This window comes from Haliotis cracherodii, unplaced genomic scaffold, assembly GCF_022045235.1.
Source record: "Haliotis cracherodii isolate W230 unplaced genomic scaffold, xgHalCrac1.p SCAF_37, whole genome shotgun sequence".
In the NCBI taxonomy this organism is placed as follows: domain Eukaryota; kingdom Metazoa; phylum Mollusca; class Gastropoda; order Lepetellida; family Haliotidae; genus Haliotis; species Haliotis cracherodii.
Window position 1 is genome coordinate 46149 of NW_027266294.1, and position 144179 is coordinate 190327.

General features: G+C 42.8%; 3 protein-coding genes across 3 annotated transcripts in view; 2 read left to right on the forward strand and 1 right to left on the reverse strand.

Annotated features, from left to right (window-relative positions):
* LOC139477929 (protein FAM43A-like) overlaps nt 1–747 on the reverse strand; it is a 1205-nt gene extending 458 nt beyond the window's left edge. The window contains exon 1 of the mRNA XM_071260380.1: nt 1–747. This exon is cut by the window's left edge and continues 458 nt beyond it. Within this exon, the coding sequence (XP_071116481.1) occupies nt 1–552 (552 nt within the window). The 5' untranslated portion in view covers nt 553–747.
* Nucleotides 748–54771: 54024 nt separating this feature from the next.
* Nucleotides 54772–118682, forward strand: LOC139477868 (F-box-like/WD repeat-containing protein TBL1XR1). Its single transcript, XM_071260303.1, has 15 exons — nt 54772–55244; nt 70703–70839; nt 76891–77036; nt 82388–82538; nt 89654–89786; nt 90099–90237; nt 90759–90822; nt 92056–92153; nt 95428–95488; nt 97399–97520; nt 108439–108513; nt 109894–110021; nt 110736–110901; nt 111755–111856; nt 113952–118682. Exons 2-15 carry the CDS (start codon nt 70782–70784, stop codon nt 113976–113978), a joined length of 1470 nt encoding a protein of 489 aa, XP_071116404.1. The 5' UTR covers nt 54772–55244; nt 70703–70781; the 3' UTR covers nt 113979–118682.
* A 19055-nt stretch (nt 118683–137737) lies between these two features.
* On the forward strand, nt 137738–142595 carry LOC139477917 (uncharacterized). Its single transcript, XM_071260362.1, has 4 exons — nt 137738–138923; nt 139465–139501; nt 140541–140624; nt 141531–142595. The coding sequence occupies exons 1-4, from the start codon at nt 138099–138101 to the stop codon at nt 141923–141925; spliced, it is 1341 nt and encodes a 446-aa protein (XP_071116463.1). The 5' UTR covers nt 137738–138098; the 3' UTR covers nt 141926–142595.
* The last annotated feature ends 1584 nt before the right edge of the window (nt 142596–144179 follow it).

The following is a 144179-nucleotide window of genomic DNA, read 5'->3' on the forward strand; positions in this document are numbered from 1 at the left end:
ACTCTCCCCTTCGACACCCCCTGGGAGCAGACCGTTCATCCCCCCGGGGGCCTCCTCTGACCCCTTCTCGCCACGTTTCTCTTGAAGTTGGGTGTGCTGCTGGCGCATTTGCCTGCCCCTGTTTGCTCTCCAGTCTCTATAAGCGACATGGAAGGCACGGGACAACACGAGAGCCATGGCCCGGGCTGTCTCGCGGCTGCCACACAGCACTGCATGACACTCCAGGCGGCGCACCCCCGGCACCTTCCAGATCCAGCAGAACACCCGCTCCTCCGCTATCTTGTCGGCGTTGCAGAATGTGATGTTCTCAATACCAAACTTCTTACCTTCCTCCTTCTTGTGGTCCTTCAGTACAATCCCAGAGGCACTGATCACCATTAACACTTTCTTCAGATGGCGCTCCGACGGTGAGTTATCCCAGAGTTTCTGAACCGGTATTATGGCACATCCTTTCCCGTTTGCTGTGAACGTTTCCACATTTCCCAGATACCTCGCCTCGAACATAGGGTCCTTCTCTGTGATCGTAGCACTGTGTTTTTTCCTCCCGAACATTCTTCACTAAACTCAATTACTCCCGTGAAACAAACAAATGAGACTCTAAGCTCGACTCCTTGTCTACATGCCTGGCTGGCGGACGACACACGATAGCCGATATATCCCGACTTGTCAATAAACATCCAGTGAAACACCAGCAGTAATTCTGACTTGAACCAGGTAAGACAGGTATTCCAGAAATGAGATTGCATGTGTCAGTCACAGTCCGGGATGAGCCGACGGATCGATCCTCGCGGTCCACACACGTCATGTGACAGACGAGCTTACATACACAGGGGAGACAACTCCGTCAGCTCAACAGGTGTCGTCTGCTTGTCAACAGTCGTGCCACTTGATGTCCTGCTGTGGATTTGAGGCGTGTCTCTGTCAACATGGTCTTCCCCGGGACTTACAGTAGAATGTGCGATGTCCCATAATACTGCGTGAAACTAGAAACGAGCAGGTGAAACATAATTGTATTTCATTAATGAAATCACGAAGAAACCGTTTGTAACTATTTTACTAGGGTATGCTGGAATGTCGTGACGATCAGCGGGCATTGATGAATAAGCACAATTCCTATAAGTCATTGTATAGTGCTGTGTGGACTGACACTGTGGTGTTGCAGGGGAGTCACCTTGAGTTCCTCTGTAACCATGGTAACAAGGTTCTGTGTCCAGCGGCTATAGGGTGTGTAGCATTTCCAAATGTTGAACCTATTTTAATCATAATTTGCTCTCATCAAAATATCATTGTTGGTTGTCATTTCTCAGGAATCCTTATTTACAAATATTATGATCACTAAACAAACAAGAAATAAACTAAAAATAGCATCAAACATATGAAAAGGGGAATCACTTAGTATTTCCATAATGCACACTGCACACCTTGATTAAAACAATTATTTATCATAATAGTCAGTGCACACCTTGATTAAAACAATTATTGATCCTAATAGTCAGTGCACACCTTGATTAAAACAATTATTTATCCTAATAGTCAGTGCACACCTTGATGTATGTTTATAGTGATACATATCTTAATAAACTGCCACTGTGGTTGATATATAGTGAGGTATGTTTATAGTGATACATATCTTAATACACTGCCACTGTGGTTGATATATAGTGAGGTATGTTTATAGTGATACATATCTTAATACACTGCCACTGTGGTTGATATATAGTGAGGTATGTTTAAAGTGATATATATCTTAATACACTGCCACTGTGGTTGATATATAGTGAGGTATGTTTATAGTGATACATATCTTAATACACTGCCACTGTGGTTGATATATAGTGAGGTATGTTTATAGTGATACATATCTTAATACACTGCCACTGTGGTTGATATATAGTGAGGTATGTTTATAGTGATACATATCTTAATACACTGCCACTGTGGTTGATATATAGTGAGGTATGTTTATAGTGATACATATCTTAATACACTGCCACTGTGGTTGATATATAGTGAGGTATGTTTATAGTGATACATATCTTAATACACTGCCACTGTGGTTGATATATAGTGAGGTATGTTTATAGTGATACATATCTTAATAAACTGCCACTGTGGTTGATATAGAGTGAGGTATGTTTATAGTGATACATATCTTAATACACTGCTACTCATCTGTGGTTGATATATAGTGAGGTATGTTTATAGTGATACATATCTTAATACACTGCTACTCATTTGTGGCTGATATATAGTGAGGTATGTTTATAGCGATACATATCTTAATACACTGTTACTCATCTGTGGCTGATAGATAGTTCGGTGTATGTATTGGGATACTGTTACATGACAGCGTGACTTATTGTTGATGAGTGTCGTAACTGTGTCACCTGGTGCTTGTTAAGGTTCTATAGAAGCTTATAGCTTTGTTTGTGAGGACGTTACTATATTTAGATGCTTGTGTGATATGTAAAATTCCGGTGCAGCGTGGACTGGCTTGGAGCGTTAGAGAATATTCGTGAAGGTGTTTGGGCTATATAAGAAGGCGAAGGCGTGACAACTCATCTGACATTACATCTCACATTCATCTGACATCACATCAAGACCAGCGGTTGCACGATGATCACTTATCACAGTGGCATGGATATTCAGCCAAGGCCTATCTCGGAAGCTTGAACACTACCGCTGATGTGTGAATATACTAATATTACTTGTTTTTGCCGCCAGCATAGTTTGTGTATTTGATACTGATACTGATACTGATATTGTTACTGATACTGGCTCTGATACTGATACTGTTACTCATACTGTTACTGATACTGAAACTGACACTGATACTGATACTGATACTGACACTGACACTGACAATGATACTAATACTGACACGGATACTGACACTGACACTGATACTGATACAGACACTGACACTGATACTGACACTGACACTGACACTGATACTGATACTGACACTGACACTGATACTGATACAGACACTGATACTGATACTGACACTGACACTGATACTGATACAGACACTGATACTGACACTGATACTGATACTGACACTGACACGGATACTGACACTGACACTGACACTGATACTGATACTGACACTGATACTGTCTGAAACTGACACTGACACTGACACTGACACTGATACTGATACTGACACTGACACTGACACTGACAATGATACTGATACTGACACTGATACTGAAACTGAAACTGAAACTGACACTGAAACTGAAACTGATACTGATACTGAAACTGACACTGACACTGACACTGATACTGATACTGACACTGACACTGACACTGACACTAATACTGATACTGACACTGACACTGATACTGACACTGACACTGACACTGACACTGACACTGATACTAATTTATAATACTGACACTGACACTGATATTGATACTGACACTGACACTGATACTGACACTGACACTGACACTGATACTGATACTGATACTGACACTGACACTGATACTGATACTGTTACTGACACTGACACTGACACTGACACTGACACTGATACTGACACTGATACTGACACTGAAACTGAAACTGACACTGACACTGACACTGATATTGATACTGACACTGAAACTGAAACTGACACTGACACTGACACTGACACTGACACTGACACTGATATTGACACTGACACTGACACTAACACTGATATTGATACTGACACTGACACTGACACTGACACTGATACTGACACTGATACTGAAACTGAAACTGAAACTGAAACTGACACTGAAACTGAAACTGATACTGATACTGAAACTGACACTGACACTGACACTGACACTGACACTGACACTGACACTGACACTGACTCTGAAACTGACACTGACACTGATACTGACACTGACACTGACACTGATACTGACACTGACACTGATACTGATACTGACACTGACACTGATACTGACACTGACACTGACACTGACACTGACACTGACACTGATACTGACACTGACACTGATACTGATACTGACACTGATACTGATACTGATACTGATACTGACACTGACACTGATACTGACACTGACACTGATACTGATACTGACATTTATACTGATACTGATACTGACACTTATACTGATACTGTTACTGATATTGTTAACTAATTTAATGAGACTGTCCAACAGACTGTCAGGGGATGTCCAGCTTTGGCACAAATGTAGCATCTTAAGCGACATGATGGAGTGGCTCGATCCTTTTATTACCGTCTTCGCTATGCTATGCAAATTGGGGTAGCCTATGACTCCCATATGAATGTTGGGGTAGCCTATGACTCCCATATGAATGTTGGTGTAGCCTATGACTCCCATATAAATGTTGTGGTAGCCTCTGACTCACATATAAATGTTGTAGTAGTCTCTGACTCCCATATGAATGTTGTGGTAGTCTCTGACTCCCTATATAAATGTTGTGGTAGCCTCTGACTCCCATATTAATGTTGTAGTAGTCTCTGACTCACTATATAAATGTTTTGGTTGCTTCTGACTCCCATATGAATGTTCTGGTAGCCTCTGGCTCCCTATATAAATGTTGTTGTAGTCTCTGACTCCCATATGAATGTTGTGGTAGCCTCTGGCTCCCTATATAAATGTTGTGGCAGTCTCTCACTCCCTATATAAATGTTGTGGTAGCCTCTGGCTCCCTATATAAATGTTGTGGCAGTCTCTCACTCCCTATACAAATGTTGTGGTAGTCTCTGACTCCCTATATAAATGTTGTGGTAGTCTCTGACTCCCTATACAAATGTTGTGGTAGTCTCTGACTCCCTATATAAATGTTGTGGCAGTCTCTCACTCCCTATACAAATGTTGTGGTAGTCTCTGACTCCCTATATAAATGTTGTGGTAGTCTCTCACTCCCTATATAAATGTTGTGGTAGTATCTGACTCCCTATACAAATGTTGTGGTAGTCTCTGACTCCCTATATAAATGTTGTGGTAGTCTCTGACTCCCTATATAAATGTTGTGGTAGTCTCTGGCTCCCTATATAAATGTTGTGGTAGTCTCTGACTCCCAATATAAATGTTGTGGTAGTCTCTGACTCCCTATACAAATGTTGTGGTAGTCTCTGACTCCCTATATAAATGTTGTGGTAGTCTCTGACTCCCTATATAAATGTTGTGGTAGCCACTGGCTCCCTATATAAATGTTGTGGTAGTCTCTCACTCCCTATACAAATATTGTGGTAGTCTCTGACTCCCTATATAAATGTGGTGGTAGTCTCTGACTCCCTTTACAAATGTTGTGGTAGTCTCTGACTCCCTATATAAATGTTGTGGTAGTCTCTGACTCCCTATACAAATGTTGTGGTAGCCTCTGGCTCCCTATACAAATGTTGTGGTAGTCTCTCACTCCCTATATAAATGTTGTGGTAGTCTCTGACTCCCTATACAAATGTTGTGGTAGTCTCTGACTCCCTATATAAATGTTGTGGTAGTCTCTCACTCCCTATACAAATGTTGTGGTAGTCTCTGACTCCCTATACAAATGTTGTGGTAGTCTCTGGCTCCCTATACAAATGTTGTGGTAGTCTCTGACTCCCTATATAAATGTTGTGGTAGTCTCTGACTCCCTATACAAATGTTGTGGTAGTCTCTCACTCCCTATACAAATGTTGTGGTAGTCTCTGGCTCCCTATACAAATGTTGTGGTAGTCTCTGACTCCCTATATAAATGTTGTGGTAGTCTCTGACTCCCTATACAAATGTTGTGGTAGTCTCTCACTCCCTATATAAATGTTGTGGTAGTCTCTGACTCCCTATATAAATGTTGTGGTAGTTTCTGACTCCCTTTACAAACGTTGTGGTAATCTCTGACTCCCTATATAAATGTTGTGGTAGTCTCTGACTCCCTATACAAATGTTGTGGCAGTCTCTGACTCCCTTTACAAATGTTGTGGTAGTCTCTCACTCCCTATATAAATGTTGTGGTAGTCTCTGACTCCCTATATAAATGTTGTGGTAGTCTCTGACTCCCTATATAAATGTTGTGGTAGTCTCTGACTCCCTATATAAATGTTGTGGTAGTCTCTGACTCCCTATACAAATGTTGTGGTAGTCTCTGACTCCCTATATAAATGTTGTGGTAGTCTCTGACTCCCTATATAAATGTTGTGGTAGTCTCTGACTCTGAGCCTGAAGCAGATGCTGACTGATCTGGACGCATCATATTTCACAGGTTTTGTGATACTCACCAAGGGCAATGTTGTTCTTTGCTGGGACTGTAATCTTTCTTACAAAAAGGTATCAAACTCTGCAGTGTGTGGTTCCCCATTGTTCAGATCCTGAAAACAGAACAGGTCACATCATGAAGTCCACAATGTGCATCATGTCATTTTGTGTCCAAAGTTTTGCTGAAATTGGTTGATTGATTGCTTTAATCGAATGTGATGCAAAACGTATTTTTTATTGCACCATAATAGTTTAGGAGTGAAAGAAGTACCTAGATGTGTGTAATTATTCACAATGTCTTTCTATTTCCCTTTAAAATACCATTTCTGGTATACAGAATAAAATGAGCTTTGTCGTGCTGATACATTCATGCAGGGAGCAGTACAGAACTCTTCACCAGAGCCTGTGTCCTTCTGGAGTTGGTGTGTGGAGTCTCATACTGCTGACAGTTCATCAACATACATTTGAGCAAAAACAGAAGGAATATATGTGGACATAAATAAAGTCCTACGACCATTTTCTTCCATTCAAGTTACAAACTGATGAATAAAGCTGATGAAGAATTCAGGACGTAATATATAGCCTTTACGGGTTCCAGCATTGCACTTAACGTACAGCCTTGGCGGGTTCCCGCATTGCACTTAATATACAGCCTCGGTGGGTTTCGGCATTGCACTTAACATACAGCCTTGGCAGAATCCCACATTGCACCTAACATACAGCCTTGGTGGGTTCCCGCATTGCACTTAACATACAGTCTTGGCGTGTTCCAGCATTGCACTTAACATACAGCCTTGACAGGTTGCAGCATTGCACTTAATATACAGCCTTTGTGGGTTTCTGCATTGCACTTAACATACAGCCTTGGTGGGTTTCTGCATTGCACGTAACATACAGCCTTTGTGGGTTTCAGCATTCCGCTTAACATACAGCCTTGCCGGGTTTCTGCATTGCACTTAACATACAGCCTTGGTGGGTTTCTGCATTGCACTTAATATACAGCCTTGGTGGGTTTCTGCATTTCGCTTAACATACAGCCTTGATGGGTTTCAGCATTGCACTTAACATACAGCCTTGGCAGGTTCCAGCATTGCACTTAACATACAGCCTTGGCAGGATCCCACATTGCACTTAACATACAGCATTGTCGGGTTCCAGCATTGCACTTAACATACAGCCTTGGTGGTTTCTGCATTCCACTTAACATACAGCCTTGGCGGGTTCCCGAATTGCACTTAACATACAGCCTTGTTGGGTTCCAGCATTGCACTTAACATACAGCCTTGGTTGGTTCCCGAATTGCACTTAACATACAGCCTTGGCGGATTCCAGCATTGCACCTTGACATACAGCCTTGACGGGTTTCAGCACTGCACTTAATATACAGCCTTTGTGGGTTTCTGCATTGCACTTTACATACAGCCTTGGAGGGTTTCTGCATTCCGCTTAACATATAGCCTTGGTCGGTTTCAGCATTCCACTTAACATACAGTCTTGGTGGGTTTCTGCATTGCACTTAATATACAGCCTTGGTGGCTTCCAGCATTGCACTTAACATACAGCCTTTGTGGGTTCCAGCATTCCACTTAACATACAGCCTTGGTGGGTTTGTGCAGTGCACTTCACATACAGCCTTGGCGGGTTCCCGCGTTGCACTTAATATACAGCCTTGGTGGGTTTTGGCATTGCACCTTAACATACATCGTTGATGGGTTTCAGCACTGCACTTAACATACAGCCTTAACGGGTTTCAGCATTGCACTTAACATAGAGCCTTGGTGGGTTCCAGCATTGCACTTAACATACAGCCTTGGTGGGTTTTAGCATTGCACATAACATACAGCCTTGACGGAATCCCGCATTGCACTTAACATACAGCCTTGGTGGGTTCCTGAATTGCACTTAACATACAGCCTTGGTGGTTTTCTGCATTGCACTTAACATACAGCCTTGGTGGGTTTCTGCATTCCGCTTAACATACAGCCTTGGTGGGTTTCAGCATTCCACTTAACATACAGCCTTGGTAGGTTCCAGAATTACACTTAACATACAGCCTTGGTGGATTCCAGCATTGCACTAAATATACAGCCTTAGTAAATTCCAGCATTGCACTTAACATACAGCATTGTTGGGTTCAAGCATTGCACTTAACATACAGCCTTGGTGGGTTCCAGCATTGCACTAAGATACAGCATTGTCGGTTTCCCGCATTGCACTTAACATACAGCCATGGTGGGTTCAGGCATTGCACTTAACATACAGCCTTGGTGGGTTCCGGCATTGCACTTAACATACAGCCTTGGCGGGGTTCAGCATTGCACTTAACATACAGCCTTGGCGGGTTCCCGAATTGCACTTAACATACAGCCTTGACGGATTTCAGCATTGCACTTAATATACAGCCTTTGTTGGTTATCTGCATTGCACTTAACATACAGCCCTGGAGGGTTTCTGTATTGCACTTAACATAGAGCCTTGGTGGGTTTCAGCATTCCACTTAACATACAGCCTTGGTGGGTTTCTCTATTGCACTTAACATACAGCCTTGGTGGGTTTCTGCATTCCGCTTAACATACAGCCTTTGTGGGTTTCAGCATTCAACTTAACATACAGCCTTGGTAGCTTTCAGCATTACAGTTAACATACACTCTTGGTGGGTTCCAGCATTGCACTAAACATACAACCTTGGCGTGTTCCAGCATTGCACTTAACATACAGCCTTGGTGGGTTTCAGCATTGCAATTAATACACAACTTTTGTGGGTTTTTGCATTGCACTTAATATACAGCCTTGGTGGGTTTCTGCATTGCACTTAACATACAGCCTTGGTGTGTTTCAGCATTCCACTTAACATACAGCCTTGGTGGGTTTCAGCATTCCACTTAACATACAGCCTTGGTGGGTTTCTGCATTGCACTTAACATACAGTCTTGGTGGGTTTCTGCATTGCACTTAACATACAGCCTTGGTGGGTTTCTGCATTGCACTTAACATACAGCCTTGGTGATTTCCAGCATTGCACTTAACATACAGCCTTGACGACTTTCAGCATTGCACTTAATATACACCCTTGGCTGTTTCCAGCATTGCATTAACATACAGACCTGTCGTGTTCCCGCATTTCACTTAACATACAGCCTTCGTGGGTTTCTACTTTGCACTTAACATACAGCCTTGGTGTGTTTCTGCATTGCACTTAACATGCAGCCTTGATGGGTTTCTGCATTGCACTTAACATACAGCCTTGGTGGGTTCCAACATTGCAATTAACATACAGCCTTGGTGGGTTCCAGCATTGCACTTAACATACAGCATTGTCGGGTTCCAGCATTGCACTTAATATACAGCCTTGGTTGGTTTTGAGCATTGTACTTAAGATACAGCATTTTAGGGTTCCCGCATTGCACTTAACATACAGCCTTGGCGTGTTCCAGCATTGCACTTAACATACAGACTTGACGGGTTTCAGCATTGCACTTAATATACAGTCTTACTGGGTTTTTGCATTCCACTTAACATACAGCCTTGGTGGGTTTCAGCATTCTACTTAACATACAGCCTTGACGGGTTTTAGCATTGCACTAAATATACAGTCTTATTGGGTTTTTGCATTCCACTTAACATACAGCCTTGGCGTGTTCCAGCATTGCACTTAACATACAGCCTTACTGGGTTTCTGCATTGCACTTAACATACAGCCTTGGTGGGTTCCAGCATTGCACTTAACATACAGCATTGTCGGGTTCCAGCATTGCACTTAACATACAGCCTTGGTGGTTTCTGCATTCCACTTAACATACAGCCTTGGCGGGTTCCCGAATTGCACTTAACATACAGCCTTGGCGGATTTCAGCATTGCACTTAATATACAGTCTTACTGGGTTTTTGCATTCCACTTAACATACAGACTTGGTGGGTTCCAGCATTGCACTTAACATACAGCCTTACTGGCTTTCTGCATTGCTCTTAACATACAGCCTTATCGGGTTCCAGCATTGCACTTAACATACAGCCTTGGTGGGTTCCAGCATTGCACTTAACATACAGCATTGTCGGGTTCCAGCATTCCACTTAACATACATCCTTGGCGGGTTCCAGCATTGCACTTAACATACAGCTTAGGCGGGTTCCAGCATTGCACCTTGACATACAGCCTTGACAGGTTTCAGCATTGCACTTAACATACAGCCTTGACGGCTTTCAGCATTGCACTTAACATACAGCCTTGGCAGTTTCCAGCATTGCATTAACATACAGACATGTCGGGTTCCCGCATTTCACTTTACATACAGCCTTCGTGGGTTTCTACTTTGCACTTAACATACAGCCTTGGTGTGTTTCTGCATTGCACTTAAGATACAGCCTTGGTGGGTTCCAGCATTGCAGTTAACATACAGCCTTGAGCGGGTTCCAGCATTGCACTTAACATACAGCATTGTCGGGTTCCAGCATTGCACTTAACATACAGCCTTGGTGGGTTCCAGCATTGCACTTAACATACAGCTTTGGCGGGTTCCAGCATTCCACTTAACATACAGCCTTGGCGGGTTCCAGCATTGCACTTAACATACAGCCTTGGCGGGTTCCAGCATTGCACTTAACATACAGCATTGTCGGGTTTTAGCATTACACTTAACATACAGCCTTGATGGGTTTCCAGCATTGCACTTAACATACAGCATTGGCGATTTCCAGCATTGCACTTAACATACAGCCTTGGTGAGTTTCAGCATTGCACTTAACATACACCATTGTCGGGTTCCAGCATTGCACTTAACATACAGCCTTCACTGGTTCCACCATTGCTCTTAACATACAGCCTTGAGGGGTTCCAGCCTTACACCTTGACATACAGCCCTGGCGGTTTTCAGCATTGCACTTAACATACAGGTTTGAAGGGTTCCCGCATTGCACTTAACATACAGCCTTTACGGTTTCCCACATATCACTTAATTTACAGCCTTGGTGGGTTCCAGCATTTCATTAACATACAGCCCTGGCGGGTTCCAGCATTGCATTTACATACAGCCCTGGCGGGTTCCAGCATTGCACTTAACATACAGCCTTGGCGGTTTCCAGCATTGCACGTAACATACAGCCCTGGCGGGTTCCAGCATTGCACTTAACATACAGCCTTGACTGGTTCCAGCGTTGCACTTAATATACAGCCCTTGGCGGGTTCCAGCATTGCACTAACATACAGCCTTGGCGGTTTCAAGCATTGCACTTAATATACAGCCTTGGCGGGTTCCAGCATTCACTTATCATACAGCCTTGGTGGGTTTCAGCATTGCACTCAACATACAGCCTTGGTGGGTTCCAGCATTGCACTTAACGTACAGCCTTGACGGCGTCCAGCATTGCACTTAATATACAGCCTTGGTGGGTTCCAGCATTGCATTAACATACAGCCTTGGCGGTTTCAAGCATTGCACTTAATATACAGCCCTTGGCGGGTTCCAGCATTGCACTAACATACAGCCTTGGCGGTTTCAAGCATTGCACTTAATATACAGCCTTGGCGGGTTCCAGCATTCACTTATCATACAGCCTTGGTGGGTTTCAGCATTGCACTCAACATACAGCCTTGGTGGGTTCCAGCATTGCACTTAACGTACAGCCTTGACGGCGTCCAGCATTGCACTTAATATACAGCCTTGGTGGGTTCCAGCATTGCATTAACATACAGCCTTGGCGGTTTCAAGCATTGCACTTAATATACAGCCCTTGGCGGGTTCCAGCATTGCACTAACATACAGCCTTGGCGGTTTCAAGCATTGCACTTAATATACAGCCTTGACGGGTTCCAGCATTCACTTATCATACAGCCTTTACGGGTTTCAGCATTCCACTTAACATACAGCCTTGGTGGGTTTCTGCATTTCACTTAATATACAGCCTTGGTGGGTTCCAGCATTGCACTTAACATACAGCCTTCACTGGTTCCAGCATTGCTCTTAACATACAGCCTTGACTAGTTCCAGCATTGCACTTAACATACAGCCTTGGCAGGTTCCCGTATTGCACTTAACATACAACCTTCGTGGGTTCAAGCAGTGCACTTAACATACAGCCTTGGTGGGTTCAAGCTTTCCACTTAATAAACAGCCTTGATGGGTTCCAGCATTGCAATTAAGATACTGCATTGTCGGGTTCCAGCATTGCACTTAACAGACAGCTTTGTCGGGTTCTAGCATTGCACTTAACATACAGCCTTGACTGGTTCAAGCATTGCACTTAATATACAGCTTTGACAGGTTTCAGCATTGCACTTAACATACAGCCTTGACGGTTTCCCGCATTTGCACTTAACATACAGCCTTTACGGGTTCCAACATACCTCTTAATTTACAGCCTTGGTGGGTTCCAGCATTGCATTAACATACAGCCCTGGCGGGTTTCAGCATTGCATTTACATACAGCCTTGACGGATTCCAGCATTGCACGTAGCATACAGCCTTGGTGGGTTTAAGCATTGCACTTAACATACAGCCTTGGCGGGTTCCAGCATTGCACGTAGCATACAGCCTTGGCGGGTTCCAGCATTGCACTTAATACACAGCCTTGGTGGGTTCCAGCATTGCACTAACATACAGCCTTGGCGGTTTCAAGCATTGCACTTAATATACAGCCTTGGCGGGTTCCAGCATTCACTTATCATACAGCCTTGTTGGGTTTCAGCATTGCACTCAACATACAGCCTTGGTGGGTTCCAGCATTGCATTTAACGTACAGCCTTGACGGCGTCCAGCATTGCACTTAATATACAGCCTTGGTGGGTTCCAGCATTGCATTAACATACAGCCTTGGCGGTTTCAAGCATTGCACTTAATATACAGCCCTTGGCGGGTTCCAGCATTGCACTAACATACAGCCTTGGCGGTTTCAAACATTGCACTTAATATACAGCCTTGGCGGGTTCCAGCATTCACTTATCATACAGCCTTTACGGGTTTCAGCATTCCACTTAACATACAGCCTTGGTGGGTTTCTGCATTTCACTTAATATACAGCCTTGGTGGGTTCCAGCATTGCACTTAACATACACCATTGTCGGGTTCCAGTATTGCACTTAACATACAGCCTTCACTGGTTCCAGCATTGCTCTTAACATACAGCCTTGACTAGTTCCAGCATTGCACTTAACATACAGCCTTGGCAGGTTCCCGTATTGCACTTAACATACAACCTTCGTGGGTTCAAGCAGTGCACTTAACATACAGCCTTAGTGGGTTCAAGCTTTCCACTTAATAAACAGCCTTGATGGGTTCCAGCATTGCAATTAAGATACTGCATTGTCGGGTTTAAGCATTGCACTTAACAGACAGCTTTGTCGGGTTCCAGCATTGCAATTAACATACAGCCTTGACTGGTTCAAGCATTGCACTTAATATACAGCTTTGACAGGTTTCAGCATTGCACTTAACATACAGCCTTGACGGTTTCCCGCATTTGCACTTAACATACAGCCTTTACGGGTTCCAACATACCTCTTAATTTACAGCCTTGGTGGGTTCCAGCATTGCATTAACATACAGCCCTGGCGGGTTTCAGCATTGCATTTACGTACAGCCTTGACGGATTCCAGCATTGCACGTAGCATACAGCCTTGGTGGGTTTAAGCATTGCACTTAACATACAGCCTTGGCGGGTTCCAGCATTGCACGTAGCATACAGCCTTGGCGGGTTCCAGCATTGCACTTAATACACAGCCTTGGTGGGTTTCAGTATTGCACTTAACATACAGCCTTGTTGGGTTTATGCAGTGCACTTAACATACAGTCTTGGTGGGTTCCAGCATTGCACTTTACATACAACCTAAGTGGGTTCAAGCATTGCACTTAACATACAACCTTGGTGGGTTCAAGCATTGCACTTAATAAACAGCCTTGATGGGTTCCAGCATTGCAATTAACATACAGCCTTGACTGGTTCAAGCATTGCACTTAATATACAGCTTTGACAGGTTTCAGCATTGCACTTAACATACAGCCTTGACGGTTTCCCGCATTTGCACTTAACATACAGCCTTTACGGGTTCCCACATACCACTTAATATACAGCCTTGGCGGGTTTCAGCATTGCACTTTACATACAGCCTTGGTGGGTTCGAGCATTGCACTTAACATACAGCATTGGCGGGTTCCCGCAGTGCACTTAATATACAGCCTTGGCGGATTCGAGCATTGCACTTAACATACAGCATTGGTGGGTTCCAGCATTTCATTAACATACAGCCCTGGCGGGTTCCAGCATTGCATTTACATACAGCCCTGGTGGGTTCTTGCATTGCCCTTAACATACAGCCTTGACGGAGTCCAGCATTGCACCTTGACATACAGCCTTGATGGGTTTCAGCATTGCACTTAACATACAGCCTTGACGGGTTTCAGCATTGCATTAACATACAGCCCTGGCGGGTTCCAGCATTGCATTAACATACAGCATTGACGGGTTCCAGCATTGCACCTTGACATACAACGTTGACGGGTTTCTACATTGCACATAACATACAGCCTTGGTGGGTTTCAGAATTGCACTTAACAAACAGCCTTTGAGGGTTTCAGCATTGCACTTAACATACAGCCTTGGTGGGTTCCAGCATTGCACTTAACATACAGCCTTGACTGCTTCCAGCATTGCACTTAATATACAGCCTTGGTGGGTTCCAGCATTGCATTAACATACAGCCTTGGCAGGTTCCAGCATTGCACTTAACATACAGCCTTGGCGGGTTCCAGCATTCCACTTAACGTACAGCCTTTACAGGTTTCAGCATTCCACTTAACATACAGCCTTGGTGGGTTTCTGCATTTCACTTAATATACAGCCTTGGTGGCTTTCAGCATTCCACTTAACATACAGCCTTTACAGGTTTCAGCATTCCACTTAACGTGCAGCCTTGGTGGGTTTCTGCATTTCACTTAATATACAGCCTTGGTGGGTTCCAGCATTTCACTTAATATACAGCCTTGGCGCGTTCCAGCATTGCACTTAACATACAGCATTGTTGCGTTCAAACCTTCCACTTACCATACAGCCTTGACGGGTTCCAGCATGGAACGTAACATAACCTTGGTGGGTTCCCGCATTGCACTTAACATACGGCCTTGGTGGGTTACAGCATTGCACTTAACATACAGCATTGTCGGGTTCCAGCATTGCACTTAAAATACAGCCTTGGCGGTTTCCAGCATTGCACTTAACATACAGCCTTCACTGGTTCCCACATTGCACTTAATATACAGCCTTGAGGGGTTCCAGCCTTACACCTTGACATACAGCCCTGGCGGTTTTCAGCATTGTACTTAACATACAGCCTTGGTGGGTTCCCGCATTGCACTTAACATACAGCCTTTACGGGTTCCCACATACCACTTAATTTACATTCTTGGTGGGTTCCAGCATTGCATTCATATACAGCCCTGTCGGGTTCCAGCATTCCATTTACATACAGCCCTGGCTGGTTCCCGCATTGCACTTAACATACAGCCTTGGCGGATTCCAGCATTGCACCTTGACATACAGCCTTGATGGGTTTCAGCATTCCACTTAACATACAGCCTCTGTGGGTTTGTGCATTGCACTTAACATACAGCCTTGGTGGGTTCCAGCATTGCACTTAACATACAGCATTGTCGGGTTCCAGCATTGCACTTAACACACAGCATTGGCACGTTCCAGCATTGCACTTAACATACAGCCTTGACAGGTTCCAGCATTGCACTTAACATACAGCCTTGGTGGGTTTCAGCATTGCACTTAACATAGAGCCTTGACGGGTTTCAGCATTGCACTTAACATACAGCCCTGGCGGGTTTCAGCATTGCACTTAACATAGAGCATTGGTGGGTTCCCGCATAGCACTTAATATATAGCCTTGGCGGGTTCCAGCATTGGACTTAACAAACAGCCATGGCGGGTTCCAGCATTACACTTAACATACGGCATTGGCGGGTTCCCGCATTGCACTTAATATACAGCCCTGGCGGGTTCCAGCATTGCACTTAATATACAGCCCAAAATTGGAAGAATGTGAGATTGCGAGAATATCCCTTACAGTATTCCATACTTGACGGTGTCAGGAGGTCTCACTGTTTGATAGAGTGGAACGCCGTAATAAAACTGGAATACTGTTAAAAGCAGCGTTAAACCCAAATGACTCACTCACTTGACTGATTTGAACGAGACAAGTTCACCGTCGTCAGTGTATTTTATGTGCGCTTCTCTTCACTTGCTATCCATTTAGGGGATTAGATGTTTTGCCACCTGAATTTTAACATATATAAACCATAGAAATACGAGGGGCACATTTTTCATAAATACATCTATTGCTAATTACTGCGTTGGAAGTTTAATTTTTCCCAATTCATGGAATGTATGAATTATACTGCCGCCTTTAAGAAAGGAGAAAAGTCTTATCACATCTACAGTGAAATCTCACAGCTCGATTTAGACACGATCATTCGATTAGCGTTAACATTTTTGTATTACAGTCTTTAGCGCCAAAATATCTTCGAAAATCAAAGCATATCGTCTCTATGCTGCAATTCCTTGGCTACCGGAAAGCTTAAAATTCATTCTCTTAATAGGACTATATTGGATTTCGAAACTGAGTTCGTCCGTCCGTCATTCCGTCCGTCGTTGTAGACAAATTTTCTCTAAAACTATTCAAGATGGGGAAATAAAATTTTACACACAAATGTTACTGGTCCCGAATACACAATGCCATTTAGAAAGTGGTCTAGTAAAGTACATATTCTCGTACCTCGAACCCACAATTGCAAGTATTGACTATGGCAAGTGTGGGTTCCAATCCCGGTCGGGAGTCAACACAAAAAAGTACGAGAATCTGTAATTTACTAAGAAAGTGTGATGCCAAATACAACACGTGGCACTGGTCACGATCTCAACTGAGTTCCAAACTATGATGTCGTGCAGTGACTGGATTGTATCACAATGACTGGATTGTATCACAATGACTGGATTGTATCACAATGACTAGATTGTATCACAATGACTGGATTGTATCACAATGACTGGATTGTATCACAATGACTGCATTGTATCACAATGACTTGATTGTTTCACAATGACTGGATTGTATCACAATGACTGGATTGTATCACAATGACTGGATTGTATCACAATGACTAGATTGTATCACAATGACTGGATTGTATCACAGTGACTGGATTGTATCACAATGACTGGATTGTATCACAATGACTGGATTGTATCACAGTGACTAGATTGTATCACAATGACTGGATTGTATCACAATGACTGGATTGTATCACAATGACTGGATTGTATCACAATGACTAGATTGTATCACAATGACTGGATTGTATCACAGTGACTGGATTGTATCACAATGACTGGATTGTAGCACAATGACTGGATTGTATCACAATGACTTGATTGTATCACAATGACTGGATTGTATCACAATGACTGGATTGTATCACAATGACTTGATTGTATCACAATGACTGGATTGTATCACAATGACTGGATTGTATCACAATGATTTGATTGTTTCACAATGACTGGATTGTATCACAATGACTGGATTGTATCACAATGACTTGATTGTTTCACAATGACTTGATTGTATCACAATGACTGGATTGTTTCACAATGACTGGATTGTATAACAATGACTGGACTGTATCACAGTTACTGCATTGTATCCCAATGACTGGAATGTTTCAAAATGACTGGATTGTATCACAATGAATGGAATGTTTCACATTGACTGAATTGTTTCACAATGACTGGAATGTATCACAATGACTGGAATGTTTCAAAATGACTGGATTGTATCACAATGACTGGAATGTTTCACAATGACTGAATTGTTTCACAATGACTGGAATGTATCACAATGACTAGAATGTTTCAAAATAACTGGAATGTTTCACAATGACTGGAATGTATCACAATGACTGGATTGTATCACAATGACTGGAATGTTTCACAGTGACTTGATTGTTTCACAATGACTGGAATGTTTCACAGTGACTGGATTGTATCAAAATGACTGAAATGTTTCCCAATGACTGGATTGTATCACAATGACTGGATTGTTTCACAATGACTGGAATGTTTCACAATGACTGGATTGTATCACAATGACTGGAATGTTTCACAGTTAATGGATTGTATCACAATGACTGGAATGTTTCACAGTTACTGGATTGTATCACAGTTACTGCATTGTTTCACAATGACTGCAATGTTTCACAGTGACTGGATTGTATCACATTGACTGGATTGTAACACAATGACTGGAATGTTTCACAGTTACAGGATTTTTTCACAGTGACTAGGTTGTTTCACAATGAGTGGAATGTTTCACAGTTACTGGATTGTTTCACAATGACTGGAATGTTTCACAATTACTGGAATATTTCACAGTTGCTGGATTGTATCACAATGACTGGATTGTATCACAATGATTGCAATGTTTCACAATGACTGGAATGTTTCACAGTGACTGGATTGTATCACAATGACTGTGTTGTTTCACAGTTACTGGATTGTATCACAGTGAATAGAAGGTTTCACAATGACTGGAATGTTTCACAGTTACTGGATTGCATCGCAATGACTGGAATGTTTCACAATGACTGGAATGTTTCACAGTTGCTCGATTATATAACAATTACTGGATTGTATCACAATATCTGCAATGTTTCACAATGACTGGAATGTTTCAGTTACTGGATTGTATCACAACGACTGGATTGTTTCACAATGACTGGAATATTTCACAATGACTGGATTGTTTCAAAATGACTGGATTGTATCACAATGACTGGAATGTTTCACAGTTGCTGGATTGTATCACAATGACTGGATTGCATCACAGTGACTGGATTGTTTCACAATGACTGGAATGTTTCACAGTTGCTGGATTGTATCACAATGACTGGATTGCATCACAGTGACTGGATTGTTTTACAATGACTGGAATGTTTCACAGTTGCTGGATTGTATCACAATGACTGGATTGCATCACAGTGACTGGATTGTTTCACAATGACTGGAATGTTTCACAGTGGCTGGATTGTATCACAATGACTGGATTGCATCACAGTGACTGGATTGTTTCACAATGACTGGAATGTTTCACAATGACTGGATTGTTTCAAAATTACTGGATTGTATCACAATGACTGTAATGTTTCACAGTTGCTGGATTGTATCACAATGACTGGATTGCATCACAGTGACTGGATTGTATCACAATGACTGGAATGTTTCACAGTTGCTGGATTGTATCAAAATGACTGGATTGCATCACAGTGACTGGATTGTTTCACAATGACTGGAATGTTTCACAGTTGCTGGATTGTATCACAATGACTGGATTGTTTCACAACGATTGCAATGTTTCACAATGACTGGATTGCATCTCCACGTGTTTAATGACGACTGGATTGTTTTATAACGACTGGATTAATTCACAGTGACCAAATTGTTTCACAATGACTGTATTGTTTCACAGTGACTAGATTGTTTCACAATGACTGGATTGTTTCACAATGACTGGAATGTTTCACAATGACTGGATTGTTTCATACCGACTGGATTGTCCCACAATGACTGGATTGTATCACAATGACTGGATTGTATCACAATGACGTGATTGTTTCACAATGACTGGAATGTTTCACAATGACTGGATTCTTTCATAACGACTGGATTGTTTCACAATGACTGGATTGTTTCACAATGACTGGAATGATTCACAATGACTGGATTAGTTCACTATGACTGGAATGTTTCATAACGACTGGAATGTTTCACAGTGACTGGATTGTTTCATAACGACTGGAATGTTTCACAATGACTGGAATGTTTTACAATGACAGGAATGTTTCCCAATGACTGGATTGTTTCACAATGACTGGATTGTTTCATAACGACTGGATTGTTTCACAATGACTGGAATGTTTCACCGTTACTGGATTGTATCACAATGACTGGATTGTTTCACCGTTACTGGATTGTTTCACAATGACTTGATTGTTTCACAATGACTTGATTGTTTCACAGTGATTGCAATGTTGCACAATTATTGGAATGTTTCACAATGACTGGATTGTTTCACAGTTAATGGATTGTTTCACAATGACTGGAATGTTTCACAATGATTGGAATGTTTCACCGTTACTGGATTGTATCACAATGACTGGATTGTATCAAAATGACTTGATTGTTTCACCGTTACTGGATTTTATAACGATGACTTGATTGTTTCACAATGACCAAATTGTTTCACAATGACTGTATTGTTTCACAGTGACTAGATTGTTTCACAATGACTGGATTGTTTCACAATGACTGGAATGTTTCACAATGACTGGATTGTTTCATACCGACTGGATTGTCCCACAATGACTGGATTGTATCACAATGACTGGATTGTATCACAATGACGTGATTGTTTCACAATGACTGGAATGTTTCACAATGACTGGATTCTTTCATAACGACTGGATTGTTTCACAATGACTGGATTGTTTCACAATGACTGGAATGATTCACAATGACTGGATTAGTTCACTATGACTGGAATGTTTCATAACGACTGGAATGTTTCACAGTGACTGGATTGTTTCATAACGACTGGAATGTTTCACAATGACTGGAATGTTTTACAATGACAGGAATGTTTCCCAATGACTGGATTGTTTCACAATGACTGGATTGTTTCATAACGACTGGATTGTTTCACAATGACTGGAATGTTTCACCGTTACTGGATTGTATCACAATGACTGGATTGTTTCACCGTTACTGGATTGTTTCACAATGACTTGATTGTTTCACAATGACTTGATTGTTTCACAGTGATTGCAATGTTGCACAATTATTGGAATGTTTCACAATGACTGGATTGTTTCACAGTTAATGGATTGTTTCACAATGACTGGAATGTTTCACAATGATTGGAATGTTTCACCGTTACTGGATTGTATCACAATGACTGGATTGTATCAAAATGACTTGATTGTTTCACCGTTACTGGATTTTATAACGATGACTTGATTGTTTCACAATGACTTGATTGTTTCACAGTGATTGCAATGTTGCACAATTATTGGAATGTTTCACAATGACTGGATTGTTTCACAATTAATGGAATGTTTCACAATGAGTGGACTGTTTCAGAATGACTGGACTGTTTCACAATGACTGGATTGTTTCATAACGACTGGATTGTTTCACAATGACTGGATTGTATCACAATGACTGGAATGTTTCACAATGATTGTGACTAGATTGTTTCACAATGACTGGACTGTTTGATATCGACTTGATTGTTTCGCAATGACTGGACTGTTTCATAAAGGCTGGATTGTTTCACAGTGACTGAATGTATCACAATGAATGGATTGTTTCACATTGACTGGATTGTTTCGCATTGACTGGATTGTTTCACAATGACTGGAATGTTTCACAATCACTGGATTCTTTCATAACGACTGGATTGTATCACAATGACTGGATTGTATCACAATGACTGGAATGTTTCACAATGATTGTGACTAGATTGTTTCACAATGATTGTGACTAGATTGTTTCACAATGACTGGACTGTTTGATATCGACTTGATTGTTTCGCAATGACTGGACTGTTTCATAAAGGCTGGATTGTTTCACAGTGACTGAATGTATCACAATGACTGGATTGTTTCACAACGATTGCAATGTTTCACAATGACTGGATTGCATCTCCACGTGTTTAATGACGACTGGATTGTTTTATAACGACTGGATTAATTCACAGTGACCAAATTGTTTCACAATGACTGTATTGTTTCACAGTGACTAGATTGTTTCACAATGACTGGATTGTTTCACAATGACTGGAATGTTTCACAATGACTGGATTGTTTCATACCGACTGGATTGTCCCACAATGACTGGATTGTATCACAATGACTGGATTGTATCACAATGACGTGATTGTTTCACAATGACTGGAATGTTTCACAATGACTGGATTCTTTCATAACGACTGGATTGTTTCACAATGACTGGATTGTTTCACAATGACTGGAATGATTCACAATGACTGGATTAGTTCACTATGACTGGAATGTTTCATAACGACTGGAATGTTTCACAGTGACTGGATTGTTTCATAACGACTGGAATGTTTCACAATGACTGGAATGTTTTACAATGACAGGAATGTTTCCCAATGACTGGATTGTTTCACAATGACTGGATTGTTTCATAACGACTGGATTGTTTCACAATGACTGGAATGTTTCACCGTTACTGGATTGTATCACAATGACTGGATTGTTTCACCGTTACTGGATTGTTTCACAATGACTTGATTGTTTCACAATGACTTGATTGTTTCACAGTGATTGCAATGTTGCACAATTATTGGAATGTTTCACAATGACTGGATTGTTTCACAGTTAATGGATTGTTTCACAATGACTGGAATGTTTCACAATGATTGGAATGTTTCACCGTTACTGGATTGTATCACAATGACTGGATTGTATCAAAATGACTTGATTGTTTCACCGTTACTGGATTTTATAACGATGACTTGATTGTTTCACAATGACTTGATTGTTTCACAGTGATTGCAATGTTGCACAATTATTGGAATGTTTCACAATGACTGGATTGTTTCACAATTAATGGAATGTTTCACAATGAGTGGAATGTTTCAGAATGACTGGACTGTTTCACAATGACTGGATTGTTTCATAACGACTGGATTGTTTCACAATGACTGGATTGTATCACAATGACTGGAATGTTTCACAATGATTGTGACTAGATTGTTTCACAATGACTGGACTGTTTGATATCGACTTGATTGTTTCGCAATGACTGGACTGTTTCATAAAGGCTGGATTGTTTCACAGTGACTGAATGTATCACAATGAATGGATTGTTTCACATTGACTGGATTGTTTCGCATTGACTGGATTGTTTCACAATGACTGGAATGTTTCACAATCACTGGATTCTTTCATAACGACTGGATTGTATCACAATGACTGGATTGTATCACAATGACTGGAATGTTTCACAATGATTGTGACTAGATTGTTTCACAATGATTGTGACTAGATTGTTTCACAATGACTGGACTGTTTGATATCGACTTGATTGTTTCGCAATGACTGGACTGTTTCATAAAGGCTGGATTGTTTCACAGTGACTGAATGTATCACAATGAATGGATTGTTTCACATTGACTGGATTGTTTCGCATTGACTGGATTGTTTCACAATGACTGGAATGTTTCACAATCACTGGATTCTTTCATAACGACTGGATTGTATCACAATGACTGGATTGTTTCACAATGATTGGAATGTTTCCTAATGACTGGATTGTTTCCTAATGACTGGATTGTTTTATAATGACTGGATTGTTTCACAATGACTGAAATGTTTCACAGTTACTGGATTGTATCACAATGACTGGAATGTTTCACAATGATTGTGACTAGATTGTTTCACAATGACTGGATTGTTTCATAACGACTTGATTGTTTCACAATGACTGGACTGTTTCATAACGGCTGGATTGTTTCACAATGACTGGAATGTTTCACAATGACTGAATGTATCACAATGAATGGATTGTTTCACATTGACTGGATTGTTTCGCATTGACTGGATTGTTTCACAATGACTGGAATGTTTCACAATCACTGGATTCTTTCATAACGACTGGATTGTATCACAATGACTGGATTGTTTCATAACGACTGGAATGTTTCACAATGACTGGAATGTTTTACAATGACTGGATTTTTTCATAATGACTGGATTGTTTCACAATGACTGGATTGTTTCATAACGATTGGATTGTTTCACATTGACTGGATTGTTTCACAGTTACTGGATTGTATCACAATGACTGGAATGTTTCACCGTTACTGGATTTTTTCACAGTGACTGGATTGTTTCACAATGACTGGAATGTTTTACAATTACTGGACTGTTTCACAATGATTGTAATGTTTCACAATGACTGGATTTTTTCACAAAGACTGGAATGTTTCATAACGACTGGATTGTTTCATAACGACTGGATTGTTTCATAACGACTGGAATGTTTCACAGTGACCGGATTGTTTCACAATGGCTGGAATGTTTCACAATCACTGGAATGTTCCACAATCACTGGATTGTTTTATAACGACTTGAATGTTTCACAATGGCTGGAATGTTTCACAATCACTGGAATGTTTCACAATCACTGGATTGTTTTATAACGACTTGAATGTTTCACAATGGCTGGAATGTTTCACAATGAAAGCCGGTGAATATCTGCAGACAGTTGGCCGTGCTCTTTCTGTCAGCATCACAGGTCATAAAAGCGGCTCTAAAATATCTAACAACTTGTGCAAGGGACGTAACTCTGAGGACCTTACGCGGTGGGACCGCGTCCTGGTGCAACGCACTGCAATGTTTGTTTGTTGTTTAACGCTGCATTCAGCAATACAATGTTTGTTGTTTAACGCTGCACTCAGCAATACAATGTTTGTTGCAATACAATGTTTGTAGTTTAACGCTGCACTCAGCAATACAATGTTTGTTGTTTAACGCTGCACTCAGCAATACAATATTTGTTGTTTAACGCTGCACTCATCAATACAATGTTTGTTGTTTAACGCTGCACTCAACAATACAATGTTTGTTGTTTAACGCTGTACTCGGCAATACAATGTTTGTTTTTTCACGCTGAACTCAACAATACAATGTTCGTTGTTTAACGCTGCACTCAGAAATACAATGTTTGTTGTTTAACGCTGCACTCAACAATACAATGTTTGTTTGTTGTTTAACGCGGTCGGTAAATAATCGAGTCTGGACCCGACAATTCAGTGATTGGCATCATGAGCATTAATCCACGTAATTGAGACACGATGACATGCATCAACCAAGTCAGCGAACCTTACCACCCGATTCCCATATTACCCCCAGTCAGTTGGTGTTTGATGTCTTTCATGTAGTGATGTGAAATGCCAGCCAACTGAGATACCAGGCCGCAGTTTAACAAGAATATTCCTCCTCAGTTTTCTGACCGTGCCGTCCGGTTCTTTTTTATCCCCTAAATGCCGCGCACCAGGCAGGGTAATAACCATCTTTCAACGTAATTTGAATTTTGTCCGGACTAGAGGTGTCCGGTTTGACGGGTTTTAACTGTGTACACGTTTTAGCGCACTAGAATAATTATTTTGTGTGTGTTTTCTTAATTTTGTTATTTTAAACCCAAGGAAATATTTCTTTTTCCTTTACCACCATTTTTCTATTTTTAGATAAACAAAGGAAATATGTCACACTGACCTATATCAGCGCCCAGGGCAGCACGAGGTCACGCACGGAATACGTCAAGGTGGCACACTGGAACTGCCATGTTGTGTCACAGTGACGTCACAATGGGAGCCGACCATCATGGGTCATGACGCAGACCAGGAATCACGTGACTGTACTACCACATTGCGGTCGCGGTTCTCCCATATCCCGGACACTACTGATCTGACAATTAACAATTTCAGCACAAGAAATATCAAGCCACATAATCCAGATTAGGAATAATACATCCCCTTGACCTGACGGTATTTTATGTATTTCGAAAAACAAATTAGACCAACTTTATTATCAAATTTAACATTTTTCTAAGAGTGGTAAGTTTCCAGATATATTTGGGATAATAGAGGTATATGACCCATTGAGGCCATATGCAGCGTTTGCATCTATTTTGTATATTTCGGTTATTAATTTATTATTTATTTTTTTATTTATGTTTTTATTATTAAATATTTTACAGTGAATACACATGTATTTTAATTTAATCAAATGTCTGTACCATGACCGCTTGTGCATATTTTGGACACAAATACAAACTCTGGGTCTGTAAATACTTTAAGTGTAATATAGGTAACCGTCCTTAGTCCACATATATTTTTAATACTCACAAATAAACTTGTAAATTTTAAAGAACATTATGGAGGACACACGGTCTTCATAAGTAAACACTGCCATGCACTCACTCACTCACTCACTCACTCACTCACCCACCCACCCACCCACTCACTCACTCACTCACTCACTCACTCACTCACTCTATAAACGGGGGCGGTCGGGTATCCTAGTGGTTGAAGAATTTGCTCGTCACGCCGAAGACCCGGGTTCGATTCCCAACATGGTAAAGTTTGGTTTTCAATATTGTAGTACATGTATGGAATCAAATCACAAAAACGCAACTGCTACAGAAAAGCATGCATTCCATGCAAAAGTTGAGTTTTATGCAAGCTCCGTGCATTTCATTACCCAATAATGGGTATAAAAACATGGGCGTTAACGGGATTCCATATGCATTGTTCAGCATCGTGCTGACAACGACCACTCCAAAAAAAAAATAAATTACGAAATGCCACGTCTGTCCGAAAAAGAGCGTCAGCGAGCCATTGGTATGCTTGAAGCAGGATCGAGTCAACGTGATGTTGCAAGACAATTTAACGTCCACAGAAACACCATTTGGTGTTTATGGCAACGTTGGCAACAGGCGAATGCAGTCAGAGAACATCCTCGGAGTGGTAGGCCACGCGTAACCCAATAATTGACAAGACAAATGGATTCGAACAACACACCTACGAAATCGTTTCAAGCCAGCAACAGTGACTACAAGAAGCATCCCTGGCCTTCGACGAATATCTTCACAAACCGTACGTCGTCGCCTCAGATGTGCAGGGATTGTCGCCAGAAGACCCGTCAGACGTCCCATTTTGACAGGAAACCACCGTGAAGCACGTCTACAGCGTCAGACAGCGTCTACGCTGGACGGCCATTCAGTGGGGACAAGTTCTATTCACTGACGAGTCTCGTTTTCACCTCAGCCACAGTGATGGACGGATTCGAGTGTACCGACGTCGAGGTGAACGTTACATCAATCATTGTGTCATGAAAGAAGATCGGTTCGGGGGCGGCAGCGTTATGGTATGGGGTGGGATTAGACAGAGGACCCGTTTCATTGTGGTAGAGGGAAATCGCAATGGACAGCGCTACCGCGACGAGATCATCGGCCCTGTTGTTCTACCGTTTTTGCGTCATGGGCCAGGCATTACCTTTCATCATGACAACGCCCGGCCTCATATTGCTCGACTTGTTCCCGATTCTCTTCAGCAAAACAACTTGAATGTCATCCCCGGCCGGCTCGCTCCCCTGATCTCTCACCAATGGGATAAGATGGATCGTCAACCATGTGTTCCACGGACACTCCAGGAACTTCGAAACATGCTCCAGCAGATATGGACAGATATCCCATAGGACTTTGTGCAACGCCTGGTCCATTCCATGAGACGAAGATGTGTTGCTTGCATCGCAACCAGAGGTTGACACACACGCTATTTATTTGTAAATTGGTTTAGTTTGGTTTGTTGTTGTTTAACGCCGCCCTCAGCAATATTCCAGCTATATAACGGCGGTCTGTAAATAATCGAGTCTGGACCAGACAATCATGAGCATCGATCCACGCAATTGGGATCGATGACATGCATCAACCAAGTCAGCGAGCCTGACCACTCGATCCCGTTAGTCGCCTTTTACGACAAGCATAGTCACCTTTTACGGCAAGCATGGGTTGCTGAAGAATCTTCACAGGTCATTGTAAATTGACATTTTGGCATGTTCATGTTTTTTTTATGAAATCACGCATTTCCGGAAGTCAGTATGGCAAATTAAACCATTTGAACACTTACAGGATTCTTTTATCTTTTGCAAACCGAAATTGTTTCAGATTTGGTAAAAAACATAACTTTGCATTAAATCTTATTCAATGTCACAGGAACTTTTGTTGTTCAGTATATATTTTCTGAGGAGGCAGTGTGAATGTTCCTCGCCAGGTGTTCAGTATTTTGAAGTTGAAGCAGTAAGTGACACGCATACAGTTTGGCGGGAAAACATATTCCGTTGTCTCCACAACGCATCAGAGCTAGCACTCTGAGAACCCGGATGTAATCGGATCAGATGTTTGCCATCTACACTTACATCCTCCAGTGAGAAACTCGCGCTCCTGTCCTCGTGCCGGCGGACAATCACAACTCCAGCTCACAGCTCACAGCTCCTCGGGAATGTAGACTTCCTCTCCTGGGGAATACAGGACTTACACATCGAGAGGGACTACAAGTTTCTCTTGTCTGTGGTCTGCAAATCAATAAACCTGAAAGGAAGACACCATTCATTACCCTGCCTCTATGTGCACCCTTGTCCCGTGTGTATCTGAACTATGTTAAATCTCGTGCAGACTAACATTCATCCGGAAATAAAAAAACCGTACCAAAAAAGGGGGGAAACTACCGGGCCATACACCGATGTCTTGCAATGGAAGTAGCGAGTTAGTGAGTGAGTATGGTTTTACGCCGCTTTTATTAATATTCCCGCAATATCACGGCGGGGAACACCAGAAATGGGCTTCACACATTGCACCCATGTCGGGAATCGAACCCGGGTCTTCGGCGTTACGAGCGAAAGCTTTAACCACTAGGCTACCCGACCGCCCCTGCAATGAAAGTGATTTATGAGGCAAGAACATTTCTGAAGAAATCATCCACCCTACCACAACCCTGTGATAGTCATGAAGCACGTGACCTCGGACAGCACCTGCAAATTAGGTCATCGGTTGCCAGCTGCCACTCAGATAAGGGACAAATTGCAACAGGCAGCTGGTGTAAGAGTACCTGCCCAGACGGAGCATCATCCTCTGCAGATGACATTTGCGTGCACGACGTCCACGTGTCATCCAAGTTACTGCACGTCATTTGAATCCGAGGCATCGGCTCTTGATAATCGTCGCTGCGCTAATGTCAGGTTTTCACACGAAACAGCCATAGCCGAATCGAGTTTGATGTCCTAATGAATTGGTCTATCTACACCTACAATCTGGGTCTGTATGTCCCTCTCATGTACACTCTTCAAAAAAAGAAACGCACAGGTGGTATGTAGTACATTGACTCTGACTACATAAAAAATCCGGTATATAAATTTGATACATGGTATTGGAAAATGTTGGTGGCCTGATATACGACAAACGGTGCGTCAAAATGTAGCTATTGTCGACTTGCAATGTTATTTTGTCACACTTTTTAAAATGTCAGTTAAGCAAATTCACGTGCAAGTTATAGCATTCGTAACTCGTGGTAGTGGTTATAAAAAGGCAAGCTAAAGCCAATAATTTGTCATTCAACTGTCAACATCTTTCAAGTTCGAAAATGCCGAGACTCAGCGATGCCTATAGGAACATCATCATACGACGTTACCAAAGAGGGGAATCGCAGTCTTCTTTTGCACGCCACTTCAGCTTCCACTTCAGCCTTTGTGACCGATACACACAGTTCAGTTCCACTGCAGACCGTCCGAGAACCGGCCGTCCGAGAGTTACCACCCCTGCACAGGATCGCTACACTCGACTGTTCCACTTACGTCATCGCAATGCCATAGCTACGGAGACTGCAGGACGCATCCCTGGTTTGAGGATATCGGACCAGACTGTCAGGAACCATCTTTGCGAGGCTGGAATCTGAGCCAGAAGACCAGTTATCGTCCCTGTTTTGCAACAGATCCATCAACAGTGACGCTTGCGTTGGTGCCATACCTTACAGCCTGAGAAACTGGAGTGTGTTTTAGCGATGAATCACGATGTCTTCTTCACCGGCGAGATGGAAGACAACGTGTTTATCGCCGTCGAAATGAGCGTTTTGCCCCACATTTTGAACGTGCATTCGACAGTTTCGGTGGCGGTAGTGTCATGGTGTGGGGGCCATATCATAAACCACGAGATCTGACTTGGTTGTGGTTCAGGGAACTTTGAGGGCAAATCGCTACATGAATCAAATTCTTCAACCTCACCTTTTTTCAAATCATTGACCGCCAGAGGGAGCTGTTTCACCAGGACACGGTAGACTACCGCATAATGCCAACTTCAACGCTCTGCCCTGCCCTGAATTCGATCGACGTGTACGTCAACGTCAGAACACGCCGTAGACACCCCCACAACGCGTTACAAGCAAAATGGCGCACAATTCTCAGGACAGAATTTGTACACTTATCCAGTCAGTGCCGAGGAGATGTAGAGCCGTGATTGCTGCCCGGGGCGGTCACACGGGATACTGAGTTCAGCGCAACCTTGTGGCCTTATGTCACATGACAATGAACAGTTTTCAATGCCTTTGTACAACAACATGTGACTATCGAGCTCCAAAAATTCATATTTGTATTTATGATATTAAATTAAATGTATCGACTTTATAAGGTACTATAAATTTACTACAAAGCTACCTGTGCGTTTCTTTTTGTGAAGAGTGTATTCATTACCATTAACTGGCGTACGGGACCGCATTCGGGATCATCACTTGAGGACGTTGAAGGGTTTGCCCCTCCACCCACAGTATCATTTGGACGACCTTTACCACTCAAATGATTCAGGCCACTGACATGCGTTAACTTGGCTCCTCCTACACGCCAAGACGTGTGTGATAGTAGCATGCATGTTCATGAACCTGACAATGAAGGACTCGAAATACATTGATTACTGTCAAGACACTGCAGTTGTTGACAGACGCCTCAGCCTCCACCGTGTGACCCGGATGTTGCAGTCCGCGTGTGATTGCCGCGGGTCATCATGCGCTCACGTGCTATCAACACTGCCTGGTTGCCACGGTGATTACGTCAAAGCCCAAGGGATATGCATTATATATCCTCTCTACGTCAGACGACGGGCACGTGACCCGCGTGGTAATCAGTGCGCCGGGCGATCAATACCGACCTACTTTCAGTTGCTAATTCAGTCCCGGCGCGAACCGGCACGAGGAAATGGGAGCTCACATCACGTGACATGGTGATCTATTGGTGGCAGTGTTATGAATCTTTGGATCGATACCGATTATTTCTCGTTATCTTCTCGTCTCGCGTTGATGACGAAGAGCTGGAAGGCTCGTGACTTGGAAAGCGCTGCAGACATGTAATCGCTTCTCCTTGTCCAGACGAGGTAATGATATCAGGAATTATTTACTCGTCATTTGGAGCCTTGCGGCAAGTCTAGTCCGACGAATCATCCCGGCTTGCCCTTTGTCCGAGTCTCCCAAAGAACACCACGTGCCACCGCCATCACACACCCCATAATCACCACACCAACATCATCACAACCCCAACATCATCACAGCCCCACCACCATCACAACACCACCATCATCACAACACCACCACCATCACAACACCACCATCATCACAACACCATCATCACAACCCCAACACCATCACAAAACCATCATCACAGCCCCACCACCATCACAACCCCACCACCATCACAACCCTAACATCGTCAAAACACCACCATCACAACCCCACCACCATCACAACACCACCACCATCAGAACACCACCATCACAACCCCACCATCATCACAACCCCACCACCATCACAACCCCAACATCATCACAACACCAACACCATCCCAACACCACCATCACAACACCACCATCATCACAACACCACCACCATCACAACACCACCATCATCACAACACCACCAACATCACAACACCATCATCATCACAACACCATCATCACAGCACCACCACCATCATAACACCACCACCATCACAACCCCAACATCATCACAACACCACCATCACAACACAACCACCATCACAACACCATCATCATCATAACACACTCATCAGAACACCATCATCACAACACCACCATCATCATAACACCACCACCATCACAACACCACCACCATCATAACACCATCATCACAACCCCAACACCATCACAACACCACCATCACAACAACACCATCATCACAACACCACCATCATCACAACACCACCACCATCACAACACCACCTACATCAGAACACCACCATCATCACAACACCTCCACCATCACAACACCACCACCATCACAACACCACCATCACAACACCTCCACCATCACAACGCCCCCATCATCACAACACCACCAACATCACAACACCACCATGATAACACCACCATCACAACACCACCACCATCACAACACCATCATCACAACACCACCACCATCACAACGCCCCCATCATCACAACACCACCACCATCACAACCCCATCATCACACCACCACAATCACAACGCCACCATCATGACAACCCCACCATCATAACAACACCATTATCACAACAGAACCATCACAACCATATACTCCAGTATCTCAACCCCACCATCACACCACCACCATCACAACACCACCATTACACCACAACCATCACAACACCACCACAACCATCTTATCTAGCATCCCAACCCCAACAACACAACACAACCATCACAACAACACCACCACCACACCATCACTATCACCACACCACCATCACACAACCATCATCAACACCCCATCATCACAACAACCCCACCATCACACCACCACCATCACAACACCATCATCAGAACACCACCTCCACAACACCACCATCACAACAACACCACCAACACAACACAACAATCACAACAACACCACCACCACACCACCACCATCACACAACCACCATCAACACCCCATCATCACAACAACCCCACCATCACACCATCACCATCACAACACCATCATCACAACAACACCACCATCACAACACCAACATCACACCAACAACACCATCACAACACCACCATCACAACACAACCATCACAACACCACCACCATCATCACAACACCACCACAACAACACCACCATCACAACAACACAACCATCACAACACCAACATCACACCAACAACACCATCACAACACCACCATCACAACACCACCACCATCACAACACCACCACCATCATCACAACAACACAACCATCACAACACCAACATCACACCAACACCACCATCACAACACCACCATCACACCACAACACCATCACGACACCACCACCATCACAACACCACCACCACCACAACACCACCACCACCATCACAACAGCACCATCATCACAACACCACCTTCACACCACCACCATCACAACAACACCACCATCACAACACCACCATCACAACACAACCATCACAACACCACCATCACAACACCACCACCATCACAACACCACCATCACAACACAACCATCACAACACCACCATCACAACAACACAACCATCACAACACAACCACCATCAAAACACCACCACCATCACAACACCACCATCACAACACCACCACCATCACAACACCACCAAGATAACACCACCATCACAACACCACCATCAAAACACCAACCCCCTGCCCAACAATGACCCTACCCAACCACCACACCACCTTAAACCCCTGCCACACAATGACACTACCCAACCACCACACCACTCTAACCCCCTGCCACACAATGACCCTACCCAACCACCACACCACCCTAACCCCCTGCCCAACAATGACCCTACCCAACCACCACACCACCTTAACCCCCTGCTCCACAATGAACCTACCCACACACCACACCTTCCCTACCCCCTGCCCCACAATGACCCTACCCACCCACCACACCTTCCCTACCCCCTGCCACACAATGACCCTACCCAACCACCACACCACCTTAAACCCCTGCCACACAATGACCCTACCCAACCACCACACCACTCTAACCCCCTGCCACACAATGACCCTACCCAACCACCACACCACCTTAAACCCCTGCCACACAATGACCCTACCCACCCACCACTACTCCTTAAACCCCTTCCCAACAATGATCCTACCCAACCACCACACCACTCTAACCCCCTGCCACACAATGACACTACCCAACCACCACACCACCTTAACCCCCTGCCACACAATGACCCTACCCACCCACCACACCACCTTAACCCCCTGCCCCTCAATGAACCTACCCACCCACCACACCACCTTAACCCCCTGCCCCACAATGACCCTACCCACCCACCACACCTTCCCTACCCCCTGCCCCACAATGACCCTACCCACCCACCACACCTTCCCTACCCCCTGCCACACAATGACCCTACCCAACCACCACACCACCTTAAACCCCTGCCACACAATGACCCTACCCAACCACCACACCACTCTAACCCCCTGCCACACAATGACCCTACCCAACCACCACACCACCTTAAACCCCTGCCACACAATGACCCTACCCACCCACCACTACTCCTTAAACCCCTTCCCAACAATGATCCTACCCAACCACCACACCACTCTAACCCCCTGCCACACAATGACACTACCCAACCACCACACCACCTTAACCCCCTGCCACACAATGACCCTACCCACCCACCACACCACCTTAACCCCCTGCCCCTCAATGAACCTACCCACCCACCACACCACCTTAACCCCCTGCCCCACAATGACCCTACCCACCCACCACACCTTCCCTACCCCCTGCCACACAATGACCCTACCCAACCACCACACCACCTTAAACCCCTGCCACACAATGACCCTACCCACCCACCACACCACCTTAAACCCCTTCCCAACAATGATCCTACCCAACCACCACACCACTCTAACCCCCTGCCACACAATGACACTACCCAACCACCACACCACCTTAACCCCCTGCCACACAATGACCCTACCCACCCACCACTCCACCTTAAACCCCTTCCCAACAATGATCCTACCCAACCACCACACCACTCTAACCCCCTGCCACACAATGACACTACCCAACCACCACACCACCTTAACCCCCTGCCACACAATGACCCTACCCACCCACCACACCACCTTAACCCCCTGCCCCTCAATGAACCTACCCAACCACCACACCAGCTTAACCCCCTGCCACACAATGACCCTACCCACCCACCACACCACCCTTACCCCCTGCCCCACAATGACCCTACCCAACCACCACACCAATCTAACCCCCTGCCCAACAATGACCCTACCCACCCACCACACCACCCCTACCCACCCACCACACCTTCCCTACCCACACTGCCTTCATAACATCACCACCATTCATAACATATCACCCCTCCCCCCTCCCCCACATCCTGACGTCTCCTCTCCACCTGTAACAAGGATGTACACGCTGGCGTTACACATTCATCTGCTCGTGTGCAACCATGGGGTGTTAGATTTCTGCCTCCAGTTATGTATATCATTCTGTAAAAAAAACAAAAAACGAACGGCCTTCACCTTCCCAGATCAATATCTATTTTCTGCGCGCGATATCGAACGCGATTGCGTCATGTGTCCACACAGACTGACACTGGTGGAGACAAGCCCGCACGGGGCGCAGTAGCCTTGCTCCAAGGCTGTACTGAAAGTAAAGTTCATGGATGTGGAGTAATTCTATCCTCCGAATGGGCAAGTCTAGATATGTGAACAGTAAGGACTCAGGACTCCAGTCTCGTATAGGCTCGTAACTTGTTCTTATTATTTACATAGTCTACAAATTATCATTTACACTAATAATTATTGCCTTTGAGACTTGTGCAAGTCTAGGGTCATTTGCTTGATTGAAGCGACTAAGCTAACAGAACGTTTCTGCGCATGCAGGGCGCTTGTTTCAGCAGTGGTGGCTGACCCGGATGGAATATCCGCTAATGATGTCGGGGTGTTGGTAAATGTGCCTTTGGGAAGATAATCAAACCATCTAACGCTACATCGTTCATACCATCTGATCCTTCATTAATACCATCTAACGCTACATCGCTAATACCATCTGATCCTTCATTAATACCATCTAACGCCACATCGTTAATACCATCTGATCCTTCATTAATACCATCTAACGCTACATCGTTAATACCATCTGATCCTTCATTGATACCATCTAACGCTACATCGTTAATACCATCTGATCCTTCATTAATACCATCTAACGCTACATCGTTAATACCATCTGATCCTTCATTGATACCATCTAACGCTACATCGTTAATACCATCTGATCCTTCATTAATATCATCTAACGCTACATCGTTAATACCATCTGATCCTTCATTAATATCATCTAACGCTACATCGTTAATAACATCTGATCCTTCATTAATACCATCTAACGCTACATCGTTAATACCACCTGATCCTTCATCTAACCCTACACCAATTAACGACACACTGTTTAACATCTTATAAAACAACAATGTTTAACACAATCTAACATCACATTGTTTTAAACCATCTTTCGCCACATTGTTAATACCATCTGAAGCTACAGTGTTTTATACCATCTGAAGCTACAGTGTTTTATACCATCTGAAGCTACAGTGTTTTATACCATCTAACGCTACATTGTTTAACATCATATTGAACTACAATGTTTAATACTATCTGACGCTATACTGTTTTATACTATCTAACGTTACATTGTTTCATACCATCTAACACTACATTGTTTCATACCATCTAACACTACATTGTTTTATACCATCTAACACTACATTGTTTTATACCATCTAACACTACATTGTTTTATACCATCTAACACTACAGTGTTTAATACCATCTCACGCTACTGTGTTTTATTCTATCTATCGCTACAGTGTTTTATACCATCTAACACAACATTGTTTTATACGATATAACGCTGCAGTGTTTAATACCATCTAAAGCTACAGTGTTTCATACCATCTAAAGCTACAGTGTTTCATACCATCTAACGCTAAAGTGTTTTATACTTTCTAACGCTACATTGTTTTATACCATACAACGCTACAGTGTTTTATACCATCTAACGCTACAGTGTTTAGTAACATCTAACGCTACAGTGTTAAAAACCATCTAAAGCTACATTGTTTAATACCATCTAAAGCTACATTGTTTAATACCATCTAAATCTACAGTGTTTAATACCATCTAACACTACAGTGTTTTATACCATATAACACTACATAGTTTAATATCATCTAAGGCTACAGTGTTTAATACCATCTAACACTACAGTGTTTCATACAATCTAACGCTACAGTGTTTAATACCATCTAACGCTACAGTGTTTAATACCATCTAACGCCACATTGTTTAATACCATCTAACGCCACATTGTTTAGTAACATCTAACGCTACAGTGTTAAAAACCATCTAAAGCTACATTGTTTAATACCATCTAAAGCTACATTGTTTAACACCATCTAACGCTACAGTGTTTGATACCATCTAACGCTACAGTGCTTTATACCATCTAACGCTACATTGTTTAATAACATCTAACGCTACGCTACACCAATTAACGACACACTGTTTAACATCTTATAAAACAACAATTTTTAACACAATCTAACATCACATTGTTTTAAACCATCTAACGCCACATTGTTTAATACCATCTAACGCTACAATGTTTAACACCATCTAACGCTACCGTGTTTAATACCATCTAACGCCACATTCTAGAACACCATCTAACGCCACTTTGTTAATACCATCTAACGCTACGTTGTTTAACACCATCTAACGCTACATTGTTTAATACCATCTAACGCTACATTGTAGAACACCATCTAACGCTACATTGTAGAGCACAATCTAACGCTACATTGTAGAGCACAATCTAACGCTACATTGTAGAACACCATCTAACGCTACATTGTAGAGCACCATCTAACGCTACATTGTAGAACACCATCTAACGCTACATTGTAGAACACCATCTAACGCTACATTGTTTAAGTCCATCGAACACCACTTTGACCAGAAGTTTTAATTTTCGTGGGTCGCTGCTCGTGGTATCAACCACTAGTTGGGCGAGCCAAAGCAGCCTTGATACAGCTGGACCTCACTCGTCCCAGCATCCCTGTGTCACCGGAGGTTGCCACTTACTGCAGCTACTGCACCAGATGGCGCTGTCTATGGTTCGACAGGAAGTGCATTCTGATGGGAGCCTGTCACGACGCCCGAGGGCCGTATTTGTAACGATCGGAGTTAACCTACATTAATGCGGGGGACACGTCGCGGTATAAATGTCAAATCACTGCAACTGAGTTATGTCCCCTTGGTATCACAGATTAGAATGCTCTGGTTGATGTTAATAATTCGCAGCCTCCGTGCTCCAGTGGATACGGCGTCTGCACGAAGAGCAGAAGTCCGGGGTTCGATCCCTTGTCACACCATACCATAAGACTGTAAAAGATGGTACTTGTTGTTACCCTGCCCGGGGCTCGGCATTGAGGGGATAAAACAAGCACCTGTAGGCTCGTAGTCAGTATACTGTTTGTTTGTTGTTTAATGCTTCCCTCCAATATTCCAGCTATATGACGGCGTGTAAGTAATCGAGTCTGGACCAGACAACCCACTGATTGATATCATGAGCATCGATATGATGACATGCATCAACTAAGTCAGTGAGCCTGACCACCCATCCCCTTAGTCGCCTCTTACGGCAGTATACTGTCTGGGTGGGTAGGGTATCTCAATAAGATAGCACTATAAAACCGGCTGTAATCCACACACAATAATCCTAAACCCGACGTCAGATACGATGACATGCAACAACTAAGTCAGCGAGCCTGGCCACCCGATCCCGTGAGTGGATGTGTGAGTGACAGTGTCATGGTGAATGGGTGAATGAAGCAGCTTGTGCCAGTATCATTAGACATGCTTTAGTTTCACACTGACTTAGTATGTGTAGCCTATAACAGTCGGTTAACTCTTAGCATTCTTGAAATGTAATTTACAATTCTGACAGCGGTCATGTTTCGTCCCAATTCTGAGGCAATATGGTGTATTTTTTTAATATGCATATCAGCACATATGGTTGTATTTACGGGCACAGCATCGCCTGACAACTTGTGTTGTGTATATAGAATAATTAGCCGCCATTGCAACCTTGCCACAGACAGCCATAACGCCGTCGCAGACATTCCGGAAATCAAGGTGAGAGCCTCGCACTGGCGTCACCTCGTTCATGTAAACAGTCCCCGGATGAGCGCTCGATGATTGGCTGGATGCGTCACGTGAGGGGTATGAAGACATTTACCCTGCAATGGACCGGCTCTCACCCCATCCTCGTAAACAAACAAACGGTGCAACAACCCACGTGCTGCACTGAGTGCACGTGAATATGAATGGATATTAGCGTGGCGTGTAACTGTAGATCAGTGCACAGTTAGAGGAGGAGGAGGCGGGTTTGTTCGGATGGCGCAGGCTACAGAAGTTGTTTGAACATGCTGATTTTGATCTATCGGATCGAAATACGTATTGTCATCGCATTCACACAAACAGCACGTATACAACTGTAACGTGACGGGAAGCTGGTTTGGTTTAACTCCACTTTGAACAATATCTCAGTCACATCACGGCGTCAATTATCTATCCCAATTTCTGACGTGAAATATCTACGCCATTTTCTGACGTGCACTATCTATAATGATTGCCTAATGATCTCAGCCTATAAATCCAATCCAGGGGTGTAAGTAACATCAGGTGTTAGTAACATCAGGTGTTAGTAACATCAGGGTGTAAGTAACATCAGGTGTTAGTAACATCAGGTGTTAGTAACATCAGGGTATAAGTAACATCAGGTGTTAGTAACAGCAGGGTGTAAGTAACATCAGGTTTTAGTAACATCAGGTGTTAGTAACATCAGGTGTTAGTAACAACAGGGTGTAAGTAACATCAGGTGTTAGTAACATCAGGGTATGAGTAACATCAGGTGTTAGTAACAGCAGGGTGTAAATAACATCAGGGTATAAGTAACATCAGGTGTTAGTAACATCAGGGTGTAAGTAACATCAGGTGTTAGTAACAGCATGGTATAAATAACATCAGGTGTTAGTAACAGCAGGGTATGAGTAACATCAGGTGTTAGTAACATCAGGGTATAAATAACATCAGGTGTTAGTAACATCAGGGTGTAAGTAACATCAGGGTATAAGTAACATCAGGTGTTAGTAACAGCAGGGTGTATTATTGTATAAATAACTGTATTCTATTAGGCAGCCCAGCGCAAGTGGTTAAGTTTGTGCCACCGTGTTAACCCCCAACCTGATCAAACCTGAACTGAGTTTCTGTGAATCAATGTTGAAAGTTTCTGTACTTCATTGTTTATGGACACGCAGAAAACCAAATTTAGTTCTTAAAATTGTACATACGGAAGTCCAGATTTGCATTTATAACACACTGAATACTGTGGAGTATTCCGAGTCTTGCCATCAGGAATGTAGTGCATCTGTCCTGCCAGGGTTTCCAGAACGCCGGGGGCATGCTGGAAGTGCGGGCAACTGCAGTCCACCTAGGTCAGGTCGTGCACGTTCATATAGCCTTAATATCAACTCCAATATTGGCCGGTGTCCAGAAAACGGTTATGAGCGGAATGGGAAGATAATTAGTGCATATTCCCCGTGAGGACGTCACACCTGTGCTAGGGTTGGGATTGCGGTTGGGTGCAAGGGATTGGGGTGTAGATCTCCGATATTGTTCTCATTGATCTCCGGTATTGTTCTCATTGATCTCCGGTATTGTTCTCATTGGTGCCCGGAATTGTTCTCATTGATCTCCGGTATTGTTCTCATTGGTGCCCGGAATTGTTCTCATTGATCTCCGGTATTGTTCTCATTTACCTCCGGTATTGTTCTCAATGATCGCCGGTATTGTTCTCATTGATCGCCGGTATTGTTCTCATTGATCTCCGGTATTGTTCTCATTGATCTCCGGTATTGTTCTCATTGATCTCCGGTATTGTTCTCATTGATCTCCGGAATTGTTCTCATTGATCTCCAGTAATGATCTCCGGTATTGTTCTCATTGATCTCCGGTATTGTTCTCATTGATCTCCGGTATTGTTCTCATTGATCTCCGGTATTGTTCTCATTGATCGCCGGTATTGTTCCCATTGATCTCCGGTATTGTTCTCATTGATCTCCGGTATTGTTCTCATTGATCTCCGGTATTGTTCTCATTGATCTCCGGTATTGATCTCCGGTATTGTTCTCATTGATCTCCGGTATTGTTCTCATTGATCGCCGGAATAGTTCTCATTGATCTCCGGTATTGTTCTCATTCATCGCCGGTATTGTTCTCATTGATCTCCGGTATTGTTCTCATTGAGCGCCGGTATTGTTCTCATTGATCTCCGGTATTGTTCTCATTGATCTAAGGTATTGTTCTCATTGATCTCCGGTATTGTTCTCATTGATCGCCGGTATTGTTCCCATTGATCTCCGGTATTGTTCTCATTGATCGCCGGTATTGTTCCCATTGATCTCCGGTATTGTTCCCATTGATCGCCGGTATTGTTCCCATTGATCGCCGGTATTGTTCTCATTGATCGCCGGTATTGTTCTCATTGATTGCCGGTATTGTTCCCATTGATCTCCGGTATTGTTCTCATTGATCTCCGGTATTGTTCTCATTGATCGCCGGTATTGTTCTCATTGATTGCCGGTATTGTTCTCATTGATCTCCGGTATTGTTCCCATTGATCTCCGGTATTGTTCCCATTGATCTCCGGTATTGTTCCCATTGATCGCCGGTATTGTTCTCATTGATCGCCGGTATTGTTCCCATTGATCGCCGGTATTGTTCTCATTGATCTCCGGTATTGTTCACATTGATCTCCGGTATTGTTCTCATTGATCGCCGGTATTGTTCTCATTGATCGCCGGTATTGTTCACATTGATCTCCGGTATTGTTCTCATTCATCTCCGGTATTGTTCTCATTGATCGCCGGTATTGTTCCAATTGATCTCCGGTATTGTTCCCATTGATCGCCGGTATTGTTCTCATTGATCTCCGGTATTGTTCCCATTGATCTCCGGTATTGTTCCCATTGATCTCCGGTATTGTTCTCATTGATCGCCGGTATTGTTCCCATTGATCGCCGGTATTGTTCTCATTGATCGCCGGTATTGTTCCCATTGATCTCCGGTATTGTTCTCATTGATCGCCGGTATTGTTCCCATTGATCTCCGGTATTGTTCTCATTGATCGCCGGTATTGTTCCCATTGATCTCCGGTATTGTTCTCATTGATCTCCGGTATTGTTCTCATTGATCGCCGGTATTGTTCTCATTGATCTCCGGTATTGTTCCCATTGATCTCCGGTATTGTTCCCATTGATCTCCGGTATTGTTCTCATTGATCGCCGGTATTGTTCCCATTGATCTCCGGTATTGTTCCCATTGATCTCCGGTATTGTTCCCATTGATCTCCGGTATTGTACCCTGAACCGTATGATTTCCCTTCCGCCCAGCCCTTTGTTTGATGCACTGTCCCTGAACGAAGCAAGTCTATATTTTGTACAAGTTCAGGGCATCTCACTGGCTCCTTCTCAATTTAAATGCAGTGCCTTGTTTCTATCAAAACGATATATTTTCAGAGCCTACGCGTCAGTCTAAGTCACTGCCATACAGAGAAACATGATCTTCCCCGAAGTGACCGCAAGACTGTCCCGCAGGGTACCTACATGCATCAATTGTTCCCGTGCACTGTGCTGAACTAAGTGACATTCTCCGCTCAAGCGGTACAGCGATCACGTGGCCGCCCTCAAGCACGTCTCCTTCCTCTCGTGGTGCACGAGGACATCCCGACCGCGACGGCAGCCTGCATTGATGACGTCATGCGCGGGAAGAACTGGTGTGGAAAACAACAAAGGTAGATGATCACGTGACAGCAGTTTATCCACAGACGGAATCTGCAGCTTGTCACTGTGACACATCCACACCTGGCAAGCCACGTGACCCGGCCACTGTATCCTTCTTGAATAAGGAGGGGAAAGTCCCTCGTCCCACATGACCAGACCGCCTCCGTGTAGTGGGTTTCTACTGCTCTTAAGTGGGTTTCCACTGCCCTGTAGTGGGTTTCCACTGCATTGTAGTGTGTTTACATTGCCCTGTGGTGTGTCCACTACCCTGTGGTGGGTTTCCCTGCCTTCTTTTGTATTTCCAGTGCCCTGTGGTGTGTTTCCCTGCCTTGTAGTGTGTTTACACTTCCCTGTGGTGGGTTTCCTTTCCCCTTTGGTGGGTTTCCACTACCTTGTAGTATATTTCCACTGCCCTGTGGTGGGTTTCCCTGCCTTGTAGTGTGTTTACACTGCCCAGTGGTGGGTTTCCCTACCTTGTAGTGTGTTTCCACTGCCCTGTGGTGGGTTTCCCTGCCTTGCCGTGTGTTTCCACTGCACTGTGGTGGGTTTCCCTGCCTTGTAGTGTGTTTACACTGCCCTGTGATGGGTTTCCCTACCTTGTAGTGTGTTTCCACTGCCCTGTGGTGGGTTTCCCTGCCTTGTAGTGTGTTTACACTGCCCAGTGGTAGGTTTCCCTACCTTGTAGTGTGTTTCCACTGCCCTGTGGTGGGTTTCCCTGCCTTGCCGTGTGTTTCCACTGCACTGTGGTGGGTTTCCCTGCCTTGTAGTGTGTTTACACTGCCCTGTGATGGGTTTCCCTGCCTTGTAGTGAGTTTACACTGCCCTGTGGTGGGTTTCCAGTACCTTGTGGTGGGTTTCCACTGCCTAGTAGTGTGTTTACACTGCCCTGTGGTGGGTTTCCCTGCCTTGTAGTGTATTTCCAGTGCCCTGTGGTGGGTTTCCCTGCCTTGTAGTGTGTTTACACTGCCCTGTGGTGGGTTTCCCTACCTTGTAGTGTATTTCCAGTGCCCTGTGGTGGGTTTCCCTGCATTCTAGTGTGTTCACACTGCCCTGTGGTGGGTTTCCCTGCCTTGTAGTATATTTCCAGTGCCCTGTGGTGGGTTTCCAGTGCCTTGTAGTGTATTTCTAGTGCCCTGTGGTGGGTTTCCCCTGCCTTGTAGTGTGTTTACACTGCCCTGTGGTGGGTTTCCACTGCCTTGTAGTGTGTTTCAACTGCCCTGTAAAGGGTTTACACTGTCATGTAGTAGGTTTACAATGGAGTGCGTTTCCACTATCCTGTAGTGGATTTCCACTGTCCTGTAGTGGGTTTCCACTGTCCTGTAGTAGGTATACACTGTCCTGTAGTACGTTTACACTGTCCTGTAGTGGGTTTCCACTGTCCTGTAGTAGGTATACACTGTCCTGTAGTACGTTTACACTGTCCTGTAGTGGGTTTCCATTTCCCTCTAGCGAATTTCCTCTTTCTTGTACAGGGTCTGCTCTGCCCCGCAGTAGGTTTACACTGTCATGTAGTGAATTTACACTATAGTGGGTTTACACTATCCTGTAGTGGATTTCCACTGTCCTGTAGTGGGTTTCCACTGTCCTGTAGTAGGTATACACTGTCCTGTAGTACGTTTACACTGTCCTGTAGTGGGTTTCCACTGTCCTGTAGTAGGTATACACTGTCCTGTAGTGGGTTTCCATTTCCCTCTAGCGAATTTCCTCTTTCTTGTACAGGGTCTGCTCTGCCCCGCAGTAGGTTTACACTGTCATGTAGTGAATTTACACTATAGTGGGTTTACACTATCCTGTAGTGGGTTTACACTGCTCTGTGGTGGGTTTCCACCGCCCTGTAGTAGGTTTACCCTATCCTGTAGTGGGTTTACACTCTCATGTAGTAGGTTTAAACTGCTCTGTAGTGAGTTAACAGTATCCTGTAGTTGGTTTACACTCACATATAGTGGGTGTACACTGCTCTATAGTGGGTTTATACATTCCTGTAGTGGGTGCATACATTCCTGTAGTGGGTTCATACATTCCTGTAGTGGGTTTATACATTCCTGTAGTGGGTTCATACATTCCTGTAGTTGGTTCATACATTCCTGTAGTGGAATCATACATTCCTGTAGTGTTTTCATACATTCCTGTAGTGGGTTTATACATTCCAGTAGTGGGTTTATACATTCCTGTAGTGGGGTTCATACATTCCTGTAGTGGGTTCATACATTCCTGTAGTGGGTTCATACATTCCTGTAATGGAATCATACATTCCTGTAGTGTTTTCATACATTCCTGTAGTGGGTTTATACATTCCTGTAGTGGGTTTGTACACATTCCTGTAGTGGGTTCATACATTCCTGTAGTGGGTTCATACATTCCTGTAGTGGGTTTGTACACATTCCTGTAGTGGGTTCATACATTCCTGTAGTGGGTTCATACATTCCTGTAGTGGGTTCATACATTCCTGTAGTGGGTTTATACATTCCTGTAGTGTGTTCATACATTCCTGTAGTGGGTTCATACATTCCTGTAGTAGGTTTATACATTCCTGTAGTGGGTTCATACATTCCTGTAGTGGGTTTATACATTCCTGTAGTGGGTTCATACATTCCTGTAGTGGGTTTATACATTCCTGTAGTGGGTTTATACAGATTCCTGTAGTGGGTTTATACATTCCTGGAGTGGGTTCATATATTCCTGTAGTGGGTTTATACATTCCTGTAGTGGGTTCATACATTCCTGAAGTGGGTTCATACATTCCTGTAGTGGGTTCATACATTCCTGTAGTGGGTTCATACATTCCTGTAGTGGGTTTATACATTCCTGTAGTGGGTTCATACATTCCTTTAGTGGGTTCATACATTCCTGTAGTGGGTTTATGCTGTCTTAAAGAGGAGGCTCGAGAAATGTATCATAAAGTGCAAATCAAATCGACGTCAAATCGCTGAAGGGACCTTGAGTAGACTGCCTTGTAGGTCATCTGCACCATGGTTGGTGGTAGTGTGTTTCCACTGTCCTGTAGTGTCTTGAGTAGACTGCCTTGTAGGTCATCTGCACCATGGTTGGTGGTAGTGTGTTTCCACTGTCCTGTAGTGTCTTGAGTAGACTGCCTCGTAGGTCATCTGCACCATGGTTGGTGGTAGTGTGTTTCTACTGTCCTGTAGTGTCTTGAGTAGACTGCCTTGTAGGTCATCTGCACCATGGTTGGTGGTAGTGTGTTTCCACTGTCCTGTAGTGTCTTGAGTAGACTGCCTCGTAGGTCTTCTGCAGCCATGGTTGGTGGTACGCGTGGTCACCAACGATTGGAGAAGATCGAATGCAAGTTCAATCGTAGGTAATCGTGCGACTAGCGGTGTCGATCAGCGACCGATCGTTCGATCAATCGTGGTTATCTGCGACCGCTCGCAGGATCGATTGCAGTCAATCGAGAGTCACGAGATTGGTGGCTCGATCATATATACAGGCTCGCGATCGTTGTTGCAGTCGCGATCTGCTGTCGTGATCTGCAAGTCTTCTCGGCAGCACTGGTACACCCGCCATACCCAAATGCTGTCTTCGGGTGTCCCAGTGGAGATTGACCTGACCCCTGAAACCACTCCAAATAAACTGGTCTGCAACTAAAGACTGGTGGTACCACCAATCGTCGGTCGGCAGGACCAGTGGCACGACCAATCGTCGGTCCGCAGGACCAGTAGCACGTCCAATCGTCGGTCCGCAGAACCAGTGGCACGACGAATCGTCGGGTGGAAGGACCAGTGGCACGACCAATCGTCGGGTGGCAGGACCAGTAGGACGACCAATCGTCGGGTGGCAGGACCAGTGGCACGACCAATCGTCGGGTGGAAGGACCAATGGCACGACCAATCGTCGGGTGGCAGGACCAGTAGCACGACCAATCGTCGGGTGGCAGGACCAATGGCACGACCAATCGTCGGGTGGCAGGACCAGTGGCACGACCAATCGTCGGTCGGCAGGACCAGTGGCACGACCAATCGTCGGGTGGCAGGACCAGTAGCACGACCAATCTTGCGACTTCTTGACCCGCGATTATGCGCGACTGGTGGTGTGTCCATGCGCGACTGTTGGTGTGTCCACGCGCGACTGGTGGTGTGTCCATATGCGACTGGTGGTGTGTCCATGTCCATATGCGACTGGTGGTGCGTCCATACGCGACTTGTGGTGTGTCCATATGCGACTGGTGGTGTGTCCATACGCGACTGGTGGTGCGTCCATACGCGACTGGTGGTGTGTCCACGCGCGACTGTTGGTGTGTCCATACGCGACTGTTGGTGTGTCCATACGCGACTGGTGGTGTGTCCATGTCCATACGCGACTGGTGGTGCGTCCATACGCGACTGGTGGTGCGTCCATACGCGACTGTTGGTGCGTCCATACGCGACTGGTGGTGCGTCCATACGCGACTGGTGGTGCGTCCATACGCGACTGTTGGTGCGTCCATACGCGACTGGTGGTGCGTCCATACGCGACTGGTGGTGCGTCCATACGCGACTGTTGGTGCGTCCATACGCGACTGATGGTGTGTCCACGCGCGACTGTTGGTGTGTGCATACGCGACTGTTGGTGTGTCCATACCCGACTGGTGGTGTGTCCATACGCGACTGGTGGTGTGTGCATACGCGACTGGTGGTGTGTCCATACCCGACTGGTGGTGTGTGCATACGCGACTGGTGGTGTGTCCATACGCGACTGGTGGTGTGTGCATACGCGACTGGTGGTGTGTGCATACGCGACTGGTGGTGTGTCCATACGCGACTGGTGGTGCTTCCATACGCGACTGGTGGTGTGTCCATACGCGACTGGTGGTGTGTCCATACGCGACTGATGGTGTGTGCATATGCGACTGGTGGTATGTCCATACGCGACTGGTGGTGTGTGCATATGCGACTGGTGGTGTGTCCATACGCGACTCTTGGCACGTCCATGTAAGGCCTGTCTGCGACCTCTTACGATTATGAATGGCAGGTCAGACGTTTTGAACTTGACCATCGACCTTGCTGCGACTGATTTTGACTTGGTGATCACCCACGACCTCTGCGATCAGTCGTGCACTCTTCATACGATTTGCCAGCGATTCCAACATATTTCGGTTGCAGCTAGTTCGTAACCCGGTCGCAAGCCCGGCGTGACTGGAACTCTAGAGGCGACTGAAGGGGGTCAGACTGGGGGACTTAGTTTAATCATGTCATCTATCCTCAATGCGTGGATCGATGCTCATAATTTACTACCCGGGTACCCACCCCCCTATTACCCGACCCTATCCGAAAAGTTTGACCGTAGCTCTGGTAAAATGTGTTTAGATACGATGAAACGATCTGGTGTATACACTGAAGTTGACTGAAGTTGACTGAAGTTGACTGAAGTTGACTGAAGTTGCATTTTTATTCAAACATATAACAGTCAGAAGGAATGGGCGTAGTAGTCTGGATGAACTGCGAACGTTAGTGACTTGTAGTTTAAACATACAGTTTTAGATACATTTTGCTGTTAAACAGTATATCACGTGACTTACCACGGGTCCGGGTAGTCCTGTCGGTACCCGGGTCCTACTCAGTACCCACCCGACCCAAGTACCCGAGTTACCCGTACCAGCCCTAATGGTCATGACGTCAATCACTGGATTATTGAAAGACTGACGTCATATAGCTGAAATATTACTGAGTGCGGCGTTAAACAACAACCAAAAAATAAATGAACAAACGCTGTCTTGAAAGGACGCCGAGTGTGACGTCACTGAAACAGATGCCATTTTCAAGGAATCTGTTCCACGACCTAAAGCCGCAGTCTTGGTCCGGATGTATATGAATCTTACACACTGTCTCTCTGCATTTAGATCCATGTAACAGTTGACGCTGTCTCTCTGCAATTAGATGCATGTAACAGTTGACACTGTCTCTCTGCAATTTGATGTCACAGCTGACGCTGTCTCTCTGCAATTAGATGAATGTAACAGTCAACGCTGTCTCTCTGCAATTAGATGTAACAGTTGACGCTGTCTCTCTGCAATCGGATGTAATAGTTGCCGCTGTCTCTCTGCATTTAGATGCATGTAACAGTTGACGCTGTTTCTCTGCAATTAGATGCATGTAACAGTTGACGCTGTCTCTCTGCAATTAGATGCATGTAACAGTTGACGCTGTCTCTCTGCAATTAGATGCATGTTACAGTGGACGCTGTCTCTCTGCATTTAGATGCATGTAACAGTTGACGCTGTATCTCTGCAATTAGATGCATGGAACAGTTGACACTGTCTCTCTGCAATTAGATGTAACAGTTGACGCTGTCTCTCTGCAATTAGATGTAACAGTTGACGCTGTCTCTCTGCAATTAGATGTAACAGTTGCCGCTGTCTCTCTGCAATTAGATGCATGTAACAGTGGACGCTGTCTCTCTGCAATTAGATGCATGTAACAGTTGACGCTGTCTCTCTGCAATTAGATCAGGTCTTTAATATTTGTAACCAGGGTGCCGTTGTGCAAAGCGATCTCAGCGCTAAGGTGATCGTAACTCCCATTCCTAAACATAGACTTACGACAGTCGTAGCGCTAAGGTTGTTTTATGCAACGGCACCCAAGTCTTGATCTAACGTGGTGTGCAACGGCATCATCGTGCAATTATGTGTGCCCACCTAACGTGCGTTAAGGGGAGATCGGGGGACATTTGGGGACATTGGGGGACAGTGGGGGACCCTGTGAAACTGCCTGTAAGTAGCCAATCACGTCTGGAAGTGACATCAGTCTTGAGACATTTCCCTGAGCACGAACAGGAGGTACCAAATATTGAGTTCATTGTCCACATCTCCCCTGAATTCGCCATGTATAGGATCCCTAAGATGGTGACAGGAATGTACCAGCTCGGCTATTTATATCACTTTTTCACATAAATTATTATTATAAATATGTTTAAATTATCCTTGTTGCCCATTACTCGACTATTTATGTATGGATCATTATGAAATCTCATACGCATTAAGTGTGTTGCATTCCCTCGTTTACCTACATTTACTGCAGTCATGTTGAAAATGTCATATTTCCAAATTATTCAGACGTATTTGCATCTTTCATCATGAAATTTGATATGCCGTAAGCTTGAATGTGGTATGAAAAGTGACGTATGTTCTTTTGACCATTAACACGTTTAAAACCTAATATTGGAGATATTCCATTGGGATTCAGGTGAGTCACGGATCTGTGTTGCTCGTCTTTATCAATCTGTTATTGGAGACATATGTAGTTATATGTAGTTATATGTAGTTATATGTAGTTGTATGTAGTTATATGTAGTTATATGTAGTCATATGTAGTTATATGTAGTTATATGTAGTTATATGTAGTTATATATAGTTATATGTAGTTGTATGTAGTTATATGTAGTTATATGTAGTTATATATAGTTATATGTAGTTGTATGTAGTTATATGTAGTTATATGTAGTTATATGTAGTTATATGTAGTAGGACTTGAAATACAAGTACAGCTGACACTTGTTAGTGTGAAGGTTGTGTGAAGGTTGTGTGAAGGTAAAGTACGTGAAGGTAGTGTGAAGGTTGTGTGAAGGCAGTGTACGTGAAGCTTGTGTGAAGGTTGTGTGAAGGCAGTGTACGTGAAGTTTGTGTGAAGGTTGTGTGAAGGCAATGTACGTGAAGGTAGTGTGAAGATTGTGTGAAGGCAGTGTACGTGAAGGTAGTGTGAAGGTTGTGTGAAGGTATTGTACGTGAAGAGGATGTGAAGGTTGTATGAAGGTAGTGTGGAGGTTGTGTAAAGGTAGTGTACGTGAAGGTAGTGTGAAGGTTGTGTGAAGGTACTGTACGCTGAGGTTGTATGAAAGTAGTGTACGAGAAGGTTGTGTGAAGGTTGTGTGAATGTAGTGTACGTGAAGGTTGTGAGAAGGTTGTGTTCGTGAAGATAGTGTGAAGGTAGTGTGAAGGTAGTGTGAAGGTGGTGTGAAGGCAGTGTACGTAGAGATTGAGTGAAGGTAGTCTGAAGGTAGTGTGAAGGTTGTATGAAGGCGGTGTACGTGAAGGTAGTGTACGTGAAGGTTGTGTGAAGGTAGTGTGAAGGTAGTGTACGTGAAGGTAGTGTACGTGAAGGTTGTGTGAAGGTAGTTTACGTGAAGGTAGTTACGTGAAGGTTCTGTGAAGGTAGTTCACGTGAAGGTTGTGTTAAGGTAGTGTACGTGAAGGTAGTGTAAGTGAAGGTTGTGTGAAGGTAGTGTGAATGTTGTGTGAAGGTAGTGTAAAGGTTGTGTGAAGGTAGTGTAAAGGTTGTGTGAAGGTTGTGTGAAGGTAGTGTGAAGGTTGTGTGGAGGTAGTGTATGTGAAGGTTGTGTGAAGGTAGTGTACGTGAAGGTAGTGTACGTGAAGGTTGTGTGGAGGTAGTGCACGTGAAGGTTGTCTAAAGATAGTTTACGTGAAGGTTGTGTGAAGGTAGTGTACGTGAAGGTTGTGTTAAGGTAGTGTACGTGAAGGTAGTGTACATGAAGGTTGTGTGAAGGTAGTGTGAAGGTGGTGTGAAGGTTGTGCGAAGGTTGTATGAAGGTACTGTAAAGGTAGTGTAAAGGTATTGTGAAGGTAGTGTGAAGGTTGTGTGAAGGTTGTGTGAAGGTTGTGTGAAGGTAGTGTAAAGCTTGTTTGAAGATTGTATGAAGGTAGTGTGAAGGCAGTGTGAAGGTTGTGTGAAGGTTGTGTGAAGGTAGTGTAAAGTTAGTGTAAAGGTTGTGTGAGGGTAGTGTGAAGGTTGTGTGAAGGTTGTGTGAAGGTAGTGTGAAGATAGTTGAACGTTGTGTGGGTGTAGTTCGAAGGTTGTGTGGAGGTAGTGTACGTGAAGGTTGTGTGAAGGTTGTCTAAAGGTAGTGTACGTGAAGGTTGTGTGAAGGTAGTGTACGTGAAGGTTGTGTAAAGGTAGTGTGAAGGTTGAGTGAAGGTAGTGTGAATGTTGTGTGGAGGTAGTGTACGTGAAGGGATTGCGAAGGTTGTATGAAGGTAGTGTGAAGATAGTTGAAGGTTGTGTGGAGGTAGTTCGAAGGTTGTGTTGAGGTAGTGTACGTTAAGGTTCTGTGAAGGTTGTCTAAAGGTAGTGTACGTGAAGGTTGTGTGAAATCAGTGTACGTGAAGGTTGTGTGAAGGTAGTGTAAAGGTAGTGTGAAGGTTGTGTGAAGGTAATTTTGAAGGTTGTGTGGAGGTAGTGTACGTGAAGGTTGTGTGAAGGTTGTCTAAAGGTAGTGTACGTGAAGGGACTGCGAAGGTTGTCTGAAGGTAGTGTGAAGGTTGTGTTTGTGAAGGTTGTTTGAAGGTAGTGTACGTGAAGGTTGTGTGAAGGTAGTGTACGTGAAGATAGTGTACGTGAAGGTTGTGTGAAGGTAGTGTACGTGAAGGATGTGTGAAGGTAGTGTACGTGAAGGTTGTGTACGTGAAGGTTGTGTACGTGAAGGTTTTGTGAAGGTAGTGTACGTGAAGGGAGTGTACGTGAAGGTAGTGTGAAGGTAGTGTGAAGGTTGTGTGAAGGTAGTGTACGTGAAGATTGTGTACGTGAATGTAGTGTACGTGAAGGTAGTGTACGTGAAGGTAGTGTACGTTAAGGTTGTGTGAAGGTAGTGTACGTGAAGATTGTGTACGTGAAGGTAGTGTACGTGAAGGTAGTGTACGTGAAGGTAGTGTGAAGGTAGTGTGAAGGTTGTGTGAAGGTAGTTTACGTGAAGGTAGTGCACGTGAAGGTAGTGTACGTGAAGATTGTGTACGTGAAGGTAGTGTACGTGAAGGTTGTGTGAAGGTAGTGTACGTGAAGGTTGTGTGAAGGTAGTGAACGTGAAGGTTGTGTGAAGGTAGTGTACGTGAAGGTTGTGTGCAGGTAGTGTACGTGAAGGTTGTGAACGTGAAGGTTTTGTGAAGGTAGTGTACGTGAAGGTAGTGTGAAGGTTGTGTATAGGAGCTGTACGTGATGCTAGGTTATGTGAAGGTAGTGTACGTGAAGGTAGTGTGAAGGTTGTGTATAGGAGGTGTACGTGAAGCTAGGTTATGTGAAGGTAGTGTACGTGAAGGTTGTGTGAAGGTAGTGTACGTGAAGGTTGTGTGAAGGTTGTGTACGTGAAGGTTGTGTGAAGGTTGTGTACGTGAAGCTAGGTTATGTGAAGGCTGTGTGAAGGTTGTGTGAAGGTAGTATACGTGAAGGTAGTGCATTCTATGTGAAGGTAGTGTACGTGAAGCTAGGTTATGTGAAGGCTGTGAAGGTTGTGTGAAAGTAGTGTACGTGAAGGTTGTGTGAAGGTAGTCTGAATTTAAGGTTGTGTGAAGGTTGTGTGAAGATCATTTGGTAGTTTCACATGAAAAATGTAAGATACAAACGTGCTGTAATTGAAGATTTAACATTATGACAAACGGGGCGTATTTAATTGTCAAAATATGATTAAGTTCTCATGGGTAAACTACCTTAGTACAGCTGATGTTTGCTTCAACCGAAATATGCGCAAAGTTAAAATGTTCCCCCTTCACAAAGCGCTCGTAGCGCTAAGATGGTCGTAATTTTAACGCAGACTTAATTAACAGGGCCCCGAGTCTACTCGGTTTCCGATAGCGATGGAAGTGCAGGTCCCACTCTGTCCCAAGAGTCCCATTGTACCTGCACGTGGGGTGGACTAGGACAAAACAAACAAATATTCAACTGGTCCTATCTCATGCTGCCTTGCGTTTGTTAATTGCACTGTTCTCTTGATCAAAACCCATTTACCCCAATATGACCCCGTCTCCCCTATTTCTTGCGAAACGACTGCAAATGGCCTTTAATCGAGGTTGTACGGTACGTGGGTTGTCCGCCCGCTGTGTCGGTCCCAACGAAGTGCTGAAGTTACACAGTCACACCCTGCATATATGCCATGACTGCCATCTTCTCTGTGTTTCAGTTCAGCGCTGTCAGGCACCAAGACGACAGAAACAGCAGTATAGTTAGACTAACATTTAGTCTCTGAAATCTTATATTACACAGCATCTTTCTTGACTCTAAAAATAAAATAAAAATTCCCTATGCTGTGGAATAGAGCTAGCTTGAGCTGGCTAGACTTTCTTTTGTATGTGTTTCTAGATTATTTATTTTTTCATAAAATAAATATATTCCACGGTCATGGTGCAGGACTACAGTATAGAGGGCTCGCATAAAGAACATAGCACTCATAACTGGAAGTAACATAAAGCAGGTCGGTGAACACAGATGTCCTCGCGTAGAATCTAGACTCTAGTAGATCTAACTATAATGTTCTGTGGCTTTATCGTACACAAATTAAATTTTCTGATCACTTCTTGATGCACACAAATAGCCATGCCACGTGGGCGTTCTGTAGGAATAGTGCAAATAAAATGTACATTGTTCACGGAACGCCAATATATTCTCGAATCGATAACCGGTTTCGCCGCGAAAAGTTCACACTCAGAGATTGGCTACGTTTGGCTACTTACTGAGTTGTCAAGTCAGGTGAATCCGACTAGGTCACGAACGAAACCAATACAGACAGTAGGGGCGTGAGCTGGTGTCAGCGCCTGACCTATTAAAATACAAGCTGGGATTTACTTACTCCAATGGCTTCTGCAAAAATACAAATGACTGTAATTACGTATTTTGTTTAGAAGGAACATTTGTAGTTTGTTCCGATCATTTGTATCACACCAGACGCACCGGCTACTTTTTGTTTCAACACTCACTGCATATAGACTAATCTGGAAGATTTCATCATTAACAATGTCCGCCAGGATAGATTATTCTTTCCATATAGAAACCTCTGGCACGTACTCTGTTAATATGTTAACAATTTGACAGGTTCTACCTTAAAACAACTTGCGTGTGTCATTGAAAACCAGCAGGACACACGTCATAACAAAAAAAACACATTCCACTCAGACCTTCAACCCCTTTCGAAATGAGAATAATTCAACCCAATTTTGTGACGTCACTCACAGTAATTCGGTCGTGTTGCGTGTCCATGATGATGTATCGCTCCGCGAGGTTAGTGCAATGAAACCCGCAGACAAAATCGAACATGAATTTATTTATAACAGCACTCTGATAATCGCTCGATGGGTTTTAATGCTCTTACAGGACTCGCCAATCGTCATACGTGTACATATATTTAATCTCTTGCTTGCAGTCAGAAGCCTGTTTGCCGCACTGCATAGTGTTCTTCCGCCATTGTCGCCATAAGGAGGGGAAGAGAAGGCAACGCTGAAGAGTACCAATTATAATTTAAAGATTCTGCTTATTATTCACGGAATATTTTGTGGTTCACACGGTGTTTGGATGTAAACAGTACCGTAGTTTGGCATTTTCGTCTGGAATTTTGTATTCTTTATCTCAGAAACGTGCACAAGTTGTGTGGCGTTGTTTGGAACCTGCTGTGAACGATTCGTAAGGCGCAGTATTATCCTACTGATATAAGAATCTGCTGTGGGACTAGTGATAGCAAGGTAGGTCTTTACCCCCTCTCAGTGTTCTGATAATGTATGTATTGTGTAGTTTGGAATATCAATTTATGGTTCGGCCACAAAAGGGATGAAAGCCTCGCGTTTTCGTTTGAATGGAAACTTAGAAAAGGCTATAGTTCCACAAATACGTTGCATGACAAATCATAACGGTTCTATTTGATGGTTGCCATTGATACGACTGAGGGAGAATATTATTGTGTGTAATGAGGTTGCAGTTAGTATACCAATGTTACCTTATTGCCGACATTTTCACAGGTTGTGTTGGTCGAGGTAGTCGAGATATAGTGAGCAAGATTTGCTGTTTATGGCAGTGTAAGTTTTCACCGTTTTACATTCATTCATGGTGACAATTTCATTTAGGTAATTATTTGGATAATTTGTACTGAAAGCGTAATGCCAGTGCACCTGGACACGAAACATAGCGCTTATTTCGGGCCTATGGTCCGTTCCTCCAAGTGTCACCACAACAGCTATAGTCAGTTCCCCAATACTCTCCACCCAATATAGTCCATTTCCATTTAGCTATGCCTTGAGCAAGCGTGTGCTATTAATAGCTCCTTTCTTTGATTTATAGTTGAACATCCGATCCTGTCCATGATAACGAGGTATTACCAGAGGTAGTTTTACACATGTGAGCTTTATCCCTTTGAAAGTTTCTTACAAATGCTTTCTTTAGGATTGATATTAAAGTAAGTTAGGGGTCATAAGTTATATGCAGGAAATTTAGAGGTGCGTTGCATGGTAATATTACCACATTATACCAAGGTGTTTTGACGGGAGAATCTTTTACTTTATCCGCTTTGGTATCTAAGGTATTTTATGAAGCTGTGTTAAGTTTAACATGTTGAGTGTTTGATTTAATCACATATCATATACCTATGTTATTTACAAGTTTCGAATTACCTTAGTTGCGTACTGTACATACAGTTCTAATTATTTAATAAAAAAAACAGTCATCCTCACAGCTTTGTGAACTTACGTGATTGCTTGATATTTTCAAATGTAATGATTCAGTGAATTAATTCAGAGCACAATGGGCAGACAATGGGGATGTTTTTTTCTGAGTAGGGGATTAAGTTACAGTTCTTTCCCTGATGGATGTCAGTAATGGTGACAAAACTGTCACAATGAGGAATTTGTGTGGATTTAACAAGTTGTAATTCATATATGATTATATAGTAATACTGCAGTCAACTGTGCCATGCCTGGACAAATCTAGTTGGAAGCAATCTCATGTCAACGCTTGTCTAATGCCACACAATAATAATCTAGAATCATTCTGACTCTGAAACAGTTACTAGAATATTTCAGTATTGTTATAAAAGGTGGTTTATTGTATGTGGCAAGGTACATTCAATGTACTTTCCCTTTCATTGTACTTAAAAGCTTTGAATAATGTTCATTTTGTCTATCGGATGATAAATCAGTGAATACTTTGATGAAGAAGTCTTGGCATTTAACTGAACAGGGAGACTTTGTACACAATTTAGTAAAGCAGCTCTTGTTTGAGTCCAGGCCAATCCCATGAGACTGTGAGAACTATGAAACAGACCATAGCCTCATTCTTCTGCTCCTGGCAGCCTGCCAACTCTCACAAAAATAACTGCAGGCTACCTTTGCTCAAAAGGTCAAATGGTTTAGATCCAGTACATCTTTGAAATCAGCCTGTCTTTTTTTGTCATGCATGGGTACAGATGTCCACTGGGTCAAGTGAGTTTGCCACGAACGCTAGAGTGTCAAAACCATGCCTCATACTTCTGCATGTTTTCCAAGCATTGACCCACTTGTTTGTTTACCACTGAGGTGCTAAAAGTGATACCCCAGTAAATATGTAGAATTATATTGACTTCAATCTCAGTGGATTTGTGGTGTTTCTGTGACAATAGACAGAACGCCAGGACATGATTGTTTGCCAACCACAACTACACAGTTTTGATAGTGCTATGAGGATACTCAGTGCCACCAGACAACTGGTGGTAGTTCATAAGCAGGGCTAGAAACTAACATTTTAGTCCAATAGTCCTTACATGATAACATATTTGCAAAACCCTTAAAAATGGCGTTATTTCTACTAGTCCTTATGATACCTTACTATTGGCCAGTTTGGCAAGGACCAGCACTTGTGCCAAGTTCTAAAGCTGACAAGACATCCCTTGTTCTGGGACTAGCAGATTTAATATAAAACATTACAAGGAAAGTGAACATATATTGTAAATTGCTATGTTCTGCATGAGTATTGTTTTATGCCGCTTTTTGCAATATTCCAGCAATATCATGGCGGGAGACACCTGAAAATGGGCTTCACACATTGTACCCATGTGGGGATTCGAACCCAGGTCTACGGCGTGACGAGCCAACGCTTTAACCACTAGGCTACCCCATCGCGCCTGTTCTGCATGAAGAGACTCAGCTGACTGTTATTGATGGCATCATCGTCTTAGTCCGGACCAATGCTGATATATAGTGCTAGCCCACTGAGATACCATGCCACAGTTTAACATGACTACCCCAGTAACAAGTACCATCTTTTGACGTATTTTGGTATGACACTACCGGGGATAGAACACCGGACCTTCCTCTCTCCAAGGCGGATGCTCTACCACTACCAACAGCACCTCAACACCTCTTTTGATATGTTACTGGTGGTAGGTCGTGTCATGGTCCATAAAGTTTATGGTATCCGACTCAAGCCGAAAACTGGGATGGTTACAATCACATCGATATGATCTGTTGACAGTTGTATCGGGGTGTTAGATCAGGGTGTCATGTCCTGTATGAGGTTGGTTTGCTGTTTAACGCCGCCCTCAGCAATATTCCAGCTATATGACGGTGGTCTGTAAATAATCGAGTCTGGACCAGACAATCCAGTGATTGACAACATGAGCATCGATCCACACAATTGGAATCGATGACATGCATCAACCAAGTCAGCGAGCCTGACCACCCAATCCCGTCAGTCGCCTTTTACTGCAAGCATGGGTTGCTGAAGACCAGTTCTACCCTGGATCTTCACGGGTCTACAGTGTGTGCTAAAATCTTGATGTCTAGGAGCACAAACCTCTATAAAATATAGGCATTACTTTCGAGCATTACTTTCGACTTAGTCACAGCATATGGACTATTATTACATTTATAAATTATATCTGTATTTTAATGAGATGAGAAAGTGTCACATGCACTTCTTTAAAAGATGGTATTACCCTGAAACTCGCCCTGCCTAGCAACAATCAAAAGTGATTTTGCCCCATGTGATTAAACCAATGGACTCCAAAGGAGAGAAATATCTTCAGCCAGTCAGCGAGAGCATAACACAAGGTTTGTGCATCAGATGGCAGGTGTGGCCTGGCCCAGTCCTGTGTGCAGAGTTCTGTCCCTTGGACATGCCAGAAACCTTTGATTGTGTGTTCGAATCCCGGTTCGCCCCGATTATGTTTCTAGGTTTGTCAGTACCATACCAGTGCTTGTGGGTTTCAGCAAAGTGGTAAATGTCTAAGATCTGCATCACTTCGAGCTTTTGTACCCCCATCAACCTGACATGCCGTAATATATAACTGGAATACTATTAGAAACAACGTTAAACCCAACTCACTCACTCAGCGTCCCTGTTTACTGGTAATTACCAGTTTTTTACTGGTGAAATTAGGCTTGGACCATTAATTCATGTGACTGCCAGTCCCTGTGCAGGGTAAAAACTAACAGTTTTTGTCCACTAGTTCTTATAATGATAACATATAGCAAAACCCTTAAAATAGGTCAATTTCTACTAGTCCTTAGGATACCTTTACTATTGGGCAGTTTGGTAAGGACTACATGACTAGTGCAAATATCTACCGCTGCTTTGGATCGTCAAATAAAGTACCTTATAAATCTTTGTTGTTGAACAAAACATCGGTGATATTCATATACTCAACAACAAAAGTTCCTGTGACACCAATATTTTAGTGTATTTTTCAAACAAGTAAAGTTTGGTTTTCAATATTGTACTTTTTTTGGTAGTACATGTATGGAACCAAGTCACAAAAACGCAACTGCTACAGAAAAACATGCGTTCCATACAAAATATGCCTTGTTTAGCATTGTGCTGACAACAACCACTCAGAAAAACAACAAGATGACGCAATTATTCAGCATTACAAAATTCCACACCTGTCCGAAAAAGAGCGTCTGCGAGCCATTGCTGTGCTTAAAGCAGGATCGAGTCAGCGTGATGTTGCAAGACAATTTAAAATCCACAGAAACACCATTTGGTGTTTCTGGCAACGTTGGCAACAGACGAATGCAGTCAGAGACTATCCTTGGAGTGGCAGGCCACACGTAACCAATAATGGACAAGACAGCTGGATTCGGACAACACACCTACGAAATCGATTCCAACCAGCACCAGTGACTGCAAGAAGTATCCCTGGCCTTCATTTTGGGAAAAACCCAATAGAGTGATGAATAGATGAGTGAAAAAATATGGGTTACCCAATGAAAAATGTAATAACCCAATTAAAATGGAAACCTTTGAGTAAAAACTCAATTGCTCAAAAAGTTGTCTGGAGCTCTGGTACAGTGTTAATCTCACAGTGTTAACTGAACATGCTGAACAAGCAAGTAGACACAGACTGGATAGTTTCACAATATGGTCATGCCAAGGACTCGATTCCAGGCCAGGTAACAGCCTTGTCAGTGGGGTAGCCTAGTGGTTAAAGCGTTCACTCATCACGCCGAAGGCCCGGGTTCGATTCCCCACATAGGTACATTGTGTGAAGCCCATTACTGGTGTCCAAAGCCATGATATTGCTGAAAGAGACGTACAATCATACTTGCACTTGGTTTGTTTGTTGTTTAACTCCACACTCTCTAATATTCCAGCTATATGACAGCGATCTGTAAATAATCGAGTCTGGACAATACAATGGAAGTAAACGTCAAGGTCCCAGACAAGGCATTACCAACCCCTTAAATTTGAAGTCAGGCAGTCTGTGACTTTTGCTTAAGCGTGAAGCCAGAGTCTCGTAAAATTCTGTTTGGTTTTTAAACTCAGCTGGTAAATCAGTGTTATAACTGCAAACTCTCCTGAAGCTGTAGACTAACATCTAGTCTCTGAAATGAACATATCGTACAGAAAAAAAAGTTGTTCAGTTATCTTAATAAAAATATAATAAAAGGGAGCCCAGTGACTCTCTTCATTTTCTGATACTGCAGTAATCTAGACTTGTCAAACATTATAGACTTGCATGGGCTGTATTTGATATATATTTGTATCAGGGTCTGTAAGAAGGACTACTGAAGCTGATGCAAAGAACCATGTTCATGATGATATGTGCACATATATCAGATTTGGTTCAAGTTTTCCTGGGTCAGGGAAGGGTATCTTATTTAAGGTTGTGTTAGCAGTGCCTGCTGCCAGAGTGCAGACATAGAAAAAATGCAATTCCCCAACATTGCTGTAGCTCTCTGTACTGCGTTTTTCAGCACCAATAATTTGTGGAAAACATGTCATCCTTGACATTTGAGGGTGTCAGGTGAAGGTCGTCGACGTGAGACTCGGATGACATGACATGTTTGTTTTTTGGTTTGTTGTTTAATGCCACACTCAGCAATATTCCATCTATATGACGTCAGTCTGTAAATAATCAAGTCTGGACCATACAATCCAGTGATTGGCATCATGATACAATGATCTGACATAAATTGCATCATTGTTCGAGTCACAAATAACAAAACTCAAGTACAGTTTACACTAATATACAATTCCAAGACTAGTGCCATGACTTGTACATATAATAGTTATATTGACTTCTTAATTTTACCACTGGCTACCTGGAAAAAAATTCTTGTAGCCATATTGGCTACTTGGCCTGTCTGTGAAACTCATTGGACATATTTTAACATTTCATTCAAGAATATATTCTTTTCATGGAAAGGAAAATGTCCCCCTGAACGTGAAGCATGCCTCTGATCTGAGGCTGCCTGTACCCAGTGGGGAATGTGGCCTACACGCCGCTGGATGGCGGTGGTTGTTTTACTTTTAGAAAGGAGATGAGTTGTTGGAGTGTCATGTTGCAAGGTTGGTGGGAAACCATAGTGCTAGAGTATGTGTTGTTACAACTGCCCCCAGATCATTAACCTCTGGAATACTATACTGAGAGGCATTAAAAGCACACACCCACTATCATGCTAAAAGTGGGCGTTATCTGTGTCTGTGTATCTAGTAACTGACATTAAGTAAAGGGGTATACAGAACAGTGTCAAACATCAAATTTTTTAGTTTGAATCCCAACTGCTATGAATGCAATGGCTCGAGAGATGTTGCTGCGCACTTCAATGTCCATCGATCAACTGTTGTCCGACTGCAGCATTGTTACAGGACAACTGGGAGTGTTGCCGACCGTCCTCGACCAGGAACGCTGCCTGTGACGTCACGGAGGCAGAACCAACTCATCATTGTGAGTCACCTTAGGGATCGCTTCAGAACAGCATAACAGACTGCCATGGCATGATGGGAACAAGGGGATGACCAATCTGTGATTGCACAGTCCTACGTCACCTTGCTGCATGAAACATCCGGTGCCGTCGACCCTATCGTGGCCAGATCTTGACTCACCCACACCGTCTTGTGTCTGAACGTTGGGCAGCTGCAGGTGGTCGTCTTGCTCCCAAGCTATGGAGAGATGTCATCTTTTCAGATGAATCACGCTGCAACGTCAGTTTCCCAGATAGTCGCATCCGTGTATACAGACGGAACCATGAAAGTTTTGCTCGAAACTGCATTATTGAACATGATTGTTTTGGGGGTGGAGGTGTCATGGTGTGGGGTGCAATTAATGCCACCTTTCGCTCCGACTTGGTTGTGATTCGTGGAAATCTCAACGACATTGACACAGTGTTGCAAACAGCACTCTTACCGTTCGTTGCTGAGAGGACGACGACATGACGTTAACCAACTGGCGTTCCAACATGATAATGCTCGATCTCATACAGCTTGCTTGACCCGGAATTTCTTGCAACAAAACAATGTCCAGGTGTTAAATTGTCCCTCTCGATCGCCAGATTTGAATCCCATTGAACATTTGTGGCAAAAGCTTGGCCGTAGAGTTCGATGTCATTTGCAACCACCACAGATTGTCGCTTAGTTAACTCAAGCTCTGCAGGTGGGATGGAGGGCCATTCCACAGGCGTTTATTCGAAGACTGCTTATCAATGTCTTACAGACTTCAGACATGCATTGTCACCCATCGTCGTGGGCATACACGTTATTGAACTTTGAACTTTAATTTCATACCTCCTGTATTTGAAATGCTCTCCAGTCATTGGTTTGCATTAAAACCTGAGAAAAACAACATCATTTTCTCAAGATTGATCTCCATTTCACGTTTTATGATCTTTTCATGTTATATCATGTGTGATATTATCACTGTCGCATGATTTTGACTGGTGTATGTTTTTAATGCCTCTCAGTGTAGTAATGACTCCATTTCTGAGCTTTGTAAGTCCCAAAGTCATATTTCTGCTGTAAGGCTTATCAGTTTGGTCAGTAATTGATCACTTGACCCACACAGGTATTCACTACACCTGCATAGATATTCAACTCATACCAAGAGATTCACTTGACCCACATGTATTCACTTGACCCACACAGATACTCACTTGACCCACACAGGTGTTCACTTGACCCACACAGGTGTTCACTTGACCCACACAGATATTCACTTGACCCTCACAGGTGTTCACTTGACCCACACAGGTGTGAACTTGATCCACACATGTATTCACTTGATCCTCACATGTATTCACTTGACCCACACATGTATTCACTTGATCCACACATGTATTCACTTGATCCACACATGTATTCACTTGACCCACACATGTATTCACTTGATCCACACATGTATTCACTTGACCCACACATGTATTCACTTGATCCACACATGTATTCACTTGACCCACACATGTATTCACTTGATCCACACATGTATTCACTTGACCCACACATGTATTCACTTGACCCACACATGTATTCACTTGACCCACTAAGGTATTCACTTGACCCACACAGGTGTGAACTTGACCCACGCATGTATTCACTTGACCATGTTGACCCACACAGGTGTGAACTTGACCCACGCATGTATTCACTTGACCCACGCATGTATTCACTTGACCCAAACAGGTATTGATTCTACTTCCATTAGATGCAGCTTTTAAAACATAATCATGGATGTTAACAAGTTTTGATATGTAGTTTCAGATTAACTCTTTTCAACAGTGCATGCCGGTACACAGGTCGAGACATCACGTGTCCCAATACACCACATTGCTGGTACACCGAACGAGACGTCATGTGTCCACACCGCATGTTGGTAATCTGGCCGAGACGTCCCCACACATCGCATGCTGGTACACCAGCCTAAACGTCGCCATGTAACAAATATATAATTTTATCAATAAAAACCTACTAGTCATATCATTCATTTATTAAATCTTTCACTTTTCACAGTGTCTTTAAACATGTGCAAGTATTTCATTTAAAAAATCATATTTTATTGATAGATTTTAAATTATTAACTATTTTCCGTAATTCTGGCGTTCATGCTTCGACAACAGGTCCATATCGATAATGTCAAAGAGCAAAATAAATACATTTCAAGCAAATCTTTAGATGAATTAAATAATGTATTAAATATGATCTACAAAAAATATCTCTAAAAGTCGTCAAACATACAGCTCAGTTTCTATTTCCATCTTTTTGTATGATTGTGTAATGTACGTGAAATGCCATCTTGGCTTTTGTGTTTTTTATGCTTGGGCTACGATGTTTAATGCCAAAATATGTGCATGAGAAATCTTTGTGACAGGTTCCATATTATTAAGATGGATTGCAATTTCCTGCTTAAAACAATTTAACCACAACTATTTTTAAACCAAAATCTTTCGTCTAAATCTGAAATATGTCACGTAGTAGGATGATACACCGATGCGTCTGTGAATCTAAATTTTTTTACTTCTCGATACAAGTATTAATCTCTGGAGATTCCGGGTAAAAATACAGATCCCCAGTAACCTTTGTTTGTCTCCCGTGGGGATTCCAGGGTAAGTATATTGCTTCCCAAAGACTAGAGGTGCATGGTATTACCCGGTATACCAGATTTTAAATACTAATGAATGCATATCACAATATGTTTGGATGATATAGGTTTGTACTGCATTTTTCAAAATCATGCATATTTTCATCTTATTAGCTAAGTTTACTTCAGTGGCAAGTCGAATTGAACTTATGAAATTCGGAAATTAGCAACCTATTCCTGTTATCGAAAAAGTGAAACTATTCGCAAACAGCCTCCTATATGATGTGTGTATTGTGCATACTTTGTGACCATACATGTAGCATGCACAATGGTGGATGAAGACACAAAGATAAGGGGTCCAAAATATGTCAGGGAAGACCACTGGATCCACTTTTATTCAGGTTCACAACATTTACAGATGAAAGAACATATGCAATATATTCTGGTACAGACGGTTTCGCAATACACGCGTCACTATTGCAATAAATTGCAATGTGAAAATCAGGCCTTAACCTATCACTACAAGTGACATTTGCTTGTCGTAAGAGGTGACTCCATGGATTGGGTTGTGAGGCTAAGTCATCGCATTCCAGTTGCGCGGATCAAAGCTCATGATGTCAATCACTGGATTACCTGCTCCAGGGGTGTATATTTAAAGACTGCCGTCATGTAGCTGGAATAGGCTAATTTGCTGTGTTAAACAATAAACAAACGAAAGGATTCTTCAAAGGCAATTTGGATGTGTGTTTTTCCGGCATGGTTTCCCCATTGGGCTACAACGCTGCCTGTGACGTCACGGAGGCAGAACCAACTCATCATTGTGAGTCACCTTAGGGATCGCTTCAGAACAGCATAACAGACTGCCATGGCATGATGGGAACAAGGGGATGACCAATCTGTGATTGCACAGTCCTACGTCACCTTGCTGCATGAAACATCCGGTGCCGTCGACCCTATCGTGGCCAGATCTTGACTCACCCACACCGTCTTGTGTCTGAACGTTGGGCAGCTGCAGGTGGTCGTCTTGCTCCCAAGCTATGGAGAGATGTCATCTTTTCAGATGAATCACGCTGCAACGTCAGTTTCCCAGATAGTCGCATCCGTGTATACAGACGGAACCATGAAAGTTTTGCTCGAAACTGCATTATTGAACATGATTGTTTTGGGGGTGGAGGTGTCATGGTGTGGGGTGCAATTAATGCCACCTTTCGCTCCGACTTGGTTGTGATTCGTGGAAATCTCAACGACATTGACACAGTGTTGCAAACAGCACTCTTACCGTTCGTTGCTGAGAGGACGACGACATGACGTTAACCAACTGGCGTTCCAACATGATAATGCTCGATCTCATACAGCTTGCTTGACCCGGAATTTCTTGCAACAAAACAATGTCCAGGTGTTAAATTGTCCCTCTCGATCGCCAGATTTGAATCCCATTGAACATTTGTGGCAAAAGCTTGGCCGTAGAGTTCGATGTCATTTGCAACCACCACAGATTGTCGCTTAGTTAACTCAAGCTCTGCAGGTGGGATGGAGGGCCATTCCACAGGCGTTTATTCGAAGACTGCTTATCAATGTCTTACAGACTTCAGACATGCATTGTCACCCATCGTCGTGGGCATACACGTTATTGAACTTTGAACTTTAATTTCATACCTCCTGTATTTGAAATGCTCTCCAGTCATTGGTTTGCATTAAAACCTGAGAAAAACAACATCATTTTCTCAAGATTGATCTCCATTTCACGTTTTATGATCTTTTCATGTTATATCATGTGTGATATTATCACTGTCGCATGATTTTGACTGGTGTATGTTTTTAATGCCTCTCAGTGTAGTAATGACTCCATTTCTGAGCTTTGTAAGTCCCAAAGTCATATTTCTGCTGTAAGGCTTATCAGTTTGGTCAGTAATTGATCACTTGACCCACACAGGTATTCACTACACCTGCATAGATATTCAACTCATACCAAGAGATTCACTTGACCCACATGTATTCACTTGACCCACACAGATACTCACTTGACCCACACAGGTGTTCACTTGACCCACACAGGTGTTCACTTGACCCACACAGATATTCACTTGACCCTCACAGGTGTTCACTTGACCCACACAGGTGTGAACTTGATCCACACATGTATTCACTTGATCCTCACATGTATTCACTTGACCCACACATGTATTCACTTGATCCACACATGTATTCACTTGATCCACACATGTATTCACTTGACCCACACATGTATTCACTTGATCCACACATGTATTCACTTGACCCACACATGTATTCACTTGATCCACACATGTATTCACTTGACCCACACATGTATTCACTTGATCCACACATGTATTCACTTGACCCACACATGTATTCACTTGACCCACACATGTATTCACTTGACCCACTAAGGTATTCACTTGACCCACACAGGTGTGAACTTGACCCACGCATGTATTCACTTGACCATGTTGACCCACACAGGTGTGAACTTGACCCACGCATGTATTCACTTGACCCACGCATGTATTCACTTGACCCAAACAGGTATTGATTCTACTTCCATTAGATGCAGCTTTTAAAACATAATCATGGATGTTAACAAGTTTTGATATGTAGTTTCAGATTAACTCTTTTCAACAGTGCATGCCGGTACACAGGTCGAGACATCACGTGTCCCAATACACCACATTGCTGGTACACCGAACGAGACGTCATGTGTCCACACCGCATGTTGGTAATCTGGCCGAGACGTCCCCACACATCGCATGCTGGTACACCAGCCTAAACGTCGCCATGTAACAAATATATAATTTTATCAATAAAAACCTACTAGTCATATCATTCATTTATTAAATCTTTCACTTTTCACAGTGTCTTTAAACATGTGCAAGTATTTCATTTAAAAAATCATATTTTATTGATAGATTTTAAATTATTAACTATTTTCCGTAATTCTGGCGTTCATGCTTCGACAACAGGTCCATATCGATAATGTCAAAGAGCAAAATAAATACATTTCAAGCAAATCTTTAGATGAATTAAATAATGTATTAAATATGATCTACAAAAAATATCTCTAAAAGTCGTCAAACATACAGCTCAGTTTCTATTTCCATCTTTTTGTATGATTGTGTAATGTACGTGAAATGCCATCTTGGCTTTTGTGTTTTTTATGCTTGGGCTACGATGTTTAATGCCAAAATATGTGCATGAGAAATCTTTGTGACAGGTTCCATATTATTAAGATGGATTGCAATTTCCTGCTTAAAACAATTTAACCACAACTATTTTTAAACCAAAATCTTTCGTCTAAATCTGAAATATGTCACGTAGTAGGATGATACACCGATGCGTCTGTGAATCTAAATTTTTTTACTTCTCGATACAAGTATTAATCTCTGGAGATTCCGGGTAAAAATACAGATCCCCAGTAACCTTTGTTTGTCTCCCGTGGGGATTCCAGGGTAAGTATATTGCTTCCCAAAGACTAGAGGTGCATGGTATTACCCGGTATACCAGATTTTAAATACTAATGAATGCATATCACAATATGTTTGGATGATATAGGTTTGTACTGCATTTTTCAAAATCATGCATATTTTCATCTTATTAGCTAAGTTTACTTCAGTGGCAAGTCGAATTGAACTTATGAAATTCGGAAATTAGCAACCTATTCCTGTTATCGAAAAAGTGAAACTATTCGCAAACAGCCTCCTATATGATGTGTGTATTGTGCATACTTTGTGACCATACATGTAGCATGCACAATGGTGGATGAAGACACAAAGATAAGGGGTCCAAAATATGTCAGGGAAGACCACTGGATCCACTTTTATTCAGGTTCACAACATTTACAGATGAAAGAACATATGCAATATATTCTGGTACAGACGGTTTCGCAATACACGCGTCACTATTGCAATAAATTGCAATGTGAAAATCAGGCCTTAACCTATCACTACAAGTGACATTTGCTTGTCGTAAGAGGTGACTCCATGGATTGGGTTGTGAGGCTAAGTCATCGCATTCCAGTTGCGCGGATCAAAGCTCATGATGTCAATCACTGGATTACCTGCTCCAGGGGTGTATATTTAAAGACTGCCGTCATGTAGCTGGAATAGGCTAATTTGCTGTGTTAAACAATAAACAAACGAAAGGATTCTTCAAAGGCAATTTGGATGTGTGTTTTTCCGGCATGGTTTCCCCATTGGGCTACAACAACGTCATCAGGAACATCCCCAATTTGCTGTTTGTGTTCACGAGTTTGGGAGTTCACAATGGCAACAACATCCTAAAACAAAAACACTCCGGCAAAGAATCTTTGTTCAAAATCTTCTGCAGTCATTCACAAGTCACAATCATTGTTTTGAGAGCTGTTATTTCAGTCTTGAAAAAATTAAAAGGCATTTTGGTATTGAATTACTTTGTCTTGTTTTGATGATCACAACACTATTATTTTAGTATCAATAATGGTTGTTGTCATTGTAGGTTTCTACAAATACTATGTGGGAATATTTCTGTTGTGTAGAATCAGCAGGAAAATGTTTGAATGCAGTGGCATGGAGATCACTTATGCTGGCACATAGTAAAGATAAAACCGAAGTGGTGAGTGAGTGAGTGAGTATGGTTTTACGCCGCTTTTAGCAATATTCCAGCAATATCACGGCGGGGTACACCAGAAATGGGCTTCACACATTGTACCCATGTCGGGAATCGAACCCGGGTCTTCAGTGTAACGAGCGAACGCTTTAACCACTAGGCTACCCAACCGCCCCATCTGAAGTGGTGAGAGCAAGGGGCAAGGTGAACTGGGCTTTGACGTCGCGCTCAAGATTATTGCACTTTTGTAGCATCTTAAACTTGCACGGGTCTATGCATACAGTCCCCAATAGCTTTTGCTTGTCACCCTGTGGGGATTCCGGGTAATGATATTATACTTAAACTTGCATGCGTCTATGCATACCTGCGGGCAGGTGGATTGATGCCAGTTGTATAATGCTAGACTTCTGAGATGCCATGCTGCAACCTGTGAAGATCCAAGTTAGAATTGTTCTTCAGCAACCAATGCTTATCCTAAGAGGCGACTATGCTTGTCGTAAGAGATGACTAACAAAATTTGGATGTCATGTTTGCTGGTTGATGCATGTCATCATATCCGAAATTGCGTAGATCAATGCTCATGCTGTCAATCAAGGGATTGTCTGGTCCAGATTTGATTATTTGCAGGCAGTGTCATAAAGCTGGAGTATACTGAGTGCATATGCTTGAAGTCACATTTACTGATGTCCTGTATCTGGGCCGGATGTTGGGATACCTCCCTGTGATAATTACTGTCACTGTGTTGTGTGTCTACTTCTTTCTTGAAGTCACATTTACTGATGTCCCCTATCTGGGCCGGATGTTGGGATACCTCCCTGTGATAATTACTGTCACTGTGTCTTGTGTCTACTTCTTTCTCAGTCTCTGAGTTGACTTGCATTGATTTGTCTTTTGGAATAATTTTCTGTAAATTTGATGCTACTAACTAGAGTCTGGCATTGGATAATTGGATAAGTGTCTGTAAACGCAGACTGATGCTTGTATCGGGTAATATTGAAAACTTGGACATTTTCTACAGAAAAACCTTTTCCAATATGAAAGGTCAAGGTTATGACAATATTAACATGTACAATGTAAATGCTATAAATTGAACTCATTTAACATGTTTGAAGGACATTATGAACATGTTGACAGTACTTAGACAAAGTCCTGTAATAATAATAAAAAAGCCATCTTCATGAATCATGGAAAGGAGTCTTGGATCATAGACATTGTGAGATGTCAGTCAGAGGGCTTCTTGATAGACGTTGACTGTGAGATGTGTAAGTAGGGTTTGATGTCTAATGATTATGTAAGATTTTGTTGACAGTGATGGCTGTTTGATGTATGATAATGATAATAATTGTTCTGATTTGTTGACAGTGATGGCTGTTTGATGTGTGATAATGATGATAATTTGATAATTGTTCCATTTTGTTGTGAGAGCTGTCTGATGTGTGACAATGATAATTGTTCCGTTTTGTTGAAAGTGAGGGCTGTCTGTGTGTGATAATGGTGATAATTGTTAAGTTTTGTTGACAGTGAGAGCTGTCTGTGTGTGATAATGGTGATAATTGTTCAGTTTTGTTGACAGTGAGAGCTGTCTGATGTGTGATAATGATAATCATGATAATTGTTCTGTTTTGTTGACGGTGAGAGCTGTTTGATCCGTGATAATGATAATTGTTCAGTTTGGTTGAAGGTGAGAGCTGTTTGATCCATGATAATGATAATTGTTCTGTTTTGTTGACGGTGAGAGCTGTTTGATCCGTAATAATGATAATTGTTCTGTTTTGTTGACAGTGAGAGCTGTCTGATGTGAGCGGTCCGGCAGATGATGTGAGACCCAGTCTACCTGGATGGTTCGTGTGCCTCAGTGACCATGAGCCTAGGCAGTGACGAGGTGAACTATCTCGTTTACCGCTACCTGCAGGAATCAGGTAATTTCAATTTTTCTCTCTATATTGAGTGTTGGACAGACAGTTTTTTTGGTGTAATTAGGAAATGTTTTGAAGAGAGGGACTATACATGTACAGAAAATGATTCAAGTTCTCATCCCTACTCCAGATTGGGAATGTGTTTGCAAGTGAGTTGTACATGTGAGCCAGCCTTGATCAGCATTGTCAGTGTTCACTTGAAGATTTCCACTCAGTCTGGCTCAGTGATGTCCTGTTGAATGAATATACAGTGTAGCCAGCATCGAGAGTGTATTGACATAGTAATACTGCAGTGTTGAGAGTGTATTGCATACCAGGCTTCATAGTAATACTGCAGTGTTGAGAGTGTATTGCATACCTGGCTTCATAGTAATACTGCAGTGTTAAGAGTGTATTGCATACCTGGCTTCATAGTAATACTGCACTGTTGAGAGTGTATTGCATACCAGGCTTCATAGTAATACTGCAGTGTTGAGAGTGTATTGACGACCTGGCTTCCTAGTAATACTGCAGTGTTGAGAGTGTATTGACGACCTGGCTTCATAGTAATACTGCAGTGTTGAGAGTGTATTGCATACCTGGCTTCATAGTAATACTGCAGTGTTAAGAGTGTATTGCATACCTGGCTTCATAGTAATACTGCAGTGTTAAGAGTGTATTGCATACCTGTCTTCATAGTAATACTGCAGTGTTGAGAGTGTATTGACGACCTGGCTTCCTAGTAATACTGCAGTGTTGAGAGTGTTTGGGCAGCCAGTATTGCATACCTGGCTTCATAGTAATACTGCAGTGACGAGAGTGTATTGCATACCTGGCTTCATAGTAATATTGCAGTGTTGAGAGTGTATTGCATACCTGGCTTCCTAGTAATACTGCAGTGTTGTGAAACACCGATGAAGGGTGGGTATCCAGTGTTGATTGTATTTGACAGCAAGTATTGACGACCTGGCTTCACAGTAATTGTATTATACAATGGTATTGTGGGACACAGATGTAGGCCAGGCAGTGGTTGTGTTGTGACAGGGTGCAGTCATAATGGCTTCTAGCTGACCTATCCTTGGCAACACAAGGGGTGGGATAAGATTAGAAGCTTTGCTGCCAGTCCAGACAGAATCTCTCTGACTTCGACCACACATGTATGCTAGAGGGAAGAAGGTGGGATGGGGACTCCCTATATGCGGACTCGGTCCATCTATAGATGTATGCTAGAGGGAAGAAGGTGGGATGGGGACTCCCAACATGCGGACTCGGTCCATCTATAGATGTATGATGCTAGCGCGAAGAAGGTGGGATGGGGACTCCCTATATGTGGACTCGGTCCATCTATAGATGTATGCTAGAGGGAAGAAGTTTTGGATGGGGGCTCCCAATATGTGGACTCGGTCCATCTATAGATGTATGATGCTAGCGCGAAGAAGGTGGGATGGGGACTCCCTATATGTGGACTCGGTCCATCTATAGATGTATGATGCTAGAGGGAAGAAGGTGGGATGGGGACTCCCAACATGCGGACTCGGTCCATCTATAGATGTATGATGCTAGCGCGAAGAAGGTGGGATGGGGACTCCCAACATGCGGACTCGGTCCATCTATAGATGTATGCTAGAGGGAAGAAGTTTTGGATGGGGGCTCCCAATATGTGGACTCGGTCCATCTATAGATGTATGATGCTAGCGCGAAGAAGGTGGGATGGGGACTCCCAATATGTGGACTCGGTCCATCTATAGATGTATGATGCTAGAGGGAAGAAGGTGGGATGGGGGCTCCCAATATGTGGACTCGGTCCATCTGTAGATGTATGATGCTAGCGCGAAGAAGGTGGGATGGGGGCTCCCAATATGTGGACTCGGTCCATCTATAGATGTATGATGCTAGAGGGAAGGTGGGATGGGGGCTCCCAATATGTGGACTCGGTCCATCTGTAGATGTATGATGCTAGCGCGAAGGAGGTGGGATGGGGGCTCCCAATATGTGGACTCTGTCCATCTATAGATGTATGATGCTAGAGGGAAGAAGGTGGGATGGGGACTCGGTCCATCTATAGATGTATGATGCTAGAGCGAAGAAGTTTTGGATGGGGGCTCCCAATATGTGGACTCGGTCCATCTGTAGATGTATGATGCTAGCGCGAAGAAGGTGGGATGGGGACTCGGTCCATCTATAGATGTATGATGCTAGAGCGAAGAAGTTTTGGATGGGGGCTCCCAATATGTGGACTCGGTCCATCTGTAGATGTATGATGCTAGCGCGAAGAAGGTGGGATGGGGACTCGGTCCATCTATAGATGTATGATGCTAGAGCGAAGAAGTTTTGGATGGGGGCTCCCAATATGTGGACTCGGTCCATCTGTAGATGTATGATGCTAGCGCAAAGAAGGTAGGATGGGGACTCGGTCCATCTATAGATGTATGATGCAAGAGCGAAGAAGTTTTGGATGGGGGCTCCCAATATGTGGACTCGGTCCATCTGTAGATGTATGATGCTAGCGCGAAGAAGGTGGGATGGGGACTCGGTCCATCTATAGATGTATGATGCTAGCGCGAAGAAGGTGGGATGGGGGCTCCCAATATGTGGACTCGGTCCATCTGTAGATGTATGATGCTAGCGCGAAGAAGGTGGGATGGGGACTCGGTCCATCTATAGATGTATGATGCTAGAGCGAAGAAGTTTTGGATGGGGGCTCCCAATATGTGGACTCGGTCCATCTATAGATGTATGATGCTAGAGCGAAGAAGTTTTGGATGGGGGCTCCCAATATGTGGACTCGGTCCATCTATAGATGTATGATGCTAGCGCGAAGAAGGTGGGATGGGGACTCGGTCCATCTATAGATGTATGATGCTAGAGGGAAGGTGGGATGGAGGCTCCCAACATGTGAATGCATAAAATTATCTACCGTGCCAAAAAATGTCAATAAAAAACTTACACGATAGGTTATTTAATTGTCAAAAAGTTGTCAATTGAAACAGGGAGTTGCATACTCGCAACACTGCATGCTATCCCTTTCTGTGCACAACCGATTCTTATTTTGCTGCATGGAGCTTTGCATCAGCTGACAATGGTAGAGTGCGCAACATTGTTGATCCCTGACTGGCAAAACAAGTAATTGTTTCAAAAACTTACTATTATTATTTACATTTCTGGAAATTATGATTGAGACTAATAATCATTGCCTTAGAGACTTGTGCAAGTCTAGATACATACTTTTGTAGGAGATTGTTCATGTTCCATTCTGCCTGGCTGAGGTCGCTGTGGATGTCAACCCATGGTGCAGCCCTGGCTAATCTGGGTTTGTTCCACCTGCCACACACTCAAAATAACATTTTGATTTGGTGATACGCTGTAAGGTATTATTGGTATAGGTTGAAACTATTGCAAAACGCAATAGTTACAGAGTGAATGGATAGATGGGCAGGCAAAAACTTGTATTAGGTATACAGACCAACACTTCGGAGTCTTCTTGCCGGAACAGATCTTAATGTTGATAGACTTTTATTTGCCATGCTTATTGGTGACTACCTAGTAATATGGCTGTATGAGGACATTCCTAGTGACAAGCCTGTAATGTGTGTCAATACATCTCTAGTGACAAGCCTGTAGTGTGTGTCAATACATCTCTAGTGACAAGTCTGTAGTGTGTGTCAATACATCTCTAGTGACAAGCCTGTAGTGTGTGTCAATACATCTCTAGTGACAAGCCTGTAGTGTGTGTCAATACATCTCTAGTGACAAGCCTGTAATGTGTGCCAGTACATCTCTAGTGACAAGCCTGTAGTGTGTGTCAATACATCTCTAGTGACAAGTCTGTAGTGTGTGTCAATACATCTCTAGTGACAAGCCTGTAGTGTGTGTCAATACATCTCTAATGACAAGCCTGTAGTGTGTGTCATTACATCTCTAGTGACAAGCCTGTAGTGTGTGTCAATACATCTCTAGTGACAAGCCTGTAGTACGTGTCAATACATCTCTAGTGACAAACCTGTAGTGTTTGTCAATACATCTCTAGTGACAAGCCTGTAGTGTGTGTCAATACATCTTTAGTCACAAGCCTGTAGTGTGTGTCAATACATCTCTAGTGACAAGCCTGTAGTGTGTGTCAATACATCTCTAGTCACAAGCCTGTAGTGTGTGTCAATAAATTTAAGTGATAAGCCTGTAGTGTGTGTCAATACATCTCTAGTGACAAGCCTGTAGTGTGTGTCAATATATCTCTAGTGACAAGCCTGTAGTGTGTGTCAATACATCTCTAATGACAAGCCTGTAGTGTGTGTCAATACATCTCTAGTGACAAGCCTGTAGTGTGTGTCAATACATCTCTAGTGACAAGCCTGTAGTTTGTGCCAGTACATCTCTAGTGACAAGCCTGTAGTGTGAGTCAATACATCTCTAGTGACAAGCCTGTAGTGTGTGTCAATACATCTCTAGTGACAAGCTTGTAGTGTGTGTCAATACATCTCTAGTGACAAACCTGTAGTGTGAGTCAATACATCTCTAGTGACAAGCCTGTAATGTGTGCCAATAAATCTCTAGTGACAAGCCTGTAGTGTGTGTCAATACATCTCTAGTGACAAGCCTGTAGTGTGTGTCAATACATCTCTAGTGACAAGGTTGTAGTGTGTGTCAATACATCTCTAGTGACAAACCTGTAGTGTGAGTCAATACATCTCTAGTGACAAGCCTGTAATGTGTGCCAATAAATCTCTAGTGACAAGCCTGTAGTGTGTGTCAATACATCTCTAGTGACAAGCCTGTAGTACGTGTCAATACATCTCTAGTGACAAACCTGTAGTGTGTGTCAATACATCTCTAGTGACAAGCCTGTAGTGTGTGTCAATACATCTCTAGTGACAAACCTGTAGTGTGAGTCAATACATCTCTAGTGACAAGCCTGTAGTGTGTGTCAATACATCTCATGATGAGCCTGTAGTGTGTGTCAATACATCTCTAGTCACAAGCCTGTAGTGTGTGTCAATACATCTCTAGTGACAAGCCTGTAGTGTGTGTCAATACATCTCTAGTGACAAACCTGTAGTGTGGGTCAATACATCTCTAGTGACAAGCCTGTAGTACGTGTCAATACATCTCTAGTGACAAACCTGTAGTGTGAGTCAATACATCTCTAGTGACAAGCCTGTAGTACGTGTCAATACATCTCTAGTGACAAGCCTGTAGTACGTGTCAATACATCTCTAGTGACAAACCTGTAGTGTGTGTCAATACATCTCTAGTGACAAGCCTGTAGTGTGTGTCAATACATCTCTAGTGACAAACCTGTAGTGTGGGTCAATACATCTCTAGAGACAAGCCTGTAGTACGTGTCAATACATCTCTAGTGACAAACCTGTAGTGTGAGTCAATACATCTCTAGTGACAAGCCTGTAGTATGTGTCAATACATCTCTAGTGACAAACCTGTAGTGTGAGTCAATACATCTGTAGTGACAAACCTGTAGTGTGAGTCAATACATCTCTAGTGACAAGCCTGTAGTATGTGCCAATAAATCTCTAGTGACAAGCCTGTAGTGTGTGTCAATACATCTCTAGTGACAAGCCTGTAGTGTGTGCCAGTACATCTCATGTGACAAGCCTGTAGTATGTCCGTGTCAACACATCTCTAGTGACAAGCCTGTAGTATGTGTCAATACATCTCTAATGACAAGCCTGTAGTGTGTGTCAATACATCTCTAGTGACAAGCCTGTAGTGTGTGTCAATACATCTCTAGTGACAAGCCTGTAGTGTGTGTCAACACATCTCTAGTGACAAGCCTGTATTATGTGTCAATACATCACTAATGACAAGCCTGTAGTGTGTGTCAATACATTTAAGTGACAAGCCTGTAGTATGTGTCAATTGATACATCTCTAGTGACAAGCCTGTAGTGTGTCCGTGAGAACACATCTCTAGTGACAAGCCTGAAGTGTGCCTGTGTCAATACATCTCTAGTGACAAGCTTGTAGTGTGTGCCAGTACATCTCTAGTCACAAGCCTGTAATGTGTGCCAGTACGTCTCTAGTGACAAGCCTGTATTGAGTACATCTGTTTCCTCTGTTCCAGGGTTTGTACATTCAGCGTACACGTTTGGTATTGAGAGTCATATCAGTCAGTCCAACATCAATGGGGCTTTGGTGCCGCCGGCCGCCCTGCTCAGCATCATCCAGAAGGGCCTGCAGTACACAGAGGCGGAGATCAGCATCGGAGAGGTACAGCAATTGTAATAGTGGTGTCCTAGAACCTGTCTTGTAAAATCTGCGAAAACCTTTCACGATAGATGGAAACACTAGCAGGGTTAGAACTTAACACTAGCCTGCCACCTCGAGGCTGGTACAAGTTTCCCAGTTTCACCATTGTTACTACTGTATATTAAAAGAGCATTTTATGTTTACCCAGGCTAGGAAGTTTTTGAGTTCACTTCTAGCCCTGATTAGGAACATTCCTGCATATATTTTATTACTATAAGTTAACAACTGTTTTTTGTGTAAAATATGTTAATTTCAGAGACTAGATGTTAGTCTACTCAGTGCCTATTTGGGATAATTACTTGGGTCTGTGTTGAGAAAGATGTGTTTCTTGTGCATGTCAGAAGAGACAAAGACGGCTTCATCAAATCTACTGAAGTGAATAGTGGGACATATTTCGGACATAAGATCTTCAAACTAATTTCTCAGGTCAAAAGCCAGATGAAAGCTGTTATCCTGTGACAGTGAGAAATAAGGCTTGTGGGACGTGTTGTGAACCAGGTATTTTAATAGATAATATTCAGAGGTGTTGAGGCGTGACAAACAATACCTGGCTGTGTGTGTTTGTAGTGGTGTGTCTTGTTGTGTAATCGACTGCTGGTGTGTCATCGCTGTGATGACGCCTGCTGTGCGACCTGCTCGCTCACACCTGGCTCAAGCACCTGCCTTTCAACATGGCCTACTCCTGCAAGCTGGCGTATAATTACAGGGGATCACGCCATTAAATCACCCATGATGTAACTGGTAGTGTCACATTATGTAACCTTGCCCACCCTAAGAAAGCGCCCCAGAGGCAGCCTGTGTGCCCTCAGCCCTGTAGGGTAAAGTCCAGGTGAAACTGACTATAAACAGCTTAGCGCTCTGAAACAGGCCATAGCTGACAGTTGATATGATCAATGAAATCTGGGAACAGACTATACTCCTCAGCTGTGCTTACCAGGAATGTTGAAGCAGGCTATATCCAAATGGGTTGACTGCTGTGAATGTTGAAACAGACTCTATGTATTGAATTAAGGCGTGCTGACTCAGGTTTCAAGATTAACTGAGTGTTTGGGGCTTTGTGCAATCGTCCCACCTGGCCCCTGTGGTCGCCATGCTTGTGTGCTGTGCCCGGCCACAGCCAGCTTCAGTGACGGCCAATTGTGGCTGGTGCTGCCTGCAGACACCCACTTCTATCACTTGACGAAGAGAAGCGGCTACACTTTATCCAAACCACAAGTACCTATGTTCTACATCCGATGTCTTTTGTAGTTGACTAATGACAAGGCTTGCCATGTTTGTGGGTAATGTGTGAAATTCACCCCCATGGCAGTATCACTGGGGGCGGGGTAGGATGGGTTAAGACTATTGATTAGGTCATAGTGTTGTGTTGAGCTGATTAAATTACATGTATTAAACACCACAGATGACATTATTGCATGTATGACACTTCAGATGTTATTTTTGCTTTACACTACAAATGTTATTACATGTATTTTAGGCGACTTATGGGATGGGGTGGTCAGGCTCGCTGACTTGGTTGATGCATGTCATCATATCCCAATTGCGTAGATCAATGCTCACAGAATATTGCTGAGTGCGGTGTTAAACAACAAACAAACAAACATGTGTTACAGAGTCAATGTTTTATATTACACTACAGATGTTATTACATGTATTACACGGCAGATGTTTATATAACACTACAGATGTTATTACATGTATTACACGGCAGATGTTTATATAACACAATAGATGTTATTACATGTATTACACGGCAGATGTTTTATGTTACACAATAGATGTTATTACATGTATTACACAGCAGATGTTTATATAACACGATAGATGTTATTACATGTATTACACGGCAGATGTTTTATGTTACACAATAGATGTTATTACATGTATTACACAGCAGATGTTTTATATTACACTACAGATGTTATTACATGTATTACACAGCAGATGTTTATATAACACGATAGATGTTATTACATGTATTACACAGCAGATGTTTTATGTTACACTACAGATGTTATTACATGTATTACACAGCAGATGTTTATATAACACGATAGATGTTATTACATGTATTACACGGCAGATGTTTTATATTGCACAATATATGTTATTACATGTATTACACAGCAGATGTTTTATATTACACTACAGATGTTATTACATGTATTACACAACAGATGTTTTATATTACACTACAGATGTTATAACATGTATTACACAGCAGATGTTTATATAACACGATAGATGTTATTACATGTATTACACAGCAGATGTTTTATATTACGCTACAGATGTTATTACATGTATTACACAGCAGATGTTTTATATTACGCTACAGATGTTATTACATGTATTACATGGCAGATGTTTTATATTACACAATAGATGTTATTACATGTATGACACGGCAGATGTTTATATTACACTACAGATGTTATTACATGTATTACACAGCAGATGTTTTATATTACACTACAGATGTTATTACATGTATTACACGGCAGATGTTTTATATTACACTACAGATGTTATTACATGTATTACACGGAAGATGTTTTATATTACACAATAGATGTTATTACATGCATTACACAGCAGATGTTTTATATTACCCTACAGATGTTATTACATGTATTACACGGCAGATGTTTGTATAACACAATAGATGTTATTACATGTATTACACAGCAGATGTTTTATATTACACAATAGATGTTATTACATGTATTACACAGCAGATGTTTTATATTACGCTACAGATGTTATTACATGTATTACACAGCAGATGTTTTATATTACGCTACAGATGTTATTACATGTATTACACGGCAGATGTTTATATTACACTACAGATGTTATTACATGTATTGCACAGAAGATGTTTTATGTTACACTACAGATGTTATTACATGTATTACATGGCAGATGTTTTATATTAAACTATAGATGTTATTACATGTATTACACGGCAGATGTTTTATGTTACACTACAGATGTTATTACATGTATTTCACAGCAGATGTTCTATATTACACGACTGATGTCAGTAAAGTCTACACCTAGTATTACGCAAAACATTTCTCTCCTCTGAAAATTCTTTTTCCTGATGCTGGTTTGGCTTGACTTTTTTATTATCTCGATATACTGTTTTCATAAAATACATACTTTGTGCAGTCTTTTAACTTGTCAATTAATTGAATATTATTGCCACTGCCACAGGCTTACCCAAAAACTTGTATTCAAACCACTGTGGCTGTGCCACAGCAGAAACAAAGTTGTCCAAGGCGGGTGATGGTGTCCTTGGAATCATGTCGGTCTCCTGAGACAGGGGGGCGGTCGGGTAGCCTAGTAGTTGAAGCTAGTAGTCACGCTGAAGACCCGGGTTCGATTCCTGACATGGGTACAATGTGTGAAGCCCATTTCTGGTGTTCCCCGCAGTGATGTTGCTGGAATATTGCTAAAAGCGGCGTAAAACCATACTCACTCACTCACTCCTGAGACAGGACGAGCAATCCTTGAAAGTTGCAACCACAACCACAACCACAACCACAGTAATAATCAACACACAGATTGGGCTTTTTACATGGGTTTTGTTTGCTGCTGCAACACGCATTCGATTCGGGGGATAAACTGAAGCAAGTTGACATAAAAACTTTTTAAAAGTTTAAGTCCTTCTTGTTGGCACATGGGATGTGGATTATCACACACTGAACGGATAATAAAAAGTGACTTATTATCCATTACCTACCCTTTTTAGTTCTGGTTTATTATGTTTCAAAAGTACTTTGTCTCTTCACGTAAGGGTGCAGGCAAGTAGGTGGAACATCCTACGCTGTCAGTTATCCCTGGTTGAGGATTTCAAGATTCTCGGCAACGCTTATTATTCTTGAATTTGGCATATTAGAAAAGGGATCAGATTTGCTGTAACTATAATAGTGCAGGGCAAAAGTATTCTTTTTTGGACTATACAAGGGGTTTAGCTTTGATTTAGCTATGATTTAGCTATGATTTAGCTATGATTTAGTTTTGTAAAACATGCACCAGTGCAACCTATTGTGGAAAATTCAACCTAATAATGTTGTCTACATACAGATTCAAATTTTTATCTACCCGGTAATCTTCACTTGTCCACACAACATAAACCTTCGAACATTCAATATCTCTGAGATTTATTTACCATCACTAATCTCTGTGTTGTGTGTAATATATGACGCGTGACAGTCATCAGAGGTCTGAGATTTCACTTACCTGGACTACCTGGACCAGTTTCAACTTTGATATATTTATGGGACTTGGTTGTAACTTGGTTTTGTCTGGAAAGAGCTTTTCATGTAACCATACACCTGGTGCAAGGTGAGTCAAGTCCCTTAAGTGGAGCCCTGGGATAGAGCAACTGTCATTTCTTAACTTGGGCGTGGCCCTGATGAAGTCAAGCCCTGTCACAAAGGTTGTGAGTGTGGTACCTGGATAAAGTGGAGCCCTGTCATGTGACTGTGGTACCTGGATAAAGTCAAGCCCTGTCACGTGACTGTGGTACCTGGATAAAGTCAAGCCCTGTCACGTGACTGTGGTACCTGGATAAAGTCAAGCCATATCATGTGACTCTGGTACCTGGATAAAGTGGAGCCCTGTCACGTGACTGTGCTACCTGGATAAAGTGGAGCCCTGTCACGTGACTGTGCTACCTGGATAAAGTGGAGCCCTGTCACGTGACTGTGCTACCTGGATAAAGTGGAGCCCTGTCACATGACTGTGCTACCTGGATAAAGTGGAGCCCTGTCACGTGACTGCTACCTGGATAAAGTGGAGCCCTGTCACATGACTGTGCTACCTGGATAAAGTGGAGCCCTGTCACGTGACTGTGGTACCTGGATAAAGTGGAGCCGTGTCATAAAGCTTGTGATTGTGGTACCTGGATAAAGTCGAACCCTGTCACGTGACTCCGGTACCAGGATAAAGTGCAGCCCTGTCACGTGACTGTGGTACCTTGATAAAGTAGAGCCCTGTCACGTGACTGTGGTACCTGGATAAAGTCGAACCCTGTCACATGACTGTGGTATCTGGATAAAGTCAAGCCTTGTCACGTGACTGTGGTACCTGGATAAAGTCTAGCCCTGTCACAAATGGTTGTGACTGGATAAAGTCCATAAGTCGGTTTTACCTGGATGTCTAATTTAGTTACTCTGCTTGCTTTGTTGACAAGTCCTTTTATAGTGTGCACTTTTAGTTGATGTGTTAACACTTTTAGTTGATGTGTTAACACTTTTAGTTGATGTGTTAAAATGTTTCTTATCAATTAGCATTAATTTCAGGATGGGTCAGAGAGAGTACTCGAGTCCCTGACATTGATCGACGCCATTATGCCTGATGTGGTCGAGTCACGGAAACAGGCTGCCGCCAAAGCCCACCCCATCAAGACGGAGAACGCCAATACTAATGGAGAGGATGCTTCTCTGACAGTCTGTGAGTAGAATACACACCCCTTATACATCTCTTGCTGGTGGTGGGACTCGAACATGTCAACATTAACTATCTTCTGAGTACAAATATTTATATGGCACTTTTACCATGCCTATACAAGTACTGATATACTTATTAATTCATTTAAGATTTAATGCGGTTGCAACAGCATGTGCAGTCGGCATCTAATATAGAACCTCCTTGAAATTAATGATCAGGATTAGAACTTAACATGGCAGCAAGTTGTAGACATTTAAAGATACAGACAGGACTAGTGACATTCCCTTGTGGACAACCATCTTAACCATTAGGTTGATGGCAAATCTCCAGCAGATTCTTTTTGCAGATTAGTTTTAGGTAAATATCAGTCACCAGAGCATCGATCTACGCAATTGGGATACGATAACATGCATCAACCAACTCAGGGAGCCTGACAACCCGATCCCGTTAGACGCCTCTTATGACAAACATAGTTGCATGGGTTGCTGAGGACCTATTCTACGCTGGATCTTCCCTGGTCAGCAGCCATTGTGAGACAGCCGTACTCCCATGTGACACCACATTTGACCTCTTATCAGACCCATGTCCAATCAAGATTGCTGTGTCCTTATATTTAAACCTTGTCCTACTCCTCAGCGGGCTGAGATATCACACAACTGGTGCGGGGCACTAAGGGGCCACCTGGCTGTCTACCTGAGTACCTTGGTAATGGACAGTCAAGGAGGAGTTGAATATGAAATCAAATGGTTTCACAGTCATATGACAGTCATCATTTAGGAAATTTGCATGCTTTCTCCAGTCAGTCATCAAATGTGGCCTTGCACTTGAATGTGGAGTGTTATCAACCTGCCTTCACACCTCTTCCTCCTTCAGTGCAGCCTCCTGGCAAGGCTAAATGTCCTGAAGGGGGAGTGTTATCAACTATTCAACCTGCCTTCACACCTCGTCCTCCTTCAGTGCAGCCTCCTGGCAAGGCTAAGTATCCTGAAGGGGGAGTGTTATCAACCTGCCTTCACACCTCGTCCTCCTTCAGTGCAGCCTCCTGGCAAGGCTAAATGTCCTGAAGGGGGAGTGTTATCAACCTGCCTTCACACCTCGTCCTCCTTCAGTGCAGCCTCCTGGCAAGGCTAAGTATCCTGAAGGGGGAGTGTTATCAACCTGCCTTCACACCTCGTCCTCCTTCAGTGCAGCCTCCTGGCAAGGCTAAATGTCCTAAAGGGGGAGTGTTGTCAACCTGCCTTCACACTCGTCCTTCAGTGCAGCCTCCTGGCAAGGCTAAATGTCCTAAAGGGGCAATGTTATCAACCTGCCTTCACACCTCGTCCTCCTTCAGTGCAGCCTCCTGGCAAGGCTAAATGTCCTGAAGGGGGAGTGTTATCAACCTGCCTTCACACCTCGTTCTTCTTCAGTGAAGCCCCCTGGCAAGGCTAAATGTCCTAAAGGGGGAGTGTTATCAACCTGCCTTCACACCTCGTCCTCCTTCAGTGCAGCCTCCTGGCAAGGCTAAATGTCCTGAAGGGGGAGTGTTATCAACCTGCCTTCACACCTCGTCCTCCTTCAGTGAAGCCTTCTGGCAAGGCTAAGTGTCCTGAAGAGGGAGTGTTAACATCGTTACCGTATTTGACAGGGCCCTCTCAAAATTAGAAATAGGGGGCTCTTACGGAATATAATTTTGGTGAGAGAAAAAACAGACTTAAAAGATTGTAAGTTTTGTGGTTTATGCTGACAGCCTGAAATGATACATAGGAAAAGTCTGTGCGAATAATGCACGACAGATTTTCCAGAATTTAATTGCCCATAATTAAGGGTGCATATAACACACGAATGCGTATTATACACGAATAAATAAGTCTTGTGTACATTGATCAATCAGAAAGGGGGATAATTGGGATTGTTCACTTGCCAATATATTAGCAAATATCGCCATGGGCGCTTATTAAGTCAAATATGGTATGTACATCTGACAGTGAATAACTGGTTGTGTTTCATCTCTCTTGAAGAACTGAAGCATTCCCCTTCTTTTCACCCCCTGTACGTGAATGTACACTAGTATGTGTGATACTCATGTGTTGTAACAGGGACAGAATATTGACTCCAAAATGACAGACACATAATGGACTTATTTTTCTTGACATAGAAATATAATGGTGACAGTGGGGTTGTAGCCTCTTACTAGATACAGTGATATCAACTTACTGTTTAGTCCACTAGTCCTTATGATGATAACATAGCAAAACCCTTAATAATGGCAAGTCCTTATGATACCTTAACTATTGGGCAGTTTGGCAAAGTCTATAGGACTAGTGCCATTTTCTAACGCTGACATATGTCCTAGGACAGGAGCATGTGTCCTACTTGTTGACGCATGGACAGTTGTAGCAGGTGACTAGATGTGTCCTGTGTGGACAGTTGTAGCAGGTGACTAGATGTGTCCTTTGTGGACAGTTGTGGCAGGTGACTAGATGTGTCCTGTGTGGACAGTTGTGGCAGGTGGCTAGATGTGTCCTGTGTGGACAGTTGTGGCAGGTGACTAGATGTGTCCTGTGTGGACAGTTGTGGCAGGTGACTAGATGTGTCCTGTGTGGACAGTTGTGGCAGGTGGCTAGATGTGTCCCGTGTGGACAGTTGTGGCAGGTGGCTTGATGTGTCCTGTGTGGACAGTTGTGGCAGGTGACTAGATGTGTCCTGTGTGGACAGTTGTGGCAGGTGGCTAGATGTGTCCTGTGTGGACAGTTGTGGCAGGTGACTAGATGTGTCCTGTGTGGACAGTTGTGGCAGGTGACTAGATGTGTCCTGTGTGGACAGTTGTGGCAGGTGGCTAGATGTGTCCCGTGTGGACAGTTGTGGCAGGTGGCTTGATGTGTCCTGTGTGGACAGTTGTGGCAGGTGGCTAGATGTGTCCCGTGTGGACAGTTGTGGCAGGTGACTAGATGTGTCCTGTGTGGACAGTTGTGGCAGGTGACTAGATGTGTCCTGTGTGGACAGTTGTTGCAGGTGACTAGATATGGACAGTTGTGGCAGGTGACTAGATGTGTCCTGTGTGGACAGTTGTGGCAGGTGACTAGATATGGACAGTTGTGGCAGATGGCTAGATGTGTCCTGTGTGGACAGTTGTGGCAGGTGGCTAGATGTGTTCTGTGTGGACAGTTGTGGCAGGTGGCTAAATGTGTCTTGTGTGGACAGTTGCAGCAGGTGACTAGATGTGTTCTGTGTGGACAGTTGCAGCAGGTGACTAGATGTGTTCTGTGTGGACAGTTGCAGCAGGTGACTAGATGTGTTCTGCTTGTTGACATTTGACATGTGGACAGTTATAGCAGGTGACAGTTGGGTTGTAGCAGGTGACTAGATGTGTCCTACAACACAAGTGCATGAGCCCTGCTTGTTGATGTCTGGGTAGTTAGCTTCTCCCTACTGTTTACACGCAATCTAGCAGATGGCTAAAAATACATCTGATGAGACCCAGCTTTGCCAGGCTTTGCTGTGTATATTTCTGTGCGGCTTTTTGCGGCAGCGTGATAGTGGCATAAGCTGGCCCTATATATGTGTGTGTTACTGCGTGTTATGTGACCTGAATGCCGGCTGACTGGCTCCCTCCAGGAATGGGGCCAGCACGCTGTTGTGTAACAAGGTACATTCACACAAAGCACCACCAGCTGTTTACACCAGTCAACAGCTCCACCGAGATAACAAACCCTGGCCCTGTGCCAGATGTCAGTCTAATCCAGCAGCCAACCAGCGAGCAAGCCGCTGCCTTGGGGGGTCAGGATGGAGGGACGGCAGGGGGAGGGGGGTATGTAAGTGGAACAGTCACGTGTTGCCTGCACTAGACTTGCTGGCGTGTGGAGGTTTTGCTGAGTCATGCCATTTACTGATTATCGCCCTCCCTCTTGCCTCATTCTGATAATTCGGGGTGAACCAGTCTGAGCAGCATCTCTCGACAGCTGCCAGTGTTCCTACACGTATTGCAATCGCTGCAGTCACATGACCCACTATTGATTTTACAGCCTCCCTGACTCATTCAAGTGAATGTCCGGGAAATATTTAACCGTGTGAGCAAACAAGGTTCTCGGAAGTGCTGTTGCCAGGAGCTGTGGGAAGGTCAAGGTCGTTTGATATTTATATTTGCGTACCTGGGGCACACAGATAGTATTGCCTGCCCTTGGATATGTCATTAGGACTGATAAACAAGGTGTCACGTGACTGACTGCACTGTCTGCAGGCCGAGTCCACTTTGGGCTGGAGGGTGGAGATTATTTGACTTGGACCAGTTCATGTTTATTCTGTACAGGGTGGGGACTTTACTTGGCCGATGAACAATGGAAGACTTGAAACATGGTAGCTGACAGTCTGGCTACAACCAATCAGTGTAGGAGACAAGAATAGGGTGCATCTTTCCGCACAGAACCCTTTATGATGATGATGATCATCATCATCATCCATCCCAGCTGTGGGAGATGAAGACTTTCCTCACTGTGTGGTATATGGGAGTGATACATGATGGAGCATTTATGGAAATGAATGAAAATAAGAATTGATTGATTATGTGTAAAAAAAAAACAACTCTCCCACATTTTGCCTTCTATTACTTCATGCCATGGCTGGTGTGGTAGGTTATGGCTGACTCACTGCTGTGCACTTGAGGCATGTGGTGTGTCGTGAAGTGTTGCACGCTTTAACAATCCTACACACACACAGCTGTGATGGTAGGTGACGGCAGCACCTGATGTTGAATGGTTGCTAGCAGTATTAACAGGTGTGTTGTATTGGTTCATTGTGGGTTATGTCTTAATACAGCTGACATGAGCATCACATCAGGGCGGGAAAAATAGAGCGTCTAGTTATCTTGAACAGGTGCTTGTAAGTAAGTAGACCAGATCTGCCAACAGCAGTTGAAGGGATGCTCCTTGAGCCTGGGGAGGCAAGTCACTGCAAGGTTGAACTAGATGTTTGTAAAAGGTAGTTTTAGATTTAACCGTTTGAGTTGGCAGAATACCACTGTCAGTGTGGGGTGGGATGGGTTGACAGGTAGATAGGGCGTAGACGGGAAAGTTGTTACAGTTACACAACAGGATATTTCTCCTCGGTTTCAACGATGCAGATGAAAGAGGATTTGGTTGACCTTGTAGCTACCTTGTGTTGATAGCGGTCATGTCCCTGATGGTCAACTTTACAGATTTAAGGACTTTTTATAAAGTTCAATTCAGTCTCATTAGAGCGGGGGGAAATAGATTAAACAACTCTGACTTGACAAAGTTACCTAGATGTGGCTGGAGGTACAACTCCTGATAGTCAACACTGCATTGTCACCTTAATCATTGCAGAAGCATTTCCTTCTGCAAAGTAGCAAGTATTTATGGCAAAATTGTCTGGTGACAAAAATTCTAGAAATACATTTGTAGATTTTGGGTCAGCAGTGATATAAAACATTTTTTTAAAATAGCATATTTTTGTTTTGATTCCATTTTCCTAAATATTTTGGGTCGAAGGATCCATAAACCAACCTAAAACAGACAGGCCAAAGGGAACCCAAGACAACTTGGATCACACAGTTTGCCATGGCTAGCCTCGTCCAGGCTGTGGCAGGCATATATGGGGGAAGTACCTCAGTTCACCATTGTATCGCGTGTTTCATGCAACGATGCAATTCACAGTACATTTTTATTTCCCCTTCCCCCCCCTCCAGAATATTTTCCTGGGGGATATGGTCATCATCTGATCTGTCTCTCCTTTCCATCCGTCCATCCGCTTCTCAAAGGGGACAAATTTTTTACAAAAAACAATTTATGCCAGAGAAATGAAATTTCAACACAGATGTTACTGGTCATGATTTCAAATTAGTTCGGAAATTGGTGCAATAAATTCATTTTTTTACGGAGTTTTTGCCCTTGCTAAATGTTTTTCAGCTTAGTGCATACTGCGTTAAATGGGGACATGTTTTCTCAGAAACTACTGAAGTTACTTGAATGAAAGTTTGCATGCTTATCTAAGTAATACTTGTCAAGACTGAGGTTCTAAAATTGGTCCCATAAATTATTTTGTTTTATAGACTTACGACCCTTGATGTGTGTTATAGTGTCTGCAATGGGGACATGTTTTCTCAGAAACTACTGAAGTTAGCTCATCTATGAGTAAGAGATACCTATCATTAAGAATGAGTTATCTGTTGACATAAAGCACCTCAAGTGCCAATGTCTTCTTAAGGTTTTATAGTACTTTTTGTATATTTTTTATTCACTACCATATGAACACACAAAATTCTAATATGTGCCAGGGCGGGGGATAATGAAAACGCTGTTTTCTTGTTTGAACTGGCTTCACCAAACATAAGTGTTCTAGATTCTGGCTTCACCAAACATAAATGTTCTAGGCTCTGACTTCACCAAACATAAGTGTTCTAGATTCTGGCTTCACCAAACATAAATGTTCTAGGCTCTGACTTCACCAAACATAAGTGTTCTAGACTCTGGCTTCACCAAACATAAGTGTTCTAGACTCGGACTTCACCAAACATAGGTTTTCTAGACTAGGCCTCCACAAACATAAGTGTTCTAGACTCTGGCTTCACCAAACATAAGTGTTCTAGACTCGGACATCACCAAACATAAGTTTTCTAGACTAGGCCTCCACAAACATAAGTGTTCTAGACTCTGGCTTCACCAAACATAAGTGTTCTAGACTCTGGCTTCACCAAACATAAGTGTTCTAGACTCTGGCTTCAACAAACATAAGTGTTTAAGAGTCTGGCTTCAGACAAGTGATTAAAGTCGTAGACTGGTGAGATTTAGTTTGATGTTGTGTTAAGCATTAACAGTATTTTCCGGTTTGTTGGAGGTGTAAATGAATACAGTGGTGTACATAGTGTGTACACTGAGTGCACGCTGATTTTTACATTTATAACCCCATAAACATATTGAAGTCCATTCTTTTGAATAAATACGGCATGTCAACAATTATGACTTAACAGACTGCTTATTTGATTATCAACACAAAAAACTGTAGACAACAATACAAAGTCAGTGACGATGTTCAGCGTAACATATGGAAACATAAACTCAAACAGATCGCTTGGTTAGCCAATGTAACTGCCATGGAATCACTGGCAATTTATTTATTTTCAGCCAACCACACGGACACAATGGAGGTTGATGGAGCTGTAGAGATCCCTGGCAACCGAGCCACGGTGCTGCGTGGCCACGAGTCTGAGGTGTTCATCTGTGCCTGGAACCCAACCAATGATCTCTTGGCTTCAGGGTAAGTGCCTGGAGCTCCCTGACCAATGATCTCTTGGCTTCAGGGTAAGTGCCTGGAGCTCCCCGGCCAATGATCTCTTGGCTTCAGGGTAAGTGCCTGGAGCCTGAGTTGACTTCAGGGTAACTTGACTGAGTGACTGGTGACTGACCAAGTTGTTGGTCTTGTCAGGTGCATACTTACTTTTATCCATTGTTTGAATGAATAAAGAACTGATTTCTCCAAATGAGATTGTAGTACTGCTTTAGTCAATGCTTTGAGTGGTATTCTGGACTCACATTTTGAAGAGTGAGATGTTTATTGTGATGTGTGCAGGTCCGGTGACTCGACAGCTCGCATCTGGAACATGAACGACAACAGCAGCAACGCCAACCAGCTGGTGCTGCGACACTGTATACAGAAGGGGGGGACGGAGGTCCCCAGTAATAAGGACGTCACATCTCTAGACTGGAATGTTAGTATGGCTTCCAACAACATCTGGTGCTACTCGGGATAAGTCATAAAAGGGAAACAACTCAAGGGTCTTACTCACAAAGGGAAATTACTCTATGAACTCTCAAAGAGCAACTTTCTCTGAGTCATAAGTGGGGGAAAATCTGATTGTGCTCATAAAGGGAGGCTACTCTAAGTTCAGGTCACAATGCAAGCAAAGGGAAATGTTCGTAATCTGTGTTGTATAATAATACAGTGAACTTAAAGTTGGTCCCATTTGGAAGATTAAGGAGACTGATTAATTAGGGATTTCTGTAATTTGTTGCAAATTAGGTGTCTAAGTCGTAGTGCGAGACTGTCAGATAAACATGTCTAAATAGCACTGATTTAATTGATTCCTGTCATTAGTGTTGGATTAATGAGTGTCAAAATAATGAGACGTGACTGTATTCTGTTCCAAAGTAGAAGTAAAATGTATTGATAGATATAGATATAGAATGTCCATGTATTTTGTGTATGTAAGTGTGTGTCTTGGCGTTTCAGTGTGACGGCACATTACTAGCTACAGGGTCTTACGATGGTTATGCGAGGATATGGAGCACAGATGGTAAGTTGCCCATTGTTTGCAAGACATTTTGAAGTATGAAACTGTAATTATCACTCCACAGAATGGCAACAACTAGTTTAGCTGTCTGTGGACTTTGGGGTAGTGAGGTTTGCGGCTATAACACTAACTGTTCCAAACTCAGCAGAAGAATGAAGGGTCGTTGTTTTGAGCCTAGTGTTAAAGATTGCAGGGGGCATCAGCTGAAGCAGTAAGCCACAAGGACTCTTCTACTTTGAACACAGTGTATCATTTGAATACATGAACAACCAAATGTTTAAGTGTTTTCATTGTGACAAGAACGCTGGCACAGTTCAGCAGTGGACATGTCCTGTTGACGACTATCCTGGCTGCTGACAGATTGTAGGCTTGTCAAGCTGCTTCTGTTGTGTCAGTCCTTGTGACGGCTGTCTGTGTTCACATCCGTAATGTCAGTGTGTCACCTGCTCACTGAAGTCTGCACATGAGTAGACTCAGAGTAGGTGTGTTCAGTAGGCTTACAATTATCTCGCACGCCTGAGTCTCCAGAATACAGGAAGTAGCTCCGCTACTGCACCCACATCAGGCAGGACCTGGTTGTGTGCATGATCATAGACAGTACACTGTAGTAGGGTTGGGTTTAGTCACTCGCTTCGCGGACAAGCAAACAGTTCTGAAATGTACAATAATCTTACCTGGAGTGATTTTGGAAGGGAAGTAACTCTGTAATTTCAAGAAATATGTTTTTGTCTTTCCACCCCATACCTTTCAGATGTCCTGTAATTTCAAGAAATTATGTTTTTACTGTTGAAATATAATATAACTTTAAGAGAGAGAGAAAAAGAGATTATTTTTGTGTCATATGCACAAGCGGTCATGATACAGACATTTGACATTATAAGGGTTCAAAATAAAAGCTTGTATATCCAGCCTTATTAGGCTTATGAGACAAATTAAAACACATGTGTATTCATTGTGAAATATTAATAATAATTTAGAAAGTGAAGAAGAAAAAAATTAATAACCGAAATAAACAAAATAGATGTAACAATGACATCACAATGGTCTGCAATGTAGATATTGCTTGATCTCACCTAAGCGATATCTCCTGTGGGAGCCAGTTTTGGATGATAAATATATATTATTTGCAGAATGTACCAAGCAATCTTCATATTTCTGCATTTGGTTCAGACATGGAGCTGATGCCACCTTTTCAGTATTTTCAGTATTTGTCATTGTACCTTCGCTGTGTTGCAGGTCGTTTAGTAAACACATTAGGGCAGCATAAAGGACCTATTTTTGCTCTCAAGTGGAATAAGCGAGGGAACTACATTTTAAGTGCAGGTGTAGATAAGGTGAGTGATAACAAGCTAAGTCCAGGAATACCTGTTTGTGGTGATTGTTAACGAGCTAAATCCAATAACCTGTTTAGGCTGTGGGAAATCTCCAGCTTCAGCTTAGTATTGAGTGTGTTGCCTGTGTGGTCAGAGGGGACACTGGAAGCTGGTGACAACACGCTCCCTGGAACCATGCTGTAGGCTACAACATCTTCAACATTATTGGTGTGGTGAAGGGAAAAAATAAATAATCTGACAAAAGATTTATTCTCATGCATCACTGTTGACTTCAAGTGAATCAGGGGACCAAACTGACCAAAGTTTCCTTCGGATGGGCGTGGCAGTCTTTGTGACCTGTGTTTGACTTGATTAACAGATTGGACAGATTAACAGCCTCCTGCACGTAGTGGTAGGACATGCCACCTGCTGTAGTGGTACACTCAGCTAGTCTGATATTCTGAGCTTTGAAAAACAACCACATCTGGATTCCATGAAAATAGTTGGAAGGCAAACAGCATGTGTTTCTCCCCCACTGGTGCTGGTGCATAGGGTTACGTGTTGTAAATAGTTGTACAGAAGATGGTATGTGGGATTTCCAGCTGTTGCCACGCAATGTTTTCTGCTGTGGGTGTCAACCATGATGTTGTTCCTACTCTGTGGCTGGTCTCTAGATATTCTTAACAAATGCAAGACAAGTAGCACTTCTATCCGATGTCAGCTGGGAAGTTTAAGTGCAAAATCCCTACTATCATTATTTTTCTTAAAAAGACACACTGATTGACGTCTTTTGCGATAGCCCGGAATGTGATATATATGCAGATGATGATTTGTTTGTTTGTTTAATGCCGCACTCAGCAATATTCCAGCTATGAGATGGCTGTCTGTAAATAATCGAGTCTGGACCAAACAATCCTGTGACTGATATCATGAGCTTTGATTTACACAATTGGGATACAATGACATGCATCTACCAAGTCAGCATGCCTGACCACCCAATCTTGTTAGTCGCCTCCTACAACAAGCGGTTGTTGCTGAGGACCTATTCTGCCCCGGACCTTCATGGGTCTACATGCAGATGAAGCAGCACCAGTTGACAGGAGGATTGTCTGGATGATTTTCTCCCCTGTACTTCTGAAGTCACTCCTTGCAATTGCCTGATGGCCAACATGTCCTAAGCATGGTGTTTAATTTGGGAATGATGTGGAAGAATGTCTATGAGAAAACATACAACTTTATGGATAGCAACTTCCACAGTCATATAATGCTGGGGGATATAGTCAATACCTCGTCTGTCTGTCTGTCCGTCCGTCCGTCTGTCAGTCTGTAATCTTTTTAAACTTGACAGTTATAGCAAACAGATCCAGAAGTGGTTACTTGCTATTTGCAGATTTGGGACATTTTTATTTTTCTCAGTTTTGAAACAATTTGGACTTCAGTCTCAAAATGATGGGGGCAGGGGAGGGGTAGGGTAGGTGTCGTTTCCGGAGCAGATTTAAAAAACTTTTCAACATTTTTCATCCAACATTGATAGAAATCACACTGGACACACTGAGCATAAGTGATTACCTGCGTGATCAGGCTTTCAACTGTGATAGGATGTGGAAGTAATGAAGTGTGTATAGTTCAGGGTTCATTCTAGGAATTTTTCTGACAGTGGCCCTTAATGTGAAAATTTCAAATATTCCAGAGTGAGAGAGTGAGTTAAAATTTAACGTCACATCGGCATTATTTCAGCCTTATATCTATGTTCTTGTTTACCAGCTTTGGAATGAAAATATTACAACTACTCACCTGAACTTAATTTATAATCATCTTAAAATTTACGTCTTGTTTTTTATAAATCGTCGTTTTTAGAAGTAACATAACTTCGCATAACACCACTGCCATGGGCTAATTTGCATAGCCTGTCGCATGACCAGACTTTTCTCTCTTTTTAAAACGATTGCTAAAATCAGAACAGCCGGGGGCTTTACATATTGTTTTGCATAATTATATAGATATGCTACTAAAACTGTGCGACTGTGAGGTACACGACAAAATATATATAAGTGAACGTAACTCTCACACTCCGTGTGGCTTCGATGACAGCATGTGATGTAAACAAAGGAAAACTCCGCAAATGGACAAGGTTTTTCACGTTTCGGCATATTTTCTCACTTAAAGTTAACCATGACATATGTTTATCTAGATGTGTAGACTCGTAAAAAATGAAACAGAAGAAAATATATTCATTGTTGCGGTGAATAATGTGATTTGGCGCAGTCACAGTATGTGGTTAAGCAGAAGGGACACATGTTTTTGACGAAATTTAGGTAAACATTATTGAACAAAATTTTAAATAAAATTAATAAAATAGATGACAAACATAAGGTCAGATATACAGAGAACACATTTTTATTACCAGATAGTGTAACCACAGGATTAACTTGCGTAATTCAATTTGGATTTGTTATGCTATTTCCGATGACGGATCATGACAGCCTGAAATGAGACTGAAGAAAAGTCTGTGCGTATTATACATGAGAGATATTTTTTTCAGGATTTAATTGCCCATAATTAGGGGTGTGTATTATACACGAATAAATATGGTATATACGAAATGTAAAGCTTTGGGCGTGTTTGTTGTTGCTAATTATTCAACCAGAAAATATTACAAGTGTTCACAATTCTTCAGTTCAACTTCACTGTTGATAGATAATACAAGATAACTAGATAAAAGATGTAAATGAGTTAGTGGTATTAAATTATAATCTGACATGAAATGTATTTTAATATCCATCCATGATTAAAAATTATGTCTCACAGTTGAGACTGATGTTATTTATTCATCCTGTATTAGTGTCACTGTAAATTGTTTCATGAGCTGTGAACTAATTAAAGATTGTGAAAAAATAAAACCAACTAACTTTGTTTTTCATTCATATATCCTTTATTTCTCTGTAGTACAATCAGCTTAGAACATTAATTAGCACTTATTAACTTAAACTAAGACATATTATATTTAAAAGATACTTAACTTTAAGTGTAACATTAACAGTGAACACTTTAAATTTCATTAATCATACAATAAAACATTTGACTCTCAAAAAATATTTTTGACTCCCAAAAGTTCATAGGCTGAGTCAAGGTGACTCTGAGATATTGGAGTCTAGGGGGAACCCTGGGTACACCCATACAGCACAATTGTATTTGAAAATGTGGGCCTTTTTTCAAATTTAGGGGCTAAAAAAGCACAAGGCCCCAACCTATAATTATCCCTGATAGTGTGTGACTGTGTTGTTGTATTTTCCAGACAACGATTATCTGGGATGCCAGTTCAGGGAACAGCACTCAACAGTTTGCATTTCACTCAGGTAAGAACAGAACAGAACAGGACGGCCGGACTGACTGACTGTATGGTGTATGTACAGTTCCTCAAGTCGGGGGTGAAGGTCAAGGGGCCATTGCTGTTTCTTATTGTACAATCAACGTTTGGTCAGGATGACGATGCTGGTACCAAATGCTGACACACAAGTACACTGAGACAACTCTCAGTATTTTCTTCTGTTTGAACTTCAAGTAATTTTTGATGCAGCTCTTTGAAAATTTAAGAGAAACAAAACTCCAAATTTGATTTACTTCGCGGATTTAACATTTGCTTATTAGGCAAAAAAAGATTTATATAGTGTTGCTTCTCCGGCACCGCCCGCATCATCATAAAATCTGTCGTACTTTTTGTTTTTAGTTCCCATTTTTAAAAAGAAATGAAAAAATCCTAACACTTAAAAACAGTGTGATCCAATATAGCACACAGTTACTGCGCACTGCTTTACAGTGCATCTTGTGTCATGGTAATGATGGCAGTAGGAGTACGCTTGTTTATGTAGGGAGGTCCTTTCCCAGGTTGATGGTACAAAACTGTTTATTTGTTTAGATACTAGTTTGAACAAGCAAACAAGTAAAAATAAACAAACCAAAAAACTCCGACCGCACTGTTTTCAAAAGTCATTGCCTGAGAACCAATTCTTCCATTTTTTCAAGTCCTATGGACAAGCCAGTACCCATGTTTATATGTACAGGGTGCCGACAGTCGTAAGCCTATGTTAAGGTACAGGAGTTATGATCGTCTTAGCGTTAAGATTGCGTTGTACAACAGCACCCTGGTGACCACTGACTTTGTTGTATCTTTCAGCCCCTGCATTAGATGTAGACTGGCAGAGGAACACCAGCTTGGTCTTGTACAACAGCACCCTGGTCACCACTGACTTTGTTGTATCTTTCAGCCCCTGCATTAGATGTAGACTGGCAGAGCAACACCAGCTTGGTCTTGTACAACAGCACCCTGGTCACCACTGACTTTGTTGTATCTTTCAGCCCCTGCATTAGATGTAGACTGGCAGAGCAACACCAGCTTCATCTTGTACAACAGCACCCTGGTCACCACTGACTTTGTTGTATCTTTCAGCCCCTGCATTAGATGTAGACTGGCAGAGGAACACCAGCTTGGTCTTGTACAACAGCACCCTGGTCACCACTGACTTTGTTGTATCTTTCAGCCCCTGCATTAGATGTAGACTGGCAGAGCAACACCAGCTTGGTCTTGTACAACAGCACCCTGGTCACCACTGACTATGTTGTATCTTTCAGCCCCTGCATTAGATGTAGACTGGCAGAGCAACACCAGCTTGGTCTTGTACAACAGCACCCTGGTCACCACTGACTTTGTTGTATCTTTCAGCCCCTGCATTAGATGTAGACTGGCAGAGGAACACCAGCTTGGTCTTGTACAACAGCACCCTGGTCACCACTGACTTTGTTGTATCTTTCAGCCCCTGCATTAGATGTAGACTGGCAGAGGAACACCAGCTTGGTCTTGTACAACAGCACCCTGGTCACCACTGACTATGTTGTATCTTTCAGCCCCTGCATTAGATGTAGACTGGCAGAGCAACACCAGCTTCATCTTGTACAACAGCACCCTGGTCACCACTGACTTTGTTGTATCTTTCAGCCCCTGCATTAGATGTAGACTGGCAGAGCAACACCAGCTTGGTCTTGTACAACAGCACCCTGGTCACCACTGACTTTGTTGTATCTTTCAGCCCCTGCATTAGATGTAGACTGGCAGAGCAACACCAGCTTCATCTTGTACAACAGCACCCTGGTCACCACTAACTTTGTTGTATCTTTCAGCCCCTGCATTAGATGTAGACTGGCAGAGCAACACCAGCTTGGTCTTGTACAACAGCACCCTGGTCACCACTGACTTTGTTGTATCTTTCAGCCCCTGCATTAGATGTAGACTGGCAGAGCAACACCAGCTTCGCATCCTGTTCTACAGACCAGTGCATCCATGTCTGTCGACTTGGCTCGGACAGACCCACAAAGACATTCCAAGGACACACAGTGAGTGCAACAGACTCCCTTAGTGACTCCCAGGTTCTCCCCCATTTTGCAGACAGGTACACCAGTGGGACTGACAGGTTTACCTCACTGTGTATTGGATCTTCCAGAATACAAATTTGATCTTTTTATCCCCTTGGCATATCATGCAGGGGGATATTGTCGATGCCTCGTCCGTCCGACTGTCCATCCATATTCATTTCATTTCTAGAGCACAACTCAAAAATTGTTCAGTATTTTTCAATGGCAGATTATATCAAACAGATCCTGAAGTGGTGCCTTTTGCTATTTGTGGATTTTGGGCATTTTTAATAAATTTCTGTGTCCAAGGAGACAGTTTGGACTTACTCTCAAAGGTGTGTATAGGTTGAATTGGTGCCTTTTGCTATTTTGGAATTGAAGATATTTTCTTGAAAAAAATCCTGTTTCCATGGATTCATATAACAGTGTTAGTCTTAGTTTATGGTGTTATAACAGTATATTAAAACCTTGTCCTGTTTTGAAGTCTTATAACATTATTTTGCGTATGTTGTCGTGTTTTGGACTGGTATAACAGTATTTGTAAGATATTGTTGTGTTTTGGAGTGGTATAACAGTATTTGTAAGATATTGTCGTGTTTTGGAGTGGTATCACATTATTTTGCATATATTGTCGTGTTTTGGACTGGTATAACAGTAGTTTACATAAATTGTCGTTTTTTGGAGTGGTATTACAGTATTCTATGTAAATTGTCGTGTTTTGGAGTGGTATTACATTATTTTATGTAAAATGTCGTGTTTTGGAGTGGTATAACAGAAGTTGACATTAATTGTCGTGTTTTGGAGTGGTATTACAGTATTTTATGTAAATTGTCGTGTTTTGGAGTGGTATCACATTATTTTGCATATATTGTCGTGTTTTGGAGTGGTATAACAGAAGTTTACATAAATTGTCGTGTTTTGGAGTGGTATCACAGTATTTTATGTAAATTGTCGTGTTTTGGAGTGGTATTACAGTATTTTATGTAAATTGTCGTGTTTTGGAGTGGTATTACATTATTTTCTGTAAAATGTCGTGTTTTGGAGTGGTATAACAGTAGTTGACATAAATTGTCGTGTTTTGGAATGGTATTACAGTATTTTATGTGAATTTTCGTGTTTTGGAGTGGTATTACATTATTTTCTGTAAAATGTCGTGTTTTGGAGTGGTATAACAGTAGTTGACATAAATTGTCGTGTTTTGGAGTGGTATTACAGTATTTTATGTAAAATGTCGTGTTTTGGAGTGGTATTACAGTATTTTATGTAAAATGTCGTGTTTTGGAGTGGTATAACAGTAGTTTACATAAATTGTCGTGTTTTGGAGTGGTTTAACAGTAGTTTACATAAATTGTCGTGTTTTGGAGTGGTATTACAGTATTTTATGTTTATTGTGGTGCTTTTGACTGGTATAACAGTATTTGTCAGATATTGCTGTGTTTTGGAGTGGTGTAACAGTATTCTACGTATGTTATCGTGTTTTGGAGTGGTATAACAGTATTTTACGTATGTTGTCATATCCATTGAGGTCATTATGACACATACATTCCTGCATCATACACTTACCTTAAACACCAATGATGACAACTTGGTAGCCGTACAGAGTACCAGTGCTGATACCAACATGGATGTAGCTGATGGTGTTATAGAATATTGTTTTAAACCTCATTCACCTGTCATGATTTGTAGATTCTCTGTTTGGTGTTGATGGTATATTACATTCCAGTCTGTTTGACATGTGTCATATATCTTGAGATCAGTGGCTTTACAGCAATTCTCAATTGTGTTGTATTTCTGACGGTGTTACGAAATATCTTTTGTCATTTATCATGATTCATATAATAGGGTTTTTCATAGTTTGTAGTGTTATAACAGGATGTTACATGTCTTGTTCAGTTTTGGAGTGGTATTACAGTAAATTACATATCTTGTCTTGTTGTGCAGTGGTATGACAGTATTTTACATGTCTTGTCCCGTTTTGGAGGAATATTACAGTATTTTACGTATATATTGTTGTGTTTTTCGATTGGTATTGCAGTGTCTTACGTACATTGTGTTTTGGAGCATTTTTTAGTATTTGTCAGATAATGTGGTATAACAGTATTTAACATATATTGTCTTGCCAGGTTATTATGACAGATACATTCCTGCATCATTCACTTACCTTAAACACCAATGATGACAACTTGGTAGCCCTACAGAGTACCAGTGCTGATACCAACATGGATGTAGCTGATGGTGTTACGAAATATCTTTTGTCATTTATCATGATTCATATAATAATGTTAGTCTTAGTTTATGGTGTTATGACAATATGTTACATATCTTGTCCAGTTTTGGAGTGGTATTACAGTAAATTTCGTATCTTGACTTATTGTGCAGTGGTATGACAATATTTTACACATCTTGTCCTGTTTTGGAGTGGTATTACATATCTTGTCTTGTTGTGCAGTGGTATGACAGTATTTGACATGTCTTGTCCTGTTTTGGAGGAGTATTACAGTATTTTACGTATATATTGTTGTGTTTTTCGATTGGTATTGCAGTGTCTTACGTACATTGTGTTTTGGAGCATTTTTTAGTATTTGTCAGATAATGTGGTATAACAGTATTTTACATATATTGTCTTGCCAGGTTATTATGACAGATACATTCCTGCATCATACACTTACCTTAAACACCAATGATGACAACTTGGTAGCCGTACAGAGTACCAGTGCTGATACCAACATGGATGTAGCTGATGGTGTTCCAATTATCTTTTGTCATTTATCATGATTCATATAACAGTGTTAGTCTTAGTTTATGGTGTTATAACAGTATATTAAAACCTTGTCCTGTTTTGAAGTGGAATGATAGTATTTTACGTATGTTGTCGTGTTTTGGAGTGTTACATATCTCATCATGCCAGGTTATTTTGATAGATACAATCGTACATCGTACACCTTAAACACCAATGATGACAACTTGGTAGCCGTACAGAGTACCAGTGCTGATACCAACATGGATGTAGCTGATGGTGTTATAGAATATTGTTTTAAACCTCATTCACCTGTCATGAGTTTTAGATTCTCTGTTTGGTGTTGATGGTATATTACATTCCAGTCTGTTCGACATGTGTCATGTATCTTGAGATCAGTGGCTTTACAGCAATTCTCAATTGTGTTGTATTTCTGACGGTGTTACGAAATATCTTTTGTCATTTATCATGATTCATATGATAGGGTTTTTCATAGTTTGTAGTGTTATAACAGGATGTTACATGTCTTGTTCAGTTTTGGAGTGGTATTACAGTAAATTACATATCTTGTCTTGTTGTGCAGTGGTATGACAGTATTTGACATGTCTTGTCCTGTTTTGGAGGAGTATTACAGTATTTTACGTATATATTGTTGTGTTTTTCGATTGGTATTGCAGTGTTTTACGTACATTGTGTTTTGGAGCATTTTTTAGTATTTGTCAGATAATGTGGTATAACAGTATTTAACATATATTGTCTTGCCAGGTTATTATGACAGATACATTCCTGCATCATACACTTACCTTAAACACCAATGATGACAACTTGGTAGCCGTACAGAGTACCAGTGCTGATACCAACATGGATGTAGCTGATGGTGTTACAAATTATCTTTTGTCATTTATCATGATTCATATAACAGTGTTAGTCTTAGTTTATGGTGTTATAACAGTATATTAAAACCTTGTCCTGTTTTGAAGTGGTATGATAGTATTTTACGTATGTTGTCGTGTTTTGGAGTGTTACATATCTCGTCATGCCAGGTTATTTTGATAGATACAATCGTACATCGTACACCTTAAACACCAATGATGACAACTTGGTAGCCGTACAGAGTACCAGTGCTGATACCAACATGGATGTAGCTGATGGTGTTATAGAATATTGTTTTAAACCTCATTCACCTGTCATGATTTGTAGATTCTCTGTTTGGTGTTGATGGTATATTACATTCCAGTCTGTTCGACATGTGTCATGTATCTTGAGATCAGTGGCTTTACAGCAATTCTCAATTGTGTTGTATTTCTGACGGTGTTACGAAATATCTTTTGTCATTTATCATGATTCATATGATAGGGTTTTTCATAGTTTGTAGTGTTATAACAGGATGTTACATGTCTTGTTCAGTTTTGGAGTGGTATTACAGTAAATTACATATCTTGTCTTGTTGTGCAGTGGTATGACAGTATTTGACATGTCTTGTCCTGTTTTGGAGGAGTATTACAGTATTTTACGTATATATTGTTGTGTTTTTCGATTGGTATTGCAGTGTTTTACGTACATTGTGTTTTGGAGCATTTTTTAGTATTTGTCAGATAATGTGGTATAACAGTATTTTACATATATTGTCTTGCCAGGTTATTATGACAGATACATTCCTGCATCATTCACTTACCTTAAACACCAATGATGACAACTTGGTAGCCGTACAGAGTACCAGTGCTGATACCAACATGGATGTAGCTGATGGTGTTACAAATTATCTTTTGTCATTTATCATGATTCATATAACAGTGTTAGTCTTAGTTTATGGTGTTATAACAGTATATTAAAACCTTGTCCTGTTTTGAAGTGGAATGATAGTATTTTACGTATGTTGTCGTGTTTTGGAGTGTTACATATCTCATCATGCCAGGTTATTTTGATAGATACAATCGTACATCGTACACCTTAAACACCAATGATGACAACTTGGTAGCCGTACAGAGTACCAGTGCTGATACCAACATGGATGTAGCTGATGGTGTTATAGAATATTGTTTTAAACCTCATTCACCTGTCATGAGTTTTAGATTCTCTGTTTGGTGTTGATGGTATATTACATTCCAGTCTGTTCGACATGTGTCATGTATCTTGAGATCAGTGGCTTTACAGCAATTCTCAATTGTGTTGTATTTCTGACGGTGTTACGAAATATCTTTTGTCATTTATCATGATTCATATGATAGGGTTTTTCATAGTTTGTAGTGTTATAACAGGATGTTACATGTCTTGTTCAGTTTTGGAGTGGTATTACAGTAAATTACATATCTTGTCTTGTTGTGCAGTGGTATGACAGTATTTGACATGTCTTGTCCTGTTTTGGAGGAGTATTACAGTATTTTACGTATATATTGTTGTGTTTTTCGATTGGTATTGCAGTGTTTTACGTACATTGTGTTTTGGAGCATTTTTTAGTATTTGTCAGATAATGTGGTATAACAGTATTTAACATATATTGTCTTGCCAGGTTATTATGACAGATACATTCCTGCATCATACACTTACCTTAAACACCAATGATGACAACTTGGTAGCCGTACAGAGTACCAGTGCTGATACCAACATGGATGTAGCTGATGGTGTTACAAATTATCTTTTGTCATTTATCATGATTCATATAACAGTGTTAGTCTTAGTTTATGGTGTTATAACAGTATATTAAAACCTTGTCCTGTTTTGAAGTGGTATGATAGTATTTTACGTATGTTGTCGTGTTTTGGAGTGTTACATATCTCGTCATGCCAGGTTATTTTGATAGATACAATCGTACATCGTACACCTTAAACACCAATGATGACAACTTGGTAGCCGTACAGAGTACCAGTGCTGATACCAACATGGATGTAGCTGATGGTGTTATAGAATATTGTTTTAAACCTCATTCACCTGTCATGATTTGTAGATTCTCTGTTTGGTGTTGATGGTATATTACATTCCAGTCTGTTCGACATGTGTCATGTATCTTGAGATCAGTGGCTTTACAGCAATTCTCAATTGTGTTGTATTTCTGACGGTGTTACGAAATATCTTTTGTCATTTATCATGATTCATATGATAGGGTTTTTCATAGTTTGTAGTGTTATAACAGGATGTTACATGTCTTGTTCAGTTTTGGAGTGGTATTACAGTAAATTACATATCTTGTCTTGTTGTGCAGTGGTATGACAGTATTTGACATGTCTTGTCCTGTTTTGGAGGAGTATTACAGTATTTTACGTATATATTGTTGTGTTTTTCGATTGGTATTGCAGTGTTTTACGTACATTGTGTTTTGGAGCATTTTTTAGTATTTGTCAGATAATGTGGTATAACAGTATTTTACATATATTGTCTTGCCAGGTTATTATGACAGATACATTCCTGCATCATTCACTTACCTTAAACACCAATGATGACAACTTGGTAGCCGTACAGAGTACCAGTGCTGATACCAACATGGATGTAGCTGATGGTGTTACAAATTATCTTTTGTCATTTATCATGATTCATATAACAGTGTTAGTCTTAGTTTATGGTGTTATAACAGTATATTAAAACCTTGTCCTGTTTTGAAGTGGTATGATAGTATTTTACGTATGTTGTCGTGTTTTGGAGTGTTACATATCTCGTCATGCCAGGTTATTTTGATAGATACAATCGTACATCGTACACCTTAAACACCAATGATGACAACTTGGTAGCCGTACAGAGTACCAGTGCTGATACCAACATGGATGTAGCTGATGGTGTTATAGAATATTGTTTTAAACCTCATTCACCTGTCATGATTTGTAGATTCTCTGTTTGGTGTTGATGGTATATTACATTCCAGTCTGTTCGACATGTGTCATATATAGAGGTTATCATGCGAGTGTGTTTGGGGATGGTAAATATCCTGCATTAGGAATAAACATTGTATTTAGCGAGCCTTGGCGAGCTAAATACATAGTGTTTATTCCTAATGCAGGATATTTACCATCCCCAAACACACAAGGGTGATAACCTCTTTATCATATAATGTCATTCGTTAATTCTGTGCTTCAAAATCGCTTTCCCTCTCTCACAAACAATACCGAAACATGGCAAGTTTTCCTGGAATGCGCGCATTAATATTTATTACGTCTGAGGGTAAGTGATGTGTCAGTCGGACAGTGACAGTAGCCAATATAGTTCCAACTGAAATCTCTTTCTTATACAGTGTTGAAGCAATATATACGCAATGGGTGTTTTTAATTGCCTTTCGCGGCAATCCATCGGTCTGTCTGCTAGAGTAACTGCCCTTTGTCAGAGGGAAGCTACTCTAATCCTAGTCTATGAGACGTTACAGCCACGGTCAGACGTTGTTGACAGTCGGTCTGTCCTGTCATAACGTTAAGAAGTGTAGTCAGATGTACACACAGCGACAAAACGAAACAAGGTAACAATTTAAACATATTTCGGCTAAACTATTTTAATTTGTGGAGAAGGTTTCAAGCCGTAGAGGTCTACAAGCACAGATATGGCTACTGACCCCGCTTGGCTAGGCCTCGTGCCCTCGCAAAATTGTTTCGAAATTTATATCTTCAAAGTTGCCAAAACTTATAAAATGCCTTAGCTACGTCACAGTTAGACACTGATTTTCAGTATATTAGACTGTTCTTTTGATAATGAAAGCAATTATCTCCGTAGTTTATCTAGATTCCCGATGGTTAATTCTGACTCGATCGCCAAATGACGAGGGCAACGCCATGTTTGTTTATAAACAGTGAAAGGAGTCCCTACTTGACCTTTGATATTTGCATCTCTATCCGCATATGACCCCAACGGATATCGTTTTTATCCGTTGGCTTTATCCTGCCGAAGACCTACCCATTATATGATAAATCTTGAGATCAGTGGCTTTACAGCAATTCTCAATTGTGTTGTATTTCTGACGGTGTTACGAAATATCTTTTGTCATTTATCATGATTCATATAATAGTGTTTTTCATAGTTTATAGTGTTATAACAGGATGTTACATGTCTTGTTCAGTTTTGGAGTGGTATTACAGTAAATTACATATCTTGTCTTGTTGTGCAGTGGTATGACAGTATTTTACATGTCTTGTCCCGTTTTGGAGGAGTATTACAGTATTTTACGTATATATTGTTGTGTTTTTCGATTGGTATTGCAGTGTCTTACGTACATTGTGTTTTGGAGCATTTTTTAGTATTTGTCAGATAATGTGGTATAACAGTATTTTACATATATTGTCTTGCCAGGTTATTATGACAGAGACATTCCTGCATCATACACTTACCTTAAACACCAATGATGACAACTTGGTAGCCGTACAGAGTACCAGTGCTGATACCAACATGGATGTAGCTGATGGTGTTACAAATTATCTTTTGTCATTTATCATGATTCATATAACAGTGTTAGTCTTAGTTTATGGTGTTATAACAGTATATTAAAACCTTGTCCTGTTTTGAAGTGGTATGATAGTATTTTACGTATGTTGTCGTGTTTTGGAGTGTTACATATCTCGTCATGCCAGGTTATTTTGATAGATACAATCGTACATCGTACACCTTAAACACCAATGATGACAACTTGGTAGCCGTACAGAGTACCAGTGCTGATACCAACATGGATGTAGCTGATGGTGTTATAGAATATTGTTTTAAACCTCATTCACCTGTCATGATTTGTAGATTCTCTGTTTGGTGTTGATGGTATATTACATTCCAGTCTGTTCGACATGTATATAGAGGTTATCATGCGAGTGTGTTTGGGGATGGTAAATATCCTGCATTAGGAATAAACATTGTATTTAGCGAGCCTTGGCGAGCTAAATACATAGTGTTTATTCCTAATGCAGGATATTTACCATCCCCAAACACACAAGGGTGATAACCTCTTTATCATATAATGTCATTCGTTAATTCTGTGCTTCAAAATCGCTTTCCCTCTCTCACAAACAATACCGAAACATGGCAAGTTTTCCTGGAATGCGCGCATTAATATTTATTACGTCTGAGGGTAAGTGATGTGTCAGTCGGACAGTGACAGTAGCCAATATAGTTCCAACTGAAATCTCTTTCTTATACAGTGTTGAAGCAATATATACGCAATGGGTGTTTTTAATTGCCTTTCGCGGCAATCCATCGGTCTGTCTGCTAGAGTAACTGCCCTTTGTCAGAGGGAAGCTACTCTAATCCTAGTCTATGAGACGTTACAGCCACGGTCAGACGTTGTTGACAGTCGGTCTGTCCTGTCATAACGTTAAGAAGTGTAGTCAGATGTACACACAGCGACAAAACGAAACAAGGTAACAATTTAAACATATTTCGGCTAAACTATTTTAATTTGTGGAGAAAGGTTCAAGCCGCAGAGGTCTACAAGCACAGATATGGCTACTGACCCCGCTTGGCTAGGCCTCGTGCCCTCGCAAAATTGTTTCGAAATTTATATCTTCAAAGTTGCCAAAACTTATAAAATGCCTTAGTTACGTCACAGTTAGACACTGATTTTCAGTATATTAGACTGTTCTTTTGATAATGAAAGCAATTATCTCCGTAGTTTATCTAGATTCCCGATGGTTAATTCTGACTCGATCGCCAAATGACGAGGGCGACGCCATGTTTGTTCATAAACAGTGAAAGAAATCCCTACTTGACCTTTGATATTTGCATCTCTATCCGCATATGACCCCAACGGATATCGTTTTTATCCGTTGGCTTTATCCTGCCGAGAAACCTACCCATTATATGATAAATCTTGAGATCAGTGGCTTTACAGCAATTCTCAATTGTGTTGTATTTCTGACGGTGTTACGAAATATCTTTTGTCATTTATCATGATTCATATAATAGTGTTTTTCATAGTTTATAGTGTTATAACAGGATGTTACATGTCTTGTTCAGTTTTGGAGTGGTATTACAGTAAATTACATATCTTGTCTTGTTGTGCAGTGGTATGACAAAATTTCTTGTCCTGTTTTGGAGGAATATTACAGTATTTTACGTATATATTGTTGTGTTTTTCGATTGGTATTGCAGTGTCTTACGTACATTGTGTTTTGGAGCATTTTTTTAGTATTTGTCAGATAATGTCATGTTTTGGAGTGGTATAACAGTATTTGTCCCCCACCCCGCGAAAGCGGGGAGCTGGGGGTGGGGGGCATAGTATTCATGACCGTCCGTACGTCCGTCCGTCCGTACGTCCCACCTGTTTGTTGCCACGATATCTCAAGAACTAAACACTGGATTGTCTTCATATTTGGAACTATGGTGTATATACAGACTCCGTAGACACCAGTCGGTTTTGGTGACCTTGACCCCATTTTCCAGGTCACAGCAGGCAAATCTGCTTTTGGAGTTGGAAAACGGTGTTGCCGCGATATCTCAAGAACTATTTGCTGAATGTCTTCATATTTGGAACTGTGGTGTATATACAGACTTCGCAGACACCAGTCGGTTTTGGTGACCTTGACCCTATTTTCAAGGTCACAGCAGGCAAATCTGCTTTTGGAGTTGGAAAACGGTGTTGCCGCAATATCTCAAGAACTAAACACTGGATTGTCTTCATATTTGGTACTCTGGTGTATATACAGGCTTCGCAGACACCAGTCGATTTTGGTGACCTTAACTTAATTTTCAAGGTAACAGCAGGGAAATCTGTTATTCGAGATGGAAAACAGTGTTGCTGCGATATCTCAAGAACTAATTTCTGGATTCCTTCATGTTTGATGATCAGACATGTCTCTATATGAGCAGCAATGAGCCGATTTGATTTGCAGGAATTTGGGTAATTATTTCTAATGGTACGACAAATAGTTCCATAGAGGTATCTAACACAGAAAATAATATTATTCAAAAGGAATAAAATATTTGGAAAAAAAACACATATCCCATAAGGCGGCGGGGGACATTTGGTCACTTTGTGACAAATACTTGTTTACATATATTGTCTTGCCAGGTTATTGTGACAGATACATTCCTGCATCATACACTTACCTTGAACACCAATGATGACAACTTGGTAGCCGTACAGAGTACCAGTGCTGATACCAACATGGATGTAGCTGATGGTGATAAAAAAGGTGTTTATAGTGAATGATTAATGAAGTGAAAGCCAGTTTGATAAGACCATTGTTACCTCTGTCTTGTTTGTTTCAGAATGAGGTGAACGCGATCAAGTGGGACCCCCAAGGGCAGCTGCTGGCGTCGTGTTCGGATGATATGACATTAAAAGTGAGAACATGTTCACCATGTTGGTAGCAGGCCGTGCTTGCACACACTCCTGTTTGTGGTAGGAGTGGACTGAACCAATACCCACCGCTTGTTGTGGGAGTGGACTGAACCAGTACCCACTGCTGGTGGTTGGAGTCGAATGAACCAGTACCCACTGCTTGTGTTGGGAGTGGACTGAACCAGTACCCACTGCTTGTGGTGGGAGTGGACTGAACCAGTACCCAATGCTTGTGGGTGTGGACTGAACCAATACACACTGCTTGTGGGAGTGGACTGAACCAGTACCCACTGCTTGTGGAAGTCGACTGAACCAGTACTCACTGCTTGTGGAAGTCGACTGAACCACTACTCACTGCTTGTGGAAGTCGACTGAACCAGTACCCACTGCTGGTGGTGGGTGTGGAGTGAACCAGTACCCACTGCTGGTGGTGGGAGTGGACTGAACCAGTACCCACTGCTGGTGGTAGGAGTGGACTGAACCAATACTCACTGCTTGTGGGAGTGGACTGAACCAGTACCCACTGCTTGTGGAAGTCGACTGAACCAGTACTTACTGCTTGTGGAAGTCGACTGAACCAGTACCCACTGCTTGTGGTAGGAGTGGACTGAACCAATACTCACTGCTTGTGGGAGTGGACTGAACCAGTACTCACTGCTTGTGGGAGTGGACTGAACCAGTACCCACTGCTTGTGGAAGTCTACTAAACCAGTACTCACTGCTTGTGGAAGTGGACTGAACCAGTACCCACTGCTTGTGGTAGGAGTGGACTGAACCAATACTCACTGCTTGTGGGAGTGGACTGAACCAGTACTCACTGCTTGTGGAAGTCGACTCAACCAGTACTCACTGCTTGTGGAAGTCGACTCAACCAGTACTCAATGCTTGTGGAAGTGGACTGAACCAGTACCCACTGCTTGTGGTGAGAGTGGACTGAACCAGTACCCACTGCTTGTGGTGGGAGTGGACTGAACCAGTACCCACTGCTTGTGGTGTGAGTGGAGTGAACCAGTACCCACTGCTGGTGGTAGGAGTGGACTGAACCAGTACCCACTGCTTGTGGTGGGAGTGGACTGAACCAGTACCCACTGCTTGTGGTGGGAGTGGACTGAACCAGTACCCACTGCTTGTGGTGGGAGTGGAGTGAACCAGTACCCACTGCTGGTGGTAGGAGTGGACTGAACCAGTACACACTGCTTGTGTTGGGAGTGGACTGAACCAGTACCCACTGCTTGTGTTGGGAGTGGACTGAACCAGTACCCACTGCTGGTGGTAGGAGTGGACTGAACCAGTACCCACTGCTTGTAGCTGGAGTGGACTGAACCAGTACCCACTGCTTGTAGTTGGAGTTTGACAACAAATATGGTTGTGTTCTGTTGCAGATCTGGAGTATGAAGCAGGACACGTGTGTGTATGATTTACAAGCTCACAACAAGGAGATCTACACGATCAAGTGGAGTCCCACAGGACCAGGCACCAACAACCCCAGTGCTCCGTTAATCTTAGCCAGGTGAGTGAACCAACCACCCTAGTGCTCCGTTAATCTTAGCCAGGTGAGTGATCATGTTTTCACTTGACACCTTCGTGATTATTTAATCTGTTTTCATTAAGACAGATTCAAATAATCACCATTGGGGAAAACATATTTAGTATTCCTCCTTAATGATCGCGAGAATATTTGACATGGCAACTAAAGACCAGACTGAGACAAACACTTATGAACAGTGAGACTGGTCAAGGGGAGATAATCCTGACAGGTTAAGTCTGTAAGACGTTTTGCCCAGTGCTGACAACTTGGTAGCCGTACAGAGTGCCAGTGCTAATGTACATGGATGTAGCTGAGGGGGGCAGTTGTAGTTAGGGTTTTGTAGATGCCTCTTAAGTTGTCTTCCCAGTCTCTCTGGAGTATCAATAGTTTGCCTTTTTTAAGTTTGCAATGTTGGTCACTATGGAGGTGGTGGATTTCGTTTCCGTAGCACAATTTGAAAACTGTCAAATACTTTTCATCCAAACCTGTTACATGTATTAACCAAGGGCTGAAGTGATGTCTTTTGCTATTTAGGTCATTTGAAAATTTCGGAAAGAAACTTGTGATTGAGTCGCCACCCTTGGCAACTGGGATTTCCCACACAGTAAAAATGAAAAGGTGAAGTCCAATGTAGCCCAATCAAAGTTGGTACCTTGTGGATGCCCATGCTGACTGTCCTCTGTGTGTCTGTTCCAGTGCTTCGTTTGACTCGACAGTGCGGTTATGGGAGGTGGATCGAGGCACATGTCTCCACACCCTGACTCAGCACCAGGAGCCTGTCTACAGCGTGGCCTTCAGTCCAGACGGCAGGTACCTGGCCAGCGGATCCTTCGACAAGTGTGTTCACATATGGAATGTGCAGGTAGGTACTCCCCTCTCTGGCAGTCGGTCAGAACATCAGGCTAAATGGATCGGTGGTCAGGCTCAGTAACTTGTTTAATTGCATGTCGTTATATCCCAATTGTGTAGATCGAGGCTCATGATGACAATCACTGGACTGTCTGGTCAAACTCAATTATTTACAGACCGCCGTCATATAGCTGGAATATTGCTGAGTGTAGCCTGGAGCAAAGCCTGCGATGCCCAGGTACTTTGCCAGTCTCTGTCTATATTGCCGCAGGGGGGAAGGGTGGCCCAGCCGTCTAAAGCGCAGCGATTCGCTGTGCAGAGTTGCAGAGAAACCTGTAATTGTGGGTTCTAATCCTGGTTCGCCCCGATTATGTTTCTAGGTTTGTCAGCACCATACCCGTGCTCGTGGGCGTCACTGAACTGGTAAACGTCTGAGACCTGCATCACTTTGGGCTTTCCTCCGACATTAACCTGACACGCCGCGATATAACTGGAATACTCTTTAAAGCGGCGTTAATCCCAACGCACTCACTCACTCACTCACTCACTCACTATATTGCAACAGAGAGTTATGTGTTCTGTTATCAAGTGATCAACTATTTGTGTACGAGCGGGCTCACTGTAATATTCCTGGATGTGGAGGCTAGTGGACAGGCCTATATGATGGAAGACAATCCTTTGTATCTTTTAGTCCTATCTGTACAGTGTTCAATAACTTGAAATAACACCAATGATGACAACTTGGTAGCCGTACAGAGTACCAGTGCTGATACCAACATGGATGTAGCTGATGGTGTTGTAATGAGATCATATAGATGAACCATGAACCTGTGTTTCAACTCTAATGCTCAACTATTTTATTACAGAACGGCACACTAGTAAATAGTTATCGAGGAACAGGGGGAATATTTGAGGTTTGCTGGAATCACCGAGGAGACAAAGTTGGTGCTAGTGCATCAGATGGCTCAGTAAGTAGACTGTCTTTAATTCTTGTACACCTTGATGGCAGAAAAATATTATTTTTGTGCAAAATATTTGAACAAGGTGTCTTAGATGTCAGCTTTGTGCAGAATAAATTGGTGTGCTGTAGTGCTAGACAGTGTATTGTCAGTCAGAGTGGTGGGACGATACACCGGTGTGCTGTAGTGCTAGACTGTGTATTGTCAGTCAGAGTGGTGGGAGGAGACACCGGTGTGCTGTAGTGCTAGACCGTGTATTGTCAGTCAGAGTGGTGGGACAAGACACCGGTGTGCTGTAGTGCTAGACTGTGTATTGTCAGTCAGAGTGATGGGACGATACACTGGTGTGCTGTAGTGCTAGACTGTGTATTGTCAGTCAGGGTGGTGGGATGAGACACCGGTGTGCTGTAGTGCTAGACTGTGTATTGTCAGTCAGTCATGGGATGAGACACCGGTGTGCTGTAGTGCTAGACTGTGTATTGTCAGTCAGGGTGGTGGGCGATACACCGGTGTGCTGTAGTACTAGACTGTGTATTGTCAGTCAGGGTGGTGGGCGATACACGGTTGTGCTGTAGTACTAGACTGTGTATTGTCAGTCAGGGTGGTGGGAGGAGACACTGGTGTGCTGTAGTGCTAGACTGTGTATTGTCAGTCAGGGTGGTGGGAGGAGACACCGGTGTGCTGTAGTGCTAGACTGTGTATTGTCAGTCAGTCATGGGACGAGACACCGGTGTGCTGTAGTGCTAGACTGTGTATTGTCAGTCAGGGTGGTGGGACGAGACACCGGTGGGCTGTAGTGCTAGTGGACACCAGAAAAAGGCTTCACGCATTGTTCCCATGTCGGGATTCGAACCAGGGTCTTTGGTGTGACTCGCAAACGCTTTAACCACTAGGCTACCCGACCTCCCCGTGTTGTGTCAATCGTGGGACGATACACCGGTTTCATCATGATGTTCTTCCCGAGTATCGGTCAATGTCACCCACTGAGTAAAAAATATCAAATCTGACCGTAAATGTTAAACCCCACAAACACTAAGAAGTGTGAACGTAAATACTTTCTTCCACTGTGCCATAGCTGACACTGACACACACTCTACTGAATAGCAAGCCTTATCAATGCAATGGGTATAGTTATCTCCCTTATACTGCTTGTGCTAAGTCGAACAATATGATTGCAGTTATACTGCAGATTTTTGTACAAAATGTTATGAAATGTGTGCATGCGTGGAAAATAGTGGGGTTTAACATGTATGTTCCATCAATATTTTATGTTTTGACCTTGTTTAGCCATACTCATTATTTCTCTAAAAAAGTGTTTTTTCATCTGTGAACATCTTTATCATAGCAAAGCATTTGCGGGGGTATTAAAATGGACACCGTCTGTCAAGATGTCGTTTCCAAAGCAGATCTTAGAATCTTTCTTCAAGAAATTTGGTACCTAGATAGGTCTAGTGGCTAACTGGTGCCTTTTGATAGCTTGGAATTTAAAAAAAAATACTTTTCAAGTTTCTGTTGAGTCAACTTTGACTGAAAATGATGGTTGTGCTTGTTTAAGTAGCATTGAGAATATGTGAGCAATGTGATTTAAATGTGATTGAAGATGAGTTTCATTTTCTGTTAGTTTGTCCAAAATACGACCACCTTAGAAGAAAATATATTGATCTGCCTGGTTATGTACATCCCACTATACAAAGATTTACAACGATCATGTCAACAACTGATAAAGATACTCTAAAAAATCTATCAATGTTCATTTATCATGCTATGTTAATTAGAATATGACCTGTTAAACGGACCTGTAACCACTCCCGAAAACAGATTTGTACTATGGGCCTGAGGCCTTTCAGTATGGAATAAAACTTATCCTATCCTAAGTAGCATCTCTTGAAAACCGTACTTAAGTAAACTTGGTACATTGATAGGCCTAGAGGTGAACTGGTGCCTTATAGTAGTTTGCTTTTTTTTTCTACATTTATTTTTCAAGTTTCCATGGCAACAACTTAGGGGTAGTGCTTGTTTTTCAGAGCAGATCTTGTACAATATTTCTTCACCAAACTTGACACAAAGATAGGTCACTAAATAGGTCCCATTATTTGTGTTGCAGGTGTTTGTACTCGACTTGAGGAAGTAGACTGGAAGGGAGAACCATGTGATTAGCTACCATCTTTACAGTGCCATTATGGCAGCAGTGGGAAGGAGAGGGAGAAGGATGGCGCCACCACGGACCGATGACTCACTGACTGCTTACTGGGGAGTGGGACAAGAAGAAGCCTGCTGGGACTGGCCGAGGAGGACACCAGGTGCTCAACAGGCTTGTGTGGTGTCCAGGGGACCGGGACGTGTCACGTGATGATCACTTGTTTGCTTCCACTTGGCGCACGGCAGCTTTACCCTGACAATGTCCAGTGACCTTGGTGGATGTGAGCGAAAAGCTGAAGCCATTGTCTTCCCTGGTGCCAGGTGATGTCCGGGAGTGACTGACGGCTGTGACATCCCAGGTGACGTCCGGGAGTGACTGACGGCTGTGACATCCCAGGTGACGTCCGGGAGTGACTGACGGCTGTGGCTGTGGCTGTGGCATCCCAGGACAGACTGACTTCCGCGGCATCCAAGGACAGACTGTCCAAGGGGCTGATGATTCCCTTCCTATAGAACAGCATCCATTCCCACCATTGAATCCTTCAAAGTGCTGTTGACATTGTTAGTTGAGTCCCAGGAAGTAGCAGTCTGACCGCCCCGACGTACGTCAACAGAGGTTAGCTAGCTCCAACACTGGGCTTCCTTTCTTTCCATTCAGTTTTCACAATGGAGCCCCAGACAGTGTTACATTGACAAGTGCTTAAAGCCTGGCTATGTGTGCGAGGAGCGTGTGTGAGAGTGAGCGTGTGAGAGGATGGTGTGAGATAGGCAACTGTACACTGCCTAACTGTGGGCTTCTGCATGAGTTGCCTATCTCTGGACGTCCTCACTTGCTTCATGAGCAGCTTTCATCATCATCTTCATCTTCACCAGAGATCCTCATTTATTCAAGCATCACAGAAACCTACTATGTTCTGATTCTCATCACCTGTTCTGTTGCATTTAGAGTTGCCTCCACACATGTTCCACCTTAGTGCTCGTTGTTTTCAGTACCGGCTTGTCAAACAATCATGCTGTTCTCATCCCCCCACTTTCTGCTACAGAATTTACAACTGATTCTTGAACATATTTCAGACAAATGACATTATTTTGATGGATGTAAAACAGATGAGATTGTTTGTGACTGGGTGAGAGCTCCGTGTGGGTTTTCTAGGTTTTCGTTTAGATCTCCGAGTGTTGGGTGGGTTTGGTTTTATGCCGCTTTTAGTAATATTCCAGCAACATCAGGGCGGGGGACACCAGAAATGGGCTTCACACATTGTGCCCATGTCTGGAATCGAAACCAGGGTCTTCGGCATGACGACTGAACGCTTAAGCCACTAGGCTACCCCAGCGCCCCGGGTGGCAGATAACCCCTGCCTGGCACTGTGTACTGCATCAACCTCCATTAATGAAGATGCCACACTCAATGGAACATAAGGGGTTTGGAATACAAGATTCCCCCTGATTTTGATTCGTGAATTGTCAGCACCGTACCAGTGCTCTTGGCGGTTTCACAAGAGTCACCTATGACCTGTTACTCTCGGGAGTTCCCTGAGGTGATCCTCTGGGGTCTTCCTATGAGGTCTTCCTCTAGGGGTTTCCTCCAGGGTCTTCGGGGCTGTTCCTCTGAGGTGTTCCTTGGGACTGTTCCTCAGGGTCTTCATCTGGGGTGTTCCTCTGGGGTGTTCCTTCAGGGTCTTCCTTCGTGGTTTTCCTCAGGGCTGCTCCTCAGGGGTCTTCCTCTGGGATGCTCCCCGGGGTGGTCCTCACACATTAAGCTGACAGATATTACTGAAATACTAGTCAAAGCGGTGTGAAACCCAGCTCACTCACTCACTCACTCCACTGAGGCATCTTCTGCAGTTACCATTGACAATACGAGTGGATACCTGAAGCTGATGTTACAGAATATGTTCTAAGTTATGTCCAGTTATTTGTGTTCATAGATGTGAAGACGCATTGATAACAGCTTCTGTTCTCATCTGGAGTTCCAGATTAAGCTGTAACCCTGCAAACATCAGTGCTGTAATTTGGAAGTTAACAAGATTTTGTATTTGAAATCTTTCTTTACTGTTACAATTATGTATTCCATTGTTCTCATGGCAAGTTTGTTTCCTAGCAAGTAGGAATTGTTTAAAATGGTTATTTCTCGTATCATGTTATTTTCAGTCAATCATGAGTGATTTGTAAATTGTAAATATTACAACTAATTGTAAATTCTAATTTGATGTTTATTTTCATTGGAAACAGATGCAGAGAGATGAACTTTATATCATCTGATTTTAGATAGTTTTAAAACTTCAAGTAATCTTTTAATTCTTATGTGACATGACAGGTGACTGTAGAAATGTACATATAAGAATCATGTTTGAGAATAATGACAGCCTGATTGCTTTGTAGTTCATGTTATTATCTTCACTAACATTTCTTATTTTGATTAGATGTGGTAACTTCTGAATTGTAAACTCGAGCTTTTGGGTTCTGAAGTCATGCCAAGATACCAAAGTATGTTTGTTGCTAGGCGCTGATCGACTGAAGTGGCTGTAGCTAGTGATGGATCTGTTACCAGCTGTAGGGGCCCCCCACCAAACAAGCCTTCTTGTACTAATTATATAGTAAATGTGTTAATTTGATTTTGATATCTGTAGTTTGTGCTGTGTGATGCCGCCGCCGCCGCCTTTGTGGTACCGTTTCCTCTGTTTATGTATTGGTCCACTGTTACCATGGTTACCCATGCAGTGTTACTGTGTAAGCCTCTGAGAAGTGGCTTGGCTTCACATCTGTGCATTCATCAACCTATATGGAGGGTAGGGGTGTAAATATGTGGTCATACAGTTGCAGGTACATGGTGACCAATAGCTGTATCTTCATTCATCTTGTACTTAATTGTTTTCTTTGAAAACCTCATCAAAATCTGCTTGTGATTATAATTTAAGAATTGTCACTTCAGAAATGTCTTTTAAAATGAATCTGTGCAGTTGGGTCCATGTATCTGAGTGTGTAAGCCAGAGTAAGAATATAGTGAAAAAATAATTAAAAATTGAAATGTTTTAAGTTGATGTTTTGCTATCCCTCAAAATGTTTCATTTTTTAGTCTGAGGCAAGGTGTAATGTCCAGTACTCAGTTGGTGTATTTCTCTTGTATAGAGTGACCAGGGTCATGGTCGTCCCTGTTGTCTGAGAAAATTTGCTGTGGATAGTTGCTTCCCTTTGGTCCCCCAGGATCCTATGCTTGTTGGCTTGAATCCCAGTTTGCCCCTAATGGAAGCGTATTACTTTGAAATTTTCAACCTTCAAATGACAAGCTTCAACGATGACACATGGCATACTGCGAGAAATGTGGATGGACACATAGGTTAGGATGTAGGAAAATTTGTTTTTTAATCTTATCTGTCTCTTGCCCTCTTGAGTTCACATAACGCTCTGCATTTACACATCCTGGGAGTCACTTCCGAAACACAATAGTGCTACTACATCTCATAGCCACATGCAATCATCATCAACTTTGCGTCTCAATGCTTTCATTTCTCAACTAAACATGTTCTATGACAATTCATGCACACAGCAAGAACCAACTTCTCACATCCCCATGCAGTCATCATCTTAAACTTGTGTCTCACAAGGCAGTCCTAGCTGAGCACGTTCTGAAGCTGTCGATGTGCACCAGCCGAACATGTTCTATAGCTGTCCATGTGCACCAGCAGAACACATTCTGTAGCTGTCCATGTGCACCAGCTGAACACGTTCTGTAGCTGCCGATGTGCACCAGCTGAACACATTCTGTAGCTGTCCATGTGCACCAGCAGAACACGTTCTGTAGCCTTCCATGTGCACCAGCTGAACACGTTCTGTAGCTGTCCATGTGCACCAGCTGAACACATTCTGTAGCTGCCGATGTGCACCAGCTGAACACATTCTGTAGCTGTCCATGTGCACCAGCTGAACACGTTCTGTAGCTGTCCATGTGCACCAGCTGAACACGTTCTGTAGCTGTCCATGTGCACCAGCTGAACACGTTCTGTAGCTGCCGATGTGCATCAGCTGAACACGTTCTGTAGCTGCTGATGTGCAGTGGTAACCCTCTTCTCACATCTCTAAGATAATACACTCCAGACTGCTGCCCCCCACACACAGATTCTCGTCCGTGCCTACTGCTCTGCTCAATCTGTATCATTGTAAGTAAACATTATAGGGCATTCCATTGTAATTATCAGAGTAAAATCAAATTATAGTATCTGCTGTAGTGTGAGAATGAAGATGTCGGAGTCCGTGTTACCACCCCCAGCCCTTGTAGCCATTACCTGCATTACAGCTGACCTTTTCTATACAGCAGAGAGTTGAAATAAGTTCATGATCAGTAGACATTCACCTGAACAGTTTCCTCCCTTAGTTCACAAGCTGATGATGTGGAAGGTTTTTATTATTCAGATGTACATGAAGGCAATGTGTTCTGAACAGCACAGATGTGGCCCTTTTCACTTGATCATTTCCTGTGAACATAATCCTTACGAAATAGTACATATTGTTGGAGGAAAGTTTAAGCAGGGGTTGTATTATGATTTTGTCATTGGTTTGCTGGAGTAAAATCATCACCGAATCTTTTCCCTTCAGTTTAATTAGTAATGTGTCAGTGATGAGCTGGTGTTTCCATCTTTAGGCAACATCTCATTCTCACATTAAGCTTTAGGGTGTGGCTGTGGTCTGATTGTACAGGGGCTGTCTCACACTGTACGGTGTGTCTTGCGCTGTTGGGTGCATCTCTCACTGTCAGGTGCATCTCTCACTGTCAGGTGCATCTCTCACTGTACGGTGCGTCTCACTGTTGAATGTCTTGTAATGAAGGATGCCTCTCACATTGTAGGACGTGTCTTGTACAATTTGTCTTGATGTACAATTACTGTTGATGCATCTGACTTCAGGATGCCTCTCACGTTATATGGTGGGTCTAAATGGGTTGTACACAGACAGGGGTTGTAGGGGTTTGGTGTGTACACAGGTAGGGGGATGTAGGGGTATGGTGTGTACACAGGTAGGGGGATGTAGGGGTTTGGTGTGTACACAGGTAGGGGGGTGTAGGGGTATGGTGTGTACACAGATAGGGGGGTGTAGGGGTACGGTGTGTACACAGGTAGGGGGGTGTAGGGGTATGGTGTGTACACAGATAGGGGGGTGTAGGGGTATGGTGTGTACACAGATAGGGGGGTGAAGGGGTATGGTGTGTACACAGATAGTGGGGTGTAGGGGTACGGTGTGTACAGATAGGGGGGTGAAGGGGTATGGTGTGTACACGGATAGTGGGGTGTAGGGGTATGGTGTGTACACAGGTAGGGGGATGTAGGGGTATGGTGTGTACACAGGTAGGGGGGTGTAGGGGTATGGTGTGTACACAGATAGGGGGGGTGTAGGGGTATGGTGTGTACACAGATAGGGGGGTGTAGGGGTATGGTGTGTACACAGGTAGTGGGATGTATGGGTATGGTATGTACACAGATAGGGGGGTGTAGGGGTATGGTGTGTACACAGATAGGGGGATGTATGGGTATGGTATGTACACAGATAGGGAGGTGTAGGGGTATGGTATGTACACAGGTAGGGGGGTGTAGGGGTATGGTGTGTACACAGATAGGGGGGTGTAGGGGTATGGTGTGTACACAGATAGGGGGTGTAGGGGTACGGTGTGTACACAGATGGGGGGTGTAGGGGTATGGTGTGTACAGACGGGGGTGTAGGGGTATGGTGTGTACACAGATAGGGGGGTGTAGGGGTATGGTGTGTACACAGATAGGAGGTGTAGGGGTACGGTGTGTACACAGATAGGAGGTGTAGGGGTACGGTGTGTACACAGATAGGGGGGTGTAAGGGTATGGTGTGTACACACAGGGGGGTGTAGGGATATGGTGTGTACACAGGTAGGAGGTGTAGGGGTACGGTGTGTACACAGATAGGGGGGTGTAAGGGTATGGTGTGTACACAGATAGGGGTGTGTAGGGGTATGGTGTGTACACAGATAGGGGTGTGTAGGGGTATGGTGTGTACACAGATAGGGGGGTGTAGGGGTATGGTGTGTACACAGATAGGAGGTGTAGGGGTATGGTATGTACACAGATAGGGGGGTGTAGGGGTATGGTGTGTACACAGATAGGGGGATGTAGGGGTATGGTGTGTACACACAGGGGGATGTAGGGGTTTGGTGTGTACACAGGTAGGGGGGTGTAGGGGTATGGTATGTACACAGATAGGGGGGTGTAGGGGTATGGTGTGTACACAGATAGGGGGATGTAGGGGTATGGTGTGTACACAGATAGGGGGGTGTAGGGGTATGGTGTGTACACAGATAGGAGGTGTAGGGGTATGGTGTGTACACAGATAGGGGGGTGTAGGGGTATGGTGTGTACACAGATCGGGGGGTGTAAGGGTATGGTGTGTACACACAGGGGGGTGTAGGGGTATGGTGTGTACACAGATAGGGGGGTGTAGGGGTACGGTGTGTACACAGATAGGGGGGTGTAGGGGTATGGTGTGTACACAGATAGGGGGGTGTAGGGGTACGGTGTGTACACAGATCGGGGGGTGTAAGGGTATGGTGTGTACACACAGGGGGGTGTAGGGGTATTGTGTGTACACAGATAGGGGGGTGTAGGGGTACGGTGTGTACACAGATAGGGGGGTGTAGGGGTATGGTGTGTACACAGATAGGGGGGTGTAGGGGTACGGTGTGTACACAGATAGGGGGGTGTAGGGGTATGGTGTGTACACACAGGGGGGTGTAGGGGTATGGTGTGTACACAGATAGGGGGGTGTAGGGGTATGGTGTGTACACAGATAGGAGGTGTAGGGGTATGGTATGTACACAGATAGGGGGGTGTAGGGGTATGGTGTGTACACAGATAGGGGGATGTAGGGGTATGGTGTGTACACACAGGGGGATGTAGGGGTTTGGTGTGTACACAGGTAGGGGGGTGTAGGGGTATGGTATGTACACAGATAGGGGGGTGTAGGGGTATGGTATGTACACAGATAGGGGGGTGTAGGGGTATGGTGTGTACACAGATAGGGGGATGTAGGGGTATGGTGTGTACACAGATAGGGGGGTGTAGGGGTATGGTGTGTACACAGATAGGAGGTGTAGGGGTATGGTGTGTACACAGATAGGGGGGTGTAGGGGTATGGTGTGTACACAGATCGGGGGGTGTAAGGGTATGGTGTGTACACACAGGGGGGTGTAGGGGTATGGTGTGTACACAGATAGGGGGTTGTAGGGGTATTGTGTGTACACAGATAGGGGGGTGTAGGGGTACGGTGTGTACACAGATAGGGGGGTGTAGGGGTATGGTGTGTACACAGATAGGGGGGTGTAGGGGTACGGTGTGTACACAGATAGGGGGGTGTAGGGGTATGGTGTGTACACACAGGGGGGTGTAGGGGTATGGTGTGTACACAGATAGGGGGGTGTAGGGGTTTGGTGTGTACACAGATAGGGGGTTGTAGGGGTATGGTGTGTACACAGATAGGGGGGTGTAGGGGTACGGTGTGTACACAGATAGGGGGGTGTAGGGGTATGGTGTGTACACAGATAGGGGGGTGTAGGGGTATGGTGTGTACACACAGGGGGGTGTAGGGGTATGGTGTGTACAGACGGGGGTGTAGGGGTATGGTGTGTACACAGATAGGGGGGTGTAGGGGTATGGTGTGTACACAGATCGGGGGGTGTAGGGGTATGGTGTGTACACAGATAGGGGGGTGTAGGGGTACGGTGTGTACACAGATAGGGGGGTGTAGGGGTACGGTGTGTACACAGATAGGGGTGTGTAGGGGTATGGTGTGTACACAGATAGGGGGGTGTAGGGTTACAGTGTTTTCACGGACAAGGGGGTGTAGGGGTATTGTGTGTACACAGATTAGGGGCATTCAGGGGTATGGTATGTACACAGAGGGGTGTAGGGGTATGGTGCACACACGGTTTCAGACGAAGATGCATCTCTATGGAGAGGTAGGTGTGGACGCACAAGGATGCTGTGTACATGGTGTGTGTCATGCTGACTATATGGTAATCCTGCTGTACAGCGCTGCCAGTATTGTACAGTGCATGGTCTGTCATTGATCACTGAAGCGGAGTGTTCACTCTGTATCATTGTCATCATCACATAGAGGCCTGACACGGCGCTGCTGCTGCTGCTGCTGCTGCTGCAGCAGTGGTGATGGCCGCTGAAGTGTCAGGTATGGGTGTACATATGTCTCACACTTTGTCCATCGGAGACTCATGTTTTGTATCATGTTGAGATGTTTAAAAAAATGGAAAAATAAAAAATTTGAATAATTACTTGATCTCCTGTTCTTTTTTAAAAAGAAGTCTAGTTTGAGCCAAAGGACATGGGTCTCATACTTCGAAAACATATTGACTTCGTACAGCTCCAACCTGAACATAAGCTGAATTCTAGAAACATTCACTCCCTGTCTGTCTGTCAGTTATGTGCACATGGAGAGTGTGACGAATGTGTCTCCCTGGCTGTCCTACCTTAGACAGACATACTGAGGTGATATCTCCGATGATGCCCATTGTCATGATGAAGACGAGGATGTAACAAACCCACTCACTGACGTGGACAGGTGCTTGTGTTCGGGCGTGCCTTACATGATGCTTCAGTACTCGCCATACATGTTTCTCCTTCCGTATGCATATAAACTTAAGTACTGTCGGAAATGCTAGAAACCTGCTTTTGTGGCTTCATTTCATAAATACGAGTTATAGGACTGTAAAAAGAGCATATATAAAAAATACGCAAATTGACCTAATCTAGCCTGTCCTAACTGACACTGTGATTACGCTTAAAGTGTACTTTTACAGGTAAAATGATGGTCAACTTAGAAAATATTTGTGTGTTGTCATGCATGTATGAAATGACCTATAACTTGAGGTAATTTGAGGTATTTGTTGCTCCATAGATGATTTCTTGAGGTAGCATTTACCTCCGCTGATGACGTATATGAATCTGTACTTTTGAATGCTGTGTTATGTCTTGCCTAAAAACCTTTACACTTAGACAAGATGGATTGAGCTCACAATGTCGGACTGGCGTACATAACACAACGTAACCTTATTGTGCCACCAGCACATATGTCCTGTTCTTATTCAGCCGAGTTTTCTCCATGAGTTGAACTTTCGTTTCAGATGCTCTGAAGTCGACAATGTCCTATATTCCTGTATGGTCGCCTTCACACTACTCATGGTTGGGGCGACAGTATCTGATTTCCGGACGTTAAATTAACTGGCGTTATCCATGACAATGACACTGGCGTTGTTTAAAATGGGCAACAGCTGAAGTTCCAACCAGTCTATGAACACATCACCTCCTATGATCTCCTTATGAAAATCACCAGTTTTCTTTTTCCCCTCGAAAACCAGCACCACATCAATAAGCCCCATATCATGGGTAGCAACGTGCCAAACAATGACACGATTGCCTTTACCTGATGGGTGCTTTTTGTCCATCTGCCAATAGCCACATGTAGTCAGTGAAATGATTCATCAAGGTAAATTATCTGGACACCCTGACTGTGATAGTTATGAATGGTTCGGTGATAATGTGACCTCATAGACAAGATGGAATATTTTCCCCTGAAAAGTGCTCGGTCATCGCCACGCACAGTGTATCGAAATCCCATCTCTTGGAGAGCAATAGTGCAGTCCGGGAAACATTAATTGTATCTTTAATTCCTCCCAAATTCTACTACAAGTCAGGGTTACCTCCTGCTCATAAAGCTTGTACACTATACGCCTAATCATCCTGTATCAAAGCTGTCTGATATCCTTTTACGTCCCCGTTTCGGTTTTGAGAATACCCCTATACCTGTTTTGTTTTCTTGTCATACCGTAGACTTGTTGGTATGAACTGAAAACCCAATAGCTTGGGCAGTTCGGTAGTTCACCCTATCTAAATTAATAAATAGTTTCCCTCTATCTCTCTAAAGTGTAAAGAACTTGTATACATTTCCCAGTACAGACTCCATATCGTGTACCATGGTCATGGCTATGCAAGTGTAATGTAACATGCATCATGGGAGCAATGTTAACAAAACAAACACAACGTCATATTGCCATTTTAGAAGATGCACATCTAGAATTTTCTCAAAATGATTTTTGTGTGTGGATTAGATGTTTTATGAAGACTACATTATTATCATTAGAACGGAGTCACGTGTGCATATTTCTATGGTCCGTTTCAGACTCCCATCATTGGACTTCCATCAAATGTAAACACCCTGTTTTCTCTCGAATTTGTCTCCTGTAAACTTGTCGATAGGACTCCTTGTGACTGAAATACTTCAAACCACAGGTGAGTCGATCGGTAGTTGCTCGATATTTCAATAACAACAGTCTGTGAAAAAATATATCCATTTTTATCAGGCAAAAAGCAGTTTTGTAGCATTACCGACAGTACTTTAAATATGTTGGCATCCATTTCCCCGTGGATACGTCAGTGCATGGATGCAGACAGACAGTCCTCCGGATCTCCCAGGACTGTGTCTGTACCCCTCGACGTTTCCTCAGCTGAGTCTAACTACGCGACACTGAAAGCAGCGCACTGACACCAGAGAACATGGATGTGTTTGACCCTGACTCAGCTTATTACCCACAGATAGAACTGGGTGTTAAAGGACGCAGTGTAATGTCGTAAAGAAGATGATCACGCAACTGATGGGGCATCTGATGCTTTGTTGTCGCCCTGTCTGGTGCTCGGCATTAAGGGCTAAACAAGGACTGGTCGGCTCGGAGTCAAAATACTGTGTCCAAGGGGGGGTATTCATGTTAAACTGCGGCATGGTATCTCAGTGGGCTAGCACTGTAGATCGGCATCAGTCCGGACTAGTACAAGCAGACAGACAGACAGACAGACAGAGACACACACACACACACACACACACACACACACACACACACACACACACACACACACACACACACGTCGCTATATAAGTGCAATAATCTTAAACCCATTTCACCTCACTTCATCTGATGCTCACGACAGTACCTGTATTCCCATTGGCCAGGGGAATGGTGGCAGGATGACAACTGATGACGTCACATGATGGCATCATAGATTGCTAGTCGCAAGTTAAATCTCCAAGTGTTGTCCTACTAAAGTCCACATCACCTTCTCACAGTCTCCCTCTCGCCATCCATCCTCTACACAGCTTTGTGTCTTGCGGATCTTCCCCTGTACAACGCCATGGAAGTCCAAAGCTCCACTAGTTATTGCTTCTGACTTGAGAGCCGAGAGCTTGACTGCCGTGAGGTACGGCCGTGTTTGCGAGAAGTCTTTAGCCTTGCAATGTGCAGCCAGGCGCCAAATCAAATCAATGGATATCCAAAGTAAGACCAAGACATGTCAGTCGAAAATTGTCAGAGGAAAGCACAGCAAGTAATGACATAATATCTATATTGTTTGCACTACGACAGAAAGTTACTGATGTTCAGTCAAGATCAATGACACATAATCTTGTATTTTGTGAAATTCAAGGTGACACCACAAGTTAGTTTCTGAGCGAGTGAGTGAATATGGTTCTACGCCGCATTTAGCAATATGCCAGCAATATCACGGCGGGGGACGCCGGAAATGGGCTTCACTCATTGTAGCGATGTGGAGAATCGAACCTGGATCTTCGTCGTGTGTGAGTTTCTGAAGTATGAACTGAAACTTGACTACAGCATGTAATTTGACAGGGTACGTAGAATGGGAGGACCTCAGGCTAGAGGACCTCAGGCTCGAGCACATCGACCGAAAGAAAAAATTTCATTTTCAAAGACAGGGGTGTTGTCAGACGAGCAGCCTTCGCGGAAGTAAAATGAACTCACTTCTTGGTAAATGAACCCGAAGGAGGTCAAATCGTGCAGGAGCTCTGTACGCCGAGATAGACTGTACATCAACGCCAGACGCAAGGTGGGTTCCGGATTCAAAGAGCGACACCCTGAGAAGTCGTCACAAACTAGAGAAGTTTCAGAGGCCCACGATGACGTCGACGACCTCGACAACCATAACTTCATCCATGGAAACGGCCTTGGAAGGCGCGGAGCATACCGCTAATCGACTGGAAACAAATCAACTATCTGTCCGTTCTCTGAATGTTTGAGGATTAAGAACAAATTGCTTAACCCTGACTTTGACTTTAATAGCCAACCGTGATCTTATTTGTCTCACTGACACTAACACCTGTGGGCATATTAGTATGCTAGGATTCAGTGTTCGTCTTAACACCCGTGAGAACCCTGTAATTTTTCGAGCATTGGGATATCATGAGAGATCTAAACAAGAATGTGACTATAATTCCCAAGAAGAATGATATCGGTCTTTGGTGTAAAGTATCGTGTCTGAAGTGACCGGTGGATGTGATACTCGACTGTATCCATATTCCACGGATCTGCCGATAAATTAAACTTCTCCCAAGTTGAAAATGACATTTGAAACATGTCAACAAACACAACCTACATCTGCACAACTGTTGACTTCCATGCTCACAGGGGCACGGGTGGCCCAGTGGTCTAAGGCGCCGCGATTCGCTGTGCAGAGTTGCGTCCCTTGGGCACGCCAGAAACCTATGATTGTGGGTTCTAATCCCGGTTCGCCCCGATTATGTTTTTAGGTTTCTCAGCACCATACCCGTGCTCGTGGGTTTCACCGAAGTGGTAAACGTCTGAGACCTGCATCACTTCGGGCTTTCCTCCCACATTAAGCTGACACGCCGTGATATAACTGGAATAATGTTAAAAGCGGCGTTAAGCCCAACTCACTCACTCACTCACTCCATGCTCACACTTAATGTTTCTCTAACTGTGTTGGGGGGCGGTCGGGTAGCCTAGTGGTTAAAGCATTCGCTGGTCACGCCGAAGACCCGGGTTCGATTCCCGACACACTTAATGTGTGAAGCCCATTTCTGGTGTCCCCTGCCGTGATATTGCTGGAATATTGATAAAAGCGGCGTAAAACCATACTCACTCACTCACTCTGATTGTGTTGTTACAGATAACTTCTTCCGTGATAATGACCAGACTGACGAACCTCGCATCCACTCGATGTTCAAACATTGACAAGAAAGAACATCAACACTGACAGCCAGGACGCATCTGCTAACTCGCATGTTCAAACATTGACAGGAAAGAACATCAACACTGACAGCCAGGACACATCTGCTAACTCGCATGTTCAAACATTGACAGGAAAGAACATCAACACTGACAGCCAGGACACATCAGCTAACTCGCCTGTTCAAACATTGACAGGAAAGAACATCAACACTGACAGCCAGGACACATCAGCTAACTCGCCTGTTCAAACATTGACAGGAAAGAACATCAACACTGACAGCCAGGACACATCTGCTAACTCGCATGTTCAAACATTGACAAGAAAGAACATCAACACTGACAGCCAGGACACATCTGCTAACTCGCCTGTTCAAACATTGACAGGAAAGAACATCAACACTGACAGCCAGGACACATCTGCTAACTCGCCTGTTCAAACATTGACAGGAAAGAGCATCAACACTGACAGCCAGGACACATCAGCTAACTCGCATGTTCAAACATTGACAGGAAAGAACATCAACACTGACAGCCAGGACACATCAGCTAACTCGCCTGTTCAAACATTGACAAGAAAGAACATCAACACTGACAGCCAGGACACATCTGCTAACTCGCATGTTCAAACATTGACAAGAAAGAACATCAACACTGACAGCCAGGACACATCTGCTAACTCGCATGTTCAAACATTGACAAGAAAGACATCAACACTGACAGCCAGGACACATCTGCTAACTCGCATGGATACAAACTGCTTGACAGACGTATACATACACGTTTATAATGAACATACTTATAACGAACCGGCGGATATAACGAACTCTGTGTTCGGTCCTGGCCATTTGCTGTAGATATGCTTATAACGAACTAATATTAGTGGCTCCCCATTATAACCGTAGTTTACTGTTAGCGTGTTCATACATGCATAGCTAATGGTAGAATTGGTAGTGACAGATATCGACAAAGATGGGTGGAAGAATGCCAGTGTCGTTGACTATTGTTTAGCAACACCTGACATGCAAACAGAAATCAAAGACTTTGATCAAATGACAACAACGAGACCCAAAGTCCGACACAAGCCAAATAACGGGATGACAACAAGGGAAACGCTTTCATTCAACATACTGGAAGTGATATCGCCAAGGAGATGCGTCAACTTATTGACACCCCAAAGCCTGTGGTTTAGACAATATAAGTAATAAGTACATCAAAGCCTGTGGTTTAGACAATATAAGTAATGAGTACATCAAAGCCTGTGGTTTAGACAATATAAGTAATGAGTACATCAAAGCCTGTGGTTTAGATGATATAGGTAATGAGTACATCATAGCCTGTGGTTTAGATGATATAAGTAATGAGTACATCAAAGCCTATGGTTTAGACAATATAAGTAATGAGTACATCAAAGCCTGTGGCTTAGACGATATAAGTAATGATTACATCAAAGCCTGTGGTTTAGACGATATAGGTAATGAGTACATCAAAGCCTTCATTCATGTAATGATGCCAGGTTATGTAAAACTATTTAACCGTATTTTAGATCATGGAGTTTGTTTTCACAAGACTGGTCTGATGGGAACATAAGACCTGTCTCTAAATACAAGGTCAGCCAAGGTCAGCCAAGGTCAGCCAAGCCGAATTACAGAGGTATTTCCATTGTTTGCTGCTTAGGTAGACATTTCACGGCAATTATCTCCAGGCGTCTGCCGACATTCTCCGATCATACTCATTTTATAGGGAAACTTTACTCTTTCATAGACAATTAATACGTACTGATGGCTCAAATTGATATCTTCCTACATGTTAAAAGGAAATTGTTTTGTGCTTTCATTGACTTTAGTAAATCTCTTGATACAGTTTGGAGACATGGTCTAAGTCTAAAAAATGGCGAGATATATTATTGCTTGTAAATGTTATCGATCTATTCATAATATGTATCAATATATTAAAACTTGTGTTGTACGTAAGGCCACGTTTTCGCCGTTTTTCTCTTGTGATATTGGGGTACGACAAGGTCAAAATTGATCACCTTTCTTATTTGAACTTTATTTAAATATACGAGAAAATACTTCGTGTGACCTAAGTTTATTATATATGGAACTTCATATTTTAATATATGCTGATAATACTGTTATACTTGCTGAATGAGAGGACGATCTTCGAGATGCCTGAGGGCTCTTAGCAGGGTGTTGAGGGAGTTGGAGCTGGTGAAGTGGGTGTCGATGTTGGCTTGCTGTTTGAGGAGACGGCTGATGATGTGGGAGGCTTTTCCTATGAACGGGAGGGCGATGCGGAAGGGCGCTCATTCGGGTTTAAGGGTTCCAGGTCTGGGTGTGGGATGGAGTACAGAGGCGATGACTTGGTCGACTAGTTTGGCTGGATAATTGTTGAGGTGGGTGAAGACTTGGCGGAGGTGAGCGATCTCAGGTTTGGGGTCAGCAGAGGAAAGGTTGATGGCACGTTTGGTAAGGGTGGAGATGATGCCAGTCTTGGTTCTAAGAGGGTGGTTTGAGTTGAAGTGGATACACTGGTCGGTGTGGGTGGGCTTCCGGTAGACACTGGTTTGGATTCTGTTAGCTGAGTTTCTGCAGACGAGGACATCTAGGAAGGGTAGTTGGTTGTCCTTTTCTGTTTCGATGGTGAACTGTACTCGGGGGTGTTGATGGTTAAGATGTTGTAGTAGCAGGGTTGGGTCTTGGTCTTGTTTGAGGATGACAAAGGTGTCGTCAACTTTCCTGTACCAGCAAATAGGTTGGATGGGTGATGTTGTGAGGGCTTGCTGTTCGAAGTGGGTCATGTAGATTTCAGTAAGGATAGGAGACAGTGGGGATCCCATGGGTAGGCCGTGTATCTGTTGATAATACTCGTCGCCCCAGGTGAAGTATGTGGTGGAGATACAGGCGGTGGTGAGGGCGATGATGGATTCGGTGGTTAGGCTGGTTTCAGGAGGGGTTTCAGTGATGCGACGGCGGAGAATTTGCAGAGTGTCATCTATGGGTACGTTGGTGAAAAGGTCTACTACATCGTAACTGATGATTTGATCTGGATTGGTGATGTTCTTGAGTTTGGAGCAGAAGTCCGTGGAGTCCGAGATGAAGGAGTCGGCTGTTTTTCCTAAGGGGGCAAGGATCCTGGTTAGGTGTTGGGCCGTTTTGTAGAAGACAGTATCTCGGGAGCACACAAGTAGACCCTGCTAAGAGCCAACGGCAGGAACACATCTAAACCCCAAGAGGCTAAAGGTGTAGTCTACAAAATTGACTGCAACTGTGGGCAATCTTACGTAGGTGAAACATCCCGCCCAATCAACACCAGAATCAAAGAGCATAAAACCTCCACCATCAAATCCGACAGCAAATCAGCCATCTCGGACCATATCATCAACTGTCCCAATCACATCATCAACTGGGACAACGTCCAAATCCTCGCCAACAACCTCCATGACTTCACCAAAAGAAAACTAACAGAAGCAGTCCATATTCGCCGCCACAAGCCATCAATCAACAGAGATCAAGGCTATTTCATCCCATCCGCCTACTATGAACTCATCAACCAATAATCACCTGTTTATTGGCTTCATGCCCCCATTGGCTTCTAGCTATGTGTTTTCTGTCCATCGTGTTGTGACAGCATAATCCCTTTGTTGTCACACCTACCTATGTTATCCCACTCTTGTATGCCCTTGTTGTTACTGTTAATCCTCTATTGTTAATCATCCACTTGCTATATATATTCTGCACTATGTCCCTCATTCAAAACATCCACTACTTACTCCAATTTCCCAAAGAATAACCAATTACCTAAACGAACACAAAATAAATAATCTTAAACAAAACAATAAATCATCCAATATCTTCACTCCAAAACTTAAAATACCAAAAATAGACACAACACTAGCCGATACACTAAATAAACAGACCGATCCTAACATCGCTAAAACCACCACACTAGCATACATACATGAAAATTGGCCAAATTGGTGTCACATATACACAGACGGATCCTCAGATCCGATCTCAAAACACACAGGTTTCGGAGTCCACATCGCACAACCAACCAAAGACACACAATCTTACCGACTCCCAAACAACCAATCCATATTCACGGCCGAACTAATGGGCATGGCCTCAGCACTACACAATCAGCAATCTAAAAAACACCAAAAAATCCTCATCCTAACCGACTCCCTCAGTGGACTACAAGCCCTCAAAAATAAAAACACTAAAAACCGCCCCAAACTAATAAATCAAATACTCAATAGCTCAAACAACTTAACTAAGGTAGGTAAACAAATAGAGTTCATTTGGATCCCCGCCCACGTAGGAATCTTTGGAAATGAAAAGGCAGATAAAGCAGCAAAATTATCCCTTAAACTCCCAGAAATAAGCTTAAACTTACCCAGCTCAAAATCAGAAATCAAAAGTGTCACTAAACAAAAAATGGCAAAATATATACCAAAACTCAAATAGCCAAATCAGGAAAGTACTCAAAAAAAACCTAAATAAACCCAAAATACTACACCCATCCAAAAAAATCGACAGAATAATTACCAAACTACAAACAGGCCACACCAAACTAAATAATCACCGTAAAATAGCTAAACTACACACAACAGGAAACTGCCCACATTGCAAACAACAAGAAACACCAGAACACGTACTCATTCACTGCACACACTACCAAACACACCGAACAACACTACAGACCACCCTAAATCTTAAAACCGGACTTACACTAGAATCAATCCTAAATCCACAAAATAAATTAGAAAAATTCAAAGCCTTAGGCATATACCTAATAAAAACAGGACTAATTAGTCGCATTTAAACCCCAAATAAAATATTAAAACCAAAACTACTTTATTAGATAACCACCCAACACACACAGCTCCCTTAGTTCGTCCCCTACCCACTCTTGGCATTCTTTCCAAATCTCAAAATTTCAAAATTACTATATAAGTAACCCCTAAAGCCCCCTCCTGGGTTGCACAAACTCACTTTTCCCCTTTTTGGAAACACATTAAATGGCCTGGCCGGGCCCGTGTGCGACATACGCTTGCAGTCGGTAAGCGCACGTTAAATCTCCAATATAAGTAAGTAAAGTAAAGTACCCTCATTCAGTCTTGCTTGACAACGGTATACGGATCTATACCGAAACGTCGCCTTTTTACAGTATTAAAGAAGTTGTTATCCATAAAAATTGTGTCTATCTTGTCATCCGTCAACTTCTAAGTAATGCCTATCAAACAAGGTTTTGTACATTACCGAATGATAAACTTTCTGCCCCTGATCACCGTGTATACGGTGAACTGGGCAGTTATCCCTTAAGCATTACAGCTAAAGTCAGGGTGGTCTCATTCTGGAATTAAGTGCTCCTTAAGTCCCGGTCGCTTGTCAAGTAAGTTATCCTTATGTATACATCCTCATCATTCTATGTGGAAATGTATTTGTAAATTCTGCACGGATACCGGTTCCCATTACGTCTGTGTAGCAGTTTAGTGCATGTCGTTTTAGAGCGAACAAACACATACTACGGGGTTGAGGTGTTTATTGCGATGCGATGAATGTGATCAAGGATCTAGATATCATACACCCTGAAACACATAATTATACCATAAATAATAAGTAAAACATTATCATTAATGCTACATACATAGCATAGGCTTATTACAAGTACGTATTCACATATATCAGTCATTCATTAAACACAAGATAGACTGAACCTTAAACGATTATACTAGAACATATGTACAGTAATATACATGATCCACAATACCGACATTCAAGGGAGATAACTCCTTGACTTTCCTTTGACTATAATATATACACAATATATATACATAACGCTTACACATTCTGCATGAACATATACAATACTTTAAGACAGAAATGAATGCTATGATCTTACATTAAATGTGGTCATCATAATTAGATTACATCGTAAGTCTTAGACAGATATAAATAACACAATGCATACCCTGTGGGTGATACAAGGGTGTGGTTCCCAACTGCCACACTTATGGCAACACCATAGATTATCTGAATAAACAATACATAGACTAAAACACTATTTAACATTAAATATATTGAACAAAGTAATACACACGTTTTATTGATTTGCATGTATCACATCTGAATCTGTACATTACAAAGCTTTTTAAAACACTCTTGAAGTAAAACACTTTCACACATATTTCTTTGAAATGATAGAATACATTTTAGTGATAAAGTATGGGTGTTTAGCTTATCTTATGCAGATTTAAATAATTAGACATAATCCACATTTATATTACATTACATACATTTAGTTTACTTAATACACTTTAAACTGTATTATTTCAATACAACACAAGATAGAGATTATAACCATTTAACTCACCTGATTTAATATTATGTCTTTATCCTTTGCTGGTCTGAGCAGTTCTGTCAGTTCATGTGCTGATACACTTTGTTATAGCTGACTGAAACTGACAAATAGTCATATATATAATAAATATACGTAAAAACCTAAAATGAAATTAAAACAAATATACACAAAAAACTACATCGGCCACGTCAGGACTTCCTAACACGCACCTGCCCCATGCTGGTAACAACATCCATGAAAGGTGTGCTTATTGACCAGTTTCTCCAACAATAGAATGCCTCTGTAAATAATTCATCAAAGGGTCAGTACTATAAACCTTACAAACAAATATCACTATTAGAATCATACCTACTAATTCTGCCGTATAAACTACACTGAACTCTAATAGTTAAGTCTTTCTTGTCAGCGGCTGTTGAGAGAAGCAGCGTAGTGGAAGGGAGATAACTCGTGTGTCCTTACTGGTCTAGATCCATGTACTTTTATCGCAGGGGAGCTCTTTCTCGCGCACAATAAAGGACTTTATCGGGGTAAAAAATATCCCCGAAAATACCCTAAAAAAATAATTCAACTTCAGACTTTAAAAAAGAAAAGAAATTGCCTGCCACAAAAACTACATTGACGCCAGGTGTTTTTATTTTGAAATATTCAGGCTCATGGTTTTGCGTAAAATAAATATGTTTTTTGGCAGCAGGAAGTTCGATACAAAATCCCAGCCCTTAAATTCAAAGGACAATATTATTGCTATCCTCTTATCCTTCTCTGCTTGGATGTATTTACAGAAATATTTATTTATGATAGTATTTACAAGGGGTCCTGCTAAAATAGTTCGGTGATCCCGTACTTTACTCACCACTGACCGACTGATCGTATTGTCCTCCTCAGATTGGATATACCTACCAATTAGTAAGTTATTTACGAGTGATCCCGCAAAAAGATATACAATACTTACTGTACTTTTTTATTAAACACTTTATGCACACAAATAACTTCAAAAGAAAACACTGAAACATAAACGAAATTTGATACCACTGAAAATGTGACTTTTATTCAGGAAGTGACCCAACCAGTCCTCCTGTTCCAATTGCGTGGGTCGATGCTCATGACATCAATCACTGAATTGTGTGGTCCAGACGCAATTTTTTACAGACCGCCGTCATATCGCTGAAATTTTTCTGAGTGTTAAACAAAAAACAAACAAAACATCTGTACAATGTAACGTTTAAACGAGGAGAGCATTATTCCTTCCGTGGCTGTGTTGGAGAGGGGAATGTCCGAGTAACTCTCCATTCCTTAAAAATGATAGAGCAGAGGCCCATTATTTTTAAGGAATGGAGAGTTACGACGATATTCCCCTACTTAAAACTCATCCCTTCTTTTAAACTTTGACAAAATATTCTGTTGTGGAAAATATTTGAAAAATAAACCACAACTCATTGTTGACTGTATTTATACTGCGTGAGTCGCCCTTGCGTGATGCACGAGGAATGCGTTCTCTGCCGCTGTTGCACGTGCGCCAAGCTCCATCGCGAGCTGACATTTACAATGCATGGTACACGGCTCTTCATAATTTCGTTGGGTCCTAAACTAGTATTTATCAATCGCTTGCACATTGTCAATACATGCTGATGGGAATAATAGGAAATATAAGAGCCCCGAACAAGGATATATATATATTACCTGATTTGCGTTTTCTCGTCAAAGGTTTGTCTAATTGCTATAATTATGAATATTGTTGTAGGTAACCTGCTCAATCACAAAATACATACATATTATTTTGATCTTTTAAGCATTATGCAAAATTGTAATAGTTAATTTCACACCATACCATCATGTGCCGCCGTAGCTGAGGTTGACAATAACACGTCCACAAATCAAACGATGCGGGTTCGAACCCCGCTGGCGACACAAGCTTTCAGAAAAATTGAAATGATTCACTTGTCAACAAATGTGAAAAAAAGGTTCCGTCTATTACAAGTGGAAATTAATTCAAAAATTTTTTCAAGATAATATATAGTTGACAAACAAGTGTCCATTCCTGAAAAATAATGGAACGTTCAAACAATAGAATGACGTCACAGATGTGTTTCATGCTGAGTTGATGTCAATGATTGTAAATGTCAGTTAACATCGATGTTCTGTTAGACTACACGGTACGCGGTGGTACGATAATATTTACAGGATGAATATACTATATAATGCTGCTTAAGTAGATGGACAATAAGTATCTAGCGACCCGGGAAGATCAGGGGTAGAATAGGTCTTCAAAACCCATGCTTGCCGTAAAACGCGACTAACGGGATCGGGTGGTCAGACTCGCTGACTTGTTTGATGCATATCATCGTATCCTAATTTCGTGGAATGATGCTCATGATGTCAATCACTGGATTGTGTGGCCCCGTCTCGATTATTTACATACCGCCATCATACAGCTGAAATATTGCTGAGTGCGGCGTAAAACAACAACCGGCGTACCTCCAAGCAGACAAGACAAATAGTGTGATTGTGGGAGTAAATATGTTCACCCTCATCATTTGTTCTGGAGGACATGATATGCCCGGAGTATTGGATCCTGGGGAACAGGACACGATATACCCGGAGTATTGGATCCTGGGGAACAGGACACGATATACCCGGAGTATTGGATCCTGGGGAACAGGACACGACATACCCGGAGTATTGGATCCTGGGGAACAGGACACGATATACCCGGAGTATTGGATCCTGGGGAACAGGACACGATATACCCGGAGTATTGGATCCTGGGGAACAGGACACGACATACCCGGAGTACTGGGGCCTGGGGAACAGGACACCACATACCCGGAGTATTGGATCCTGGGGAACAGGACACGACATACCCAGAGTATTGGATCCTGGGGAACAGGACACGACATACCCAGAGTATTGGATCCTGGGGAACAGGACACGATATACCCGGAGTATTGGGCCCTGGGTCATCAGGTAGGTACGGCGTTAGTTCACTTTCAGATAGCCGTTAAGTGAGATTTAAAAATTCAAATTGGCGTATTTCAAACACTTCTAAGGGGGGTATCTCGTGCCGTGTCATCAGACATCGATTTGAAAGTTGTTTGTGTTGAACGTCAGGTACAGTTTCAATAAACGATTGAATCAAGGGTAGACAAATACTACTACTGCCTCTGGAATCGTTGAATTGCTATGGACGTGTGTCCCATTGCATAAATAAACAGTCGGCCCGTTGTCCCACAACACACAGTTTCAATTTTTTCAGACGAGTATGATTCATGCCTTTCAATGGAGCGCTTTCAAAACTTCATTGTACAATTTTCTGAGAACTGTAACGTGGTGTGCAATACTTTGAAATGCAAGCTGACAAAGCTGCATGTTTCGATTGCCAGCTGACGCGACCAGGAAACACCACTGGGGGGGGACGTCATTACCCTTTATTAACCCATTGCAGTGTCGACACTGCATGGCCCGTCAATACTGCAGCCTGACATGCACACACTGTTGTTATATTGACAACATGTTTTATACAGCGCACTGGTGGGAATAGTCGATATTTCTGTGGCTATTGATACTTTGAAATCATAATGACATCAATACATATTTGACAATACGTTCTTCCCGACCATGACGACATCCACCGATACGCCGATACGGCGACCATTGAACCACCGTTGTGGACCATCAGTCCCGTGCGTCACGTAATCAGCAGTATGTGTGCTCGCGACGGAGGTCAGGTCATCGCGACCTAGAATATGCCCTATAAATGTGTGTGTGTGTGTGTGTGTGTGTGTGTGTGTATGTCTATGTGTATGTGTGTCTGCCTGTCTGTGTGTGTGTGTGTATGTGTGTGTGTGTGTCTGTCTGTCTCTGTATGTGTGTGTGTCTCTGTCTGTGTGTGTGTCTGTCTGTCTGTGTCTCTGTGTGGCCATGTGCTGTGTGATTACAACCAGTACAGCTGTAAATACAGTGAATACATCACAATCATTACCCATGATAAACACCATTATGTTATGTAGCTGTAGGGAAGTATTTTTCCCCTTATCAGGACCTGTCCTATTCAATTGCAACGACGCAGTACTTTCTACTCAATCGAAATGTTATAATGGCTTTCAATCCTTTCAAAGCTTTCAATGATTAATCCTTGAAACAGGAACACATGCATGGATTGTTCAGCTAGACAGCTCATACGTTCATTGATTCCCTGCGTGCGTCACGCGATCTATGTGAAGCTTGGAAATCCCAATTCTCTGGGAATAAGTCCATTTTTAGAACCATGTAATCTTCCGGGGCAGTATTAAAAATAGGCTGTGCCGTGAGCCCAGCTTGCCTGTCGACAACCCCAGAGTATCAGCTACAAGCCAGTGTCCGACTTTCTTTTAGCTGTAACATTATAATACTTCACATGTCTCTGATAAACGTTTACAGTAAACTAGGTTTATAACGAACACTCTCATAACGACACCATATAACGAACTTTCTTTTGGTCCTGGCCATTTGTTGTATAGATCTATATGTTGTATATGTATTCGCTCACCCAGTTTCGGTTTGAATTGCCGAACTGTCGTTGGTCGAGAGTCGCTGTGGGCGGATCTTACATCGAACACAAGTTGTGCGTTATGTGTTGACTGAGTAGTCGCTCGTTGCCGCGGCTAGCTCTGCTGTGTAAAAGGTATAGGTGATAGGCGAGTGTGAATTATGGTGGATGTTCTGCCGGCCGGAGCTCTGCGGTTGAATTCTGTGTTTCAAAACAATGTCTCAAACTTATATACTGGGGATCCTTATTCTAACATCTCCCCAGCTAAACACAAGGACGTGAACACCGCTAGCTCCGATTGGGGGTTGTCGGACGACAGTACTGTCGACAATGGGACATCTACAACTTCACCAGATAGTAAAGGCGGGTCTGGTGACTGTGCCACTCCCCTCATGAAGGACAACGGTGACATCCACAGGGTTAACGCTGACGCACATCAACCAGTAGCGCTGAATCCGGCACCTGGTGTTCGTGACAAGACAATTCCTCTCGAGGCAGTGATTACATGTAAGACAGCTCCACCTGATGAAGAACCTCTGATTGATAAATGTAAGTTGCCAGAGACACGAGACGTACAAGACGACCTTCCCAGCTACGATCAGGTCGTAGGTAACGGTGCAAATAGTGTGTGCGATAGTATTGTTATTGTACTACCCAGACATACAGAAGACGACACGTCAAATGATGTTTCCATTCCAGAGAGTCAGGGGGAGAAAAGCTACAAAACTACATCTTTACAAGATCCGTTTTGGAAGAAAGTTGTTGCCATATTTTCAATATTGGATGTGTTACTTTTGATCACGATACTTGTTGTGGGGTGTGCAGTCAAGCATGACAAGCCACTGTCATCTCCTAGTGACGACAACTGTCTGAAGTGTATGGATGTGTATCTTACTGATGATGACAGACGTGATAACATTTACAAGTTCGACAACAAGGACGGAGACTTGTGCTGCTCCAAGAACCAGACGCTTCTCATACAGAAGGTGATTGTAGTTCTGTGTAGTGACCCGCCTGGTGGTACAGTGTAGATTCGCTCTGACATAATTCCTCCTCTGGAATTGGTGTGGACCCAGAAAACCTATTTTAGATACCCTGCGATTGAGTCCTCGTTGTATCATGTACTTATCCAGCCTGACTTTGTAACCCGCCTCATCCCGTCACTCTACCCGAGAATATCCGGGGTATAATAGGTCTTAAGCAAACACTGCTTGCTGTAAATGGCGAGTATGCTTGTCGTAAGAGTCGGCGAACTCGAGCGGGGGGCGAGGCTCGCTGACTTCATTGATGCATGTCATCGTATCCCAATTTGCGTGGATCGATGCTCATGATGTCAATCACTGGATTTTCTGGCCCAGACTCGATTATTTACTGACCGTCATCATATAGCTGGAATATTGCTGAGTGCGGCGTTAAACAACAAAATATACACAAGTAAACAATTTGATTAAAGGTGTCTTTAGTACCGCTTTGTGTGACACATCTTGATGTCATGTTGTGCTAATGAACGTGTTCTCTGTGTTTCAGTACGTCCTGAAGCGTTACAAGCATGACCATGCAAAGGGTAGGCCCAAGTTTCTCCATCACTTCCTTCTATGTCTGCGTGTTTGTTTGTGTGTTTGTTGTTTGTTTCTTTGTTTCTTTGTTTGTTGTTGTAACGCTGCACTCACCAATATTTCATCTATATGACGGCTGTCTGTAAATAATCGAGTCTGGACCAGACAATCCTGTAATTGATATTGTAGCAGGGCGTGGAGTCGTCCCACAGATGATCTTGTCATCTTGCTGACGGGGTTAAACTCTTTGGTCACGTGGACAAGGCGTCCGACCTGTGATCAGACGGTCCGTGGTTCAAATCCAATCACGTGACTCAGAACTTATATGGGCTCTATATTGATATCATGAGCATCGATCCACGCAGTTGAGATACGATGACATCTTACGATAAGCATTGTCGCCCTTTACGGCAAGCATGGGTTGTTGAAAGCATACTCTAACCGGATCTTCACGGGTAGATGGGCGGTCGGGTAGCCTAGTGGTTAAAGCGTTCGCTCATCACGCCGAAGACCAGGGTTCGATTCCCGACATGGGTACAATGTGTAAAGCCCATTTCTACTGGCCTCCGCTGTGATATTGCTGGAAAATTGCTGAAAGCGGCGTAAAACCATACTCACTCACGGGTAGGCCTCAGTGGGAAAATGATAGGGTGTGTGGTAGGACCTGCTTTCTTTTCCTTAATGTAAACTCTACTATGCTATATGTCGCGACACACAGTGACAAGTCGATATGAACATCGTTTATGGGAGCAGCACAGGGATACGGTTACCGCGGCTGCGTGTGAATTATAAGATACTTACGGATGTTACGATGACCTGTCTTGCAAGGTGACAGGGGATATGTTTGTACTGAGGTCGCGATAAGGAAATAACTTTAGATGGGACGTCATTAGTGAGTCGTATGAGACCAGAAATAGAATAGAAAGTTATAATGCTGCAGTCATTGTACATAGGAAGTATTTTGTTCTGTATTTGATCAGACTGATAGTTATTTTGTTAATTATTTGTGACGTTTTTACTTTACTTCTGTGTATATTGTTTCCACAGCATCAGCAGAGAGATACAAGAAGATGCCCAAGAGAACCGCTGTCCATGTCGACCTTGACCTTCAAGACAGCAGCTCTAAAGCAAGTAAGTCACCAGCTGCAAACATTCAGTGCACTATGTAGCACCACAATATGTAGTCCCTGGTGGAGTAGGGTAGACTCCCTGGACGCCATGGCTTGTGTCCCTGGAAGAATAGGGTAGACTCCCTGCACACCATGGCTTGTCTCCCTGGTAGAGTAGGGTAGACTCCCTGCACACCATGGCTTGTCTCCCTGATGGAGTAGGGTAGACTCCCTGCACACCATGGCTTGTCTCCCTGGTAGAGTAGGGTAGACTCCCTGCACACCATGGCTTGTCTCCCTGGTAGAGTAGGGTAGACTCCCTGCACACCATGGCTTGTCTCCCTGGTAGAGTAGGGTAGACTCCCTGCACGCCATGGCTTGTGTCCCTGGTAGAGTAGGGTTGACTCCCTGCACGTCATGGCTTGTCTCCCTGGTAGAGTAGGGTAGACTTCCTGGACGCCATGGCTTGTGTCCCTGGTAGAGTAGGGTTGACTCCCTGCACGCCATGGCTTGTCTCCCTGGTAGAGTAGGGTAGACTCCCTGCACGCCATGGCTTGTCTCCCTGGTAGAGTAGGGTAGACTCCATGGACGCCATGGCTTGTTGTAAGAGGCGACTCAATTGTTCGAGAGTTCAGGCTCTGTTGGTTGATCGGGTCATCGTATATGTTGCTCATAATATCATCCACTGGTCTGACCTTGCCAGTCTGGATTATCTACACTTTGGCGGGAATATTGTGAACAGTATTCACACTGTAATGCCAGTGGAAGTCAGGTGATCAACAGATCACGGTGAATATGTATGCTAATTTGTGAAGAGGTATCATGTAAAGTATTCACTCGCAAACATTCGACGGAAACATTTCTAAATAACAGTTATATGTTCCTTTAGCTGTGATTTATTAACGTAACACAAGTCTTTCCCCCACAGACGGGGAGAACCAGGTCCTGAAGTGGAGTGGAGAGGATGCTCTGATTAACGGGCACCTGACCTTGACCTCCTCTGGGACACACATACAGTTTGCACGTGACGGCTTGTACTACGTCAACTCTAAAGTGGTGTTCGCCGACACGAAGGCGAGTGCGGCGACGAAGGAGTCTGTGCTGTTGCTGCAGGTGTACCGACGGCGAGGCGGTCGGGAGCTGCTGCTGCTGGAGAACAAGTCGTCCCAGTGCGGGGATGCTGACAAAGTCTGCAACGTCCCCAGCAGCGCCCAGGGCGTGTTCCAGATGGAGGGGGGTGACCAGGTGTTTGTGAGGGTCACCAAGCCGTGTGGACTTGTGCTGGAACCCAGGTACAACTACCTGGAGGCCTACCTGGTGTAGCGCGTGGGAACAAGACATGTTTTACAATTGTAGACATATTGAAATTTCCTCTGATTATGTAGGATAGATGTTAGCATTTACGTGGTTAATAGCTCCTTACCGATATGTAGTTCGCTTGGGACAGCACGTTTCAGATCTTGCCCCACGTGCGGGCACGTGCGTTTGTCGGTTGCATGCCGATTTAGTGTTTACAGTCGTGGGTCGTATGGTAAGAGCGCTCCGATTGGTTGGTGACAGACGGGATTAGCCAGTGGCTGCACCGTTTAGACGTGTTGACCCAGAGGTCACGTGTCCTTGCGAGTATATAAGTGATTATTTAGTTTGGCTTAATAATGTAAATTTTACTTAGGAATAGGATTGATTGATTTGTAATTGTTGAGTTTGTGTTTATATTTTGTGGCAGTTTTTTGAGGTTTTTTTTTGTAATAAACTGTTGAAACTTGATTATATTTTGTCGTGAATCACCTCCCTACATCCAACGAACTGAGATCGTACAGGACAGACAGACTGACCGTAGACACATTCATTAGTATTTTCGGCATCAATATCTCCTTGATAAAAGAATAACAACACAAAGTCATGAAATTACTAGGTGTCTAAATGTGCCCAAATTTTGTCCTGTTACACAATATTGTTGTTTATTTTTTCAATAAAAATGAGATATCTGTCATCCGTCGTAAGTTGTGTATGAATGTTTTCTTTCAGCGAAAAATCGTGTATTAAAGTTTGCACATCGGATGCGTAAATCGATACTCAGAAAGTCAATCACTGGATTGTCTGATCGAGGCTCGATTGTTTAGCGACCGCCGTCATATAGCTGGAATATTGCTGAGTGCGGCGATAAACAACAAACAAACGAACAATATAATTAAATTCGGCAACGAAAACCTATGTTACCTGGAGGTTAATCTGAAATAGGTTATATATATCAAAGCAGACAAATATGACAAGATTGATAAACAGTCCAGGCGTAGGAATACACATGATTCCTGTCAATCAAGGCAAAGAGGAGAGAAGAACTGCAACAGTCAGACTGTAACGAACCGGAACAAATATATCAGTAACGGCCAGTATCAAACATTAGTTCCCACAGAACGCGAAGACACAGTTGTAGATATGCGGGTTAGAAATTATACCCAAAGACATGAAATTTGTTGAACCAAGGCGTGCGAAGAACAGCACCAGGCGTGTGGGTCTCCTTGTTCGATCATTCCTTTTCTGCCTTCGGCCTCAAAGGGTAGTTTGCAGCATGAATATGCATGAATGTCGCTAAAACATCCTGTGCCTGACGATGCAGGTACGGGATTCCCCGACATTCCGTATTAATAAAAGTAGTCCGCTTCGGTGGGCGTGGCTACATTTTTACATTCACTGGGAATGAACGCAATATCACCTGACCAATTCAGCTAATTGGAATGCAGCAATTGCATTGACCACAACGACAATTTAATTATTCGATCATATCATCAACAGACTGAACTGTCGGACAAATTAAGTACATACACCCACGTTTGGTGGTTGCTAAAATAGTACAAATGTCCAAGGGCGTAAGTTTCGGCCCTCGGGCGGTGGCTCAGGGTGAAAACGGATGACAAAACTCAGGGGTGAAGTTTAGGACGACAGCAGCCATGTTTATTGTTGATGGTTTGGAATAGGTCGAAAAGGTACATGTTGATAATAACGTGATAGAACGCACACCGGGACCGAGTGGCCAATCTTCCCGGGTGAAGACTCGCTCTGTCACTTACCTTCTGGCTGTCTCCCTGACTGACCATGTCAGTCGGGTTTTGTAGAGCAAGGTATTACTAGTGTGGCAAGGTCATTGTCCCACGTGTATATATATACGTAAGATCCGGCCACGTAAGGAGGTGTTAATTGAAATTTATAGATAGCGCTGGAGATTAAGGGTCCTGCCCGGAGGGGCTTATGATAAGACGGGATACGCCAAATGGTTGCTGAATATATTAAACAGACAAAGGCAAAGAATTTCGGTGCACTTGGAAACACATTGAACCAGTAAGGTGATTGTTTAGATCACAAATACTATCTCCAATCAGACCACATGGCAGTCTATATTCTTGTCCAATACACTCATATTAATGGTGGTCAATGTGAGAATAATGCCGTCAGGAAAGATATCCGGAGTCAACCACCAAACGTCCTCTAATTTTCACAAAAACAAAAAAGTAGGGGGGTGAGGAATTGTCCGTGTGGGTAAATACCTGGACCCCGTTTTTTTATAGGTCATTGTGGC

Coding starts and splice junctions, on each gene's coding strand:
- LOC139477868 (XM_071260303.1), top strand. CDS start 70,782: ATGAGCCTAGGCAGTGACGAGGTGAACTATCTCGTTTACCGCTACCTG. Junction 90,238..90,758: donor TCACATCTCTAGACTGGAAT/GTTAGTATGGCT, acceptor TTGGCGTTTCAG/TGTGACGGCACATTACTAGC. Junction 108,514..109,893: donor CGGATGATATGACATTAAAA/GTGAGAACATGT, acceptor GTTCTGTTGCAG/ATCTGGAGTATGAAGCAGGA.
- LOC139477917 (XM_071260362.1), top strand. CDS start 138,099: ATGGTGGATGTTCTGCCGGCCGGAGCTCTGCGGTTGAATTCTGTGTTT. Junction 138,924..139,464: donor AGACGCTTCTCATACAGAAG/GTGATTGTAGTT, acceptor TCTGTGTTTCAG/TACGTCCTGAAGCGTTACAA. Junction 139,502..140,540: donor CAAGCATGACCATGCAAAGG/GTAGGCCCAAGT, acceptor TTGTTTCCACAG/CATCAGCAGAGAGATACAAG.